Here is a 115,880-nt window from a genome sequence, read left to right as displayed (position 1 = left end):
TGTTCACTGGTGGGTGGGAAGGAAAGTCATGATCAAAGACACTGTCTACAGAAAAGAAGTAAGACAAAGAAAAAACCACTCCCATATCCCCCTTTCTCTTGCTCCCTTCTTCCCACTTAAAAAAAAGATTATATATTTTTCTTTATGAGTATTTTGCCTGCATGCTTGTATGTGCACCACATGTGTGTCTGGCTTCCTGCTGCCCGCAGAGTCTATAAAAGTGCATCAGATCTCCTGGAGCTGGCATTAATGGCCAACTGAGAGACACTATGTGGGTGCTGGTAACCTAATCTGTGCCCTCTACAAAAGCCAGAAGTGCTCTTAACCACTGAGCTATCTCTCCATCCCACTCCACCTCCACCCACCCAACCCCAACCTCTGCTTGCTTTTTGGAACAGTTATTTAGAGTATCCTGAAACATTTTAAGTAGCCCAGGGTGGTTTTTGAATTCGTGGTCCTCGCATCTCAGCCTTATCTTGAATTGTTTGGCTTCAAACTGAGGTTAGAAGAACATGTACAATGTAATGAGTTGCTTTCCCCTTGAGTGAAAACAGGGAGAAGAAAGTGAATGGACCTGATTAGTCCCTGGTTAGACTAATTTAATTCTCAGGGTAGACAACAGTGCACTCTGTGACAGTGCTTGCCCTGATAAATGAATCAGGAAGTCCAATGAAGTGGAAATCCCCCTTACATGGCTCATCGGATTTTCTTGCATCTGACTGACTGGCTTGGGTGGGGGAAATGCAAAGGCCTGATATTTTGGGGAAGAATTCTGGTGACTTTCATATCTCTCCACAGGAAGTGATCTGCTTCCCAAACCTTCACCCAGACGCTGAGTTCCTCTAATCCACTCTTTTTATCACCTTTAATAGCCACACACAATATTTGACCCTTTTCTTTCACATTCTGGACTTAGAACAAAACAAACGAACATACAAAAAATGTCTTTTTTGTGTCTTCTGGGCTCAGCTCATCTATTTTCTGCTGTACAACAATGTCAGTTCATGGAGTAAGAGATCAGATTCCTTCTTATGAACAGATCTTAACTTACTGCTTCCCTAAGAAAATCCAAATTAAAAGCTATTCCAGAAAAAATAAGCACTTTACTGTACACCTAATTATAGCTATAAATAAAAACTATTACAAAATGAAGACCTGCACTTTACAGTTTGTGGATATCAGCTCTGTGGCCACCTGTGGAAGGCATAGGTGTCCAGTGGGAGTGGGAATGTGTTAAGTGCAGAATGTGTGTATATATGAGTGTGTGTGTGTTCAGGAGCGTGAGTCTTTGTGAGTGTGTGTATGAATGTTTTGAGACTATCTGTCGTGGACATTTGTGCTTCAAGCTCCTGGGCACTTTCTAGTACATCTGGTGCTCTTAGAAATCACCACACATTATCAGCGTCAATCGTCAATTACTTTCCAAAGGCTATAGTTTGGGCAGTCTATCCATCTCTAGAGAGAACTCCATTATAGAGAAACTAGAGAGTGGCCATCCTAGGGCATGAACTTGCGCTCTGTGTTTACTCTAGGTTTTTTGTGACCTTAGACAAGTCACTTTTTGATCACAGGTTCTCATCCTGGAGAATATTCCTGCATAACTTAATCATTTGATTACGTATCAAACTAGGTAAACATGAAAATATTCTGGAAAATTTAGGCATTTTACAGATGTGTGACAGTGTTTTATGTTTTTTGAGGGGGGTGGGAATAGAATTACACTCATGAAAAGCAATTTCTAGATGTTCAAAATGCAACACATATAATAATGAGATCTCATGCACACTGACAAACATCAAAAGTAAATCCTGAAGATGTTTTGTCTTGCAATCTGTCAATCACTGAGACTAATAAAATTAGCACTTAATTCTTAATCTCAGCGATGACTCTCTGAACAATTTTGTGACCTAGTGATGACTACCTTTCCTATATATATTTTCATAAATATTACATTATTGATTTGGTGACATGTCAATTGTGTGCATTCTTTTTGTTATCCAAATATCTATGTTTGTTTTCTGTAAAAGTGGGTGGGGAAAAGCCTCAGAGGCCACAACCCTACACAAAAAAAACTACAGGCAAGTGAGTAAAGCTGGGTGTGGGACAGATGGCTCTGCCCAGGGAAGAGCACATTAATTGGTTGTGCAGTACCAGTCAACCCTGCAAACATACACACAAATAGCATAGCATGGACTCAACAGGCTATATTTAGTAATATACGTGTATATATAAATATGCATATGCATGCAATGACAACTGATGAAAAAAGAGACCACAAATTTGAAGGAGAGTGCGGAGGGGTATATGGGAAGGTTTGGAAGAAGGAAAGAGAAGGAAGAAATGTAATTAATTAATCTTAAATGTTGTAATTAACACACTCAAAAAAAACCCACAAAAATGTGGATGTTTTCATAATAAGATTTATTTAACAGAATATTTTAGTCCAGCAAGTTTTTAGGACTTAGATTTTAAAAACATTTTTGGCTAAGTGTGACCCTTTTGTGAAAATATCCCGTCTTGGGTTTGAAATGTTATTAGGTAGACTTCGTAAGGAGCTTCCCACTGTGCCCCTCCTCTGCTGTCCACATGTGTATAGGGTGTGAAGGAAATGAGGCAGATTGTTTTTAAGGTGAACAACAAACAGGATCCTGACTCATGCAAATAAGTTTGAAAATATTCATTTTTGAAAATGACCACACAGGAATCACTATTTTTATTGATAGCATAGTTTATTACATCAAATGAATGAAACCTTACCTTTCCATTTCCACTAAGTTGCAAGCAACACAGATTTCTTAAAATAAATCTTACACCTGACAGTAAAAGAAAACATGAGAAACTCTATTTAATCAATGAAAAGTGTTTGGATGTAACCAATATTCTATGAGACAGCTAAGCAGGGACACTTGGGGAGGTAGACAAAGAGAGGAACAGCAAGGGAAGCGAAGAGATTTAGGGTCAAATTACTTGTCATTTTGCAGTTTGGGATTGACTCAACAATTCAGTGGAGTGTGTTGAGGAACTTCAGCAAAGGTTGATTTTCTTTGTTCTCCAAAGACTGAAACTAAAACCACATTTTCAAGGTTCTCACATTCCCACTGCAGATAAAACCTGAACATATAGACAGCATCTCACATCTATTTACTTGTTGGCTGGACTCATAGAAACACAGAAAGCAGAATGAAAGAGGTCTTCCTTCAGTATCTACTAGAGATTGGCTCCAGGAACACCCAGATACCTAAATCTTTGGGCTGGAGGTCCTTTATAAGAACTGGAGTATATTTGCTTACAACTACTGAAATTCTTGTAAATGTTTTGTCATCTTAAGACTACTTCTAACACCTCTTCAACAAAAAAAAATGCTATGCAGATAGTTGTTACATGGTATCATTTAGGAAATATTGAGAAAATTGTCTACATATTCACTATAGATACGAGTATATTTTGGGATGTTATTGTTCAGGGATTGAACCTACGGGTTCACACATGGCATTCAGAGGCCAGTCTACATAGAAGCACAAAGTGAAACAAGGCAAGACTCCTGGTGTATCAGCTTCTAGACTTTTGTCCTGGCAAAGAAGCTTCTCAGCGATGTAGACACTGGATCATTCTCTAATTAAAGAAAAACAAAATACAGAAGCAATGGTTACTATCTGATAAAATATTATAGACTGACACAAATGGAAATGTATAGACTTAAAACAATCCTAGCAAGCACACATTGAGGGAATAAATACATCAGAAGTTTCATGGTTCAAGAAGGAATGGAATTCACCAACCTGTCATCAGTCCCACAGTATTTTTCAGAATTAAGACTAGAATTTAAATATCTAGAGTCCAAGCTCAGTGTTCCTCCACCGATGCTGAACTTCCCATTTTACATAGGAAGAGGGCGTCATTCTCTATTATTCCAGCCCTCCAAGGAACTAAGGTTTTGTTTGGTTGCATTGTTCTCCTTATACATTTCTCTACATGCTGCTTTGAGTCTCGGCTTGATTTCCAGAATTCTCTGCAGAGTGGATCCACATCACAGTTCACTGAAGTATTCAACGCTGCCTAGTAAGGAGAAGAGGAGTCTCCGTTCTCCTTTGACCTTGTTCCTTCCTGAGGAAGGACACTGAGTGCTGCTGGAGTTGGTCATTTGATTTTACTCTTCCTGCAATTTTAATTCCTGGAAATGTCTGAGAAAAGGCACAGAACAACTCTTTCCCTCTTGTGTCTCCTGAATCCCAGTGTTCTCACATCTGTTGTTGTTGCAGATTTTATATACAGAGGCTATTTAACATCCAAACAAAAACCTAAATCCCAAATGCCAAGCCATTTGTTTCGCTACCCCCAAATTACACTGATCTCCAGGTCACCCTAAAACAAAAACTTGGATTGTATTCCACTGAGACACTTTAAAAAAATAAAACTGTCAATTCTTACACTCAGTTCTTAATGATTACTGGTTTTCTGACTACCTTATTAACAATATCTATCATTTCTAACAGAGAATGAATTGTGCTTATCAGTCAAGTCTTGTTAGAAATACACTTTAATTCTTTTCATACTAACTATGTTAACTATAGGAAATGACACCAATTTTAGCAAAAGTCCCAGGAAATTTAATCTTATAAATGTCAGGGTAACCCATTTTCTCATACATGTATGACACAGGCTTGATTTTTGTGTGTAATGTATTCTTGCTTCGATACAAAATTAAGTCAATTAAAGGTGTAGGTGAACTTTGTTTTTAGTATGTTATTGAGCCCAGCAGGACACCTTTTTGAAATCTGAAAGAAAAGTGAGAAGGCATTTGGTGAACTTGGACAAGATGGTACTCACGTGATATGGTTGGATGCTTCTTCTTCACAGTCAGTTTGAGATTTCAGCCTACATGTCAGGGGCTCACAGCAAAGGTTGGTACATTCCTACAAAGAACAAACAAAACAATCCCTGAGTTTAGTACAAGAGAACAGTGAAAGATTTTCTTACTTTGTAAAGTATAATACTTTATTAATTATTTGAGAATTTCATAAGATATATTTTGATCATATTTAGCCCGGCTGTTCTCCCTATTTCCCTCCAGATTCACCCTGTTCCTTTCTATTCCCTCTCAAATTTGTGTCCTATTTTTGTTTGTTTTGTTTTGTTTTGTTTTGTTTTTGAGACAGGGTCTCTCTACGTAGCCCTGACTCGCCTAGAACTTCCTATGTAGACTAGGCTGGCCTTGAACTCACAGATCTGCCTGCCTTTGCCTCCTGAGTGCTGCCACCAGAACTGGTTTTCTTTTACTTTTAATAACCCATGTTCTCCGAAGTGAGGGTCCATCCACTGCAGTGCAATCGCTTGTTATGGGGATAACCACCTGCTTTCTGATTGGACACAGGAGGAAACTCATGCCTGGCACTGGGAACCTGGCCAAGAATCCATGGCCAAGGAGCTTACAGGACTGCTATTGTTATCCTGCTCACTGGACACAATCAAACTTCCCACTACACTCATATTTCTATGTCCATGGATTAGTGCAGCTCTCAGGCCTTATCAGAGAAGTTAACCCTTTTAAACCTATTTGCTCTGTTGTACCAATTCCAGTGACCATAACCAGGGAGAACCAATGATAGGAAGAAATGCTGCACTCAGTGAACACTGTCATTAAACATCAAGAGGGGAAAAATCACAAAGAATTTCCTCAAATGAGTTTTGTCTTGAAGGTATTGAACTTAAATCTGTTGAAATTTTCAAGGATGAAAATTGATGTACTGTCCAGTGAAAACAGAGGAAAAATTTCAAATTAAAATTAAATTTTGTTTACCATGCCTGGATAATAATGTTACTGAGATGTGTAATGATCACACACACACACACACACACACACACACACACACACACACACGCACACACACGCACAGATGCACGCATGCATGTGCATGCACAAACACACACATTTATATTAGTTAAACTCCATTTTATCAATAGAATACCTGTATTTCAACTATGAGTTTTCATAGTCCAAAATGTAAGGTTGCCTGATCATACAGATTAAAAGAAATACAACCCACCAAATTAAGGAACAGCTGCTGATATTTTGGTAAGCAGCAAAATTAGTAGATAATTTTGGCAGCCAAAATTAAAGCATTTAAACATGATTTCCTATTTATGTACACTGTGGGTAAATGATAGATCATCATCATAAAGAAATATAGGTAATAAATAGCAAAAAACCTACCCAATAAAATAAAGGATAGAGCAAAGAATATCATGTTCATTTATGGGAAGTTTACTAAATACCATGAGACAAAGAAAAGATATGAAGATATAATAACTAAAAAGTATAGACTGTATTTTCTTGTGTATGGGATATAATTACCTACATAGAATAAATTGGGGTCAACTCTTAAAGATATTTGATAAGTCACTAAGATAATAGTAAAATGACATTATGAATAATAATAATAATCAATGATTTATATCCTATGTCAAAAGGAAACCTTAGACAGCACAAAAGAAAATATGAAAATTCTTCCAAACAAGTGATCAAATTCTGAACAATTACACTAAGAATCTGATACACAATTTAAACTTCTGAATAAATGCTCTGATGCACAGAAACCTAAGATGCTTTCTGTACCGTCAAAGAGCTGTCAAAAATCATGGCTAGATCACAAGTTTCACATGGAGTTACCAGTTATTAGCCTGAAACTTGGAAATTTCCCGGTGACTACAAGGAATGCGTCAGGCTGTGGGTAACTGCTCCTTCTTTATATTTGGCTTTGTGCAATTGTGTTATAAACAGATGCTGGTGTGTTTTTTTTTCTTTTCTTTTTCGTTTTGTGTGTGTGCATGTGCATGTGTGCTTTTCACAGGGTGGTTAACTAAAATGAAAAGCAAAGCACAAAGTACTAACAAATCTGTGTCACACTCTGATATCAAGTTCATCTCCAGAACTAATTTCCAAAGGAACATTGAGAAAAGAAAAGGGGTTTGGAGAGATGGCTCAGCAGCTAAGAGTACTTGCCAAACCATCTTGAGGATGAAGTTTCAGATCTCAAAACCCATCTTTGCCAGTTCAAAACCACCCATCTCTCTGGTTCCAAGGGGTTTGACACCCTCTCTTGAGTCTCCATGTTATGTGTATGCACATAAACATACAAACTCTCACACACACAACACAAACATAAAGTCTTTTAAAGAAGAAAATGGAAAATGAAAGTGTATAACGTTTACCCCAGCAGTTCTGCTTTAAAATCTTAAGAAATACAACTTCAAACCTCGTTTATTTTCATACCTCCGGAGAGCCACAGTCACAAACTTCCCCCTCTTCCAGAAGTTGGTTCCCACATGTTGGTTTTATTATATTTTTAGGATTAGGTGCCGACAGCAGACACTTTGCATTTCTAGATGAAAGGAATCCTTGAAAGAGTGAGCGACTGGCAGTACTGAAATCCTTGGGGAATTTTGAACTGTAACAGAAAAAAACAGAATAGCTAGCATTATATACGGTATAAAAGCTTGTGGCTGATAAGTAAGTAGAAAAATCTAATGTATCTCACTGTGGGACCCAGTCCAGTGGAAACTCCAAATTTAGTCACTCTCCAGAACATCTCTATCCTGCCTATGGTGGGTGGTCATCTGTATCCTGCCTGTGGTGGGTGGTCAACTCTATGCTGTCTATATTGAGGAGTCAAATCCATGCTGCCTATGGTGGGTGGTCATCTTTATCATGCCTATAATGGGTGGTCATCTCTTATCTGACCTATGGAGGGTGGTCATTTATATCCTGCTTATGGTAGGTGGTCATCTCTATCCTGCCTATGGTGGTTGGTCATCTCTATCCTGCCTATGGTGGTTGGTCATCTCTATCCTGCCTATGGTGAGTACCCATCTCTATGCTGCCTATGGTAGGTGGTCATCTCTATACTGCCTATGGTGGGTAGCCATCTCTATCCTACCTATGATGGTTGGCCATTTCTATGCTGCCTATGGTAGGTGGTCATCTCTATACTGCCTATGGTAGGTGGCCATCTCTATCCCGCCTATGGTGAGTACCCATCTCTAAGCTGCCTATGGTAGGTGGTGAAGCATGTGTAGTATTCTAATTGAATGTTTTCTCCAAGTGATCCAGAAGCAGAGAGGAGAGAATTTAAATCCTCATTGTGATGGTCCTAGTTGCATTTCTCTGAGAAAATACCCTGAAAAAAAGGCAACTTAGGAGATAAAGGGAATTCAAAACAGCTAGTCACATCACATCCATCAGGGGCAAAGAAAAATGGATGGATGCATGCAGCTCTATTTCTCTACTCTTATGTAGTTCAACACCCTTTTTCCAGGGAGTAGTGCCACCCAAAGTTGGCTGGGTCTTACCACATCAATTAACTTACTTAAGACAATTCCCAACAGACCCATAAGTCAACCCAACATGCAATCCTTCACTGAGAATCTCTTCCCAGATCATTATAAATTGTGTCCAGTTAACAATGAGATACTAAAGTTAATACACTTAGGCTGCATGCCCAGCAGTAGATGACTAACTGTAACAAGAGTTCAAGATTATCCAAAGTAACAAGAGAGACGAGTGTTACCATTGTTATCATCTACTCAGCTCACACTGAGGGCTGACCAGTGAGAGATGACAATCATGATATAGTTAAAGGAAATAAATGGAAGTTCCTGTGATTTACAGGCAAACTTTTAATTTGTGAGCATCTCAAGAACAAAAGATGCTATATCCATTTTTTTCTGAAGTTTTGGTAAAATAACTGGAATTATCAGATAATAAATGAATATGTTAAAAATTAACTGCTCAGTTGATGATGGTGATAAAGATAATATCTTGGCTATCTTGGAATAAAATTATCATTATAACCAGGATATAGTGTTTTTAGGAAATATGGTACCAATTTAAATAAGAACAGCATTAAGTTAAAATGGTGTAGTTACCATACTAATAAACTCTATGGTGTGATATTTAGAAATATTAATGAATGATCCTTGAATTTGGTAAAATATATGCATGAAGAACTTGCAGGTTGAATTAAGAGGATACCCAGCCTTTGTGAAAAGGTGCCCCTACCACATTTGCACAGTGTATTTATTTAGGAATGGGGATTTTTCTCTTCACTTTGGGATGATACCATCTTACCTCAGGTACTGATTCATCACACAGCTGCCAGAGGGACACTTGGTGCTGTATACAACATCCCTCATACCGAGGGCATGGCCCAACTCATGAGACATCACTGCTACAAGAGCCACATTATTCTTTCCTTTGGCCTGGACAAATAGAAAAACCTGTTACTTCTTATTTTATTCAGCTATTTCTCAGTCATTGTCAATGGGTGGTGTCTAATATGAATACTTGAAAGAGAAAGAATAGTGTATCCTTAAGTTCATTTTTCTGCCATTGCTTTTTGCCTAGTGTATTTGAGATGACTGGATCCTAAGAATACTCAGTGCTCAAGTTCAATCAAGAATACTGAGTTATTAAACACTGAATTCTCAGTAAATGAGGGTTAGATTAATTGCTCTCTCTATGGAAAGAACTATTAGATGTTAAGGTGTGGACATGCATCTGTAAAAATGTGGTTGTAATCCTTATGCCATTGGTAGCAGTGGGCACACAATGCCTTACATGCACCCCTTTCCTTCTCTGACCTCTGACCAGCTATATCAAAGGATTCATTTAGAGTTACCTGTGGCCACAGAGGGACCCTGGCTCCCCTTTTTGTCTCAACACTGTGGTCCACATTCTTTAATACAAACTGAAGTATGAGGCCTTTGTCAAGGCAAACATTTCATAGCCCACGGACTCTTTAGTGCAATGGACAAAAATGGTTTCATCTCTAGTTTGATTTATCAATTCAGCTGACTGCTGTGGTATAGGACATAATGCTCATCTTCATAGAGATGGAATCATGAGATATCTTAGTAGAAGTGTACAAACCTCAACAACAGACACTGAAGATGTAGAACACAAGGAATTCGCAGCTGCCATTCCTGCACGTCTATTGAGGAAGCCAGATCCACTGTGTGAAAGGTAGAGAGGCCCCATCACAATCTGACTCTGGAAACCAACAACTTTGGTAATGATGTTATAGAGCCCTCTTGGTGTATCCTAGCCTTCTGTATGTTAATGAGGGCCCGGCACAGCTTTTACCATATCACAGACCCACAATTACAATTGCATTGAAGAATGTGTTTTATTGATCTTATAAGGACCTTCAAATAATTCATGTGTCTATTTCTAATAGTAGTAAGTAGTAATAAAGTCATTTACAACTTATTGAAGTGATATGACTGAGCAGAAATTCTTGTCAAGAAGTCCTGGAGATAACCACCCACTCTACCGTCATATCCCTGCCCTGGCAAGAAGGAATTCACCTGAGAAGCTGGGCATGGTTATGGATCTTCTTTTTTCCCAGGGTAGAGTAATGCCATTTAAGGAAGCTTTGGAATGTGGCACCAATCCTGGGTTCCACCTTTATCTTATCACTGTCAGACCAGATTTCCATATCCACCAAAGACACTTGAATATCTATGGTTTTGTAAATCTGTGAGAAAAAAAAAACATTTTTTTCATTAAAACACTCAGGATTAGTTTTAATACTCTTGGTGACCACAAGTAATAGATAAAGGGATGCAATAGACATCATCATTTTCCATCTTGAAAACAGAAATTCTAGAAGATGCCTTTGTTACTGTATATGATTTTCGCTTTGATGGGCTCTCACCCTTAGGTGACTCTTAGCCCCACACAGTGGAAGTCACAGGGAAGCCCCATGAACAGACGTGGAAACACACATCATGACAAATGCCTTACCACATTGAGCAGATCCATCACCTCAAACACAAGGCTTCTTATCCGAGTCACATTCCCATTATACATCTTATACTGAAAAATAGATAATATAAAAATAGAAAGTTAATATAGAAAATTGAAGTGAGAGACTGATGGGTACAGGATTTACAGGTTTTCTTATTCATCTTTAAGTTGAATACATCAAATCAATAGTTTAAAGTTAAATACATCAAATTAATAGTTTAAATATTTTGCATTCACTCAATAACATTTTAGGTTTGATTATGAGGCAATATAGGTTCTAGCTTCTTTGTATTTATGTTTCTGTAAGTTGTATATAGTTTTGTGTTCATATTTACATAATACCTATTAAATTGACATTTATATTTTATGGTAAAATATTAAAACTACCTAGTACTTTAGTAAAATATTTTTCTTTAATTTTTATTTGTGGTTGATTGCTTATAGGTATGTGACAGTTAGCTTTTGTCAACTTGACGCCATATAGAGTCACCTAAGAAGAACCTCAGTTGAAGAATAGCCTTCATCAGATTGGCCAGTGGGGATCTCTGTGGAGCATTTTCTTGATTGCTTATTGATGTGGGAAGGCCCAGTTCACTGTGTGCTGTACCAGCCCTAGGCAGGTGGACGCGGACTGTAGAAGAAAGGTAGCCGAGCAAGCCGGGGAAGCAAGTCAGTAGCAATGCTCTGCATGGTCCTCACCTCAGGTCTTGCCTAGAGTTTCTGCCTTGGCTTCCCTTGGCAATAGGCTGTAAGCCAAATAAACCCTTCCCTCCCCAAGATGCATCTGGTCATGGTGTTTACCACAGCAACAGAAATCAATCTAGAACATAGGTATATGCTATTAAGTCTATTGCCGTTATATAAATATTTGGTGATCAACTGATAATAAATCGGATGGAATGGGTGAAAACTGTTGTCAACAAAGCAGCTGAAGCAGCCAAGAACTCTAGTTGAACAAAAATGCATTGCTAACTAAAAAAAGTTCATAGCTTCTTTTACTTTTAAGTTGACTTATAAGTTGAGAGAACTAAGAGGTACAGCCATCTTATGTACTCACAAAGGCATTATCCAGCACCAAGAAGAGATCAACGTATTTCTGTCCTTGAAGAAAGTCCTGTTGCAAATAACAAGAGAATCCCATTAATAATGATCTCTATTGACATCTCTATTTACACTTTTCCCTCCAAAATATTTTTTTTAAAAAAGAAGTAAATAGAGGCTTTGCATATACCAGTCATTTCTGAATATATCTGTGTATCTTATATCCTTTCTTAGACAGTCAAAATACATAGGCTGTAAGAAAGCCATACTCACATTTGAGCTTGTTAAGGACCTGGAAATTCGAAGATGGCTTCGTTCCCTGCCAGCATGCTTCTCACCATGCTTGTAATTAACTGTGTCTGGCTCCCCCTGGCTGATTGGAAGGATGGCATGTTCTCCCTCATCTGTGCTCTGTAGAGGTTTTATCTGATATCTCTGATCATGATGTGTGAAGTACCCTCTGTGGGATATAAGGTTTTTTTTTTTTAGGATGACCTGCCATGCCCATTCATACATCCCACTCAGAATAGAGTGATAACTCTCCCTCAATTCCAGTTTTACATGTAAATCTTCAGTCATAGACCTTGGAAATGACAGGTATTCATTCAAATTACAATCAGCATTTGCCCAATATTTAAATGAAGCCTGTGTCATCAGGCACTAGGGTCAAAAATTAATAATGGGATCTCATGAAATAGAAAAGCCTGTGTACAGCAAAGGACACCATCATTCAGACAAAGTAGCAGGCTATAGAATAAAAAAAGATTTTTACCAACTACAAATCCAATAGAGGGCTAATATCCAAAGTATATAAAGAACTAAAAAAAAATCAAGAAAAAATAATTTAAAAATAGAATAAAGATATAAACAGAATTTTCAAAATAGGAAAATCAAATGAATGAGAAACACTTAAAGAAATATTCAATATCCTTAGCCATCAGGGAAATGAAAATCAAAATTACTTTGACATTTCATCTTACACCTGTCAGAATGGATAAGTTCAATAAAACAAATGACCATTCATGCTGGGAGAAATGAGGAGTAAGGGGAGCAACCATCCATTGCTGGTGGGAGTGCAAACATGTACAGCCACTATGGAAATCAGTGTGGCAGTCCCTCAGAAAGACAGAAGCCAATCTACTTTAAGATCCAGCCATACCACTCTTGGACATATATCCAAAGGGCACTTCATCCTACCACAAAGACACTTGCTCAAGCCTATTTATTGCTGTTCTATTCACAATAGCCAGAAATTGGAAACAACCCAGATTTCTCTCAACAGATGAGTAGATTTTTTTTTAATGTGGTACATTTACACAATGAAATAGTACTCAACTTTAAAAAAAATGACATCATGAAATTCGCAGGTAAATAGATGAGAGTAGACAAATAATCATCCTGAGTGAGGTAACCCAGACCCAGAATAACAAATATGGTGTTTATTTGTTTATATGTAGATATTAGCTATTGAGCCAATAATAATCAAGCTACAATCTGTAGAACCACAAGGTTAGGTATAAAATAAAGTGTTGGGGGGAAAGATCTCTCTAGGTAGAGTAGATAGTTATGGATGGATGAAAGAGACTGAAATGGGAGGTTCAACAGGGGAGGGGAGAGAAGAGAGGATGAATGAGGTAATATGGGGAGAGACAGCTAAAATTAAGGGCCATTTGAGGGAGAGTATGAAAAAAAAACCTAGTACAGGAAAATACAGACATACGTGAAGGGGATCTAGATGAAATCACCAAATAACTGGGGAGACAAAGCCCCAACTGGCCATCTCTTGTCACCAAACAAAGCTTCTCAGGGATTAGATAATATCTAATTGAATTGTTGGGCAAAGGGGTCTCATGGGAACCCCCAAATAAACCACGCTGTTGCCAAGGATACAGGTTGTTCTCCACAACTGACAGCTAGGCCCATTGCTAAAGACAGCACCACAAAACTAATTGAATATGGAGAAGTGGAATTGGTGCCTACATAGAACCTTTACCACTATGAGCTGTCATCTTTGGTACAAGAAGATGCTCTGCATGCTACCAAAAGAGAAATGTAAACACCAACACAACCCCAAACCCTTTGATCTACAATGGTGTTCTGCCTGCAAGATATGTTAGTGCAATGGTGGCACTAAGCTTGCGGATGTAACCAGCCAATATCTGATTAGACTTAAGGCCCATTCCATGAGATACTTGACACTGCTTAGGTGACCAAGAGCATGAGACTAGAGAGCTCAGGGACCTAGGGTAAAATCAAATACTATTATTCTAAAGAAAAATTGTCGATATGAAATGATTCCTAATGACATTCTGCTCTACTCATAAATCAGTGTCTTGCTCAGCCATCATCAGAGAAGCTTCCTCCTGAAGCAGATGGTAACAAATACAGAGACCCACAGCCAGACACTACACAGAGAGTGAGAGACCCTGCAACACTCAGCCCTAAATGGGAGATCTTGGTCAAATTCCTCCCCTCAAGGCTTAAAAGGAACCCTGAGGAAGAAGAGTCAGAAATAGTGTAAGAATCAGAGGGGATGGAGGACACCAATTTAAAAAGATCTTCTAAATCAACTCATAAAGGCTGAGAGAGCATGTGCAGGGTCTGCCTAGGTCTGCAGCAGATAGGGTCTAAAAGGAGAAGTGGACACATGTCCCCATCTCCAACTCAGAAGCTATCTCCTTTGATAACCACTTGTAAATGAAAATTCAGCTTTCTCCAAGGGAGTCTCACTGGAGAAACAAACTACTCTTAAGAGTAAGCTGCATACCCAGCTACTTGCCAACAGAAAAGGAACTCAATGTTACCATTGGAGGTTTTGTCTCATAATTCCATGTTAGGGTTTTAAAATACATACGTGTGTGTGTGTGTGTGTGTGTGTGTGTGTGTGTGTGTGTGTGTGTATGTGTGTGTATATGTGTGTGTGTATGTGTGTGTGTGCATGTATTTTTTATTTTATTTTATTTTACTTATTTTTTCTCTCTTTTTACCTTATATGTCTTTGCATATGTATTTATGGTTTCTCATTTAGTGGTTTTTATAGGATTACTGAGAGTGAGAATGAGTGGGTGTCTGTGTCTGCATCAGTTTCTTGTGTCTCTTCTTGGGCTCTTTTCCTTCTGTTTTTTGTTGTTATTTTATCTTATTCCTATGTATTAGTTTTTGTATTGCCATAGTATAGCGTAGTATAGTATAGTATAGTATTGTATAACATAGCATAGCGTAGTATAGCGTAGAATAGTATAGTACAATATAGTATAATTATGCCTTAGAATCCTGTTTATTTCCTAATAAGAGACAGAAAGGAGGTAGACCTGGATGGGTGGAGATGGTGGAGGAACTGGAAGGAGTAAAGTGAGGGAAAGCCATAATCAGGACATATTATGTGAGGAAGAAAAGGCTATTTTCAATAAATGTAAAAAAAAATGTGAAGTCTATGCCATTTACCAGAGTAGCCTCAAGAATTACTAAAATGAAGTAATTCCAAAGAATTTGGAGTTAACACCATGAGTCTATTAAATATTCTCCAACAGTTTGCTTATTCATTTGTCAAACATTTCTTGGCAGTTTCTATGAACTGAGTGGAAAACGGAGTAAATGACTATTTAGACATTCAGAACTCTAGAGAGAACAACAAAAGTTCTTTTAGAACTGCTGGGGAACAAATTGGGACTAAGAATAGCTTAAAGACTCCTTTTCTCTGAAGATAATTAGCTTAGAACTAGAAAGTGACTCCATATGTTGACATACTGTAAAGCCATTGTAAACGCCAGTAAAAAACTATGTCCTGTAGGCACTTTTATAATATAGAAAAAGTGATGTCATGTTAAATATGAACCATGCTAGAATAACAATTACATGTTTTATTTCACATTTTAATCACAAAAGAGACTTAAATAAAACTACACACACGGCATGTTAGTTAAGAAAACATGATAGACACAATAGATTCCAGGAGTGAGGTAGATGAACTTGGTAATGGACACAGATATGGTTGAGGTCCAGTATTCAGCTTTGACAGAGCTGGGACTGACTTCTAGAACAGTTAATGAAGTGACTGTACCATGGTAGTTTGCTCTTCAGTTTACCATAGAATCCAGTGGTTTATGGATTAGTGATGAACAAAAACAATCCAAATAGTAAGAAGACAACAGAAGATATGGGGAAGACTTAAGGCTGTGTGACAAAAAGTCTCTTAGTATTTAATATGCTCTATGACAGTTCTCACCTCAGTCCATCACATGTACTGATACTGGCAAGAGAGTCCCTTGCATTCAAGATGTGGCCTTCATAGTAGCAGGGTTTCTGGGGTAGAAAATATATTCCACTATTTAAATGTAGACATTTTGCACACACACACACACACACACACACACACACACACACACACATGCACACACACACAGGTACACACACATAAAAATAAATAAATACACAAATAGTAAATAAATAAATATTTTTAAATGACTTTAGTTAAGTATATGGGGGTGTCTAATTGAGTGTATAGGTACATTAGCATTGTGTGTATGAGTGTTACTGTGTGTCCACTCTTATCTTTGAAAAGTTGTCTCTCTGACCATGGATAATCACTTATCTTCCCAGTCATTTGATGCATTTAAAAGCTATCCTCAGGCCTATGTATTTTACAAGGCAAATGGCCGATCCCAGGATGGATTCAGAGCCTACCACATCCTGAGAGCGTCTGGTCACCTCCTCTCCAATGGCTGAGTAAGATGTTTCAGTGCAGTCTTGCCCCAGAAGATGCCTGTGGAGAGTAAAAAGCTGCATAATGCACTCATGATACCAGTAAATACTGATTTATCTAACATCATCTTCTGTACTATGGGAATAACTGTGTATACAGTGAGACCGAGTTGACTTTTGACCATTGATCTTTTGCCAACATTGGGACTTTCCTAGTAAAATAAATCAAAACATGAAGTTACACTTATTAACTCAAAGGGGGGAATTCATTCAATTACTTTTCACCTGCGGGTTCATCTTCAAACATGAATGGGTCGAGTCCTGATGGGATTCTTTGGAGCAAAGACAGGGACTTTGGAGGGTGCTGAGTCACAGGTATGGGTAGGAGACCAACAAAGGAGGCTTACTGACTGTTAGAAAACTCGTGATACCCCTTCTCTCTTCCCCCAGAATCTATCTCTAGGTTGTGTACCCTGATTCAGGCTTAGGGGTAATCTTGTGAATGTATGGGTGGGTGCGTGGTCTCTGTATGTGCATGTTTGTGTATAATTGCATATGTTGCAGCGTATGCATGGAGACCAGAGGACAAACTCCTATAAGAGTCCTCACCTCCCACCTTGTTTGAGACATCTTTATCTCTTGTCTCACTGTGTAAGAAAGGCCAGCTTCTAGAGGGTCTACTGTTTCTGCCTCTTATTGGGCATAGGAGCCCCTGTGGACATTTATGGGAGATTGTCTTGGGTGCCTTAACTGATGTGGGAAGACCAAGCCTGAAAGAGCACTGTATGACACCATTCCTGGATTTGGGGCCTTGGAGTGTGTAAGAATAGGCAGGGTTAGCTGAGCAGGAAACATGCTTCAAGATCCTGCCACTCTGATTCCCCACGATGATGAACTCCAGCCTGGAACTGTAAGCCAAAGTAACCCCTTTCACCTCTAATATGATTTTGTCAGGATATTTTATCAGAGCCACAGAAATGAAGCTACAGCCAAGAAGTGTCTCAGTATTCTGATAATGCAACCAGTGGCTGGACTTTCAGGAAGTGGTGGTCCTTACTTGGTTCTCTTTAGGTGAAAGATAATTTCTTCTCCATTTAGTGTGATCTGATATTGAACTTCAGGCGCATATCTTTCCTGAAAATATTTAACAAAGTAGTTATAAGCACATAGTTCTCAGCTAATCTAAAATTTTATAATGTTATAACATGTCAGTTATGTACACTATGTATTTAACTAGCAGAAATACAGAAGTTTAAAGCATTTCTCTTACATCCTATGTCCTATGTCTAAAATAGATGTAATTTGTATATTAATATGGATTCCTAAAATATAATCTCTTGACAGCCACACACATTAATCTATCTCTAATTTGTGACACAGAGATTTGTCATTTGCTTTAATGTATATATATCCTGTGTACCATAATAAATTACCAACAGGACAAGAAAGCATCATATCTTGAAATATATTTCCATTGAAATACATTTTAAAATGGTTTTAAAAATCCACTAAGAATTAAGTGATAAACATTACAGAATGAGGGAACATTGGCAACATGGTAGAATACCTTTCTACATTGCAGAAAAGTATAATCACTGGGGAGTGGGTGGGCAAGGAGAAGGCAGGAGTGTGAAAAGGCTGGAAGGAAAGAACACCTCCTTCTAGAACTATCTGTCTTGCTTGCGAGTACCCACAGATTTGAGGGCACATCCAAGAAGCTTTGTCAAGTTGGGCAGTTGCTTCTCTGATGTTAAATTATAACCAAGTCCTGAGAAGTCATGGCTGTCTCTCTTCCTCAGGGTTAGGATGAGACTGCTGCTCAGGCCACAGCACCTGTGGCAGCCCCTCCTCTCTCACAGATACTGACACCCCTATCCTCCCCAGAGCACTAGCTTTAGCTAACAGACTTCCAGGTGTCCAGATTCCCCACCTTAGGAAGTAAGTTTACAACCTGGGACACTTTGAAGGGCTACCATTGGCCAAGCATCCTGTTCCCAGCCTCCTTCCTTGTTCTCTGGGAATCAAAGAGCTTGACTGTAGACTCCTGTTGTAGAAACCCCAATTTCCTCAGAAACCTATAAGAGGGAACCCTTAAACTTTCCTCTTGAGCATGATTCCATTTCAGAGACCTGTCATGTCTATCTTTGGTGCTGGGGCATGAACTCCCTTAAGACACCTAGCCATACTGTTGTCTTCCTATTTGTTTGCCTGTGGTTTAAGGATGTTTCTGATAAACTTCCTACCCCAATAACCCTTCTGTGTCCCCCTTGAGCATCACATCTTAGAATCTTCAAAAGCTGAGCTCATAGAGGGACTGCAAGATGAAGCTGCTGGAAGTTGACTGTGATATCACACTGCTCCCCAAAGCCCTTCATTTTTGTCTGCAGGGGATTGTGACATATGACTTACCTCTTTGCCATATCTCTCTGTCTGATTGTTCTCAGTCCCTCTTCTGTGTGACATGGGTATTTTTTTAGGATGAACTATTTCATGGAGCTTTAATTCAGGGGCTGACTTTGTATCTATCACTAGAAAAAGCCAGAAAACATTGGTAAGAAAGACTGACCGTGTTTTGACTTGTTCGGTCCATTGCTTTGTCCTGTGAACATGAATTAACCATTCAAAACAGATAGATTGCTCCCCTGCTTCAATTTCAATGACAAAAGGATTGTTTCCTGTCTCCCTAACTTCTAGAACAACATAGAAAACTGTGTACCTCCTTGTAGATAAGCAGTTCATCTTGTATTAAGAACATTGATTGGTAAATCCGGACTCTGCCTATAGTAACTGAGGGCATTCCTTTGCAGTCCTCTTCAACTTGCAATTTCTCTGACCACCCTCTCCAAAAATGAAGATTTCCATGTGCAAGTAACACTTTACTCTTAGGAGAGACCCTATTCCCAGTGATTTCGTGTCTCTGTTGACAATAAGCCAAGATGATCTTTCTTTACAGTTTTACCCTTAAAACTGTAGATCTCACAGGATATGAAGCTCTTATTGACCTTTCTCAGAGAAAATTTGAAGAAATGGAGAGCACATGGGGAAATTTTTTTTTATAATAAAAGGTTCTTCTTAATGTACTTCAAGTTATGCCAGATAGACAGTTTCTCTTATTTACAAATGACAAGGAAAGAAATGGTTCAGAGTCCAAACTTGTGGCTTGCTATCCTAGCTAAAAGGCTTAATGAAAGTCACTCTGCCTTCCTATCCCTTGTTGTCTATATAGATTGGTATAAAAGCTGCACATATAAACTGTGTGAAACTCTATGGCCCTGTCACAGAAAAATGAAGGCACATCTTTTCTCTTTTTCAGGAATTCTGCAATTGTTCACATAGGCCAATCAGCCCATTGAATGCTTGTGTTTCCACAGCTTTGAGATAGAGTCTTAATTAGGGCAATCAGAGTTCTTTAGTGGTGAGACACTTAACTAAATTATTGTGCAAATAGCAGCCATAGTTGTGACCACAGAGTTCACTGACTAAATGGACTTAAAAAGATTTCATTCGTATGGATGTTTACATGATGCAATTATTGTCAATGTTATTCTACTAATGTTATTCTGCTTTACCATCTCTTTGGGAACCTCATGAGGGATTACAATGTAAGAAACATATGAGAAATACAAAGACTACAGCCAACCCTAGATAAGAATCTTTGCATAGGATCATTGAACAAGTAGTGACTGTTTGAGCTTAGATAAATTCCTAGCTGCAGCCTTCAACTGTTTCAGCAGAAGATTTACTGTGTACATGTTTGTGAATGGAGATGTGCAGGCTCCCGGCATCTGACTCTTAAACATGATTGTGATGCCACCACTAGCAAGATAACCAGTGATGGCACTGATGCACTTCGCTTATACATAATGTAGTAAGGAAGCTGATAATGGTTATCAAGTTGTTGGTTAATCTCTCAATAGTCAGCTTTGAAGGGAGAAAGAGTTACCTTTCCAGGATTTTTCTTTTGACTATGCCCTACTACTGAGAATCCTTCCCTATGACTGAGAAATATCCCAAAGTACCAATAAATAGGCTTTATTAATGACTATATCAATACAGTTTCACTAACGAATATAAATCTAAATAAAGTAATAAATCAACATTTGTTTCATCTATTTTGAAAAATGTCATATCATATATAAGCATGATTTTTATTTAATGAAGTATATGAGATTTGAAAAAAAGTGAGCTTTAGAATACGTTTCACATGTGATATAAAAAATAACCATCATCCATACACATGTATGTATAAACTGCTATGAATGTATATAAGTATATAGTTTACTTCAGGAGACAAAGATACAAGAAATATACTGTGTAAACTGTACTGACCTTTGCATTGTGAGTGAAAAGGTCATTTTTCTCATGTGTATATGCATCAAATAATCTGATTTTTTCCCCTATAAGATGTCTACACTTACCTTGAGTTTGAATGATGAGCCAAAGGACAGAAAGCAGGACCCAAGACATGCTGGCTTCTGTGGGTAGCTGAGAGGTCCCAGGCAGCCTACAGTTATGCTCTCTCCAGTGGCCAGTTCTGTCTCCCTCTAGTTCTCTTTAGGAGTTGAAAAGGAACATAGAGTCTCGAATTTTACTTGTGAGGTTAATGGATGTTTCCTAATTGTGTTGTGGACTAGCCAGTGAACTGCAGCATCAAAATCCTGAGAATGTCCCTCCCTTGAGAAGAATGTTTACATCTGTAGGGAGGCTCATTAAGGGCTCTCAGCTGGGCAGCTGCTTGCCTTGAGTTCTACCCTGATAGGATTGTGAAGGCTGAGACTCAGGGCCCAAGCGCTTAATTACACATACATTTGCAAATGTATAAAATGTTACTATTTTGCCCATATTTTAAAAAACTGGCACAGAAAGCATGCCATCTTTTAATTTTTTCTTTTATTTTACACATATGGGTACTTTGCCTGCATGTATTTCTGTGCATTGCACACACATGTGTGGTTCCTACTGAGGCCAAAAGAAGGTGTTGGGTCTCCTGGAACTGGAGTTACAGATGGTTGTGAGTTGCTAAGTGAGTGCTGGGGATTATTGATTTAGGTCCCCTGGAAGAGCAGCCAGTGCTCTTAACCACTGAGCCATCTCCCCAACCCCAAGTATATCATCTTAAAAACAGCACCAGGCAAAATCTTGCAAACTTTAATAATATAAATTTCTCTGTTTTTAAATGTTAAAAGGAGATTCTGGTAATATCAACTACAAAGTTTCTTTCAAAGTACCTATGAGGTTAGACAGACACATAGGCATATGCACACACATACAGAACTGCAAGGAGACTCACATGTGTAAACAGTCTGAATAGTGTTAGCTTTACCCCAACCGCATGCGTATGAATCTGTTTGAACTATACAATGAACTCTGCTTCAGTCAAAACAATGTCTTTCTGATTACCCAAATGTATATTCATTCGTTAAACAGAAGCATAGAGAAGGATAATAATTAATCAGTCGATGGCCCAACAGCAGGAAATGAGCTCTGTTGACATCTGCACAGTTCACTTTCATTTGTCTTTTATGCAGTGATATGGAGAGGAGACTAGTAGAAGAATGTCGATCCCACTGCATCAAGGCTTTAAGGCACTTGATATTTTTGCATAGCATTACACTGTAACAATCTTGATGATATTGAATAGTAAAACGATACATGAAGAACCTTTGAATATTGCCTCGTGCATGTATGTTACATGTAGCTATGGGCATTGCTTTGACTCTTAGGATTAATTTCTAAAAATGGCAATACATAGTTGAAAAATACAGATCAACTGGAAGTTATTGTTCCAAAATGACTCAGTGACTTTAGGCAGTTGGCCCCACACTAAACTTCCACTGAGAAGACTTCCCCTGCCTGCAAGCCATGACTTTTAACCGCTGACCACACCCTGTTGTCACACTTGAATCAGTCTGTCCTTGTGCATCCTCTTCCTCCTCTTGAACTGATGCTGTGCAATCCCATATTTCCTTTTACTGGCCCAGAAGATAAGCGGTTTTAACTTTTCACTGTTATTAAAATATTAATAATGTATAATAATTTGTCTTTTAGCATAAACTACTAAGAAGTTCCTGGAATGTCTTAACACTTACTAGTTTCCTATCTTACATGTTACTCTCAAGTGTTTTAGTATCAGGGCAGCTGAGAGAGCAAGCAAGGGGGTACATGGGAGATGCTGGATGGAGGGGAGGGAAGGAAGAAAATAATGTAATTATATCTTAATTTCAGAAGTTAAAAATAAAAATATAACAGTAACAATAATCTTTAAGAAAGAACAAGGGAAAACAAGGATGTAGGCCTGAGAAACATTTAGCTCATAAAACTGTCACACTTGCTGATTGATTGGCTGAAGCAGCTGAGGGACACAGAGGTCTGGAACAAGTTCCAGTACTCAGCTTGACAACAGCATGTGTTTTATAGCTGGCAACTTCCCATTTGGTGCTTTGATAAGAGGTGAAGTCTGTCATCCCATCAAAGACAGGAGATGCATCTCTTGCTCTGCCCTTGAGAAGCACAACATTATGAAGATCAGCGTTTAGCAACATTCATTGAACAGACACTCAATGCAAAGACTTTGAAAACAACTCTTTGGGACCCCTTTGATGTTTACCAGATAGCTGAATATCAGTCTATAAATTAAAAGTGTGGAAATAACATGAAGAAATTGTTTACTAAGTGCATCTGGAGGGGATGAGAAATGGCATATGTACAAATTTTTTTGTTGAATCTGATTTTCAAGAATCAACTAAACATAGACCTTACTTATGACCATAAAATTAAGGAATTTTAACCAACATCCTGATTACAGAGAATTCTGTTCCCATAAAGCTTGCAACATTTTCAGATATTTCATAATAAAGTATTTTGGGTGGTTTCAGTTGATGTCTAAATACTGTCTAACTAGAAATTGAAACAGAATTTGTACATTCACAAAATTACAATAATCCCTTTTATATTTAAAGATTTTCACACTTTTAAATTTTTTTTCATTTTAACAATAGCTATGAAGTGTAAATTCAAAGACTATCATTCTCATTGTATGTATTACTCAAAGAAATTAAGAGATATATTCCAGTTTTCATGGACTGTCTCAAGTATATGTCTCTTAAGTCATTAAGGTGAAAAGGGGGTAATTTATATCAAGACCAAAGTACCGCAAATATTTGATTGTAGACAATTTTCAAAATGGCTTCAGTTGTCGCTATGATGAAGTCTATACCAATTGCATTTGAGTGGGCAGGAGTTACTGGGATGGCTGACAGGTTTAAGGTGGGAAGTAATGTTCTATCTCTGAAGTAATTGCCCAGGAATTTATTTGCTCTTGACTGGTGTTAGGATATAGACCCATTGCCTCAGCTGGTACAACAGGACATTGGAGTTACCCAATGAATTTTTCCAAGCTTAACTTGTCCAAACCTCTGGGGATCCATAAGGAAGTGAGTTGTGTAAATGATGGTCATAGCAAGCCACTGTACATCCATAGGTAAAGACTACTGTAGTAAACATGAAAATGCATGTATATCTTAAGAATGCTGATTTACTTTAGACACACAGTCAGAAGTGGAACAGTTGGATAACACAGAAGACCTAATTTTAGGTTTGCAATGAGCCTCCATAGATTTTTAGATCAACAAAGAATGATTGTACTATTGTTTGTAAATGCTTACTAATCTACATCCCCATCAACCAGCAGAAAGCTCCTGTCTCCACATTCTCTAGCTTTTGTTATTTTAGGAATAACTTCCGAATGGGGCAAGATGACATCTCAGTATAATAGTCTTGGTTATCATTACCCTGTGGCTAACTATACTGAACATTGTTACCTATCTGTTGGCCACTTGCCTTACTTCTTTTAGAAGAATCTATTTGGAACATTTGTTCATTTTAATTAGGTTGCTTGTTCTTTTGGTTCATTTGGAGCTCTTTTTATAAAATTCAATCTTTTGTCAGATAAGTAGTAGTAGCCAAGTATCACCTCCTGTGCTGTAAGCTTTTTCTTTGTTCTGCTGATTGTTTCCTCCACGGTGTAGATTTTGAGTTTGATGTAATCCCCCTTGGCTGTGTTTCCTGTGCTGTTGGAATCATATTATTAAAAAGAAATCCTTGCTTATTCCAGTGTCTTCAGTGTTTTACCCACATTTCCTTCTAGTAGTTTCAGAGTTTGGGGTTTTATATTTAGGTCTTTTAACCATTGCATTATACTATAGTAGAGGATGAGAGGTAGGGGTCAAATACTAACATTCTGCCCATGAATAATTTCCCAGCACCATACTGCAGATATCATCTTTCCTGTGGTTTAGTTCTATTTTTGCTTTTTGATTCATTTCTCTATGAATGTGTGGGTTTATTTCTCGGGTCTCTATGCTGTTCCAATGATCTGAGTGTTCTTCTGAACCTAATACCATGTTGCTCTGGTTATATGGCTCTGTAGTATGTTTTGAAATCACATATTGCGATGTCTCCAGTTCTGGTTTCTTCATTTTTCTTTGATTTTTTGAGTTTCTTTGTGCTCCTATGTACATTTTAGATTCCCCATCACCATCAGCAGAGTTTGTGAAAAATGTCATTGCTACTCTGATTGGAGAGCACACTGAATGTGTAAATTGTTTAGGTAGTACAGCTATTTTAACAAAATTGTATCATCCAACCCCTGAATGTGTGTGTAGATGGGTATTTTTCCATTTTTTGTTGTTTCAATGTATTTCATTTTTATAACAGCTTATTTCTTTTATGTGTGTTTATGAATGTTTGCCTAAAAGTAACTAAACCATGTAAGTACAGTTCACATGGAGTTCAGAAGAGGGATGGCCATTGACCACTTTATTGATACTGGAATTTGAAACCCAAAAAGCAGCAAATGCTCTTAACTGCTGAGCCATCTCTTCAGTCCCATCACTTCTATTTACTAATACAAAGCCTTCTATTCTTTTCCTTTCCTAAATTCTCTGGCCAAGATCTTCCTACAATGTTGAATACATGAGATAAGAGTTGACATCCTTGTCTTATCCTTGATGTTAGAAGAAATAGTTTTCACCATTCAGCATGATGTTGGTGGTGGGTTTGCCATGCATTTTCTGTTGTATTTATCATATATAGGTTTTAGTATATTGAGGCACAATCCTTTTATATATAACTCATTCAGAGTTTTAATCATGAAGGGAATTTCATATTAAGCTTATTCTATGCCTATTTATATAATGCAGATTTTTACATTCATCTCAGCTTATATGGTATGCTATATTTATTTTGTATATGTGCTTGGTCATAATGAATAATCCTTTCAATGTTTCATGGGACTCAGTCTGTGAATGTTTTGTTGGGGATTTTGCATCTGTTTCTCTGGGGATGTTTATCTGTAGTTTGTTGTATCATTTTCTGGTTTGGCAGGAGTAGAGGAGTTGTTTAGAAGTTTTATGGAGTGCTGGCTCTCCCTTCTTCTTCTGATCCTTTGCCTAGATTGAGTAGACTTTCTCTGGGAATTGTCTTGTTTTGTTTTGTTTTTATTGATATTTCTAGGTTAATGGCATCTTCAAACCCAGTCTAGGCAAACAGAAAATTCAGGGAACTCAGCACCCTATGATGCTTGCACTCTGAGGTTCCAGAAGGCCTGCCTTCTGCATTTCATGTTTACAGTCTTGTGTTTGTTTTGTTAATTCTATCTGGGTGGGGTTTTAGTCATGCTTTTATGGGAGTAGGATGAAATAGGACATTTTCTCCATCTATCTGACACAGTTCTTTTTGAAGGACTTTTTTCTACCTTCTTTAAGATGTGTGTCTACTAAGACCTGTTAATTGTTGTTTTGATATCCAAAGATCCATCCTCAAATTTACCATTCCCTGTGCTAGTATTCTTTACTTGCTCTTCATAACTGGTGTGTTTTTGTAAGGGCTTGTCAATTAATTTTCTTTTTGAATAATCTATGTTTGACTTTGTTATTGCCTTTAATATTTTATTGTAGGCAACTTTATTTTTTACCTTTAAAATAATAGTTTATGTATTTATTTTAATTTGTCAATTTATGTTATTTTTTATTATTTCAAGTAACTGAGTCTAAACTTGTGGAACATAAATATTGGGGGTTGTATACTTCCTTGGATTATTCAGCACAGTGTTTTTTGTTATTAATCATTGAACATTATTTCAGAATATATTTCTTTGACTCTTGAGACATTGGTGTACTATTTGATTTCTGAAAAATTTAGACCTTTCCAAGATCTCATATTTAAATAAAATTCCACTGTATTTTTGCTGTGTTCCAGGAAAAAATTTTGTAATAGTTCTGTAGTGTTTGATTTCTGAAAATTTAGACCTTTCCAAGATCTCATATTTAAATAAAATTCCATTGCATTTTTGTTGTGTTCTGGGAAAATTTTTTATAATAGTTCTGTACTATTTGATTTCTGAAAATTTAGACCTTTCCAAGATCTCATATTTAAATAAAATTTTGTTGTGTTCTGGGAAAATGTTTCGTAATAGTTCTATTTCTCAAGATATCTGAGGCAGGTTGGCATTCATGTTATGTCCTGATGTAGGATCTATGCTCTTTTGAAAATTGTGTATTTTCTGTGGCCAACACAATACTGTTATGTAACAATAAACTTATATTAATTGCCTAGTCAACAGCCTTATTTGTGCTGTTCATATTTTCCCTTGTCTACTAATTTTTTACAGACAAAAATTAAGTTGACTACTATTACCAGAAATTTGGCTATTTTCTCTCAGTTTGGTTATATTGTATTTTGAGCTTAATTACTTAGCACATAATTTGGTGACTATGGTATCTTAAGGTGAATTGATTAATAAGAAATGCCTGTATTTTGCTGCATCATGCTAAAAACACTTGTACTAGCCGGGCGGTGGTGGCGCACGCCTTTAATCCCAGCACTCGGGAGGCAGAGCCAGGCGGATCTCTGTGAGTTCGAGGCCAGCCTGGGCTACCAAGTGAGCTCCAGGAAAGGCGCAAAGCTACGCAGAGAAACCCTGTCTCGAAAAACCAAAAAAAAAAAAAAAAAAAAAAAAAAAAAAAAACACTTGTACTAATATTTATCTAAACAACCGCTTTCCCATAAAGCACATTTGCATAGTAAGATTTTATCTTGGGTTCAAACTAGTCATTTTACAAATCTCTGTAAAATTTGTGCACTATCCATTTACTCTACCCATTTACAGCATATTTTACTATTGGTATAGTAAGGAAACATACTATTTTTCTGGTGTGTGTGTGTGTGTGTGTGTGTGTGTGTGTGTGTGTGGTGTGTGTGTGTGTGAAGAACTTGCTTCCTTTGGCATGTCTAAATATTAGTATTACATTTTGCTTCATTTATTGAATATTTGATATACCTCATTGTAAATACTGTGTGTATTTTTGTTGTTTTTAGATGAAACTCTATGTGAAATACAATAGGCCCAGCATGATCAGTTTATTGTTCAAGTCACTTGAAAAATTTTGTCAAATTCATAATCATGAGGATAATTACATTTATCAAAATAAGAATGAGAATACCAATTTATGATTTTTTTTTACAAACTTGTAGAAGTATGAAAAGTCCTGTATTCTTCTGTGAAAAGTAAGAGTGTCCTTTGAAATTGCATAGCAGCTTTCCCCTCTGTCCCTTATTCCCTCAAGTCTAATAGCATTTTCATCCAAAAAGTAAGTCAATTCGATAATTAAATGCCTACACTCTATTCTTCACCCTCAGTCTTGGCATGGGTTATATTTTATATGTATTTTTTTTTTTTTTTTTTTGGTTTTTCGAGACAGGGTTTCTCTTGTGTAGCTTTGCGCCTTTCCTGGAACTCACTTGGTAGCCCAGGCTGGCCTCGAACTCACGGAGATCCACCTGGCTCTGCCTCCCGAGTGCTGGGACTAAAGGCGTGCGCCACCACCGCCCGGTCCTTGTTTTTTTTAAGGCAGTTTAGACTAAATAAATTTCTTCGGCCTTAAATGCCCCCCAAATTCTTTTCAAGCAACCATCATATTCTCATGAGTTTGATTAGATATGAAACCCTAAGCTTTAAATTCATTTCCTTCAATCTTTAATGAACTTTCTGCCTTGTGAAATATTCACCTCTTCATTAATATTGCAACTCCCACTAGCCATATAGGTCCCTAAATACTCTTTTTAATATCTTTTCTTTATTTTACTTCAGTTTTATACCTACAGAATTTAAATTGACTTGGTAACAATAATATCCTGTGTATTGACACATTCTTTTAATAATATGCTTTTACTTAAGAGCTAACACTCATGTCTTTCAAAACTGGTGACTATATTTTTAATATGTTCCATAATTAATATTCTATATTAAAGAAACTTAAAAATGTCTCTCAGACTAATTAGTAATAGATAAGGAACCCTCACAAAAAATATCAAAAGCATTCAGCATCATGACAAGGATTCTTCTTTTGAGGAAACTTACATAGTGCCTTGACCCATCTCTGAATTTATTTATTTTTATGAACTACCTCTTGGAAGATTCCTCATCATGGATTCTTAGCAAGTAAACATATGACTAACATCGGTTAGTAACCACAGCCCCTTTGTTTGATAAGAGCTTCTCGTCCTGCACCATACATTTCCTGAATAGTGTTTGCAACAAGAATCCTGTGAGGCCGATTTAGAATAAAATGCCTCCATAAAAATGATTGTTCGTAGGTCCCTGTCCTCCAGGAGTATATCCTTCATTCTTTCTGCCCAGTTCACTGGCTATATTCTCCCACTTACCCATACTATACTCAGAAGAAACTTTGATTATCTTCTCAAACGTTATGATCACATTACAACATTTCCTATCTGTATCACAGTAGTTATGAAAAAGGTCTGTGACCATATTTTAATTAGTTTTATCAAATGTTTTATTTTAATCAGTTTATCATACATACATACATACACTATATGTATACACTATATGTATATAGTGTGTACATACTGTGTGTGTGTGTGTGTGTGTGTGTGTGTGTGTGTATGTGTATGTAGATGAATTCTTTTGGTTATTGTGGACACAGTAAAGAAAATACATTGAGCCTGAATCTAGATGCCATTCTAAATTCTTATAAGAATCTTTTTCTCCTGTACATTGTAGGTATTCAGTAAAATTTGTGGTAAATCAATTAAATTACTAATACTGTCACAGAGACACTGAAATTAAAATTAGGCTGCAAAATGTCTGTTCTGAGAGAAAAAAAAGAGTGATTGCTGAAAACATAGTCTTCCTATACTTTGGAGGAGTAAAAACATCAATATATTAAATATAGGAGCACAGTGTTTACAGGTTATATACATATATAATATAAATACGTAAAGACTAAGTGTGAATGTTTGCTATAGAAGTGTTCTGTTGCTGTATGTCCTTCTTGGACTGACTGCTTCTGAAGACCAAAGCTGGTTAGGTCCTGGCTTTTTCTCTGTGTGGTATACTTCATCTTCCCAGAGGTTCGTTTGCTTCCTCCATATCATATTTTTTTCTTACGTTTGTCTTACTGTTTCTCAAAGAGGAAATATTTTATTTCATGCTTTATTTTTCATTTCCTTTGACTTTCCATGGTGTTTTCTTCTTTCCTTTTGTATTTATTTTTAAGTGTAGACAATTCATCTTTCATGTTTCCTTATGTTCATTTTTTTTAAATCTCTTTTATTTCTGGGTTTTCTGTTACTTCAATTTTAACATTTGCATCCTCTATAATCTCTGTTTTCCCAAAGTTTCTTTGCATGTTTTGTTTCCTTCTGAAGTTGTTCTCTATTTGCTGACTTGTTCCTCAATTTTATCTACCTACCTATGCATTCCACATACTTTATTATATATTTTTGGCATTTAAATTTCAAGAACTAACATTTTTCCTTTTTTGAAGTTTTCTTGTTAGTTCACATTTTGAACACACTCCTTTGTGACTGTAATGCCCTGCTATCATCATCATCATCATCATCATTATCATCATCATCACCATTATTACCATCACTGGTGTAGAAGTTGTGTTATCAGTGTGTTACCTTTCCTTTCATGATTCATTTTTTGTTATTTGTTATTTTGTTATCCTAGCATGATATCTCACTTTTTTTACATGAGATTGTTTCCATTCTATTTAGCAGTGAGTGTAAGAAGGGCAGACCTTATCTCTCAGAAAAATCTTAGTCTATAAGGAAGGCATGAATAAGCTCTCCCCAGTGTGTATGGAAACCCTAGACACACTAGAACCCTACCACTACTTCCCATCACAGAGAGCCTTCAAGTCCTCTTCTCACCTCTTGGCCTTGGAGTTGTGACATTATGAACATAAACACTTGAGTGTTCTTGTATCATTGGGTTTAGAGGGGATAGGTACCAAGCCACCTGCTATGGATCTGTTAGACACATTTCCCTAGTCATCAAACTGCAGGTGTTTCTCTATTTCACTGTTACTCCTGAGCCCACCAGGCAGAGTCCCTGTTGCAGGGATTAAAACCCATAATAGTGTGTGCAGAGTCACCAAGCTTCCAGAGAAGCATCTGGGTGCTTTGACATCTTCTGTGTCCTCTCAGAGAGTTTCAGCTGCTCTTGTTCAAAGCCAGAGCCCCGGAAGGTCCCCATAGCTTACCCTACATTTTCAAGCTTGTCTCGGTTCTACAACAAGAATAAACTTGAGCTATGCCACACTAGCAATGTGCTAGTGGCCACTGAGTTTTTTTTTACAATGGTGCAGTTGCCCGTTTTCTCTTCATAGTCAAATTTACTTTGATCTGTGAAGTGGATCCTTAAAACAGCCCTTTTTGGTAGAAATCTACTTATCCCATTCCAGCAAGGAGTCTTCCTTTGTATTTCTCCATTTACACTTTAAGAAGAAAGTCTAGACCACACAGATCACATGGTTTCTCTGGTGAGACCCTGATGCATGCAACCTCACTGATTGCTGAAGCTGAGTTATTCTGTGGTCTTCTGAGTCAGTCCTTAGGGAAAGATGCACAGTCTGTAGATTAACTTAAGAACTCAAAATTTCTATTTGTATATTAACTCCAGTTTCAACAAAACAGGAAGTGTTGAAACTCCAGTTTCAACAAAACAGGTCAGTTCAAGAGGCCATGTCTGACAAATATGCACATGAGAAACACTTTACAGTCAAGTCCTTAGGAATTCCACATTGAAAGCACAGGTCCCTCTCAAGGTGGTCCAGAATACTAATAATATGAAATGCTGGTGTTGTAATATTACACAGAAAATTTTTATGTCTACATTTGGTCAGGAACCATCATTATATGATAAATACTTTCAAAGTTGATTGTTTGGGAACATGAAGGAATTTTTTTATTACTTCATTATTTAATATCACTCCCAACAAAATTAATGACAAATAAAGTCATTATAAGGATAGGAGTATAAGTATTCTTTCTTATACCCTCAATAAGTTTATGTTATCCAAAAAGCCCAATAAGTCTAAGAGTGAATAAACAAATAATTAGACATGGGCCTTTTAAGTATTTCTTTATGTTTGATTTTGTGGGGAGGGGAAAATGACATGATTTTTGATATTCCTATTATCTAGATTTCAGAATTTCTACTTCTGCTATCCATAATTTCAGGAGCCAAAATGTAGATGTTTAAGATGTTGAAAATAATGACTGTACAGTGATACAAAATGTAGCCACAATCAATAAAATCACTATAACTGAACTTCATAGACAAGAGAAAGCATCATTTTTTATTTGCTCAGTGCTATGAATATTAAAGCTACTATTTGGGTTCTCAATCCACAGAATTCAGTTCAATGGGAAACATTTATTCACTTGCCTGTAGTTCCAACACTAAGGTTGAAGCAGGGAGATCATGAGTTATTGCAGCCTGGACTACGCAGTGAAACACTGTCTCAACAAAGAAAGAAGAGAAAGGAAGGGAAGATGAATGGCAGGGGTCTTTATTCATAGCTAATGATGAAAGGGATGGATGACATGATGGATGCCCTATTGTAAACTCTCTGTTACAGTGCCTTTCCAAATGGGTGTGATTCTGTGATCTGAGTGTAGATCATGTAAAGAACCACTGACTGTATTTACAGAGTGTCCATAGGCCACCAGGTGAGAATCGAGGCAAAAGATATAGACAGGTCATCTAGCTTTATCCAACAGCAAAGACGTCCTGAAAAGTTTCAGGTCTCAGAGCAGGAAGAGCCAGGCTCCCTCTGTGTGTTCCAGCCCACTGGTCCTGCTTCCCTTCTGTGGTTTTCCTGTTTTTCATCACAGCCTTTTTTCTCTCACTTTAAGGGCACCGTGAGTCTTGCATTGGCTTCTCTTTCCTCTTTAATTAATACTTGTTTTCTGAGTAGTTCTGGGTAATGAGTGTTGCTCATAAACATGTAGCACTGTGTTTGATACTTCAAGCATCTCATTTGGTCTGGCTTTAAAATTCCTGAAGATTCTTCATTTTTAACTTTTTTTCCTTTGTGTTATAAAGTTGTTTTTTAATTTTATGTATGTATAATGTGTGTGTACATTTAAAGAGTGTCATATATAGATACAGAAATGCTACTTTAAACAAAACTCTTGGGTTTACTAGTAGTCTTAATGATCTGCATGCAGTACCCTGAACATGCTATACCTTTGTTGGGAGCATGACCATTATTAATTCTAGTATCTCTCTGGAAGGCCATTTTTCTTTATAAGTATGTGACCAAATATAATTCCAGATTCACATGGTAACTCCATTGACAAGTTTCTTCTGCCCTTTTCTCGTAAACATCCTCTCTGTGCTTCCTTGTAGACATTTATCCTTATTTCAGCAATCATTTTATCTCTATATTTATTTACACAAGGCTTAAGAACCATAATGGACAGCATGAAAAGAGGTTCAACAGTTTGGCCCTAATATCAACATGGTAAGTAGAAGCTTGTAAACATTTATGTTGGAGAACTAAGGAAAAGTACCAGATAAGCAAAAATTGCAAACATGTTAAGCTTTAAAGGAAGCCTTTTGTTAGTTGTCACAGTGAATATTAATCATGAAATGTCTATAACCATTGTTATTAGAGATAAAATAGTAGAATTTGCATATTTAACATTATGGTATTACATGTGTTTTTTTTTGTGCAAAATAGTTTTGCAATTGGCAACATGGTGATGCAGATAGTGAATTTGGAGGAGGTGGGAAGGGTGTGACTCGAGTTATTGCCTAGCATGCATGACCTTCAGAGTTTGACCTTTGGTACTGAAAGAAAAAGTATGGATGAAGGGTAGCTAAGTTTGTGTGCTGTTTCAACACAGTAGCTACATGATGTGGGAGAAAAATCACCTATTTTCATCTTTATCTCAACTTCCTCATTTGAAATATGTGACAATTTTTATAGAACATTGCTCTAAAGTTAAATGAACACACCACACAAAGAAAGCATGGTGCATGTGTATGCTTGTGTCGCTACATTATGTTACCCTGTCTAAAAGCACAAATCTACAACTGGCTGCAATGTTTCTCTCTAAAAAGTTCTGCAAATTTATTGTTTGTTGAGTCCCTATGATAGAAATCCAAAACCATTGCTCCACATAGCCTCAAAGCAAGAAGAGAATTCAATTTGATGTAGAAGTTCTAACTGAGATTTAAATTTAATTAAAAATGTGGAAAACTGACAAGGGATATGAAGAAAATTCTAAAAGCATACCAAGGTGGAAATAAAGGGATAATCAAAGAATGCTTATCAGTGTGAAATGTAACAGTCACTATTAAATATTCCAAGTCTACATCCTCCACAAATATGTGTGACATAAGAACCTATACAGAGTGGCTCTGTGATTGACATTTTATAATACTCATCTTTTTGATAAGCCATTAATGTATATATACCTTCTATCTTTCCAAATTATCAGAATACTTCCCTATATATTTTTCTTTTTCTTTTTTTGTTTTGTTTTGTTTTTCAAGACAGCGTTTCTCTGTGTAGTTTTAGCTACTGTCCTGGAACTCACTCTGTAGCTCAGACTGGCCTCAAACTCCCCAGAGATCTGCCTGCCTCTGCCTCCCGAGTGCTGGGATTAAAGGCATGTGCCACCATGCCCAGCACTTTTTATGTTCTATACTACCTATATATGATTCTTAGAAAATGCTCTGTGCTAATCAGAGGCAACTATGACAAATCACCAGAATGATCAACTAATAAAGAAAAGATGTCTATTTGTTGGAGGTTTCAGTCGATGGTCAGTTGGCCGTATTGCTTTGAGCCCATACTGAGCCTATAATTTACAGTGAAGAAAACATAGTCATTCACCTCATGTCTGAGGTGCAAAGGAGAGAACAAGTAGTGGGGCAGGGTCTCACAATTCCCTTCAACAAGATCCTCAATGACCTGACTACCTCCCCTCTGGCTCCACCTCTTAAAAGTTACACCCCTTCCCAAAAGCACCAACCCTTTACTTGATAGACCTTTGGGGACACTCAACATTCAAACTACAGAACCATCCTTGCCAGTTGAAAAATTATGAATTTTATCTCATTTAATAGATGAACAGATCTGAAGGTGTTCAGAAAGTTTAAATGATTTGCACCAGGATGAAAGCCGGCTGTTGACAACAGAAGGATGACTGTTGGTCCTGCCTGGGTGCTGTGTACCCTCTGCCATGGACGTTCTCCTTTTCTGTCTTCCTATTTCTCCTCTGCATTGCTCTAGCACATTTTCCTCTCAAGTTCCTTTTTCTGCCCATTTGACCCTTCAGTTTTTTGGTGGCTCTGCTCAGTCTTGCTAATAGCATGAAAGATTAAAGAAATCTTGCTTGAAGCTGGATGCTGAAGGTCCCATGCCAATTATAGGCACAAAAGACACACCTGTCTCAGCAAGTTACCATGGCAGCCAGAGTTTAGAAGGTCAATTTAGTGGTGTACATTGACTTACGAGGGGGAAGGAGGCCGGGGGGTCCCTCTGCTGAGTCATAATACTTAGCTTGAATGGAAGATTTCTCTAAGAGAAATATCACAACTTTTGCAGGTCAGTGGCTGTCACTTTTAAGAAAGTTATTGGGACATTATGGGAAACTAATAACCATAGTAATTTTTTTCTGTTTATTTATTTTTTACACTTAAGTGAATTTGTGAACTTCCTTAAATTGTCTTTCCCATGATGGTTACAGAACTAAGATGTCAACACATGAGTGAAGAAAGGTACTTGGTTGTTGTTCCCCAAACAACCTTGCATATAGAAGAGGATGTCATAAACTCAAATTTAAAATGAAGTTTGTATACTACTAGGAATAGAAAGTATGAAATCATCAACTTAGGTTTGTCTCCAAGAAATATAAGTCAAGATGAAAAGCAGAAAGCATTATTTTGGCTAAAAAAAAAATGGACAGGAATGAAAGTGGTGTTGATGTGTACGAGCTCATGGAGGCATATATATAAAATCTGTGATCTGAAGCAGGAAATACAGTAAGAGGGATTAGGTGGAATAAGCTTTAAAAAATGATGTGGCCCAAGGTAAGTGCTGTAACAATGGGTGAAGCTTGGAAACATTCTACTAAGGGAAATGATCCAGGCATGTAAATACACACACACACACACACACACACACACACACACACACACACACACACAATCTCACACAAGTATTTGGGGTGGTAAATTCACAGAACTAGAAACTAAAATAGGGATTACTGGGGATTGAAAGAACAAATAACGAGGAGTTGCTATTTAATGGATAAAGACACTCTGAGAGAGCAGACAAAATCTAGAAACTTGTAGCGGTCACAGTTGCATGGTATTGTGAATGTAGGCAAAGCCACTGAGTCATGTATTTTTATGCTATAGATACTTTATGAAATTAAAAAATAGTAGGAAATTAACTTGGGTAGCTGAAGCAAGAGTGTAGAGAAGGAGACTTGGTGGCTATGTAATCAAAATTTCCAGCTCACCTCATGTAGAGTGGTACCCATCTCATCTCTGCCTCAGGCGTGATGGTACTGTTTGCACCAAACCAAACTTGAGCCAGCATCCAGCCCCAATGCCTGGGCTTCCTGAAGCACTCAAACTCAACATCCTGTTCACCACCATACACAACTCTGCTGCTTTATCTCTGGAAGGGTGCATCTGGAGAGCAGATCCTCAGACCCATTAATCAACACAATGAGGCTGGGAATGAGTGAGCATAAGGAATACATTTTAAGTGCTATAATTGCAGAGATGCCCTGTCTCAACCAAGATGCTCAATTTGGGTCTCTTCCAATCATGGCAGGGTATCAGAGGTGGATATTAAGAAGGGAAATAGCCACTGCCATGATTTATTTTTTGCAGTTTGTGTTATGGCTCTTGTGAAACTCGGTAATTTTGATGAACTATGCTTAAGTAGAACTAACACTATTTGGGGTATGCTCTTGTGGCATAAGCCATTAGTGAATCATGTTGTCAGCTGATAGTCATCCCTGGCTACTGCCTGACAGGTAGCCACATTGAAAAGTATTCATTGAAAGGCAAATCAGATACCACGAAGTTCAAGGAAATAAGTAGAAATAATAAAATCGGCTAGCATGAGTGCCAAGATACCTATCCAGCATCGAACACCTCCCCCCCGCCCCCCAGTGGCTACCAGTGTTGTCCACAAGAGTGTTTGACCTTTCTTGGAAGTTGTTCCCACTTACAAAAGTCATTCTGCCCAAGGCTTCATCTCTGATGGGAGCAACTGGTATTTGTGGTTGATTGACATTAGAGAAGGACTCCATGATCAGAGCTGGAGTGTGGTCAGTTAAAGCCTTCGCTGAGGCATATTAAGGCCCCTTCTTCATGCCGCCTGCTCTTGCATGCTCACTTCCCATCACACCAATGGGAATATGAACACACTCCATAATCAGTTTGCTAGTCATCCTTTTCAGACAGAGCCTACTCCTCCAGTAAACCCGACTTCAACACAAGGAACCTCTGGAAGATAATGTATAATTGTTTATCACATAAATTTGCCCTTTACCTTAGCCAAAAGTCTGAGAGGGACTAATGCATTAATTTTAGCACTAAACATTTTTTTTAAATTGATTATTGCTGCTGAATAAGCAAATATGATGAACAATGACAAAACAAATTGAAATTAAGGAAGAAGACTGACAACATAAAATCAGTAATTGTGAAAACAAACTGAAGTTCTCCAAAGCCACCAAAGAGTCAGACGAAGAACGGTGAAAGAATGAGTGAGATAAATGAAGGGACTGGCTGTTGGCAATCTCAAGTAGATTGGTTGTGCTACTACATTTTCAAAAAGAGAGAAATAAAGAACAGAGAAAGAGAGAATGTAAAAGAGGTCCTCTGTGATTAGAGCCTTTTAGATGTGTTAGGAACGTTTGAACTATTTGGTTGATCAAGGAGAAAGTAACATCATTTACCAAACCACAGCATGTCCAAACACTGCTCTTTGTGAGTGTATGACTTATTCCTAGCTCCACACATGACAAGTGGCTACTTGAGAGTTCTAGGTTCACGATTTTTAATTAGTCAACATCGTAAAAGATAATGTGAGGCCTGGTGAGATGGTTCAGAAGGTAAATGAGCTTGCAGAGCAAGCCTGGTGGCCTGAATTTAATCCCTAGAACCTCCATAAAGATGAAGGGAAATACCTGACTTTATTAAATTGTCCTCTGAGCTCCACATGCATGCATGCATAGGTGTGTGAACACACACACAAACATACACACATCACATCACCCATGCACACTCTACATAATGTGTGAGTCAGCAAGATAACTCAGTGGGTAAAGGACCCACACAGTGGATGGTGGATGGAGACAACTAATTCCTGTAAGCTGTCCTCTGGCCAGTACACACATACATAGCAAATAAATGTAGTTGTTAAAGAGGATAAAGTAAATCTGTGGCTGGGAAGAGTTATGGATGCAAGGAAACATGCAATTAAATGAACAGAAACAATGGGGTCGAGGGTGTGAAGGTTCCTCATAAGCAGATTTAGACTTCATAGGAAATAGGAATGTATATCCAGGCCAGAATAAGGTGTTCTAAGTTTACAGTCTTATCCCCAATATTCAACCATACTTAAGTAGCTCCATACTTAAGAAACTTCCTCATGGAAAAAAAGGGCTCCAACAATGAGAATTGTTTGATAGGTGGACTCTAGAATTACTGGATGTTGAACTGTGCTCTTGGATGCAGACTGAAAACACTGTCAGGGACAAATCATGTTGGCAATGAATGTAACAGCACAAATATAATAAAGGAAAATCAGACCATGATAACAGGAGAGCAGGCACCTTGGTAATGGCAAAGCTAATTCACGCATTAGAGTGACTGCAACTTCACGAGAGAAAACCCAACTCGACATGGTTTGGACAACAAGGAAAATTTATTGATTGTACAAAATGTCCCAGCAAAAAGTGGACCCCGTTCAACAGTTGTTAATCTACCAGTTCAATAACATCTTAGGAAGTCCAGCTGAATTCTGTTTATCTTTCTGCTCTATCTTGTCCACACCATCCTTGTCTTCAGATCACAGCACAGCTGTAGCAGTACCAGATGTCAACAACCAGAAGAAAGGACGAATGGGGAAACATTCCTCAGAAATTCTCCAACATACCCCCTCCCTCATCTCACAGGGACAAAATGGGGGGGGAGGTTACCCCATTCACTTATAAATCACTGGCAAGGAAATTTTGATTGTTACAAGTGGGTTAGCATAGCATGTATGGAGTTACATCCATTGTTCTAAAAATGAACAGCTAGATAAAATCAGGATTCTGAAAGCAAGGCAGGGGAGTGTTTGGTACCCAGCCAACCATATTTGTTCTACCATCTGTCCATGAAGCTGAAGATGTTATGGTTAGTGTGATTCTGTTGTTGACAGGCCATCTGATTATTTTTTACAATCCAGGAATCTGGATGTTTATGCAAGATCTCACAATTTAAAAATTATTTCTTATAAACTCAAAACAATTTTTAAAAAAAGAGAGATGTGTGGTCAGGATCTTTGATTTAGACCAAATAAAACACATCTGCAATCCAAACCTTGCCTGTATGTCACCAGTTTATAATTTCTGGTTTATGTTCATTTCTTTAACTGAACCACTCTCTATTTAAAAAGGGAATCTCACTTTAACCACACCAGTAGTCAGCATAAAAATAATCTGTGATTATTTTTTTAACCAAAACATTTTACTGTATTGTAGAAAACTCCCAAAATAGCATAGTTAGTCAAGACTTTAGAAGAAAGGGTATCAAAGACATATAGAAGAGGAAGTGCTTACATATTTTTTTCTTAACTTGATGTTCTGATTTGACAAGTTAAAAGAATCAAGACACTGCTACTTACTTAATAATGAATGCACCCCCACCTCAGTTTCTTATGATTTTGTTATGTTATGTTATATTTTCATTAGAGGGAATATCAATCCCTCCCAAATGAGGAAGTTAAGGTTGTCAAAGATATTTAAGCAGTCAACATCATAGTAAAACAAAGGAGTAGGTGATCAACTAATTAGAGTTTTATAGTTTATGTATTTCCTTAGCCAACTACCTATGCATATGGAAAGGAGATTATTTAAACTATGACAAAAATTCTCAAAAGTGTATCTCTCTTGAAAATTTTAATCTCTTCCAAATAGAGCACAAACCAGGCAATGCTAACCTTTGAGTGTCGAGAGCAATAGTAATAAGGAAGTGAGCATATCTCTTTTCCATCCAAAACATCCAGGCTTCCAACCTGGTCATGTGATCACCAACCCTGCATTAGCTGTCACCTCAGACTTTTGCGTTTGAGTCCTTTAAAGAAAGACTTTCTCAAATCATCAAAGCATCCTAAAAATTTAGTGAAGTAAATAGATATAAGGTGAAGCTAATAAGAAAACTAAAAGAATTCCTTGAAACCCCGCTCTTTACATCATAAACTATTTAATACATCAACAATGGAGAATTAGGAACAGCATAAGGTCAGGAGGGCAGGTGAGACAGCTCTCACTCTGAGATTGAAATGCTCCTGTGGGCAGTTAGCAGAAGGAGGACAGGGGCAGGAGGCATTATGGCCATAGGAAAGTAGACCATGGCAAGCAGCCTACTAAGAAGATGAGATGCAGAAGGAGTTATGGATGTAGGCGAGCTTTCTGTGGGATGTTGCATCTACTCACACAGTTCTTGTGCATTAGTATGAGAAAGTAAGGAAGTGGGGTCACCTCAGCTTTGCAGCTGTGATATTTCAGTCTCCTCTTTCTTGGTTATTGAAAAACAATCAAGACACTTGATGTCAGTCCCTGCCCCAGAGTTAACACCTTAGAAGACATGGTTGGTGCTTTTCTCCTTGGCACTGGGGTGATACAAAACAATAGTGGTCTCATTGTAGTTCCCTTAAGTGGGGGAAGAAATGGGCTTATTTTGAAAATAGGAAAATAAAGTGATTTGTGTGTCACTAGGGTAAAACAGAAAAATAAGTCAGCCAGTAGAAATGGCATGTTTATTTCATCTTAGCCAAGCTTACTTCCTTCATGAAATTACTGCCTACCTCCTCACTACTCACTTAGGAGCCACCCAATTTTCTGGGGCCAGTTCATTCTCTAAATACAAGGGCCAAGGGTCTTCTGCTTCACCAGCTCCATTCACACGACATCACAATGTTTTCTCAATAACATTGCACACTTTGACACAAATAATATTTGATGAGCTAGGCACACCAGGCATGTGTGACTTGTTTGCTCACTAAAACTGCAAAACATCTTGACAAAAGGAACATTGGCTCTTCCTCTTTTACATACAACAGAGGGCTAGGCATGAGGAACTACTCTTGAGTAGATGGATTCTACCTTTTACTTAAAAAACACTTGACTTATTCCAACTTGCCTTCATGTACCTGCTTCCCATCCTCCACCTCTTATAAAAATAACTATCAACTTATAAATATCTAATCCTCTAGAATGAGCATCCAGAAACAATTCTTTGGACGACATTTACATTATATAATAGACATATTAATTATTTCTCAACAGTTATGAAATACAAGAACTGTTTTGTCATAATAAAGATTCAGTAGCTATGTAAAATCACTTATAGGAGGAGGCCTCGCCTTTCCAGGTTCTCCAGAACAAATGTGCTATGATGAGGTTAGGGTAGCCTCAGGAGCTCTGACAAAGAGACTGTGGATTAGAGCCAGCAGACAGAAAATCCACCAGTGACCGTCTGATACTTACAAGGAAACAGGAATTGGTGGTGGTGGGAAATCTGGCTTTGTGATTAGCTAGTAAGAAGATAAAAAGGGAAAATCAGCTTGGAGTAGGTTCTTCAAAATGTGTGCGCATACTGAAAGTGTTTAACTCTTCTTCAGGGACAGAGACTCTGGAAACTTAATCATGCAAATAATTCTAAACCCATGAGTTTGACACTTTCATTTAGTTGCCTGCATATAATCTAGACATAAGCACGGTGTCAACAGCCTTGTGATGACAATGGTTACTGTGGATTAATTTCTGCATCCACACAAGCCACACAAGTTAATGTCCTAATCCCCAGCATGATGGTTAGGTTTGGTGGCATTCACATCTTGTGTGTGTGTGTGTTGGGGGTAGTTCTCAGAATTGGATCAATGAAGATACAAAGAGATGATTGTATCTCTCCTTTGCCTATTCTTTCTCGCCTCCCCACTTTTCTCTCTCCATTCCACCCCAACCCCCAACTGATAGACCAGGAAGCCATCCTCACCGGACACCAGGATCTTCCAGATCCTCAATGTTAGAATTCCTAATCTCAAGAATGGGCAGAAATAAATGTTGTTTAATCTATATTGCCTGTGCTATTTTTTTTTCTGCATCAACCTGGACTAAAAATGGATTCTATGGAGCAGAAGATTTGTACTGACTGGTTTTTGCCAACTTAATGCAAACCTGGATATATCTGGGGAGAGAAAATCTCAATTAAGAATGTGCCTCTTTAGGATTGGCCTTTAGGCAGATCTATGGAATATCAGCTTGATGAATGATTGATGGGGTAGGGCCCAACTCATTGTGGGCGGTACCACCCTTGGACAGGCTGTCTTGACTTGTATAAGAAAGCAGGTTGGGCAAGCCATTGAAAGCAGCCTTCCTCTTTGGCTTCTGTTCCAGTTCCTGCCCTGGTTTCCCTCAATGATGGACATATAAGCTATAAGCTAAAACAAATCCTTTTCTCCAAGTTCTTTTTGGTCATGATGCTTTAACTCAGCAATAGAAACCCCAGCTAAGAAATGAATATTCTACATTATCAACTTCCACTTCTAGGTTCTTAATGTAAGGGATGAATTCAGAAGTAAAAACATAGAGGCATATATTCCTCCATTTAGCATTTTAAAAAAAAGTTTTGCAGAAGAATTTATATTTTACATTAAATGCACGCAAATCAACATTCTTCTGAATCAATAGTTGAACACTGTGGGTTATGTCTTTCGGGAACATTCCCTTGAGGTTGGCTGGATGAAAGAGAAGAGAAGTTGCTAACTCACAACATTTGGTGGAGGCTCATTCTCTTCCATGGGCGGATCAGACACGTGGAGCTTCTTCATCTGACTCATCTAAAATAAAGAAGTCCAACTTTACACCAAAAGTACCAGATGCCGAAGCACAGCCAGCAGAAGAGACCCCAGCAACCCAGTTGTAGCATTTATAGGAGAATCTCCCCAGCCCTTCCAGGGAAGTGTCACCACCATCAGTACTGATGCTATGCTATCGATCTGCTTCAGCTCAAAGCCCTAAACACATAAGACATGGCAAGGGCTGTAAGTGTCATGCATGTTACATGGTTGATCATACAAACATACACATCATTTTATGTATAGAGGAGTTTACCAGGAGTAGTAATTAATGAGTCAAAGTGGACAGAGTGAGAGGGAGTGTGCAGGGGGATAGGTAGGGGAGAGGGACAGGGAGGGACAGGGAAGGCAGGGAGGGAGAAGCTGTCAACCTTTCTTTCCTTTATTCTCTTTGTGTTTCACGAGCCCTTTCATCAAGGGCTTTTTTTGTGTTAACAAAACACTAGGGGAAGTTGACTGTGTACATGAGCATAGAGCTCACAGCCCTTGCTATCGGCTGATGTGGGGTAGGCACTGCTGTGCCCAAATGGCAGACACATGGTCAGAATAATATAAGAAGGGAGTAAATCATAAACTTGGGCCCTCACAAAAAAACAGTCCAAACCTGAACTCACCTCCTGGGGTTGAACTGCCTTCCCCTTTTGGGGTTTACACGTCTGCTTATGCAGCTTGGCATCTGTGGTGGACGGTGGCCTGTAAGTGAAAACAGGTCCTGTAAACTACACAGCACCACCAACATGCTGGAAAGACTCAACAGAGGGTGGACAACTTCCTCTGCTCACTGTTCCATGCTCCACTACCAGGCTTCTGTCTTCTCCCAGCACACTGCTCAGCTGTTAGTTGCAAGTTATCGACCATTATTACCCTGTGATTTGTAACTACTACTACACATTTTCTTTTTGTTCCTTGATCCCTAATCATGATGATGTTAAGCCAACTTTTATCTAAATTATGACATTTTATTATTTTTGACTCACTAAGTATTTCCCTAAGAGTCATTCTGTAGGAAATAAGTTCCACCAAAATAAGTTAGTCTTGGAAAAGATGGAAAATAATCTTGCTGTGTTAAGATGGCGTTTGTAAGAGGAAGGATCTGCGTGCCAATCAAGCCTCAACTTCTCACTCTGGAAGAATGCAGAGGCCTTTGGTAACCTTTCTGTCTCCCATTAAAAGTGAGTTCCATAGCTTTAAGAGACGTAGAAGTCATGTTTCATCCAGAGAGCAGGAAGACTACAGCTGCGGCATGAAGTCCTCTCAAAGATTAAGTGAGATGATAGAAAAGCCTCAGAGCAATCCTAGACAACTGTCAATCAATAAATGTGCTCTCTTCTATTCTTATAGTAAATGCAAAAATATTTAATAATAAGGCCCACTGTCACTGTTGTTATTAATTACAAAAATAGCCACTCCAAGGAGAAAAAGATGTGTATCTGGCTGGGAGAGATTGCCTAGTCAAAGGGACACCTAGCCTCTGATCGATGAAAAACATACCTGTGAGCTTTTCTTAATATTTGAAGTAAAATAAAATTAAACCTGAAGGATTAAGTCATAGAATCCAATGTCAAATGCAGTAGAGGTTAAAGGATCCCCCAAAGAACATGAAGGCTTACCTCTGAACTCTCTTCTGCTTCCTTCTGGCACTTTGGTGCCGGATCACTATAGCAACCACCACAAATATGACTGCCAGGGGGAAGAGCACACCAACCACGATGGAGAAATCTACAAGAGAGCACAGGAACTCTACTGAGGACCAAGGATCTTGTCACACTCCAGTCTGTCTCTCTCCTTCCTTCCTTCCTTCCTTCCTTCCTTCCTTCCTTCCTTCCTTCCTTCCTTCCTTCCTTCCTTCCTTCCCTCCTTCCTTCCTTCCTTCCTTTCTCCCTCCCTCCCTCCCTCCCTCCCTCCCTCTATCCCTCCCTCCTTTCCTCCATTACTCCATCCTTCCCCCTCTTTCCTCTTTCTTCCCCTCTCCCCTTTCTTCTTTCCTTTTCAGAAAGGATTTAGCCACATATCCCAGACTGGTGTTGTACTCACTATGTAGCCCAGGCTGGTCTCAAACTTGCTGTTATCCTCCAGCCTCAGACTCCCATGTAACAGAATTACAATGGAATGCCATTGCATCTGGTCTGAATATTTTATTTGCCACAAATTTTATCTAGCTTTTACCATATGAACCTGTCTTCCTGGGAAGTTATATATAATGGTCAACCTTCATTGTCATCATGTCTGTGGAAGGAGCAGAGGGAACACCCACACTGAACACAGGCTGGGTTCCCAGGCTGAATTGAAGAGGGGAATGAGCTGAAAACCCTATGGGTACTGCATCCATTCATCTCTCTCTGCTCCCTGACTGCAGGGACCATGTGACCTACCACCTCTCTGTTCTCCCGCTACTGTGTCTTTCCCACCATGATGGACTGTAACCTCAAAAGTGTAAGCCTTCCTCCCTTAAGACACTTCCATCAAGTATTTTGTCAAAAGAAAGAAAGAGAGAAAGAAAGAGAGAGAGAGAGAGGGAGGAAGGAAGGAAGGAAGGAAGGAAGGAAGGAAGGAAGGAAGGAAGGAAGGAAGGAAAGAAGAGAACACTAACAGACTAACAGAGTTGGTAAATTCAAGCAGTGTTGATCATGATTGTGGAGCTAATGTTAAAACAGCAAGTAAAATCTGATAGGAGACCTTCCACAGGAGGTGGGTTAAATATCTTACTGGAAATAAGAAGGGAAGGGAAGGGGGGAAGGGAAGAGAAGGGAAGGGTGGAAGGGAAGGGTGGAAGGGAAGGGTGGAAGGGAAGGGTGGAAGGGAAGGGAGGGTGGAAGGGAAGGGAAGGGTGGAAGGGAAGAAGGGTGGAAGGGAAGGGAAGGGTGGAAGGGAAGGGAAGGGTGGAAGGGAAGGGTGGAAGGGAAGGGTGGAAGGGAAGGGTGGAAGGGAAGGGTGGAAGGGAAGGGAGGGGGGAAGGGAAGGGAAGGGTGGAAGGGAAGAAGGGTGGAGGGGAAGGGAAGGGTGGAAGGGAAGGGTGGAAGGGAAGGGAGGGTGGGAGGGAAGGGAAGGGTGGAAGGGAAGAAGGGTGGAGGGGAAGGGAAGGGTGGAGGGGAAGAAGGGTGGAAGGGAAGGGAAGAAGGGTGGAGGGGAAGAAGGGTGGCTGCAGAAATAGGAGAATGGAGTCTGGGAGACTACAGGAGGATATGGAATAAGGAGGATGTCAGAGCAGGAAAAACATTTTAAATCCAGCTTTGGAATGAAATGAGAAAGAAATTGTAGCTGTGAGATGTTGGCAAATAAATAGCAGAAGTATGAATAAAAACATGATAGGGGCAGAGTTCATCTTTTGCCTTTGTTCTTCACCCCTGAGTCTAAGTAATAAATTTATCCTGGATCCTTTGCAATCTCAAGTGCTCCTTTCTCTTCTAATCATCTGCAACCAACAGAAACTGGAAAGCACAAACATATGAAGAGCAGAGGAGCCACTGCTCTTAGTACATAGTCCAGTAGCAAGATTGACAGTTCCAAAAATACAAAGAAAAGCTTACACGTGTGAAGACAAAACACGCAGGCAGAGGTAGACACCCCAGAAAGCAGAAATCAAGGTAAGAAAATGGTGTTTGTTCAAATGTATAATTCTCTTTAGCTTCCATAAAATCATTGTTCAAGGAAATCAAAGAAAAACCAAATGCTGTGGAATTTCTGCTTGATACAGCTTAGCTTCAGAATGGGGTGAGTGGGCACATTTGAACTAATGTCAGAATAATAAGTATCTTATGAACATTATATCAGAGCATTTGAAATACTGTCAGTGCTTACAAACACTCCAAATCTGAGAGGACAAAGTTGTGGCTTGGGGTAAAATAATAATACTAATAACAAACAGTAAATGTGCAGTTTCAGATAGAAATGATTGAACAGCAAGTCTAGCTTCTTCTATTGCTAGTAACAGAGGTCTTCAACAGCAGCTAGCATGAAGCTTTTACAAAACAACATCCTCAATCCATGAAAGTACTAAAAATAGAACATTTTCTTTATAGACATTGATGAGGTAGTAAGAATTTAGAAAAATATAAAGGAAGGAGAGTCAGTTTCTTTAATGGCGTGACCCCCAGCAGGTCAGCACACTCCGGGGCAGGCCCTACCTCTGCCCCCAAAAGTGGAGTAGATGAGGAAGAGGAGCAGAAGAAGATGACAATGACTGGAAGTTGGGTAGATAGCGAGGTAAGAGGGGGTGACTCTGGGGGGACAGGGGAAAGGGATCAATGCTGTCAGAATGCATTGTACGGGATCCTCAACATAGTGATACAAATGTAATTTAAGAAAAGGCAGAGATGAAAATGACCCCAGAAAGAAGGTTCAGATGTAACTTGGTAGGAGAATGCTTGCCTAGCATGCATGAGGTCCTGGGTGCAATCTCCAGGACTGACAACCAAAACTGAGAGGCAGGAGGAAGGGGAGGAGGAATGGTTTAGAAACACAGAAAAGCAACCAAGAGCAAATCCTAACAGGAACTGTGCTTTGGATGACAGTGGCGTCCCAGTATATGTTTATGGACTAGAGCTAATGTGCCACTCTATACTGGGGGTGCAGGGGTGTAAGAGAACCCCTGTGCATTGTGCTCGGTGTTGCTATGCATCTAAAATCGCTCTAAAAGGAAAATCTAGTTAAACAAATTAAGAGATGTGGGAAATTTTAGGACATCTAATAAAAAATGCACACCCTCCAAATTCATAAAAAGAAAAAAAAACAGTTAATAAAATGGCCAACTGGTTTATAATACAACACAAAACAAAATTTTTAAAAAAAAAGTGTAAAAAGACACTTCAGTGAGGCAAGGGACAGAGAAACTAAACACGGTATGTTGAGGGCTTGTGTCCCGGTACATCAGTAATTTGTTCCCCCAAATAAATTTTGAAAAATAAAGCTAAACCTAAGGTATGTGAGATAGCAAGGATTTTTAAAATGCACCATTTTCTTAAAATATTCAAGTTTCAAGAGGATTAAAAAAGGATGAATGTAAATGTGAAGATATTATAGCAACACCAGCAGATGATGAATTATGGTTCAGCTATCTTGGTCTCCAGGAACTGTAGACTTTAAAAGGCAAGAAGCCATAGACACACACAGCATCAGTGCACTGTGGTGACATGAGCATACTAAATATGTATACAGATAATACCATGATTTCTAATTACATAGTCACAGACAGTACCAAGTCATAATATCAAAATGAAGTCAAAGGTTCATTTATTTTTATTTTATTTATGTATGAATGTATATGATTACATGTATGTATGTGCACCTTATGATTGTAGTACCCAAAGAGGCCAGAAGAGGGTGACAGATCCCCTAGAACTGGAGTTACAGATGGTTGTGAACCGGGAGGGCTGGGAATTAAACCATCATTGTCCATAAAAGTAGCAAGTGCTCTTAACTACTGAGACATCTCACCAACCCCCAACTACACCTTTTAGAGTGGTTATTTTTAAGATTTCTACATGGTATTTGGTGGAACAAAAATAAAAATAAATAAATAAACTAATAGTTGGGATTATATATGAGCAACAGTATAGACCAACCTGGCACATGGAACACATGTAGGCACAGGAGGACACAAAATGCAAAGTTCATGTTTACATGTTTTCTGATCATACACAGAAAATCTGTACACATGATTATGTGCTAAGCCATAATGCATTTCAGCATATGCTCCACATAATATATTCTCTGATTACCATGTAATTATTCTAAGTATTAACTAAATAAGAAGTAGGAAAAACCCCAATTTTCTTGCATGTTAGGAAGCAAATGGTAGTAGGGCAGTGGTGGGGAGAGTGAGGGGGAGTGGGATATGTAATAGTCAGCTATAAATGTCCCTGCTGTATCACACACTAGGGACAGTATAGATAGAAATTCACTATACAGTTGAAAATTTTGGAACCGGGATTTATGAGTACCTTTGACCATAAAGAAATGATGGATGTTCTTTATTGTACTTTTTGGTGGTAATCTAATTGTACTGAAATGTGATTTTGATTGTATGTTAATAAATAAAGTTGCCCGGGGGGTCAGAGCTATTAGAGCCATAGCAAGAGTGTGGCGGTGGTGGCACACGCCTTTAATCCCATAGATCTCTGTGTGTTCAGGGATACAGCCAGCATTGGAGACATATGCCTTTAAGACCTAGGGGCCTGTACATTCAGACAGTGACGAGGCAGTCATGTGTTTGGGTTTACAACCAATGAGAAGGCAGAACAAAATACTATAAATAGATGAACAGACAGGAAATAGGTATCTTTCGGGAAGCTGGGACACTGCAGGCGGAAGGGTGAGATTTTAGCTCTGAGCTCTGACCTCTTGGCTTTCTCTTTTACATTGTTTCTGTGTTTCTTATTTAATAAGACGGTTGGATACATCAATAGTACTTTATCTGATAATGTATGTATGCAGCATGTTTACTTTTTTTACACACATGTTATGGCTCTTTTGATGTGAATAAGAAGTTAGTTTTGCCCATGCTTTTAGAGCCTGTGATTAAACCCTGGGTAGTGAAATTGAAACATGACAGCCATGTTTATTGAGAAACTAGAGTCTTCTCAGATACAAGCCTGACTCTGACTTCTGCTAGGGTGGGTCCAATGAAAAACAGTGGTTTCCTGTCATATACCTAACTACTTAAAAGCTATACATCAAGCTGGAACAATAATTGTGCATTTATATTGGCAAATCACACTTTTTCCTACTTGTGGGCACAAACTGATTCATTGTAAAAAAATTGTGTGGTATGACTTTTCAAACTTCACTAAGTAAATTTTAATTATTTCAGTAGAAGCCAGGAAAAATAACAGCGGATTATAAAATAAAATTTTCTCAGCCAAAATAAAGGGAATGATAAGTGTTTGAAGATGCAGCTGTGTTTAAATTAACATCAACATTACATTATGTAAACATGTACCAAAATATCACACAGAATCTCATAAGTACATACTTTTATGGTTTTCCCTGACAATTAAATAAGGACAAAATAAAGCAGTGTCTATTCCAATACAGTTATGAATGTAGAAGTGACTTAAAAACCTAATCTTATTTCTGTGGGTTCCATGATAGCTTCTTTATTTATTTCTATATAAATAGAGATATTTAGTGACATAAATAAATGCTCCTAAATACAGTTTAGAAAGTTGGGTGAAGACAAACTTTCTAAAAGATTACTCATAGGTTTAGCAAGTTTTGTGGTCTTAACTTGTTTATTGGGTATGAATTCTGCTACAAACATTACTTAAAATGGCAACAGTGGGGGCAGAGAGTGCTGTGTCTTCTCCAAGCTGGATGATAAGAACCACACACTACATGGTGGAGCTCTTCCCAAAGCCATAGCTCTTACAGCCTGCAGATGTCAGGCCTCTCTCTGTGCTTGTGGACTGGCTGGATGATCCACTGGGTGTCAGTATTTCTTCTGAACTTTATGGAATGGATTAATGAAGATAATGTAAAATTTGTATGTGTAACCTTTACCAACCAAATAAGAGTTCAGAACTCCCACAATTTAATAGATAAATAAAAATAAAGGTTTCAAGAAGGGAAAAGCCACAGTTGAAGGTTATGTTAGTGAAAATTGGAATCATCAAAGAGCTTTCTAATTAAATAGTTGATTTGCTTCTGAATGTACCCCTAGACTCCACCACAAGCATGATAAATTGCAGATAATAATATATTTGTATTATAATATCATATAACCTTAAAAGGTATTGGAGTTTAGAATCTCCAAGAAGATAGGAAGCAAAGGAATTGAGTAAACAGAAGGAGTAAGTTGAAGCATAAACATTAAAATTAAATGTTATTCTTTTGTTTGAAATGGCTAAAAAGTATTTGACCTTGGGACAAACAGTTCATCCGGGCCCATCCCTAACCACATCTCCATTCCCATCCTCTGTGTACACAGAGCGGTATTGTTTCATGAACCCTGGGACTAAGCTCCGGGAATCTCTCCCTAGCATCACTGGGACTTGGTACAGGAGTACCCAAAGCTGGTTGGATCTGACCCCAGATGTCCACCTCTAACTACGTAGAGAAAGGAGTTTAAGGAATGCATTCAATAAAAAAGGAAGGGAATTCCTGCTGTGGATATCACTCTATATAAATAAAACACTGATGGCCAGTGACCAGGCAGGAAGTATAGGCAGGACAAGGAGAGAGGAGAATTGGGGAAACAGGAAGAAGGAGGGAGACACTGCAGCCATGGCCAGGACAAGCAGCATGTAAAGACACCAGTAAGCCACAAGCGGCGTGGCAAGATATAGATTTATAGAAATGGGTTAATTTAAGATATAAGAACATTTAGCAAGAAGCCTGCCACAGCCATACAGTTTATAAGTAATAGAAGCGTCTGAGTGATTATTTTATACGTGGATTGTGGGACTGCGGGGCTTGGTGGAACCTGGAGAGAAGTCCTCCAGCATCAAATGGCGCCCAACGGCTCGAGTTTCCACCTTAAACCTGAGAATATTTAATAACCAATTCTAAACAGAGCCAAAACCAGGTTCCTGCTTCTTGTCTCATATGGGCAGCTAGACGCCGCAAAACGCAGGTTTGAACACTGTTGGGTTCCTGGTGTGTGTGTTTGACTGGCAGTATGTCGAAAATGAGGCGTCTGCCAGAGGCACATTACGCTGTGTGGTAGATTTAGTCTTTACTAGTATTAAAAAAAAAAAAAGGTTTTCTGGGGCTACATGCTGCTTTGATAAAAGCTTAGCCACACTATTTCTGAGACTTGATGACTCACAGAACTAGCGGAAAACGCCATGTTGGTAAGCTGAAATGGGCGGAGCCAGCAGCCCCAGAGCTGGTTTAGTCTTAGAATACTGCAGTTTAAAGAAATATTCACAATACGTAGGCTTAAAAGAGACAAAAAAAAGATAAATTAATATAAAAAAGCCACGTAAAGATGAATATTACACAGACAATCTGGATTGTGTTGTCTTTGGGATTTTTAACTGCAAAAAAAATTTGATCGAAAAAGATGTTGAATTAAACCAATATGTATATTTTAAAGGTACCTTGACTTCAAAATTTGGATTTAAGGATATGTTGCTTTGGAAAAAAGTTTTTGCTTTTGTTTCCACAGAAAGCCAGAGGCTGTGGATTTGTTCCAGATTAAGATATATCAGGTTTCACCAGCCAAGACCTCCTGAAAGATATCCGATGACACCATGGCCCAGATGATCCAACATCTAGAGCGGTTTCAAGGCAACTGGTTCACACAATACAGCCTCACGGACTACCCCATAGGCCTAAAATTTTCTTTGCGTCCCCATAAGATACAGCGTCCCCCTCCAGCAGGAAGTAGTAAGAGATGCTACGCCCAAATTCCCATATATACCAAGTTGGCTTTAGAGGTGGAATTGGCTCACTCCTTCTCTAAACCCAGACATATTGCTTTAAAAAAAATGGTTAAGAGATTCTTGTGTCCCAAATCAGAAGAGCCCTCTGGTGTGGGACAGAGAAAAACCAATATTTTTATTTAAAACAGTTGATTATAAATGTGATCTCTTTCTAAAAACCAAAAAGGGATATGATATAGATATATAGGAGGATATAGAGATGATAAGATAAAAGGGTAGATTAATAAACCTACTTTTAAAGAACAACTTGTTTAAAATGTTTTACATTGGTATAGATCTTAGTTTATGTTTAAAATGTTTTACATTGGTATAAATTTTAGTTTATTGATACAAACTTGTGAATTTTATTATACTGTATATATATATATATACACACATATATATATATATATATATATATTCTTGTTTGAGGTATTATGTTTAACTCATTTAAAATTGTAATGGATAATTAAAAATAGATTAATAATTAGTCATCTATGATAATCATATTTGTAGCTATGTTAGTTAAGTCTTCTAGGTGTACATAGATATATTTCAGATAGATAGGTAATCTTCAAACACTTCATAGACCTAGAGAATATGGCATTTAAATAACTTAGAATTCTCTTGATATGAGACACAATTGCTCCTGGCTGCACCCATTTGATCCAAGAGAATGTTGGGCTTCTAAGACATTTCCATTTGGAAGTTTGTCTTCTTGGCACAAAATGGCCTACTGGGCAAAGAACTGCCCTTGCCTTGATGGCTGACAGTACAAATGCAATGCTGTCCTTTCTGGACAAGTGGGACACAAGGAAAGTGACCACTGTACTCTGCCAAGACAGAGTAAGATGGTCTTTCAGAATTCCTGATTCTGAAAATGGTCTGTCATATACTCTAGGCCTGTAGCCAATTTAAATGCACCAACAATGCTGAGAAACATTAGGTGACTGTCCAGGCTGCCAGCTGTCTTGGTCTACTCTTGCAAGATTCCCGAAAGTTGCTTGTATCCATCTACCATTTCTCAGGTACCATTATATTCCTTCTCAGGTCTTTGATGTGGTTAAAGACTAGATAGCTGTAATTTCCTCAGTTATGATAAAATATAAGTTAGATATAAAACCTTAAACTCACAAATATAAGATAGATAGGACATCTTCTTTAATATTGTAACTGTAATTCTTGCTTGATAATTGTTTTTTTTTTTTTTTTTTTTGGTTTTTTCGAGACAGGGTTTCTCTGTGTAGCTTTGCGCCTTTCCTGGAACTCACTTTTTAGCCCAGGCTGGCCTCGAACTCACAGAGATCCGCCTGGCTCTGCCTCCCAAGTGCTGGGATTAAAGGTGTGCGCCACCACCGCCCGGCCGATAATTGTTTTGTTATATGTAATTTTACTATGTTAAAGTTAAAACCTTCCTTTTTAAAAAAAAGAGAAGAAAAGGGGAAGTGCTGTGGATATCACTCTATATAAATAAAACACTGATGGCCAGTGACCAGGCAGGAAGTATAGGTGGGACAAGGAGAGAGGAGAATTGGGGAAACAGGAAGAAGGAGGGAGACATTGCAGCCATGGCCAGGACAAGCAGCATGTAAAGACACCAGTAAGCCACAAGTGGCGTGGCAAGATATAGATTTATAGAAATGGGTTAATTTAAGATAAGAACAGTTAGCAAGAAGCCTGCCACAGCCATACAGTTTATAAGTAATAGAAGCGTCTGAGTGATTATTTTATACGTGGATTGTGGGACTGCAGGGCTTGGTGGAACCTGGAGAGAAGCCCTCCAGCAACAAATTCCTAAAGAGCTCTCTCTCAGCTTAGAGTACTCTTCATGATGGCAACCCAAAGCAAAGGTTCCCATGCCAGCTCATTCCCTCCTTGACGGCCTACAGGGTGGCCTGCCTCCCCTTCACAGTCTTGTCTTCTACCCAAAGAAGTGTCAGGAGGAGCAACAAAGACTCGAAATGCAAGGAAGACCCATGTGGGCCAGTTCGAGTCAGCTTATTCCCTGGTCTAACAAAGACAACACATGCCAAAGAACACGAGTCAAATGAAATGTGGGCAGCATGTGAGTGAATGAGAGAGCATGTGTAAGTAGTATGCGGGTGAACAGGACAACACCTATAGGCAACATTTGAATGAATAGGATAGCATACCTCAAAATAAAGGAAAATAACTCAGTGAACAGGACCCAGACTACCATCATACTCCAAGTCATGTTCTCAGAGAGTCTCATGAATTAATATTACCTAGCACTATGTCTACTGTGAAAATGGAAAAAACATAAAGCAAACAAAAAATATGGTATATTCACATAATGTTATAAATGAAAAGTTTGAAAATACTTTTTTATATGAAGATTGACAATATAAGGGTGTTGAAAATAGGATTTGAATGTTGCTAAAGAGACTTTGGGATAAATTTTATGTGTCAATAGCTACAGAACAGATATTTGAGAGAACAGAAAGAAGACAATGAACCCTATATACCAGGATAAAAGTCATTAATACTGTCAACCTGATGGATCTAGGGTCATCTATAAGACAAAGCTCTAGGTTTATCTGTGAGGAAGTTACTAGATTAAATTAAATGAGGTAGAAAGACCTACCCTAAATGTTGGTAGGGCCAGAGGCCAAGATCAGAGATCAATCCTAAATGGGTGTCTTTATCAAACCCTTACCTCAAGGCTCAGGGATCTATGCAGAAGAGGACACAAAAAGACGGCAGAAACCAGAGGTGATGGGTGACTCCATGGAAACAGACCATCTAGACACAAAAGGACTGATACACATGAACTCACAGAGACTATGACAGCATGCACAAGACCTACACAGGTTCAAACCAGACAAACTCCTAACAGGGAGAAGAGGGAGTGATCACAAAGTCCCACCCCTAACCAAGAAGCTCTTTGTAATTGATATCTGCTGGGAGAGGGAAAGTCAGTTGTCTCAAGTAGAGCCTCACTGGGTCTAGCAATCACACTCCGGGACAAGCCCAGAGCCCAGGAGTATTTGGCCAGCACAAGATGGACTCCATGTGTTTCTGCGCAGTTTTTGTTTTGTGTTGGTATTTTTCGTCTTATTTCTGTTTTGCTCTATTTTTTTTAGTTTTGATTTTTGAGAGAGAGAGAGAGACAGAGACAGACAGACAGACAGACAGAGACAGAGAGAGAAAGAGAGAGAGAACATGAAGAACATGAAGCTGGGTAGATAGGGAGGTGGAGAGGATCTGGGGAAAAGAATACATTCAAAGTACCTTCTAGGAAACGAATTTTAATAAAATAATATTTTTAAAAAAGAAGAGGCAGAGAGGTGAACACCAGCATTCATCTTTCTGCTTCCTGACTGTGGAAGCAATGTGAGCAGCTGCCTCATGCTTCCCCCTGATACCATGACTTCCCCAACATAAGAGATGACGTCCTCCAACTGTGGTCCCAAATAAGCCTCACATTTCTTGAGTCAGTTTTGTTGGGCATTTCTTGTCCCAGCAGCAGGAAAGTGACTAACACAAACACAGAGGAAGAGCTTGGCAGAAGGGGACAGGTTCTCAGGCCAGAGATGCAGGGTTACCTACGGAAGACTGTGGCGGAATCCTCACAGTCCGGAGGGGCCCAACCTTCCTTGCACTGGCACTGCAGCTCATGGTCACACACCTAGTGGAAGAAGGATGCTGTGTCACCATGAGACTTAGTGCACCATTCAAGGCCCCACTCTTTCACAATGAAGTTGGTTTTGACATGAGAGGGACCCCTGCTCTTCTGGCTTGCATCTGCTCAGGTGAAGTATTAACGGCATGCCAAGATTTCAGCAATGGGCTCTCAGAGGCCGTGCACCATGCTATGTGCTCCTGAGTGTCAGATAAACCTAATTAACTGTGATCACTGTGTGCTGAAGGTATTATTTCAGCATCATCACGATAGAACTGAAATTGCGTAAGGCTTATCAAGCTGGGGATATCTGCTTTCCAAACTTACTGCATGTCCCTTGCACTTCGAGGAGCAGTTGGCTGTCCTGTATGTCTTCTCCACATCCACACACTCTGCATTAATGCACACCTGAAATGACATGGAAACATGAACTTGATGGAGCATTTCCAGTGGCTTCATCTCTGTCAATGGATTTGAGTCTTCAAATTGTCATCAATGTTATGTCATCAAACTCACCTTTTTAAGGAACTTTTTATTAGTTCATTGTTCCTTGAGAATTTCCTACAACATGTTCTGATCATAATTACTTCCCCCAACTCTTCCCAAGTTCTGCCCCTACCCACCCAACTTCGTGTCTTTAAAACAAAAGAATCAGGACCAGTTTATGCTGTCCAAATATTCTTGAATGTGTGGCCTTCCACCAGAGTCTGGCCAACTTTCCAGGAAATACGTTTTTAGAGAAAATTATCTGTCTTCCATTAGCTACCAAATGCCAGTAATACCTTAGCTAGGGGTGGGGCTTTGTGCCTGCCTTCCTCCTATTTGTTGAGATTTTGTCTGGCTTGAGCTTACACTGGTCCTGTTCATGCTTTCACAACAGCTTTGAGTTCATATGTGCAGATGTCCTGTTGTGTTTATTATTATTATTATTATTATTATTATTATTATTAATCTATATGTCTGTGAGTGAATATCATATATATGCAGGTGGCTGCAGAGGCCAGAAAGGAGTGTGAGATTCCCTGGAACTGGGGTTGTATGCAGTTGTGAGCTATATGGGTTTAGGGAACCAAACTTGGGTCTTATGGAATGGCAGCAAGTGCTGCTAACCCCTGAGTTAACAGCAGCCCACCTCAACATTTTAGGAAAACACTAGCAGGTTTTGAGAAAGATCAAACTCTATCATTTTTAGTATATAATAAAATATGTAGAAAGCTCTGTTAAAGATGCCCTTGCTTCCTTCCTGGTAGGTATTTCTTTTCATCTAACAGCTCCTCACATTTGGAGCTATAACTGATCACAGAACTAAGCATTGCTATAATTAACATCTGGAAGGAATTTCTGAGATCACATTACACACAATGCTACTACAGTAACACCTGGGAGTGGAAATTAGCTGCCATTCTTCTTTTTCTTCTCTGTACCATTATCGGAGGAGTGGGCATTGACTGAGCACCCACCAGTTTTAAAGCATGGAAATTGATAAGGTTTGTCTTTAGGAGCCTGAGTTACCTCACTCCCAATAATTTGTCTTAGTTCTATCTATTTACCTGCAAATTGTGTGCTTTTATTTTTCTTTGCTGCTAATATTCCACTTTGTATACATACTGTATCATCCTTATCCATTCATCTGTTGAATCACATCTAGGTTGTTTCCATTTCCTCGCTATTGTGCATAGAGTGGCAATGAGCATGGGTATGTAAATGTCTTTATAGTAGGATATAAATTTCCTTTGTGTTTATGTCCAGGAGTGGTATAGTTGTTTCAATTTCCTGAACAAAGCCTACACAAGATCAAGCCAAGCAACATTTCTGCCTGGATGTAGTAGATAATCTCTAGGCCCTAGCCTGTATTAAGGAGCTATTGGGAATTGATAGCTATTGGAGAAGAGAATTGTTCTTCTTTGAGTGTGTGACAAGTGGTAGGTTTACACTCTAGTGTATGGCCCTACACCCTTGCACATAGCAGTACTAATAACATTCAGTGAGTTATTAAAGGAGAAGGATGAGGAAAATGATGAGGGTGGGGGGATAATAATGAAGTTATATGAGGAAGTGTTGGAGAGGATACTAACAGAGTTGGAAGGAGAAATGGGGGTGTATCTGATCATATTTCACTGTATACATGTCTGAAATTCTCAAAGAATAAAAAAGAAAGATGCCCTACCAAAATATTTATGAAGTTCAATAATATGATCCTAAGTATGTGGTGGACACTTATTAAACACTATTGGAGAGATGGGTGCTGGCATGTACAAATCAAAGGCAAAAATGTATCGTGAGCATGGAGCTTCATGGAACATAGCAGGTGGCCACAGGTGTTGAATGTGGCACTGTTATTTTTTTCTTACATTTAGCTTCCTTGTATGATTGCATTTGAATAAAAATGCTCTGCTAAAAGCAAATGGGAAACTTTCAACAGTAAAGATCCAAATGCATTGAAGTGGAATTCAAGGGTCACTACTAATTTGAATTATTTGACACACAATGAAGATGGCTATAGACACCTGACTTTTATTAATGGGATGGGTATCTATATGCCACCTGGGCAGACCAAGACTTTCCTTAGTCCTGTGGGTAAGCTTAAACAAACATAGGTTAACTGTGGTACTTCCCCGTCCTTTTTCAGGTGTGCTACAAGTGACTGGGTGATAAAAGTCTGGGCAATGAAAACTCACATCATGTCAGTGGCCATAATTATGCTTCAGAGTAAAATTTCCTCTTGTTAAGGAAAGATGCACAAAGGACGCCTGGTGTTTCCTGCTTCTGCAGTGCTGGATGGTGAGCATGTATGTGAATGCAAAGAGAAGCAATACTGAAGACGGCAGGAGGCAGGAGAGACCGTTTTGGTCCTTGGTGGTAGGTAGCATTGCATCACTGAGTTTACCGTGCAGACTGTTGTATCTCTGAACTCACTGTGTGAGTTAATAATTGTTCTAATCATTTCTGTCTCTCCTAGTTCTTCTCCTGTTCCTCTACAGCCTGTATCATCCTAGCAGCATGTGGACTGTGATTACAGAAATCACAATGAACAGCAGCTATTTAAAATCCATGTATGCATGTAGGACAATGTTGTGGACGCACAATTTCAACTTGCCTTATTATTTCCACACTTGGTTCCATTGGCCACCATGTCTATTCCTTGACTGGTGTCTTCGGGGTGGAATAACTTACATGTCAGGAAAGATATTGTAAGTCCTTTCCATGGCAGATTACCTGACCCGCCTTCGCAGAACAACTTCCCACACATGGCATCTCTACAAACAACAGCAGCAGCAACAAAATTACAAATCCCAGGATTCAAATTTCAGTCTTACACAAATGCAATGCAGCCTTTGTCTATCAATATTTAAAAAATAATATTTCCCGTGCAGCAGTAACTTCTAGTTGTATCTATATACAATGACCTTATTCTGCACTAATAGGACCCTCGGATAGTAACAAAATGTGTTGTTTTTCAAATACAGATCCCTTTACAACTAATTTTTGCCAGTTACCTAAGTTGTGGCTAATGGAGGTCAGGGCAGAATCTTAAGCCTAAATTCTAGAAGGTGGCCTTGAATAAGGGAACACGCCCCATTTCTGGGCATTTTTTTTTCTCAGTTTAGATGATGGAGTGTGTGCTAGACTTTGTCAACTTGACACAAACTGCAGCCACCTAGGAAGAGAGCATCTTAACTGAGGAATTGTTCCCATCAGACTGGTTTGTGAGTGGGATAGTTTGTTGATTGACTATTGATGTAGGTGGGCCCAGCTTTGCTGTGGACAGTGCCATCCCTGGGCAGGCAGTGTTGAGATGTGTAAGAAAGCAAGATAAGCAAGCCAGAGGGAGTGGAGAGAGTAATTAAAATTCCCCCAAGGCCTCTGCATCAGCTCCTGCTTCCAGGTTCTTGCCTCTAGGTTCCTGCCCTGACTTCCCTCAGTGATGGACTGTAACATCGAAGTGTGAGTCATTCAAATCCTCTCTTCCAAAAGGAGATTTTGGTCAGAGTGTTTTATCACAGAAATAGAAAGCAAACTAGGACCGAATGTCTTATCGGTGGAGTTGGGGAAGCAATCACTGACTGAGAGAAGTGCTTGGGGATGGAGCTTGAGGATACACAAAGGGCAGATCCCTGGCCTCACAATGGTGACTGGACAGCCATTTATTTTTATTATTTACTTCCCTTAGATAAACTCTAAAAGATAAACGCCTCATTTTCCACAACAAAGTGGTCTACACAAAGCCAGAGGTCTCTTACATCTCAAAGTACTAAGTGTGGCCCTCAGAGATCTCCCTCTGGGTCTGTAGGTTTAACTGCTCAACACTCAGGGAAGCCATTACTGACCACCAGAAAATTCCAGAAAAGTCAAAGCCAAGAAGGTCACAGTTAAGTGCTTTATGCGTTACTCAGAGGATCTTGTGAACAAGTAGTCTAGGGAGAGAACGGGACTTTTCTGTTATTGCTTGTGGTTAGAGAAAATATGGATGGTAAACTTAGGAAGCCACAGCATTCCCAAACTCCACTGGGTGTTCTTCAAGAACCAGAGGATGATTCATGCAAACCTGTAAGCCTGGTGCTGGGCACAGGAAATGTGGAGATAACTGCCCACCACAGGCAATGACTACTAAGTGACTAGGTGGTGTCTGGAAGAGGATCAAGTGTCTGAGCATCATGTTACACTCATTATCCGCTGCTAGCACAGCTATAAGGGTTAATATACTCACTGGCCGTAGAGGAGGGATGAACCAGCCCTACTCCCTTCCCACCCCATGTATTGCTTTGCTGAACCCTGTATATTGCCTTTTCCATAGCTGTTTCATTTTTCAATCTGCCCTGAGTTTCTATGAAGAAAAGGTCATTCTACACAGTCTGTCCTTTAGGCCCAGATCCCTCCAATGGGTCTCTACATCCCAACTAATTTGTTAATATTGTCTAGCAATATCAGTGTTCAGTAGTAAAACTCTGAAAAATGCTCCTGCTGTTCAACCTTTTGTTATAAATAATATCTATGGAATTTGGACCGGGCATAAACATTTGATCCACTATTATACCCCTTAGAAGGCAGGAGAGGCGCTTGTTTGTGAAGTGCATTTGCTGTTCCTTCACAGGATCAGAGTTCTGTTTCCGACCAGCACCCTTCTAACTCCAGCTCCAGGGGATATGATGCCCTCTTCTGGCCTCTGTGGGCACCTGCACACGTGTGGCATCCACACATAAACACATCCTAATATACATAACTAAAAATAAATTAAAAAACAACATATTTAAGTTGAATTTTAAAGGTCCTCTTAAAGTGGCAGAATAAAAATTTATACAAAAATCTCAAGTTCATTTGGTGTGATTTTTAACCTATCTTTGAGGATATTAATAGTGAAATTAAAATGAGTGCTTCAGGTGAATTGTTGGCCACTTTTCTTAGTATATTCTTTCTCATGCAAATGCCACGACAAATTGAAATACAATTATATATATATATTTATCCTGTAGTATATGTATATATATTATATTATTTATTATATATCCTGTAATATATATGTAGTATATATAATACATATATACATACACACACATATTAGAATGGCTGTTTCTCTGGATAGATAAAAAATTTCTACCCCAAAACTCATAATGAAAAGCACTAGATTAAAAAAGTACCTCAAGTATATCCACTTTCTTTAAAAATATTTTTCTAGATGTATTTATTTTATGTGTGTGTGTATATGTGTGTGTGTGTGTGAGAGAGAGAGAGAGAGACAGAGACAGAGACTGTTTGGCCTGCATGTGTATATGTGTACCACTTGCATGAGGAAGTCAAAAGAGGGTTTCAGTTCCCCTGGAAGTGTAGCTACAGATGTTTGGAAGCCTCCATGTGGGTGCTGGGAATTGAACCCAGGTCTTCTGCAATAGCAGAAAGTGCTCTTAACTTTTGAACTATCTCTCTAGCCGAGAAGTCACTTTCTCTTGAACCAGAATAAGCCAACAAATGTGGGAGGAAATGTGCCGTTGTCCCAGTGGAGACTGTGGGGAGAAGATTCAAACAATACTGCCACTTACTTTGCTTTGCAGGGCATGTGTGTGCCGTTCTCTATGTGACAGTATCCGTACTTTGACCCACCTTCATTATGCTGGTAACATGACTTATTTGCAACCTTGGTTCCTGGGATCATGCACAGATGAAAGTGACATATTTGGAGAGAAAATAGATAGGCAATGTAATATTATAGAGTACAAAATATAAAGTTAGCATTAAAAGTACAGATTGAATATCCCTTATCCAAAATCCTTGCAATTGGAAATGTTTTGGATTGCAATTTTTTTTATATTTTGAGGTATTTTCATATATACCTTGAGATAGCTACAGAATAGGACCCACCCCAAAAGTAAAATTCATTTACTGTTTTATATGTATTTTAAACACATAGCTACTGGTCACTTTACTCATTTTTAGAGTACCTGAACTTTAACCTATTATATGAAGATCATAAGTAGATGTTGACATTTAAAATAATTCTGTATTTTGGAGCATCTAGTGTTCAGATTTTTGAGATCAGGGATATATTGTGTTTGTGCTATTTTGGCATACTTCTACTGAGAATTTGCAGATACATAAGCCTCAATAATTTAATGTCAGAGTAGTAAGGTAGAATTTAAAGTGGTCTTTTAAATATTCTGTTATAATTGCTATGTAGGTATTTGAAAATATCTGTATGAGTTGCTGAAGGTTAAAAATTTCACCCAGATAGAAGACTTAGCCAGAGGGCTGCTGCCTTTGCATCATTATGTTCAAGACCAACAAGCATTGATAGTCAGGTATGAAATGCAGCCACAACAACTAGCAGCTATGTTTAACCAAATGCCTCCTGTGTGCCAAGTACAGTGCCAAGAATCACACCTTCCATTTCCCACGTAATTGGCCTCAGACAGCCATCAGATGGGCACAAAGCTCCAAGGTTCAGAACTCAGGCTTTAAGCACAACTTAGCAAGTGCTTGAACTTTGGCAAGTATCTTACTTAAGCACTGAGCTTGCTCATCTATAAAATGAGGGTGTGTGGTGTAGTTCATTAACTCAGGTTTGATGAGATGTTCTGTGTGAGCCACCAAGAACAGGGCCTGTTCAGTAGTATGTGGGTTCTTACTGCCATTCTTGGGTTATCCACAAGGAATAACTTGTTACACAGGAAGATAAGAAGCCAGCTTCACCCACCTCTCCCCAAGCCACAGACTCAGGCCCTGACTCAAGTTATCCCACTCTGTGATGAACAACTCATAAACTCTGGCAAGCTGGATATAAACCTTTGAGGGATAATCAACAAAAGTAAAATGAGCAAAAGCTTATGAGGGTTTGTTCTGTTTTCAAGGAAAAAAACATGATATTGATTTATAAACTTGAAATATTTTTAATGAATTTCATGTTTTACTATTCAAGATGATAAAACCTTTGTAACTATATTTCTTGGATTATTTGGGCCTTATCAACATATTAATTCCTTATTATAACAATATAGATATATTCTGGGAACAAATAATCCAACATATAAACAAAGGAAATGTCATAGTAAAAAATCCCTAACTTCTGAGTTACAGATTCTAATATTTTTGAAAGTATCATTCATGTACCCGCAATCAGGTACCTTTGTAGCTAACTTTTGCCAGCCAGTAACATCCTTATGTTTTTCCTAGACTTTAAACATTTTACAGTACAACAAAAACATGGGGCTGGAGAGATGGCTCAGTGGTTAAGAGCACTGGCTCCTCTTCCACGGGTCTTGAGTTCAATTCTCAACACCCACACGGTAGCTCACAATCATCTATAGTGGGATCTGATGCCTTCTTCTGGTGTAAGGTCATGCATGAGGAGAGAGCACTCATAAACATAAAATAAATAAATCTTTAAAAGAAGAAGAATCAGTGTTAGATTAATGCACTATCATTTGTTTGATCCATCTTTATTCTTGGATTTTAAATTCCTCTTCAATTACTCATTGCCATAAAGGACAATGTTGGAGGAAAACTTTTCATTGATAAATATTTCAGAGTTTAGCTGCTAGGGCAAAGCAGGGCAATGCAGTGCCTTTGGCTGTGTGTGTTGTTTTCCAAATCTTCATCTCTGTAAACATTTCCCTAATCCACATTTTGCCAGTAGTGTGTGGTAGTACATGAACATTCTGTGCCATCTTTCCTAAAACCTGCAGCCAGTCTTTGGTGGTTTATAAATGCAGAAGGTTAAAGGTTAGCTTATGTTCATTAATACCCTTTATAGAGCTGTGGAGTAAAGGCAGTTTTAGTCTTTATTGGTTGGGCATTTTCATTTCCTTACTATAACAATGTACTTGTGATAGCATGATCACATTTTCAGGACTTTGGGTTTTGATTCTGAGGAATATCTTGAGGCTAAAAGTGTGACTTTCATGAATTTATGTTACAAACTTTTCAGATTAATTTAAAGTAAATATGATCTTTTATGAATCACAAAACTGGAAATTTGAAGACAAATCTAGCATTTTATGGCAGCTACCTTTGAATGAACAATTTAATGGTCTTCTCCATCAAATAGCCAATAAATATGTTCCATATTAATTCAATAGATAATTTTGATACCAACTAAAATCAGGCACTGAAAAAAAAAACTATGGAGAAAATGTTCTGGGTCTCTGGATGAGGTGGTAACAAGACTTGGGATGGAGCCAGACAATAGAGTCAGACAGAAAAAGTTAATATTCATTTATTACTAAACAATAAAGAGGACATGCTGAGCTCCACTTATGCACATAGGGTTTTCTTTCCTTGGGTTTCTGTCTCCTGAGGACAATAGTCAAGGATATATGAGAGTAACCAGCAGAAGCAGTTTTGCTGTTACCTTTAGTTCAGAATACCAGCTCCCAGGAAGTGTAATCAGAATTGCTGAGGCCAGTCTCCAGCACATCTGGGCACCTCTCAATGGTTTAAAGGCATTGCTACTCAGATTGTATCTTAGTCTATCCTTGCTGAATATAGAGGGGCTTATGTAGGATTTTTTAGAAGATCTTACGGTGTCTTGATTTTTTGTAGACAACAGATTATTTTTTTGTTCTATTCTCAGTTTTGGTTGAAGTTTATTTTCAGGAATTGTGAGACGTTTCTAGCATGCAATGATACTATTGAAGTAGTGTTAGAAATGTGCAGCTTCATTCCTTTTTGAATAAATATTTCCTGTGTCATTTATGTAGGAATCTGGAAGAAGGCAGACTGTGAAAATTCAGTACATGGCACCATACACATAACATCCAGGAAGAACAAATAATTGCTTTCTTGTTAAATTTTTCTTCTTTCATTTTGTAGAATTTTGTAATCTTTGACCAGTGGCTCCCTATTTCCTCCCCACAGCCTCACAAGCAGTTTGCTATTCCTTCCAGGACTTCAACATCTTTATAGACTTCACATAGAAATGAGCACACTTGGATACTCTAATTAGAAATTTGAATTTATAATCAAGCTTTTTCATCCAGTTTAAATTTGGGCTTAATGTTTTCAGCTATCTTTATATCACATTTTATTTTAAAACCTGTGCTATTATTTCCTTAGTGTGGACACTAAACTTGGAGTCAACAAAAATGGTCATTGAATTGTTCTCATGTTTTCTCGCTGCTATTCTGCATTCCATGGGTTTTTATTAACGTGTTTCCTACATGAGCTCATGGCCTATCTACCAACACTACGGTCACTCCTGTGTGCATGGATGAATTATTTGAGATTACAAAAATGACTTTTGAAAAGCTTGTCTCAAACACGGTATGATCAGACAGATATTAAAACAAAGAAAAGTGTCAAAATAAGAGTAGAATTTCAATAGAACAGCCCTTTTATTTGCTACCTTTGAACTTTTGGTCTTGAAACAATGCCCTCATTCAGCTTGATTCCTCCATTTCCTGTGTCTGAAGTCCATAGTGTCCTCAGCAATAGGACCTTACATTCAAGTCCCAGGAGGCAATCAAGGGCAGTGGCAAAGCATGGAATATTTAAGGGAAATCTATGGGATACACCCTGTGCTACAACTCCAAGGGGGGTTTGCATTGCCTGTCAGTGGGGTACTTGTTAGATAGACTATGGCTCTTGGGGGCAAGTATTATCACTCACTGTGACATACACACACACACACACACACACACACACACACACTTACACACACTTTTAAGTTACATTATACAGCACATGTCTCTATAATCTAGTACCCTTTCCTCAGAAGTATTGGAAGGTGCATTGAAGCTGCCAAGGGAGACTAGTTCTACACAGCCGCTGTGCCTTTGACCACAACAATGACCAGCCCAACAAGATTTCTCCAATGGTGCAATAGAGGCACTTATATCTTGGAGATAATCAAAATCTATCTAATTAGACTTAATAGCTAGTTTATTAAAGGGAATTCATGCCTGCCACTACCAACAATCCATGGTAACGAGGTCATAGACACTAAAAGAGAAATTACTATTGCCATTTTTCTAAGTCAATACAGCTTCTACTTTTATTTTAAATATTGATCCTTATACCCATAAACAATTGTAGCTTTCATCCCCTCATCAGTAAAGCTTTTTAAAATTTATTTTATGTTTTGCAGCAGGCAGGGCCTATTACAGAAATCCAAATATAATCAAACACAGAGAATACATGACTATGGGGTCCCCATCCCTAGTTAGCACACCTACAACACAACCCTTACACCTCAGGCTCTGAGAACAGTATGGAAAAGAGGGAAGAAATATTGTAAGAGCCAGAGGACCAAAATGTTTGTTGCAGGATAATGTCTTCTAGATATGGCCCCATGAAATCTTGAAATCATGAAATACTGCCACTACCTAAACAAGACCTGCATAATGACCACATCATTCAACACACAAAGGGAATAGGAGAATCCAATAGATTCCAATTTAGATGAAAATTTACAGGGACAAATGGATGTGGAAGAAGGGAAAATATGTTTTCTTTACCTATGAGCACACTATATACAATCCCAAGTGGCCAGCTCTAAACACGTGTATATGTATGAACAACCCTAAATGGAGCCTGCAGTGTCTGTTGTGTGTGTGTTTAGCAATAACAATTGTAAAAGAAGAAAGAGATCATGAGTCTGAGAGAGAGTTGGTGGGGAGGGAGGAGTTAAAGGAAGGGATGGATTGATGTAAAATACAGTGTACTCATGTGTGAAACTGTCCAATTAAAAATTTTAAATATACTTATTTATGATTTTGAAAAGTGACACCGTTTCTAGGAAGAATGAGATTGGTCCTTTGACCAAGGCCACACACCATCACTGGGATGATGTTGACATGGAAGGGAATTGCCACTGTGATACTAATGTTCATTGCTAACCTGATGTGTGTTAGATTCACCATGGTAACACACTTCTGGGTGTATCTGTGGGTGTGTTTCCAGAAATGCTTGTCTAAGGAGGGAAAGCCCACCTTGAATGACATCACCCCATGAGCTATAATCCTAGACTGCATAAAAAGGAGAACTGAACTGAGCACAGGCATTCATCTTCTGATTCCCAATCAGGGATACAATATAATTAACTGCTTCAAACTCCTGCAGCCTGGGCTTCTCTAGCATGAAGGACTTCCCCTGGAACTAAGAGACAAAATCAACCCTCTTTTCCTTAAGTGTCTTTCTTTAGGTATTTTGTCACAGTAGCAAAAAAAGTAACTAATCCAGTCAGCACCTTACCTGGGCCCCACATCTCCATGCACTGTTGCTGCAGGGTGGGACAGTTGCCCATTAAGCAATAGCCATGCCCATTTTGGCAAGGGTGACCATTGACTCTGAATCTGTCAACTGGGCAGTGGCTGGATTTACCATCACACATCTCAGGCAGATCACAGTCATCTTTTGCTGTTCTGCACACAGCCCCAGCCTTTTTAAGCTGCAAGAAAATAAAACCAGAAAATATATGTCACCCTGCCCCTTGCCCTGACACCTCAGATTAACACAAGCAATCCATTTGGTCTTCTGGGCTATGGCATAATTTTACTGTAATTTCATTTGGACTACATACATGTCATATCACTAGTGTTGATGTTGGCCAATACTCTGAGTTTTTAAGCAATTCATAGTTTGAATTTGCAATACAAAAACTAAAGAAACATATATTAACATAAGAGGCATACCAGACAATGTCTCAGATAGAGAGCAGAGCGTTATATCTCTCCTTTTGTTGAATTTATAAGATTTAAGTCTGCAACTTTAGGATTTGCTAGTTAAGTGAACCTTCTTGGAAAAGGAGACAGCTTTGCAAGTGCCAGCTCTGCATACCTCAAGATTTTCCCAGGCATCGAGTTTCCTGGGCTATTTTCATTGCAGATTTGGGCAGTTCTTGTCAACTCTTGTTATGGAATGTTGCATTGTGAAGAAAGAAATAACCAAGTATCCCCTTGCTATATGAACTCTGTTGCAACAGTACTGTACATTTTGCCCTTACTTCCTCAGAGAAACCTTGATAAAAACCAACTACTCTGCCACTTCAGCAAATCAGAGGAGGCTCATCCCTTGCTGGCTGTGTGAGTAGGCACAGTTCATTTCATGGACCAAACAACTTCCACTGTTTTAATACCAGTTACAGGACAAGACCAAAACTGCAGCCAGAGTTCACTAACCCTCCAAATGTAATTCCTACTGCTCCAACCAGCCTGGATTTCTTAACCAAACCTCACCAAGTCCCTTCTTTGTGCCCTCTCTTATCATTTAGATGTTCTTTCTTTTGATGTCTAAATCTAAATCTGAAATCAACTCATTTCTGTTTCTTCGTCATCGGAAATACTCCTTTCACGTGAAGCGTCCTCTGAGCTCTCTAATATAGATTTCTGCTCTTTCAATCCTCTATACAGTGAGGGTGAGCCCTTGGATTTAGATTTGAATAATGTACTTTTGAATTTGGGTCCTGATTTAAGATACGAGAAGCCTCATTCATTTCAAAATACTTTTCTAACAGATCCATCAGTACAGGCAGGTTTGATCAGTTCATATGATGCAGTCTTGGGAGGCCCTGCAGTATGAGAAGAAGCCAAAGGGGACACTCCCAATAGTCTTGGAGCTGGTCATGTTTGCCCATGTTGGTTTGCCTACTAAATAATGACCATGTTTTTATTTCTCAAAAATTATACTGTATGGATTTAAGATGAACAATGTGGCATTTGTGTGTGTGTGTGTGTGTGTGTGTGTGTGTGTGTGTGTGTGTGTGTAATCCACGTGTTCCAAGCTGGCCTTGAACCCTTCATGCAGCCAATGATAATTTTGAGCTTCTGATACTGTTACTCCACCTCCTGAATGCTGAGATTAGAGATGTGAGTCACCATACCAGATTCATACTCTATTGGGGATTAAACCTGGGGCTTCATGCTTGTTGGGCAACCACTCTGCCAGCTGAATTACATGCCCAGCCCTAAAGTCAGCATTTTTAGAGTATGGATTTACAAGAGATTATGCAGCCCTTGTCTCTCTGGGTCTGTTCTCTTTCACTTGGTATAATGCCCTCCTGGATTATCCTGGTTGTCACAAATAGGAAACATACTATTTTTTCATAATTTCCTCTCCAAGCCTCCTTTCACTCAAAAGAAAAATGAGATAATATCTCCTTTGCATTATTGGGAGACAGGTTGAATTTGAAAAGTACTCAAAGAGTGATTGAGTCATTATTTTCTAGGAAGAAAAACATTGCTCTGCCTGTTTGACTTAACATAATCACTGAAGCATTTATATAGAAAAATAATCATAATTGTAAAAATTGGAACAAATGAAACTTACTCGGCACTTCTCACAGCATTCTCCCAGGGCACACTGGAAACCTGCTTTGATCTTACAGGTCTTTGCATCACAGCATTTGTTGGTACATTCCTAGAAAATGTCAGCCACAGATGAAAGTGGTATATTATTCTAGTACAATTCATAATATAGCTTATTTGCCACATACACACATTACTTGGTAGCACTTAAAATTTTCCTTAGAAAAATAAAGATAAACAAAGATATTAGAAAGAGTCTGAGCTGCTGGTGGCTTGCGTTTATCTGACTTTAACTTACATACATTTTAACGGACATATACTGTCTATCCTTTTGAACAAATAAATTTCCCACAAGTCCTTCATATGAATATTATTAAGTTCTATTTTTTTTGATAAAATATGAAGGAAAACAAAAGGAAAGGATAGTTTTTAGAACAATCCAACTTGATTAACCCTACTCATTAGTTATATTTCTATCTCATCTTCAATTCAATTCTGTCTTCCACATAGATACTGGATATTATTAAATTAATCTTTAACATACATACACTGGCTATTAATTTAATTCTAGCACATACCCCAGAATAACTACTAATGTAGCTCAATACATTTGTAAGTGACATCATATTGCAATGACAAATGCCTGGATACCCATGAAAGCAATATAATTTTTTTTTGATCTTGGTTTTTTGTTTCTGAGAGATCCAAATCCTTTCTTTACAGGCACTGGAGAACCTGGAGCCTCAGGAGATTCCTATTGTACCTGTTAAGAATCCTACTGAAAACAAAAACAAAACAAACAAACAAAAAAAAACAAAACAAAAAACGAGACTTCAAGAATTACAATACTTTTAGAGTTAAAACTACTTCCCTAAGTTTAAGTCAAAACATCATCACAGAAAGACTATCCCTGCAGATAGAAGAAATAAATATTTAATTTTATTCTGAAGACATTGCAAAGCCAGTCCCTAAAGAGAACAATACACCACTCCTGTTAAGTACTAATAAAATGGGGGTGGGGCAGAACCCTATTTAGAATTTTGGCCACCCTGTGAATAGGATGAGATCAGGCTGGGGATTGGATTGTGATGACAATGATTTCTGAGTCTTGACAGATATGGGATATGTGATCCATTCTAGAAGTGGGGATGAGAGTCAGTAAATAAGACCTAGGTCTAGATCCTGACTCTTGCTCTGGCCAGGTCTGTGAGCTTGGGAAAGCAAATGATTTACACTCTCTAAATACTGCTTATAGTGTTACACCTAAGGTGATGCTCACTGATCCACAGTTGCTTGAGCTACCTGAAGAATTTCAACCAGAATGCTAGGGTGAAGACATTGTTGCGGGGGAGGGGGCTACAAAGTCAGGATGGAAAGGGATCTAGTGAAGAAGAAAAAGATATATTAAGATCTGCACGCTCCTTAGCAGACTAGCCTGAAAAATACCTTCCTATCCGAAGTCCCAAGAAACGTTCAGTTTTATGGTGGGCTATACAATCATACACTTTATGTTCTTAGCAACTGATAAATGAACCAGTTTATTTTAGAAAGGGCTAGAAGTACCTTGGGGGTGCCACAGTCACAGTCCTCATTCATTTCTACCAACTGGTTCCCACAGACTGGGATGGATATGATATCTGAAGGCAAGGGGGTGTTATAGAGGCAATGGGATAATAATCTGTCTTCAAGAAACTTCCCATAGTTGGCACGGCTGCAGGAGCTGAAGTCTGTGGGCATATGGAACCTATGTGGGTAAAGAAGGAGAAAAAGCAGCACAGCCATGCTTTAAATGTGGGGAGTAATGGCTGACATCAACTACAATGGTACAAATTACCACAGACCTCAACTGCAACACACTGACGAGGTACTAAGTTATGAGAACATCTACATTTCTAAATTCACCCACATGTGTGGATTTGAATATCTCAGCTTAGTGGGTAAACATGACCATTTGCAAAGTGTAGCATGCTGACCACTTTTAATGATAACAAAAAAAAATGCTTCTTGGCCAACTCATGTCATCTCTCTCATCCCTGGATCATTTGGGGGAAACAATTGTATTTCATGCATGTATATAACATCTATGTGCATTTTATGCATAGATCTTATTCCTTTAGATAAGTATCAACTGACATTCTTTTCATCTTATAAATGAAGGTGAGGCTTAAACATGCAATAATATCTGGGAGAAATGGCACTAACTGTGGAACTGGAGAGAAGCCAGGCACTTTTGGGGGAAGGAACAAGAAAAAAAATTACTCAGTAATAGAGTTAGCAGAAAAGTAAGAACAGAAAAAAGGAGATATATATTCATATATTCAAAGATAGATAGATAGATAGATAGATAGATAGATAGATAGATAATGTGAAATCCTTCAAGATAAGATTGCCTGGAGATTTTTCCAGCAAGACAGGAATATAAATATATTTTCCAATTTTTTCCTGTGAGAAGTTTTTTTTGTGTTTTTGAAAATTTCTTTTTCTTCACATAATATATCTGATTATGTTTTCTCTTCTGTCTACTCCTCCTAGTTCCTCTTCACCTCCCTTCCCATCCAGATTCACTCCCTTTCTGTTTCTCATTTTAAAAAAAAGTCTTCCTTGAGATAATGCTAAAATATAACAAAATATAATACAGAATATGACAAAGCAAAAACTATCACATCAAAGTTGGGCAAAACAAACCAACAGAAGGAAAAGACCCCAAGAGACAGCACGAGATTCAAAGACCCACTTGTTCACACACTCAGGAGTTCCACAAAAACACCAAACTGGAAGCCACAGTACACGTGAAGAGGGCCTGGTGCAGACCCGTGCAGGCCCTGTGAACGCTGCCTAAGTCTGTGAATTCATAGACACTTTGCTCATGTTGATTTACAATGCTTTGTTTTCTTGGTTCCCTCCACCCCCTCTTGCTCTAACACTGTTTCCACCCCATCTTCTGCAGGGTTTCCTGAGCTCTGAGAGGAGGAATAGCATGAAGGAGACATCCCATTTAAGGCTGAATGTTACAGGGTTTCTCACCCTCTAATGTTTGCATATGTTCCCATCTGCTGCAGGAAGCTTCTCTGATGATGATTGATCATATTTGTTTTTATGGGTCTGGGTTATCTCACTCCGGATGATTTTTTTTTTCTAGTTTCATCCATTTGCCTGCAAATTTCATGATGTCATTTTTTTTAACACTGAGTAATACTCCATTATGTAAATGTACCACTTGTTCTTTGTTTATTCTTCTGTTCAGGGACATCATCAGATTTTTCTTCAAAAACTCTTCCCCTATAATCACCCATTCTGAGTTTATGGAATATTTGACAAAATTTTTACAAAAATTTGGTAAAAATAATTTTTTTGTTGCTTGAGCCATGTAGATAACACGAGAATAAAATGATGAGCTGCCCCAACCCCAAAGAGAGAATGTGTCTCTAGTATGACTGGTTTTTTAAAAATTAGGTTTAGGGTCTGGAGAGATGGCTCAGAAGTTAAGACCACCCACTGGCTCATCCTTCAGAGGACCCTGGTTTGATTATAAACACCTACATGGCAGCTCCCAACTGTCTGTAACTCCAGTCTTAGGGGATAGGATGCCCTCTTCTGTCTTCCAAGGGTATAGGTGGTGCACAGACACACATGCAAGTGAAACAACCATCCACATCTAAATAAATAATTTTAAAAATTCATAGAGGTGCAGATAAGCTCATATGGCACGGATTCACCAGTAAAGGATTCAAATATCAAATTAATTATAAATTAAATGGAATTAAATGAAGTAAATAATTTTTAGTATTTGCAGTAATATTTGGTGGTCAATATGATTTAGCTTTATGATTTATTTATTTATCTGCTGTTGCCTATCCAGATTTCACATAGAAGTGTCATCAAGGCTGTGGGCACTGTGTCTGAGTCCTGAGACACAGGACTGAGAGGCTCCTTGAGCTGTGTTTGTTACTCCAGGAACATAGCCAGTGACTTAGAGGATCACACTGGTCAATGGTGGCTCCTGCAAACTTGGGTTATCCCTTGCTTTCAGATTATTCTCCACACAAACCTTTGTCCCTGTGACATTTTCCTTTGCTTATTATTGGGTGATGTGTGTGTGTGTGTGTATATATATATATATATAAGATTTAAAAATGTAAGCTTCCTTTTATTAAAATTCTTCTAATTCTAAGACATAAAGTCTTTAACAAAGTGTTGACTATGAGCTTGAGCCTAGCACCAACCACAGGACATCAAAACCAGGGACACACAGTGTGTCCCCAACACCCTCACCTTAGTGACTGCTCCATTACACAGACTTCAGATGGGCACTTGCAGCTCAAGTAGTCATGGATCATGCCGAGGTTGTGGCCCATTTCATGGGCCATTGTCCCTGCAACTCGAAGATGGTAGTTACTGTAGTCCTAAGGGTAATAACATGGAAAACGGCATGTACCTCTCATGGTGACATACTCTTAGTGGTGTTGAGTTCAGCTGCAGATCTCTCTTTCTTTCTCCCTCTCTCTTACACACACACACACACACACACACACACACACACACACACACACACACACCAAAACACACAAATAAGGAAAGGGATTTATCATTCAAACATTAATCTCAAAATGTTGGTGTAACCATTTCAACATTAGACAAAGTGGACACCAGAATAATCAGCACTTCGGGGCTAAACATTTGTGAGGATTGTGAGACAATAAAAGGTCAGCTCTTCAGGAAGACAATGACTAAACTTATATATATATATATATATATATATATATATATATATATATATATATATATATATATAATCTAACAACAGAGCTTCAAAACCCATGAAGCAAAACTACAAAGTTGAAAGATAAAAATGAACCAACCAGTAACTATGTTTATGTGTTTCAATGCCCACTTTTCATTAAGACGTGAACAGATCCAAACAACACTAAAATTACCTGGATATTATTGACAATTCTAGAACACTAACAGAAGACCCTTTTATGTCAGTTTAGGTGCAGCCATCAACTAAAGACAAGTATCAAAAATCAAAATTCTACAGCGTACACTCCAATGCATAAAAATAATAATAAACAATTTTACATAACACATAAATAATATATGAGTTAGGTCTAAAAACAAAAATTATGAAGTATTTAAAGTGAAAGAAATAAAATATACTCAATGTATCAATGCAGCTAAAATACATAGTGAGGCATTGATTGCATTAAAGAAGAACAAATTAAATACAATATAAATAAAGGACAGATAATTACTAAGACAAGGCCAGAAGTCAATGAAGTTTAGAGGAAAAACCACTAAAAGAATCAATGATTGCTGTGAAATAATCCTTTTGTGCACTCTAAAGATTTGTCACTTGAATTGGATTACTAAAACACTGATTGGCCAGTAGCCAGGCAGGAAGTAGAGGTGGGGCAACCAAACTGAGGTTGATGAGAAGGAAAAGGGTGGAGTCAGAGAATCAGATGCAGATGCAGGGGGAGCAGGAGAGGAATGTGCCACACTAAAAAAGGTACCACCACATGGCAGAGGGCAAATAAGGAATATGGGCTAAATTGTTAAATTAAAATGTAAGAGTTCGCTAATAATAAGCCTGAGCTATTGACCTAGTATTTGTAAGTAAGATTAAGCCTCCAAATCAATTATTTGGGAAGCAGCTGCCAGATATTTGGGAACAGGTAGGCAGGAGAGAAACATCCAACTACAAATTATCTTTGCAAAGATCAAAGAAATTGATAAACACCTACTGAAACTGGCCACAACAAAAAGAAAAGGCACATATGATCAATATCATAAATAAGAAAGGGGTAAGGTTGTAAGTTAGCACCATATAGCAAAGATTGTAAGGGATATAATCAATCAGTTTTTTCCCACTAAATAAATGGAAATTTTTTTCCCCGAAAGATGAAACTACTAAGGTTGTTTAAATACAGATAATCAGACCGTCCAAAATTGACTGAATCATTGAAATTTGATTTCAAAATCCTTTCCAAATGAAAAGAAAACTACACTCCTACACAGTTTTCCTGGTGAATTGTGTTAAAGATTTTAGAAGATACAGTAGCAAGTCTACTCCAATTGTGCAGAAAATCAAAGTTGGGAATATATTCCAACTCCTTGAATGTGGCCAAATTTATTATAACAACAAAACCTTTAAAATCACATTATATGAAAATAAAACTGTAGGCTGATAGTACACTTGAGTCTAGAGGCAGGGATCCTAAAGATGCATCAGCATTGTTCATTAAGACAATATTTTATGAATTTGTGAAATGCATAGAACCAACATTTGATCTTCAAACAGACCTGAATGATGCCAACAGAATGGTAAGGAGAACACATTGAAGACATGAACGCTAGACCCACTGTTGATCCAGAAAAGTCTGTTGATCTACAAGGAAGAAAAGAAAGAATGTACAAATAAGGAGACTGTCCTTTTTTATAAACAATTTATTTAGAACTCTAAACAAGTACTGGAGAGATTTAAATTGCCAGCCATCACTTTAGTATTTGGGGGGGGGGGGTTGAAATCATAAAAGGGACTTTTTTCTAATACTGTCTTCCACAGAATTTGAAAGTCAAGCACTTGAATGTAAGAACATCCAATGTTTATGACATGTTCATGACTATTATAATTTTTATAATTTTCCTTTTAAATTTATTCCTTGTCAAGGAAAGAAACTGGTTTTTGTTGTTTGGTTTTGGTTTTTGTGGGAATTTTATTGTTGTTTTTTTTCTTTAGTCCTAACAAATGTTCCCTTGTATATAATATTTTGGTTATAAGCTAATTTCATGTTTTGTTTTAATTTATATCTTTCTCATACTTTATTTTAACCACTTATTCTTACATTCTATTTATAATTTTTTGTTATAGTAAGATTTGAAAAGTATTTGTGATACTGAGTTATTTTTGCTACTTAACACAAACAGGTTTAGACCAATTGCATTTATTTGCTAATGGTTTTTAGTGAACTTAATTTTGCTTTTGGAATGTCTTTATTTCTAATTAGCATTGGTCACAGTGCCTTCCTTTGCCTATGTTCTTTTCCTATCTGCACAAGGTGTGGACCCTTGTTTACTTAGTGGAATTTTAAGCACTTGTCAAACCTTTAATTCCCCGGTTGATTCAACTTGTGTCGTTCCACTAAACATCAAAGGAATAGTAATAATGATTCTGACATGAAAGATTAGAAAATTAATAGAATTTCTCCCTCACTGTTCATTCCCTGTATATTTTATCTTTTGACCTCATCTGATTTTACATACATATTATTTGGAAATTATACTTCTGCACTTTGGCATATTTAAAGACTTATCATATCAGTAACCAATTTAACTTTATATCATAGAAGATTTGATACTTGATTCTACATTTGTGTGGCATCAATTCTCACCATTGATAACATTAATAAAAGTAACACCTTCCTCCACTCTGTAATTATCTATTTCGGCTTCTCTTCTCCATGAATAGAGTAAATTTGGACTTTAATATTCTTAGCCGGTTATCCCTACATTATAGGTATCTTATTAATTTGTCTAGTAAATGATAAGACTTACAATTTATAAATGGAACAGTAAATCTTCCATCTAGGAAATTAGAGATTTTTTTTTCCTATTTGCTCTGATCTCTTCAAGAAATATCTTCTTAGCATTCCATTAAACTTTACTTACACATTTAAGTCTTGTCTATGATTTCCATTTCTCTGCCAATGCTCTGTAGTATATAAATATACAGCAATTCAACTGACTTGGAAGCCACTCTGGAATGAGTTCAAATCACTTAGGTTCTCCAGCAACTAAGGTCATAGCTCAGGAACTCATTATGTTCTTCCTTAGGGAACAGACTCTTGCCAAAAGAGTGTCTCAGTCCAGAAGTCACTCTTCCAAGCTAGGTAGTTGTGTCTGCCTGCTATTCTCCAGCCATGTGGTTCAGTGAGTCATCTCTGTAGTGCTCACAGTCCAATGATCACCCTTATCTTGGAAAGAGATGGGCCCTGGGGCGTTGTAGAATATTATTTTAAGGTGTGTTACTTTTGTTTATGCTCTGGAACATTTGTTTAATGACTCAAAGATGTGTTTGATTAAATAAAATTCACCTGCCCTCAGGAGACTGAGTCAGCAACTAGCTGACAGGAAGTGGTAGGGAGGAGCCAGGTGGAGAAGAGTCTTTAAGGAGGGGTGAGGAGAAGCACTGGGGGCTATTTGAAGGATAGGAGCCCCATCAGACATTCATGCTGAGAACTGTATTCAACCTTCCTCGAGTTCTAAACTTTTTTTGTTGTTCCTACTTAACCTACTAGCTGCTCCAGGGCTCACTGACCAGCAGAAACTGTCTGGCAGAAAGTTACAGGAGCCATATATTCTTTTTTTTTCTTTTCAGCTTTCTCAGGCCCTAGGGATATTCAAGCACCCACCACGTTGGTATGCCAAAATGTTGTTGGTTGTTTTTGCTCTTTTGGGAGGGCTGCCACCCAGCTCCCAAATAAATCACACACAGAGTCTTATTCTTTCTTATGAGTGCTGGGCCTGAGCTTGTTTTGTTTCTTGCCAGCTTTTATCTTTAAATGATCCCATCTACCCTTTGCCTCTGGGCTTTTCCCTTTTCTTCTGCATATCATACTTTCCTTCTTTCTCTGTGACTGGCTGGGTCACTGGCCCCTGATGTCCTCCTCCTTCTTTCCTCCCAGATTTCTCTTCCTATAGAGTCTCCCTGCCTGCCAGCTCTGTCTACCTTTTCTTCTACCTCGCTACTGGCCGTTCAGTTCTTTATTAGACCATCAGGTGTTTTAGACAGGCACAGTAACACAGCTTCACAGAGTTAAACAAGTACAACATAAACAAAAGTAACACACCTTAAAATAATATTCCCCAACACTGGGGTGTGGGGTTTTGATCAAGACTATATAATTACTGTGGTTAAAAGCATATATCCATTGCTGTTAAGAACATACATTCATTGTGGTTAAGAAGATACATCCATGTGGTTCAGATCATACATCCATTGTAGTGTTAATATGAACTTTAAGGCTAGGTTATGATGAGCCAGGTTTCTCCTAGACTTTATGGAATGGTGATGTGAGAGAAGCCAACACTTTTAAAAATTCCTGCCACATTGAGATGGCTATACTGGAGGAAGTCTATGCTGGCCATATGAAAGATTGTATATGGAAGAATACAGCCTGGCTAGTTTCAGTCATACTAGCCCAGATGGTGTGTGTGTGTGTGTGTGTGTGTGTGTGTGTGTGTGTGTGTGTGTGTGTGTGTACGTATATATGGGAATTAAGCTTATATTAAACTTATAAGTTTTAAATTGGTTTGTTATCAATACAAAACATAATTTATATATTATATATGTAAATAATAAATTACATAAATTATATAAATGTGTGTATATATATATGTGACTTAAGCTCATATTAAACTCATATTCTGAACTGATTTGTTGTTATGATCAGTACAAAGTATAAATTAATTCTACAGGATGTAAGCTGTCCATTTCCATGTCATGCACTGTTCATTAAGGAAGCTGACATCACTGAAACTATGCGCCTGTGCAGAGGCACATTCTTGATCTCATACATCAAAGTCCAATGCAACTTTCATCCATTATATCCATTTTAGCTCTTGTTTTTAAATGGCCCTTCAGCAGAATAGTCTAGGTGTGGGGTTTTAATATAACACTCAATTTTTACTTCTTTGATTCTAAAAGTTTTTCCTAACTCCTGGCTAAAGTAAATCAGTTCTTCTTAACACAGTCTAAATCCCTCTTTTCATGATATAAATTTGTCCTTCTTTTGTGTAGACACAATAAAACAGAATTCTGATAAATGACAGATTGCCTTATCTTTATAATCTAAAAAAGCCAATACTTGGACCCAAAGTAAAACATATCCAACAAGTTCCATCTGAGTATTTTCTTTAAAGCCTTTCAGTTCCCCTCTGTGTAGCTCCTTCCATCTTACACATGCTCCAAGATATCACTTTCATTGCCGAGGCTCTGACAATAGAGTCTATGGTACATACCATCTAGACTGCAAAGAGGAGACCATACATACGAGATTAACTGGGCAATATCATGATGCTTTCGCTTTAGCAGATCCTTCCCTCTCCACTTAGAGAAGTTGTTCAGGGTGGTGTTGACATCTGGAGTTATCTTTATTTTATCCTCATCAGTCCAGATTTCCATTCCAACTAAGGCCACATGGGCATCAAGCTTTTTGTAAAGCTGTCCAAAGAGAATACATTGAAAAGCAATGGGTTATAATACTGAGATTATCTTTTGATATTTCCACTGCACTTTATCTTTCAAAAGCAATCATGTGTGAATTTCCTTCATTACAGTGAGTATTGCTGTGCTCTTCCAGACAAAATGCTCATCTGAAAATTACATTGAAGTAACATCTTGAGAGGTGTTTTCAAGATTGAATGAGATAATACAGGTAAGAAAGGTACTTCAGTTCCAGACATGATGGGTCTATTTTGTTTCTTTTTTTCTTTAACTCCCTGGAATAATTTTCTATTGGAATTTGGTTATCAGTACATGCTTAAGTTAATTTTGGGAAACAAAATCCTACTAAACAAAGCTTGATTTGTTTGTTTGTTCGTTTGGGTTTGTTGTTGTTGTTGTTGTTTTATTTTTATTATTTATTTATTTATTTATTTATTTATTTATTTATTTATTTATTTATTTTTTGGTCCTTAGAACAGGGTGGTATTAATATGCTGGTGGCCACATCAGAGAAGCCAAAGTTAGCAATGGCATTTATGGAATACAGTCCAGTGGAGAGAAAAGCTATGCTGGGTACATCCCAGAGAGGCAAAGCCCTAGTAGAACTGTTTCCAGGACACCCCCTGTTCTTCCCGCCTGCTGCTGCCTGCCCTGTTCCTGCTGTTCCTGCCATGGTGTGATTACTACATGAAAGGATCCCACTCTATCTAGCATACTGTGGTTGTGTTGTGTTGTGGGAAAATTCCACTCCCACTGGGTAATTTACTTGCAGATTATAATGAAGATAATTCTTACAAGAGCAATGATGATTAGTTAGCTCTCTGGTTTAAGTGGACTTTTGGAGTCAGCCTAAAAGATACAGGTGGTTAGGACAGTAAAGTTGGTGAGGGCAATGGTTGAGGTATTCTGCCAGCTGCTCCAATAAGAGATACAAAAGGGGCAAAACTAGGCTAGAAGCCACCTTCCCCTTTGTTAGATGTGAGATCTGCAGAGGATGGACAATAAGAATAAGGAAGTTTCATGCATTATAGACCCATGGATTCTGCCTGTGGAAAAACAGGCTGATGATTAAAGAAGCAATTATGTCCCTACACCCAAGGTTGGCCTGAGTTCCTTGGTCATGTAACTTAACAGAATTAATCACAGGCCCCGATATGCATCTTGAAAAAAAATTATGAAGGGAAATTAAATTACCCTATTGGGTGTAAAGAAAAGTAAGTGACTAGCTGACCACTTGTTTAAAGTTTCTCAAAAGTAGAATTAAGGATAGAAATCTGCTACAGTGAAATAGCCAACAGCTGCCCACCAGTACAAAAGGAACTGGCTGAAACATACTTAGCTTGCTTAAAACTTTATTAATCAGTCATAAAAGAACCATTGCTTTGGGATGAAGATGTTATGGTGGGAAAATTAATACAAAGAAAAATGTTCAACTACTTATGGACTTCTAAGGAAAACATGTAACTTGTGATCATAATGTGATTTCTTCTTCTGTAAAGATTTTAATTTGTTTTTGGAAAATAAATAACTTGTGGTTATGAGGCAATCTTTCCTTGCAGAGAAATCTTTGTCTTAGGTGGTATAAAAGGGATAAGGGGAAAAAACGTAGAACAGAACAAGCTACAGAATGAAGACTATAATGAAGAATTAAGCCTTGGTCCTCACAGAAGTCTCCTGTATATGGAGGCAGTTGTACCATCCCTACACCTCTGCCCTTGTCTCTCTGGCCCGCTGAGAACTGCCCTTTCAGAAGCATTAATATCTACTGAAATAGCAAAATTCATCATCACTCCTCAGAGTCCCTTTCAGCCTTAGCCTCAGGAGACTTGGTTTGCCTTCCTGGACTCATGTTCATTCAGAGAAACACTCAAGAACATCTTTTAACAAAGTGTTTAAAGTTACAGTTAATGAAAATATCATACCATGTTGACATAATTGGCCATCTCAAGCACTCTCTTTCTTATTTCAGCAAGATTTTTATTGTACTTCTTAAACTGAAAGGCAATGAAAAGACAGAAATAGGGGTTGATAGAAATTAAAATAATTGAAAGATTAAAAAAGACAATTTAATTTATTTTACACTGATTATAATTATAAGTTATTAATATTTAAAAGATAAAAGCAAATCAACTCATTTTTTAATGGAAATTAAAACATTTTGGAAATAACATTATGTTTTCTTCCTTGAAATAGGATAGCATACAGCTCTTAGGAATTTAGCCATGCCTGGCAGTATACCTGTTCTCGCAACAGTGGAAGGCCAAACCAAGAGGACCATGGTCTTCACAGCCTTGGTTATATACCAAGACTCTGTCTCAAGCAAAACCATGACACAATAGAATGAAGGATTTATTTATTCTAAATGTGTTTTAATTTTCTTGATTTTCTAACTGTGCAGAATCAGAACAAAGCATAGCTTACCATTTTCTAAACATGTGCATCGTAGATGTATCCAATAAAATGAGAATAGAGATTTGAGTTCTGGGCTAACAAATTTCCCAATAGTTTTGATATTCAAGTATTTTCTTTTTGGCATTAAACACAGCACTTGTTTAGAAACTCACAATTAAAAAAAATAAATTAAAGAAAATAAATTAAATAGTATCTATCACCAAAGATTGCCTTTCTCCAAAGAACCCCTCCACTAGGCCTTTGTATTTATGACTGCTCCCTCCAGAGCATAAATCCTACATTATAAATTAACTGCTTTACCAATAACAACATGATGAAGGAGTTTAAATGGAATCTAAATTTGGATCTCTAAAGACAGTAAGAAAAGAGACTTATAGGGCCAACAATGAGATTTATGTATATTTGTCAGTTGCTTCTTTCTGAGAAGAAACATCTGTAAATTTTGTTATATATATAAATTTCTTAGAATAATTTCTCTGTACGGCTCATGTTCTTGATTTCTAAATGGATTCAAACATTTCTATTTCATATAATAAGTTATGCACACGAGAATTTTGTGAGATGCATTTATCTGATTAATTACCTCACCATTATCCAGGACCAAATAATATTCAATGTATTTCTTAGGTTCTTGAACAATCCTGTCATTCAACTTCTGAAATAGAAGGAAGACCACAATTAAGACAATGTTTTTCTGTTGATCTCTTATTTAGCATGTATCACCTTAGAAGAGGTTAGATTGTATCTGACAATCAAGACAGACAGTTTTACTATTTTAACTCTACAACATTCAGGCCTGCATAAGACAAAGCTCAGAAATGCTTGTGTTTTATGTGTCCATCATCAGAAACAGAAAATGACTGAAGGCAGAACTCTTATATATTGTCTAGTGAGATGTATACCTATCTCCCATTGTCCATGGGAACAGGGTACTTACTAGCACCTTCTACACAGCTACAGCACTCTGGGGACTGGATATGTAAGTCTACTTGTCCAGCAGCTTGGTAACTCACAACACACACACACACACACACACACACACACACACACACACACACACACATTCAAACATGCATGCATGCACACACGCACGTACACATATCAAGTAACTACTGTGGAGTGGATGTGATGAGTGATTGAAGGTGGGTGATTAGATAATGATTTCAAAATAGAGAGTTAGAAGTTACCCTTTTAAAGACTTGGACTATAAGGCATACTCATCAAAACCGGAACCCGAGAAATGAAAACAATTGGAATGTAATCCAGAAAAGAAAATGTAAAACCCAAACCTCTATGTTTAATTGACAAAGATATTTTAAAAAACATAAATATATTTTTGTCAGAATAAATGGAATGGAAAATCGATAGGGGAGACATACAAAGAAAGGGATACTAGACAGAATCAAGCAGACATCTATAACTCATGGCAGTGGTTTGAATTTTATGCTAAACGTGATGAATGGAAAGCCATACAAAGGCTTTAACATGATGCAATTTATAATGAAACATCACTCAACCTAGGCCAGGGAGAGTAGAGTCTGCTAAGGTCGGAGGAGACATAGAAAGGACAGATATAAGTTGTTGTTATGGTGATCTTGGGACACTACCTGAGAACCCAGTGAAGAGCTAAAATAAGTGGAGGGAAGCTGAGAGATGGATACCATGTAAAGAAAGGAAAGAGAAATCAACAATAATCCCCAGATATGGTCCACAATGAATAATGAACAGTGGGTGGAACAGTGTTTAACTGGGGTGGAAAAAAAGTGAAAAAGAAGTATATTGTGCTTGGTACATAAAAAAGAGTAGTTCTATTTTATGTATTAACATTGTATCAGATATTTACATGGCTACAAAACTGAATATATATTTTTAATAATAGTTAATGCCTAGATCCTTTTAAAGAGAAAAACCAAGATTCCATATAAGAATATTCTATGGGTCTGGAGAGATAGCTTAGCAGATAAGAGCACTGGCTGCTCTTCCAGAGGTCCTGAGTTCAATTCCCAGAAACTACATGTGGCTCACAACCATCTTTCATGGTGTCTGACACTTATACATAAAATACATAAATACATAAATCTTTTTTAAGAGTCTTCTTCTCCAGATAAAAGGAATATTCAGTGCTCCTAGAGATAGATCATGTGTTTATATTCCTTGCTACTGGATTCCTAGTACAGTGAATATCTTTGAGGACACATTTGTCATATTTCTACCTTGAAAGAAAAGTCTTCACACGTTTGTTCATTGCTGTGAGCTTCAGAAGGTACTGTGAGTGTTGTCTGCTCCTATGTGGTGTATCATATTTCAGATTTCTTTTTAGCCTTTGCATATGGTTGATCATAATAGTTTATGCCAATTCCTACTAAGTAAATTATTACTATACAACAATGTTTTACCATTAGTAAAACTATAAATTATTAGTTTCATTAGTGGCTATGAAATGTGAACCAAGAACACTACTGAGATTAGAACCAAGGACTAGAAAGGTGTCTGAGCAGATAAAACCTTCCCTGTGAAAATGTGAGGGCTGGACTTCAGATCCCCAAACCCACTGTGAAAGTTCTGAAGGTGTGGCAGCCTGTCTTTAATCCAAGTACAGAAAGGGCAGAGATGGGGAATTCCTAGAACAAGCTGGCTAGGCAGACTATCAAAAATGGCAGGCTCTGAGCTCATCAAGAAACTGTAACTCAATGTGTAAGTTGGGAATCATTGGAGGAAAACACTTGACATCAACTTGGGGTCTCCACAGACACATATAGGGTCATGTATACATATATGCATGCACATACAACATACACACATATGAAAAGAAGAACAAAGACTAGAGCCCAGGTTAGGAAACAAAACAAAAGTACCAATTAACAATCAAACTCTACATACAATCAGCCTGGAGGCAGGCAGGACCACTCTCTGATGTAGCCCTTGTTGCCATAACACATCATCCACGCCACAGCTGCTGTTAGCCTGGTCTTCGTTGGGGTCATCCTTGAAGACTGCATGTGCGTGCTCATCCAGGCTCACAGAGCTCAAAGGTTCGATAAAATACCTTTCATCTCCTTGACTGAAGTAGCCCCTGAGAAAATGAGCATTCAGGCTTCTTAACAAAATGATACTCTATTGGAGTTGCCCAGACACAGAGTCCTCCAAGTCATCACCACTTCCTAGCCAATGCCAAAGAAGTTTAGTTTTTTTGGTAACAAAGTAACCCAACTTATTTGTTTCTAACTCTAGAGATGTTTCCTGACTCAGTCCCCAGTTGTCATCCTGTTCTGACACTGTGGTGGTGCTGTGGATATCGCTCTGTATAAATAAAACACTGATTGGCCAGTAGCCAGACAGGAAGTATAGGCGGGATTAACAGAGAGGAGAATTGAGAGAACAGGAAGGGAGAGGGAGAGACTGCCTGGAGCTGCCAGGACAAGAAAAATGTAAGGTACCAGTAAGCCACGAGCCACATGGCAAAGTATAGATTAATAGAAATGGGCTAAATATAAGAGTAAGAGCTAGACAATGATAGGCCTGAGCTAATGGCCAAGCAGTTTAAATAATGTAAGTCTGTGTGTTTATTTTACAAATGGGCTCCTGGACTGTCAGGACTTGGTGGGAGCTGGAGAGAAATTCTCCAGCTAGACAGGGGCTTTGAAAGGGAAGGAATGGAATGCTTCCAAGTCTTGTAAGTGATTATAATTCTAGGCCTGTCTCTGATTAACTAAGAATCCAGAGAAACATTATTTAATTAAGCAGCCTCATTTTTAAGTCTAAAAAAGAGAAAAAGAGACTAGCTATGAGGAGGATGGTAGTGGTGGAAAGAGAAAGCAGGTGAAGCATGTGGTCAGGGCAGATTTCCAACTCCGTCACAAACTGTGGTACTGGAGTCTGAGCTGAGTCATTGACCACCCCACTCGATTCTTCCCCTTAGTGGCTGACTGCTAACTAGATTAATTTTTAAGGCTTATAAGCTATTGTGCGAATAATGAGTAATTGCTGTTGTATTTTTATTTCTTAATTCATTTTTAGTTCCAATGGTTTAAAATTGTTCTGCATCATATTTAATGAGACTATTAAGTACTGTACTAAATGCAAGGGATAAAAGAGGTCCACAGTCTCTTCCTTCATGAACCTTATATTCAAAAATGAGGAAAATGTGGAGAAATAATAAAAATGTATATGTAATTTAGCAAAGATATATATGATACTATATCTAATTAGTATGAAGTAGAAATGCATGAGTATGCAGTGTCTAGAACTGGGAGAGAGCAAGAGTGGGTGTTGTTTTAAATGGTTTAGTTGAAGTACATGGTAGTTAATATAGAATGTTTCAGTAGAGACAGATACAGTGGACAAACAAGAAACAAGTAGACATAATCTTAGGAGCTTGATAAGGAAATGGGAACTGGAGGGATGAGGAATGGAATCTTCAAAGACTTCATGATGCCTGACTAGCTAAGTTATTATTTGATTATTTCATCCATGAGGTCAACAACACAGGAAAAATAATGATTTGTGAGACAATTGATTTGCTTGGTTTAGAACACATTGAGACTTGATTCTTTATGGTATCCAACTCAAAGTGCAGAAAAGGAAATTGGTCAGTTCTTGGTACTGATGAGATATCATAGGGTAGACAGACACATGGGGAGTCACTAACAGGCTGAAAGATACAGATGTTCTTAAGAATAAAAATTAGAGAGAAATAAAAATGAGGAGAGAAAGAAGTGACCCTACACTCTCAAAAAGTCTGACTATAAAATCAAATCTCAAAATCTTCACTTTTACATTAGCAGAAGAATAAAAACAAAATGGAAGGCAGTTCAGTTGTATAATTTTCATGCTTTAAAAAGAAATAGTGTTTTGATGCAAAATTTTAAAATTTTGTAGCCTTTATGAATCACACTTAACTATATTATATAACTAGTTATACTTGACGGTCTTCAGACTTATCAAAATGAGCTCTATATCAGTGGGAGGTGGAAATACTCCTGAAGTCTTACCGTAGACCTTGACATGTGCTGATGCTGGCTTCCGATACTTTCTCATTTATGATGTGTCCTTGATAGTAACAGCTATCCTAAGGGAAATGAAAAGTATTCTGTAAAGGAAAGTCTTCAGAAGTCTTAGACTTCATGATCAATTAGAACTTTAAATCCTGGAATGGGAACAACTTTCTGCTGCACAGTCATTAAGTTAGAGACTTTTTAAAAAATTAAATATAAGCATTTTATGTGTTAAATCCTTTGTGATAGTTAATGACTCCCCAAATGTTTATATTATGCAGTCTGTATATTATATATAGTACTGTAAATAAAGTGTAATATATAACATTATACACTATATAGTATATTCTATACATTATTATAATGCATTGGTGATGCTGAAACAGTACAAAGCAGTAGAAGACTATTTAGAAAAAAATGGATTGTTATCTTAATTTAAAATCTGAGTCTCCAAAAATCTGACTTTTACTTTCCTTCTTCAAAAACGTATTGCTCTTTGTACTTTTTCCAATTTGGAGTGACCCCCCACCCCAATTTCCCCTTTTTAAACCTATGGGTTATTCAGGGTGTTTGTCCAAAGAGTCAAACTAGATTAAAACGAACCTGCACAACATGCCATGGTTCTATGGAACAAAGTGTCAGAGTTATTTCTCCATGTGGCCATTCCACGCCAGACCCCTCTATCTTGGAAGGGATGTGGCATTGGGCTACATGATTCTAGAAGGTTTGAAGGCTCACAACATCGACAGAAGACCTGAGGAGGATGCTGCCACACAGTTATGGGTTCCATGTGTCAAGCTCCATATGGGAGCTCAGGAGACAGATCAAGAGTGAAATTACTTATGGCGATATGGAGTCCTACAGTTGATGTTGAAGAAGTAGTCTTGAGTATAACTGAGCATGTAATTTGGAGGTGTGATAGCAAATGGCTAAAAACAGCAAGCATGCTTATCTATTATTCATTATCGCATTACAGAGTCCCTTGCAGAAAACAACTGTAATGAAAATATACACTCTTACTGCCTGCCTCCCAAGAGAATTGGAAAAGGTTACTGGGGTCATCCTTTATCATTCTTAGGGAAATATAATAATCTGAGAAGATCAATTAAGTAATTACTGCTGTTGGAGAAAAAAACAAAAACAGCACCAAGCCTGTAAAGGCAGTTACAGTCCTATTTGCCTGGCAAGGACACTGTATGTAGGCCTGCAGGGCACACTTAATTACCAAGGGACCTGGGAGGGTGTTTTACCATGGTTTGTGGACTTGTGGTGACCTCGTTTCCACTGGAGTTATAGTATGTTTCCGAGTAGCCTGGCGCCAGAAGTTCTCTGGAGAAAGAAAAAAAAAAAAGGAAGAGCGTGGTTACACATGTCAACTGTGAAAGTCCAGCAAATGAATAAGACTTCCCCAGCTGTGCAGACAAGTTTCAACTCCTCAGCTTCTCCTATGTGCCAGACAAGTCTACACAGGAAAGCATCGCTCACATTGGCCAGGCCAAGAGGTCGGGGGTGGGGGTGGGGGGCAGGGGCAGAGGGGGGTGGGGTAGGGACATTCCAGAAGTCTGTCGAACAAGCCCCTCTTCACATGGGACTTGATTGCTATTGCCAGGGGAAACTTGAGAAAAAGCAGAACCGAGGTCAGAACCAACCGAGGTCAAATGTGACAGAAATAAAGTGCTCGTAATCAGTTTGACACAAAGGCGTTACTCCTACCCCGGTCCTTTCCGAGAGACAGTCGCCAGCGGCATGAGGCCTTCTCCCAAGCACACAAACCAGCAAGACCTAAAGCAAATTGTATTGGAACCACTCCAGCACTTGGTAAAATAATCAAATCTGTCTTCTGGTGCCCCATTGATTGTGTTTTATTTTAGTTACAAAATAAAACATGTAAAACTCTTATTTTACCTAATGCATTTCTACTGCTTTAAGAGAAAAGAGCATGCACTGACTCCTTGGGCTCGTTAGGAGTGAAGACCAGCGGGTCACATGTTGGAAGCTTGAAAGCGGGTAACGGTCTCTGCCGGCACACGTTCCCCACTTGGCCTGTTGTTGGGGAGGATGATAGCAGCTGGACACATACTCACTTGTTCTTCTTCAGATAAAGCACAGCCACCTTCCCATCCACTGTCATTTTGTACTTTAGCTCAGTTTCAAAGGCGTCCTGCAGAAATACACCAAGATTTACTTATAACCAAAAAGCAGCAATTTCTATGAACTTAATCCTCAGCAAGTAATGCTTGCTTTTCTCTAGCAGCGGACTGTGAGACCGGCTGTCTTTCTAGACCAGCAGTTCTCAACCTGTAGGTCGTGACCCCTTTGAAGGGGGGTCACATATCAGATATCCTGCATATCAGATTTTTACATCATGATTCATAACAGTAGCAAAATTACAACTAGGAAGTAGTAATGAAAATAATTTTATGGTTGAGGGTCGCCACAACACGAGGAACTATATTAAAGGGTCACAGCATTAGAAAGGTTGAAAACCACTGGCCTTTACCCTGTGCAACAGATCAATTCACCAACTAAATAGACAAATTAGTTCTGTGGTGTGTGTGTGTGTGTGTGTGTGTGTGTGTGTGTGTGTGTGTGTTTGTGTGTGTGTGTGTGTGTGTGTGTGTGTGTGTGTGTACGTGAGCATGTGTGTATGTGTACTGGGAAATGACCCCAGGGTCTTGAAAATGCTAGCTAACTAGCTGACCAAAATTAACCATAGAGGTTTTGGAGGACTAGGGACAAGATAGGAGACAGGAAATAGTAGTGTGGGGCAGAGAGAGGATCTCAGCCCTTTTGGATGGGGGACTAGAAGAAATAGGAGGTCACTGGTGGATTTGCCACCGCTTCTCCGATCATCCAGGATCTTACCCCGATATCTGACTCCTGATTCTTTATTGATAAATAATAACTAGATAAACGCTTCAAATATTTACATCCCAGAGCATAGGTTAGGAGATGGAATGAGGGAGACTGGGAGAGTAGGGATATGCCAAAGATATAGAAAGTAGCTTTAACTAGGGCCAGCTTAGTGGGTGGCTTAGTGAATGGAGGTACTTGTCTGACAAGCTGAGCTCTATCACAAGAATCCATATGGTTGAAAGCATGAAACAGCTCCTGCCTTTCGACTCTGAGTTCCACATAAGCATCATGCCATGAAGACCCCACACACATTTGCACTTACATACATATACGCATCCACTAGATAGATAGATGGATAGATAGATAGATAGATAGATAGATAGATAGAATGAAAAATTTAAGCTACCCAAGTGGAGAGCATCAAACTAAAAGGGAAGGCTGCATTTACTCTCATAGACACACACACACACACACACACACACACACACACACACACACACACACATCCAATAGGTGCAAACTGCCCATATTTGTAAAATGAGCATTTTTAGATTCAAGAACCAAATTGTGTAAGACAATCCATGAAGTGTGATTTCAGGAAATGATTCTGTTCATCTGCACATAAATATACCACAATAGTTTCACAGAAAACATAAGGTGATCAAGAGGGAGAGGAAGGGAGACAGAAATACAGGTGTGTGTGTGTGTGTGTGTGTGTGTGTGTGTGTGTGTGTGTGTGTGTGTGTAAACATTTAAAGTAGCAGAGAATCCATAAGAGTCAGAAATAGACATTGGTGAGGAGAGAAAAAGACACCACCAACAGACTATCAAATAGCCGATGTTGCGAAGAAGAAATGAAATAAACCCATTCACAGAAAGCAGGAAACTCATGAAAATGAGTCATAAGGCATGTGACACAATGGGCACCACAGGCAGAGAGAGGCAGCATAGCCTTGAACATGGAGCACTTATTTTCAGCCTACTTCTCTTTGCATAGTTAAATCTGCTCTCTTACATACATTATACGCATCACCATTATTATATGCACTTGAAGGCAAAGGAATATTTAAAGCTAGAGCTTTCGACAGGAGAATTAGCAAAGCTAAATGTGAACACACATTCACCCTTTCCATTAGGTCACCAGGTATCAGGTAAATGTAAGTTGAGTGTGGCTGTGTAGAGGTAACCTAGACAAGCAATGCATCTGCAGTAAAACCAAGCACACCACATCAAACACATCCCTCTGCAAAATCACTCTAAAAATTATTATTGTGAGGCTGGAGAAATAGCCTGTTCCTTTAGAGCACTTGCTGCTCTTTCAAAGGACTCTAGTTGGGCTCCTAACACCCAAGAAGTGTGGCTCACAAGCATCTGTAACTCCATCTCCAAGGGATCTGATGGCCTCTTTTGGCCTTTACAGGTAACTACCTGCACATGTACATACATACACACAGACACATGGCACATACACATAACTAATTTTAGAACTAATTGACCATCTACCATAGCCAGTAACTAATCTATGGTTTCAATACCAAATTGCAATTTTCAAATAAAAGTTTGATTTGTAAGGAAATCACTTCTTAGCTGTGATAAAGTCACTTTACCTGTATTTAAATTTTCCTCAAAACACTCAGAAAAAAATGTAGCTGATGTTTTTGATACTGAAAGAAATTATTTAAAGAAAAATTTCTTGAAGAAGACTCTGGTACAGGTGGATTCCATCAGAGTTAGTGGGATAGTTTCCTGGTAAAGCTATTTTGAGAAACAGACTTGTTGTGACAATTACTTTAACAGTGTAAAGATGTGTTACATTTGTTTATGCTGTGGAATATTACTTTAACTGTGGAAAGGTGTGTTACATTTGTTTCTGCTGCATTTGTTTAATTATGAGAAAAGTGTTGCTGTTTCACTTTGCCTGCCTAAGGCACCTGATTGGTCTGATAAAAAGCTGAATAGCCAATAGCTAGCCAGAGAAAGGATAAGTGAGGCTGGAGGGCAAAGAGAATAAGTAGAAGAAATCTAGACATGAGAGAAAGGGAGAAGAAGAAGGAGAAGGAGGAGGAGGAAGAGGGGGAGGAGGAGAAGGAGAAGAAGGAGAAGAAGGAGAAGAAGAAGGAGAAGGAGAAGGAGAAGGAGAAGGAGAAGGAGAAGGAGAAGGAGAAGGAGAATGCTGTGGGATGTTCTGTATGTCCTGTGGGAGCCCTTCTTGGGTTCCTCGTGGCTTTACCCAGCAGGTCCGCATAGAGGATGATTAGGACCATGGGCCTGAGTGCAGGTGTCTGAGATGGTCTGCACTTGGCTGTGCTGGGGGATGGTCTGTATGTCAAATTGCTCTCCCCTTGTGACTAATTAAAACTATGAGCTAGTGTTGCCCAATGACGTGTTATTTCATTACAATGTAAGAATTATACAAATTTTAATGTTATCTACGTAGGAAAGATTCAAATTTCAGATAACATGCTAATTTATATCCTTTTGCAATGTTTTATTTTCTGATTCTAATTTATGATAATAATTATATGTGTGTGGATATATGGTAGATAGGTAAATAATAGATCAGGTAAGTTATATAATTATTTGGAAGCATACAGCATAAATTATTATTAAATATCAAAATCTACACTCTGTGACCAGGGGTCATGCATGTCGCTTCTCAGAACCTTGATGTATAAAATGAAGCTAGTAGAACTTTGGGCTGTAGTAAAGAATAAAAGCTTGGAAAACAAACTAATAAAAACACTAATATTGTTAGTCTCCAAAGGAATATCTATACTATATTCAGGAGTCACTGAAAAACCAGAGGAGTTCCCTGGGAGATGGCTCAGTTGGTAAAGTACTTGATGTGTAAGCATGAGGGCTTAATTTCTATGCCCCAAACCCACCTATTTAAAAAGCCTGGCATGATGGTCCATGCTTCTAATCCCAGCCAAGAAGACATGGAGACAGGTAGACCCCAGGACTCCCTGGCCAGCCTAGTTATGAATGAGAATGTTCCAGTCCATTGAAAGACTCAGTTTCGACAATCAAAGTGGATACCATGACAAACAACGTAAGAATGACTATGACCTCCCCCACATGTTCTCTCACATATACACATGTGCACAGGCATACACATAGACTGCATGTACAAGAAAGAAGACAATCACAGATGTACCAACCTTTTGCTCTGGCTCTTTGGCCTCCCTTTTACGCAATGGATGAAGTCTTATGGGATAAACCACTTCATATTTCTTGGCCTTGGGGAGTTCTTTTACTGTGCTTGCTGGGGTAGAAAAAAGAAAGAGAAGATAAAACTGTGGGACAGAATCAGCTGCTCAGCAGTGACCATCACGATGGGTGATGCCACACAGAGTCCTTCAATGATTTATGTCCTGACACAAGGGGAGCTGAACAACATGGAAAACCATCCCCCAGTCTTTAATCCCTGTCTTTTATTATTTCTCAGGCACTTCCGTGTGCCTCTCTGATGACAGTATTTCTTGTTAATTTTCCCTTTTCTTTTTGCTCTGCTGGATCCTGGCAGTGACTCCTTAGCAGGGGAATGAGACAAGGTAAAAGTTAAGCAGAATCCAGTTCTTCTGAAAGCCGATCACTCTCATGATAATGAAGTAGAAATACTCCAAGACCTTACTGCTATGAAATGGAATCAGATGCACACCATTTCTGGCCAAAATACATGTTCTTTGGAATTTTCAACAGCAATATTTAAATAGTCCCAGTAAAAAGCTCTGATGCTAGGCCCATAGAAAGGGCTGGCATGAGCAATCCTGACAGCCTTCATTTTGGGCATAGAAAAATATGGAAATCAGAGAAGTAGAGAATCTGAAGAGAGTCATCAATCAGGGCAGGGCTTCTTGGAGGTCGGATTCACACTGCCACTGTGAGGTAAGTGGAAAGTCACCTCAAACAACCAATTCACATCTCATAGGCTCATGCTCAAGCTTTTTCTGGAAATTTGGCTAAAGGGAACAGACGCAGGATGCTGGAAGCAGGATCTAGAAAAAGCTTTCTTTTCTCTGTGCCATGATTTGGAGCTTCTCTGAGGGTAATTCTAGTTCTCACACCAAGCACTTAAATACATTTTCATCAGCTGTGACAAATAAGTCATAAACCTTTCCTGCCATGGTCCACCCAATAGCAGACATACCCAAGGGGGCGTGACAAGCACTTGATAGCTTAGCCCAATGACTTTCCAGAGAATATAATATTAATTCCTTTTTATTTTATTTTTCTGAGAATTAAAGCAAAAAAAAATAAAATAAAATCTAGTGATGTCAGTTTTGGAATGGTTTTAATTCATGTGATCACATAAGAACAATTTAACCTGGGAAGTTAGAAAAACTCATTAAGCTCTAAGGATGCACTCAGAGTCAAAATGGCAATTAAGATAATGAAGGAAAGAACCTTCCTCTCCATGGCTTAGGGTTTACTCTCGGAAAACGTTTCAAAAGCAAAGCTAAGGCTGAAGAGATGGCTCAGCAGTTAAGGTCACTGGCTGCTCTTGCAGAAGACCCAGGTTCTATTCTCAGCACCCACATGAGAAAAGCAGCGTATAAATGTGGGTAACTCCGGTTAAGGGAATCTGATGCTTCTTCTGGCTTCTTTGGCCACCAGGCATGCAAGTGAACTACAGACATACATACAGGCAAAATATCTGTATACACAAAAATTTAAAAATATATAAATAAAGAAACCCACTTAAATCCAGGTGCAGATACCACAATATCTTAATTTTAGACTTGGAAATTTTTAACCGCTTGAAAAGTGGGAGCAGATTAAGATGTGTCCAAGTAGTCTATAATATTATACAAACAAACACAAAACACTACAGTGTCTTCAAAAGGGCCATCGTCATTAAAATACATTCTCATCAGCTGTGACAAATAAGTCATTGTCACACTTCTGTAGTAATAGTACAGTTTTTCTTTTTCTTTTTATTTCTTTCTTTTTTTCTTTTTGTTTGTTTGTTCTTCATTTCGCCAGAGTCCCGCTAGGCTAGCCTCAAATCCGAGATCTTTTTATTTCCAAATCCCAAAGTGGCCTTGTCTGCATGCATCCCTAAGTCCAGGCCACAAAATTCTCAAGTTACTCATTTCTTGCAGTCATAGGGTAATCACTGTACTCCTTATTTCTATGGAATTTAATAATTTAATATAAACTTTTATTAAATGCAATTCATTTTAATGTTGGTAAAGAAAAGTAGAAGTATTGGTTACAAAATACTGTTTTAATGTTCTAAAATGTGGGACAGTCATTCTTGCCTGTTAAAATGTTGTGATTACCAAAGCACAAAGACTCAACTATGTTCATAGCAGCACTATTCATAATAGCCAGAACCTGGAAACAACCTAGATGCCCCTCAACTGAAGAATGGATAAAGAAAATGTGGTACTTATACACAATGGAGTACTACTCAGATGTAAAAAAACAATGATATCATGAAATTTGCAGACAAATGGATGAAACTAGAAAATATCATCCCAGACTCAGAAGGACAAACATGGTATGTACTCACTCATAAGTGGATACTAAATGTAAGGCAAAGGATAATCAGACTACAACGCACAGCTCCAGAGAAGCTAGGAAACAAGGAGGACCCTAAGAGGGACGTACAGATCACCTTGGAAAGGGGAAACAGAGGAGATCCCCATAAATATACTGAGGATGTTTAGAAAACTTAAAACAACCAATAGAGGGTAATGGATGGGGGATGAGAACATGAGGGAATGAGATGGTCAAACTGGGGGAGGGATGGAATGGGAGAGCAATGAAAGATATATCTTGATAGAGGGAGACATAATGGAGTAAGGGAGAAACATCCCTTACTAGAGAAATTCCCAGGAATTCACAAGGATGACCCCAGATAAGACTACTAACAATAGTGGTGAGGGTGCCTGAACTGGCCTACCCTGGTAATCAGATTGGTGAATACCCTAACTGTCATCATAGAGCCTTCATCCAGTAAGGATGGTGGAAGCAGATGCAGAGATCCACAACCAAGCTCCAGGAGTCCAGTTGAAGAGAGGGAAGAAGGATTATATGAGCAAGGGGCATCAAGATCGTGATGGGGAAATCTACAGAGATAACTGAACTGAGCTCAAAGGAAGTCATGAACTTTAGACTGATGGCTGTGGAACCTGCATGGGACTGGACTTGACTCCCTGCATACAGAAGAAAGTTGTGTAGCTGGGTGTGTTTGAGGGGCCCCTGGCAGTGGGATCAGGATCTATCCCTGGTGCATGAGCTGGCTTTCTGGATCCCATTACCTATGGTCAGACACCTTGCTCACCCCCGATGAAGTGGAGAGGGCCTTGGTCCTGCCTCAACTGAATGTACCAGGCTTAACTGTTCCCTGTATGGGAGAACTTATCCTGTTGGAGGAGGGGAGGAGGGGTAGGTCAGGGTCAGGGGGAGGTGGGGGTGGGGGTAGTGGGAGGAAGGATGAGAGGAGGATCTGTGGTTGGTATGTAAAATGAATAAAAATAAATAAATTAATTAATTAAATAAAAGTTAAAAAGAAAAAACTTAAAACAACCAATTGAGGGAGGTATTTTAAAACATTAAAGGCTGTACATTTAGAAAATGGAAAAAAAATTGTGATTACTACAGAGCAGTGAGATGCCAAGAGGTAAGAAACAGCTCTTGCCAGAAATGAGCTCATGGCATGGGTGCAATTCCCCGATGCCTCCTTTAATTCACTGACACAGAACAAGCACACCATATGGTGCCTGTATGCTACCTGGTGCATTATGGTGCCTAATCATCACAATTAGCCACACAGACACTGAGTTATGAAGCCAGCTCTCACTGACATCGTAGCTTCAACAATTCTTTTCTTTAAATGCCATACCAGGGGAGGGGTGGGGCTGTGGAGATGGCTCGATGGTTATGAGTGCTTCCTGCTCTTCCAGAGGACCCAAAATTCACTTCCTGGCACACATCTTAGGTGGCTCATAACTGCCTGAAACTCCAGCTCTGGGGCATCTGACGCCTTCTTCTGGTCTGCACAGATACCTGCACTCTGCACATATGTGCACACTCAGACGCACTCACACACTCACAATTAAGAAGTAGAAAGAATTTTTTAAATGCCATTTTGGAGGGATGGAGAAATAGCACAGTATTTAAAATACTCTTCAGAAGGATCCAGGTTCTATTCCCAACACCCACCTGGTGATATGCAACTGTCTCTAAGATCCAACACCTTCTTCTGGCTTCTGCAAGCAGATATGCATGCAGATTAAAGACCCATATACGTAAACTTTTTTTTTTTTTTAGTTTTTTTTTTTTTTAATGACAAAAAGCCATATCAGTGGGGTTCAACCACAATGTGTGTGATTTTAACAGGAAATGAGGTGAAGTTTCCTTTGAGTCATAAAGTGACGACAGCACCCACCTGATCCTTCCTATAAAGAACGAACACAATGACAGCCCCACTTCTCTTTAAGGAGAACGTGAACAGCAGACTAGGTCACCCCATCCAGCAGCAAGCAGTTTTCTGTGCTGTACGTGCTGAATCCGCACTTCCGGTTAGTCTGACGCCCAATATTTCATGAAACCAAAAGTCACCAGATAGTTCTTAACTCTGGAGTCAAAACATACAAACACTACTTACAAAATTTATTTCCAACTCACTCTTTGGTGGGGAAGCACTTCCAAATAGAAACCAAAACAAACACAAATACTCCTCTTTAAAGTCTTTAGCAACTTCTCCTAGCTATATGAAATCAGTAAGTTTCCAGTTCATTCCAAACTCTCACAACAGTCAGTTCTCTGAAGAAAACAGATAGGATTTCTCTTAAAAGGCTCCGATTCCCCTGAAAGTTAGAAGGCCCTAGAAATAGGATATGTGAGGTGTATGGATTTCCACAGCATAAAAAGGGATGGAGTAGACACGGTACTGTTTGTCTCATGCATCCTTTCCTTTGATGGAGACGGGGCAACCTCCTCCCAGGTGAATAAAATCGAGTTAATTATTTAGAAGCCAGTGACACAAACAGCGTTAACTGCCATCCAGGGATTACACAAATCCAAGGTGTAACACAATATGTTTCTATTAATTTGTTTTAATGCTTGCTTGCTTTCTCTCTCCCACAGAACTCATGTGTTGGATTAGTTTTGACTAGCAAAACTGGATCTAGAGATCTAGAGAGAGAAGACAGTTATTTTGGTTTGAGTTAGAGAGGTATGGGAGTGTGTGGTTTGTGGTTCAGATTTTTCTTTAACTGTTCATTAGTTTAAAAAATAAAACAAAGCTCATTAATGAGACTGGTGTAGCTGACCTCAGTCTAGAATACTGTTCTATCTGGATCCATTTTGCAACATTTATGCATAATACTGGCATCTGCATTTTGCTCCAAATCTGTTAGAAATTGTTTCAGGGTTGTCTTTCCAAAGGAGGCATCAAATCTTTAGTGCAAGTTTATACAATGACATTGACTCTCTGTCCCCTCAGACTCTTCTACTTTTAAACATTATTCAGTAAAAATAAGTATTGAAGGAAACTGGAACCCATATTCTAATGAAGTCTATTATTTGGCTTTATAGGTTAAGTTGTGTATAATGGCTTACTTTTCCCAGTCATTTTATAAAGGGTAAAAATAACTTCTAGTTGAAATGAACATATTTTTAAAGCCACTGCATCCCTAGGCATACTCCTGAAACAGAGTGGAGACTGGTCTTTTGTCAATGCACTGATCTATTTCCTCTTCCCCCCAAACACCTTCTGTGTCTTTTTAAATATTTGTTTTCACTTTTCCTATGATGAAATCCCATGTCACTTTTCTCAGGGGATGGTGAAGCTCATTACGAGCATCATGCCCTATTTTATATATTCTTCTTTTATGTCTAGTGGAACCAGGCAAAGGTTATGGCCAGAGGGCGCATGCCTAGGGTACCAATGATGCAGAGGGAGAAATCAAGAGTTAAGAAAACAAATCTTTTGTTCCATGCATTCTGGCTGGAAAACCAATCCTTATGGGGAGTCTACCAAGGGTACAGTGGTGGGGGTTGCCTTTGAAAGGGCAACACGGATGGTAAAAAAAAAAAGGCAGGGTGTGGCATCCTATTCGAGATGAATGCCCCCTCACTGGAGAGCAAGCAGAACCTCTGTTAGCACATCCTTGAGATGATGTCACACTTCTAGGCTTTAGATCTCCGGCTTCCACATCCTGGTGTAGAGTTGGGGGAGCAGAAACAGTTTGGTTTCTGCTGATTTCTAACTGAATTCACTGAAATGACAGTAGCATGCATATGTCCCACCATTAACCATGAGACTCTGTCACTGGATCTATGTGATCTTTCTCCCCCTGAACAGAGCTGGTTCCCAAGCATTTCCTCTGTTTCTCCTGAGAGTGATGTCCCCAACAGTACTGAAGACAGTGTTTTCAGGAAATGTGAGGAAAGAATTCCTACAAACTTTTTAATACCTGCAAATCAAAACCAGGAATTTGAAGCCAAGAGCTCATGTATTTAAGGATATACTAGTATCCTAAATTTTAAGGGTGTTAAGTGTAATTTTTACAAGTCTGAAAAACAAAGGACAAGCCCTTTTTAGTAGGAAGGTGCAGAGAGGATTAGGGAGGCATTTTGTGCTCAATGCTCTCACTTTTGTTCATAATTCATCCATTCCTGGGTCCCAGCAAACATTCTATGGTCCAAGAAAAATTGCCAGCTAGGGTGAGGATTCAGACTCTAGACACAGACATAGACATACTGGAGAAATGTGTCATCAGATCTCAGTCGTGCGAAACTAAGCTGAGAATTTATAAAATGGAGCAACCTACTTGCTCTAACATGTTAGGAAGTAGTATTCACTCCATCTAAATTCTTAGATGTTTGCTATAACCCACAAAAGGGGAGTGTATCATCAACATACACAGAACTGAAACTCCTCCTCACCAATAACGTCGCAATGCTTTATAATTATGAACATGAGCATGGCATCCTGCCAATTAACTGTATCTATTATCACTAAGCATAAAAATGTGCAATCCACAGTAACACAAATTGCTAAACTGGCCCCAAGTATAAGAGCAGATACTTTCTCCAGTCCTTGGTCAAATTTGCTGTTTTATTGAACTAAAAATTGACACAATTAGTTTTGATAGATTTCGATTTTTGACTTAAGGATCACATTCATGGTTTAAATGCATGAGAGCTTCCTTTTCTCTTTTAAAGGTACCAGAGCTGACATATAAATGTTTCAAGCAAACCTCTGATTGCTCTCCTTCTTGTCTATCACAGCTCCCAAACTACAGATTAAAACTACAGCCCAAATGCCTAGTAAAACTGGTTAAAGGGGAAGAAACAGCTAGTCAATGTATTATATACCATAAGACTAGGAGCAGATGGGTAGCATGGAGTCCTGTGACGTGCTGAATAGAACCCAGAGAAGGACTAGCGCCTACCTGGAACTGGAGAAAGGAGGAAAGAGACTATCAGAAGGCTCCATTGCAACATGCTGCGGTCCCAGAGCGGTGCCTGCCTCCACTCACACCTGTAAGGTTGCTTCTGCCCCAGCCGCCTCTTAAGGGAGACAGAATGAAACTCCCTGCTTCATTGTGTACGCTTCAGCAAGTGTTTACTGAAGGTGTTGCACAACTTGGCATCTGTGGTCCTGCCGCAAGGGCAGGGCAGGCGGAAGTCCTGACCGCCTCTTGACTGGCTCTAAAATTTCCTGTATTAGCAGCTATTGTCTCCCTCTCTTTATTCTCTACGCCCCCCACTCAAGAGTAAAATAGCAAGTTTCCAATGTGTTGTTATAGCTCAGTAGTTCACAAGAAGGTAACTGCATGCCTTGGCATATCTTGATATGTGGATCAGGTTGTATATCATGTACATAATTATATTTGGAATATGCACATGCTATATACATACACACATGTATATTATGTATACATATGTTATATATATTATATTTAAATATATGGATTTATCATTTTCAGCTAAATCGATAAAAAAATATGGAGACTATTATTCTTCTACCATATATATTTTTTATATATAATTTCTAATTCCTTCTGAGATCTGTGTGAAATTCTTATTTCCAATTACTCTATACTGTATTCTCACACAATGATATTCACAAGAAGCTTTGACTATTTTGAAATAAGATGTTTTTAAAGACAGAATTTCACAAATCCTAGGCTGGGCTCCAACCTACTGTGCAGCACAGGATGAGCTTGAACTCTCTGCTCTCCTGCCTCTAACCCCTGAGTGCTGGGATTGCAGGGCATACCTCCACACTCAGTTTTGACGTAGTGCTACAGATCAAATACAGGGTTCCATGCATACCTGGCAAGCGTTTTGCCAATTGAGTAACACCCCTTCTCCTGAAATAAGAATTTTGACAACACAAGTACAAGGCTCTCCAGATCACCATGGTGTTTGTACCCTAACTAAGGACCTGGGTGAGATGGGGGGGACACCTTAAGGATGGAGGAGAAGCAGTCTCAGGGCCTGTCACCTCTGTTGTGAGGCTAAATTGGATATATTCAGAAACCATACTATAAAACTAAAAAATACATGCATTTGGTTGCTTATTAAATTTTAGGTGCCCTCGCAGTCTATTATTTTTGTTATGTTAGTCCTGCTGACATATTTGTTTTCAAGTACCATTTTACCTCCATATTATATGTGAAAAAATGGAATTTAAAAACATAAAAGGGTCCACAAGATTAAAATTCCCTTGTCTCCATTGTGTAGGTTAAGAGGATCAGGCTGTTTGCTCACATTACTCATGCAGGAATAGAAGGGGTGGAATTTGAACTCGATGCTGTCTCTTGGCCACACACCTTCATGTTTCTTAGTTATCTGACTCACACACACAGTCTTATTTCTAATGATAAGATCCCTATGGAATAGAAATAGCCCTGAGAACAAATTGTGAATACACATCCTGTAGCTAGGACACATAAGTTATGCATCATCTTAATACAGAACACAATTTGGGCTAGAGAGATGTTAGTAAAAAGGACTTATTTTTGGTGGCTGTAAAAGCACCACATGACCACAAGAGGGTGGTAGGTCTGCTTGCACAGCACTTCAAAATGGAGGTTGAGCATCTACTAGTAAGGAGACGTTCTCTTCAACCCATGCTCTACAGCTTTCCCTTTTCCAGGCAACAGGGAGGCTATATTCACTTTTTAAATTAGTTCTTTGAGAATTTCATACAATGCGTTTTGACCATATTCACCCCTCCCTCAACTACTTCCAGACCACTCCATCCCAGTCCATCTAACGTTTGTGTCCTCATTTATTTATTTAATCATTTATTTTTTGTTTGTTTGTTTGTTTTTCGAGACAGGGTTTCTCTATGTAGCTTTGCGCCTTTTCTGGAACTCACTCTGTAGCCCAGGCTGGCCTCGAACTCACAGAGATCCACCTGCCTCTGCCTCCCAAGTGCTGGGATTAAAGGCGTGTGCCACCATCACCTGGCTATTTATTTATTTTTTGACTCATCAAGTCCAGTATGTATGTGACCATATCATCTTGGGTGTGTGGCCTTCCACTAGAGTGTGGTTGACTTATCATGAGCTACACTCTCAAAGAAAATTGGCTCCCTTTCCCAGCAGCTATCACTTGCCAATGACTCATCAGCTAGGGGTGAGACTTCCTGGTCACCTCCATTCTCCATACTGGGATTTGGCCTGGCTTGAGCTTGCACAGGTCTTGTGCCTTCTGCCACAGTCGCTATGAGTTCACATGCACCCTGCTGCGTCTGCAGGACATGGTTTCGTTGTAGTCATCCACTACCTCTGGCTCTTGTATGTTCCTCTGCCTCTTCCAAATTGATCCCTGAGCCTGGAAGTAGGGGGTGTGATATAGACATCTCATTTTGAGCTGAGAATTCTTTAGTCTCTTGTCCTCTCTGTATTGATCAGTTGTGGTCTCTCTTGATCACAATCTACAGCAAGTTGAAACTTATGTAATGAGACTTGAGAAATGCATTGATATATGGGTATAATAATAAATCATTAGGACTTAGTTTAATGCTATGTTCATTTTATTTTATTATTTTTCTCCATTAATTTCACTACACATTAATTAGTATATAGTGTGTGTCACACACTGAGGACACAATTAAAAGACCCAATCCTGTTTTGAGATGCTTCCAGTCTGGTTAGAGAGACAAACAAGATCACTTCCATGGAATTACAGAAAGTAAATGTGACTATGTACCCTGTATCATTATAAAGTCTCTTGTTTAGTTCTAGGATAGAGCTATAGATAGAGGTCAGAGGTCTTCATCAGCTGTGCAAGAGGAACTTCCTGGAGTCTAGAACAATATGGTCAGTGAAGACTTAACTGTAAGAAACTCTGAAATGTGCATATTACAATGTATTATTTTAGGATTGGTCATTTTTTTTTAGCAGTTGGAGCAATGGGGACCTGGAACAGGGATCTTGCTAAGAATAAAATGGCTCACATTGGACTTTGGCCCTGTAGAGAATAAAGACCAGATGGATTAGTTTGTGCATCTGCTTGGTTGTGTTGGAAGAACACCCTGGAGAAACACGGTGATGCATAGCCATTTAAACTGTCAATTATTCTTCAGTACTCTTTAGACTTCCTATGATCATACATGCTTTTGATCAGACTTCTTTCCAGCTATAATTTTCACAGTTTTGGATTAATCTTCAGAGCTAGCTATATTTACAAAGCCCATCAATAGCAAAGAATTTCACCAACATCCAAATGAGTTTTATTCTCCACTTTGCCGTTACTTGCTAGAAGATGTGCCAAGTAAGCATAATGAATGATGAGTGGATAAGTTTTGATGGCCAGCTTAGTTTTCCCTTTCTCTTTTTGCTAATGGAAATAGTTGTTATTACTTATATATTTTATCATCTTTGTTGGTTAAATTCTGGGAGAATATAAAATAAATGGTAAGAGGAAGAGGACATTTAGAGCAGAGAAATATTCATATGGTAAACACAAAATACTACAGTAGAGCAAGGAAAAGCATACGTTAGCATCCAAGTTTTGAACATAAAAACAATCAGTTCGCATCAGTACAGAATGGCTGGAGCTAGACTACAGCAAAAAAGAGGGAACTAGCTGCAAGTCAAAAATGAAAGAATCATGAATATGGGCAAAAGAGATGGAAGGAAGCAGAGGAATTTGAAAAGTACTTAGAGAACAAAAGTAGTAAGAGTTAGCAGCTAGGCGTAGTAGAGCAGAAATTAAAGAGACATAGATTTCTTACTAAATACTTATTTAGTGTCTACTGTGAACTAACTGCTGCAATTAGCCTTAGCTATAACATTCTGAACAAGGAGGCAAAATCTCTGAAAGCACAAAAGCTTTCTTGTTTTTTCTTGTACTATCTTGTTGGAGCAAGAGAGTAGGCAAAAGAAATAATCCCTTCGAAAAAACAAAACAAAACAAGATAAGGCGATGCACTCAGGGACCACTCAGAATGTTCCTTTCAAGGAGAGGATATTGAGTACACACCTTCCCGGGCTCTTTTTGCCTCCAGTAGCAGCAGGGAAAATGGAGGCCAGGGTTTTCCACGCCACTGTTAGTCATCTTTGTTCTTGTAGACACTGCTGCTTCTACTTTCACATCTTACATTGAATGGGCTTTCTTAAGATGTTATTTTATACATAAAGAAGTGTTTCTTCAGTTGGAATTCAACATCCCTGACTGAATGAAACCATAGTCTCATTTTCTTTCCTCCTCCTTCTCCTCTAGCCTCTTCCCACCAACCCACGCCCCATACCCTCCTCCAACAAGATAAGGCCTCCCATGGGGAGTCAGCAGAGCCCGGTCTATTCAATAGAGGCAGGCCAACCCCCTCCCTCTGCATCAAAACTGTTCCAGGTGTCCCACCATCGGTAGTGGGCTCCAAACAGCCAGCTCATACACCAGGGATGGATCCCAATCTCACTGCCAGGGCATCCCTGAAGCAGTTCAAACTACACAAATGTCTTGCTTATGCAGAGAGCCCAGTCGAGTCCCATGGAGGCTCCACAGCTGCCAGTCCAAAGTTCATGAGTCCCCACAAGTTTGGTTTGATTGTCTTAAAGGAGTCAAGCCATACACAGAAGTAACATTGCCTAGCATTTCTCTGTCATAGGACAAACTAGCTTTACTCAGAACCATGATGGAGTGTTCCACAGTCACAGTGTAAGATGTTGTCAGAGCAGAGTTCCAGACGGAGCTAAACTTACCATTTTATAAAAATACAGTGATGGATAAAAGTGAGGGGGAAGAATAAGGACAGAAATTGTCAAAATGGACCTTTGGGAGAGTTAAGAAGTGCCAGAGCCCTGCATGGTGCTGCAAATGCACATTCTTCACACCTCCCCAGAAGCCAGAGGGGTGCAGAAGCTGATTCAACAGCAGGAAGAGAAGGAGCACATGCTCTCCGAAAATGAATACAGGGTTCAGTTCTTCACTGTATCATTTTCCATATTTCCCTGAATTACTTTGTCTTCAATCTCAATAGGTAATAGTGAGTTCCAATCTTGCACAATACGTTCAATGAGAAGTTGATTCAAAAGACTTAATTGGGAACAATGGCAGGTACATTGGACAAGTATTTATAAAATGACTCCCTGTAAGTCCCTGTAAACACCAGCTTCTCTGAGCTAAAGGTCATCTGAACAAAGATCCCTGCAAGATGACCCATTTTCAAGAATCACTTTAAAAACAGTGGAATGAAACTGGACCTGGATGTAAAGGTCATCAGGGCTTCAAACCGCTGATGCAATAGTATAGCTTCTTGTCTGCTGTAATTTGTGGAGGTAATGCTGGGAAAGCCACCTCCTTCAATATGTGCCTAATGCCATTTGGAGTACATTTTTGTAATTTCACTAACTCTTTTATTTATATGTATGTATGTATCCCAGGTGTGTGCAGTGACTTCTGAGGCAAGGCGGGGGCATTAGATGTCCTGGGGGTAGAGTTAAAGGAGGTTGTGTGTGTCCAGAGGTAGGTGTTCTGAACTAAACGCAGGTCCTCTTGAAAGAAGAATAAACACTCTTAACTGTGGGACTATCTCTCCAGTCTCATACCACATGCTTATGAAAGCTTTCGGATATTGGAAACCTCGGTGACATATGGAGAAATGAGTCCCAGTGGCACAGTAGGAGTTTGAGGTACTTATCAGAGGGTCTATCCAGCTCGTGTTCCCCTCATTGAAGAGGTACAGTCCCCTGGGAGGTCATTGTGAGACAATCCTTCACAGTCCTTCAGGGATGCTGGCTGGGATGTTCATGCTAGAGAAATCACCCTGCGAACATCACAAGGGAGAGAGAAATTGAGGCTGTGGAGTCATTCTGTGCATACCTGACCTAAGAACCTGCATTTTGTTGTGTTTTGAAAAGCAGGCTTGAAGCACAATATCTGCCATAGGATACAAGGCCCCTTTCACCCCCCTCCCCCCTTTCTGGTGCCCATCTCAAGAAACAAATTGCTGGAGAAAGACCCAGAGAAGTGGAGAAAGGGTATTCAAGGTCTGCATTGTTTGCTGTTCCTGTTGTGGTGTAAAAATCCCTGACAGAAACAACCAAAGGGAGGGACATTTGTTGTGGCTCATAGTTTAGAGCGTCCGGTTCAATCCTAGTGGGAAAGGCATCGTGACTGGAGTAGCTACGGCAAGGAGAAACGGTGGTGTGCTTTGTTCGCATCTTATTGGCTCACGTAGTAGGGGGAACTCAGGCTGGCCGTAGGACTAGGCTAGACCCCTCTAATATCCACTTTGGGGCCCTATGTCCTAAAGTTCCCCCAAATTTCCAAAGCAAAGGCACAAGCTGATGACCTTGCAATCACACACATGAGCCCGTAGAGGGCACTTTCCTGCCAAACCAAACCAAAATTAAATGCACTGTATTTGTGACGATTCCCCGAACCTGGAAGTGGGAAGATAACGGCGAAGGAAAAACTGGCCCAGTTTGGGTTGACTTCTCAAGACTTACAGATTAGCTCTGGGTCAATAAGCATATTGCTGTGCTGTGTTCTCTGTATGTTTACTTTTAAGAGCTTAAAGTACTTATCAAAGTCAACTATTTAAGTGCTTAGATCAGTGGTTCTCAACCTGTGGGTTGCAACCCCTTTGGGGTCAAAGGACCCTTTCACAGGGGTCACATATCAGATATCCTGTTTATCGCATGTTAACTTCACAATTCCTAACAGTAGCAAAATTACAGTTGTGAAGTGGCAACAAAAATAATGTTATGGTTGGGGGGGTCCCCATAACATGAGGAAGTGTATTAAAGGGTCTCAGCATTAGGAAGGTTGAGAACCACTGGCTTAGATGAATGAAAGATCTTGACCTCTGACCAACTGCTTCATATCCTGAACCAGAAGAGCTGACCCCCATTTTTCCCCTGAGGCAGACGACAGGTGATTGCACAGTACAGGATAACACCTCATGTGTTTGGTGTGTCCTGTTGGTGAGGACAAGATTAAGGAGACAGCTGAACACAGGACATTCTAGGGACTCGCAGGTGAGATCCACACAGTCCATGTCCCATAGTCTCACCTTCTAGGGGGTAGGACACCATATGCCATGCAGGGCCACCAGCCTACTTAGAAATGCTGATCAATCAGAGCTGTGGGAAGAAGACTTTTAGCATCAGAAAGGGAGGTGAAGTCTAGTTCCTGTGACTGACTTACCTGAGTGGTTCTGTAGCTGGCATGGAACTGAATCCCAGCATTCATGAATGAGCAGGAACTGAGAAGGGGAGTTCTTTGACCAGAGAGCCACATCTCTGGGGAACAGAGTGGGGATCGAGTACAACTTGTGGTTAGGCCATCTTGCTCCCTTCCGGATTCAAAAGCACCAACATGCTCATAATATTGGGCCTAATTGTGTCTTTCTACCACCTGAGAATGAAGGAAGAGAGCACAAATGTATCACAGCTCTGCGGATGGGCAACATCCGCCCTCACTCTAGGTAGAAGTGTTCTGCCAAGATGTAAGTGATGTGTCAGCTTGATCACATACAGAGCATCTCTGCTGATCAGCTACCAGCTACCGAGATTTAACCAACATAGTATAATCAGAGAAGTCCTGTCTTCCTCCAAGGGACCCAATGGAACGTGGCATGGCTACTTAGCTTTGTAATCCAGGGCTTGAGGGCTTGTTGGCCAATCATAAAATTAGAGCCTAAGCAAGAAAGTATCAGTGTGTGCAAATATAGGTACCTGAAAGCCGATAACAAAGTCTCATGACTTTCTTTTGTAAAAATGTATTTACTAAGCTGAAAGTCAAATAGTTTCAGCTTCCCACAGGTAGAACCTATATTTGAACAAGAAACGGTAAGGCCCTAAATTGCTTTTGCTAGTGAAAGTCTCACAGTCCCTTCCCTGCATGTCTTCTGAGAATCAACAGCTCTTGACTTGGGGTCTTTTGGTTCTAATTTTTTCCAATTATCCTTCTTTTAATCATAAACCCAGCATGTAAATGTTCCACAAGTATTGCATAAATGCATTCTCTTCTTACCTGTTTGTGTGTCATGTGTGTCTAGGTGGGAACGGGGCTGGCAGTAAGTTGTAGAGAGAATTCAAATAGAAGAGTGGATCATCCCTTCTGATCTGTGTCTCGTTTTCTCCAAAGTTCTCCACATGCTCTCCACTCAGTATGTGATATTTATGCAAGCATCTTGTATGGATGACAGATAATGACATATTCATAAATTCTATTCATTTTGAATTGAGCAACAATAAAGCCATTTCTGAAAGTGGTTCAATAACAGAGAAAATAAATGCAACCAAATATTAAGAATTGAGAGAAGAGTTTGAAAAAATAAAGTTTAGAATTTAACTCATGAAACTGTGGTGTTTTGTCTCATATAATCAACTTGATATTCAGATATTTGGTCAAATATTCTTCTGTATATATTTTTGTTTATTTATATATATTTGGGCATATGCATACATACATCTATATGTATATAACAATAATCAAAGAAAAAGAAGCTATCAACTTGAAGGGGGACATGGGATAGGTTCAAATGAGGGCAGCTGGGATGGGCAAGAGGCAAGAAAGGAAAAGGGGAAGTTATATAATTCTGTTTCAGTTAAAACCTTATTAAAATAATTTCCAACCATAAAAAGTTTTAGTTAACAATAAACAAAAATGCAAAATGTAATGAGAGTACATGACATTTTTTTCTTTTTTAATTAAAGAATTTTTTATTCATTTTATATAGCAACTACAGATCCCCCTCTCATCCCTCCTCCTGCCCCTCCAGCCTCCCTACCCTCAACCCACCCCCAATCCCCTCCTCCAACAAGGTAAGGCCTCCCATAAAGAGTCAGCCAAGCCTGGCACATTCAGTTAAGGTAGGTCCGAGCTCCTCCCCCTGCATAAAGGCTGTGCACAGTGTCCTACCATAGGTAATAGGCTCCAAAAAGCCAGCTCATGCACCAGTGATGGATCCTGACTCTACTGCCAGGGGCCCCTTAAGCAAATCAAGCTATATAAATGTCTTACTTACGCAGAGGGCCCAGTTCAGTCCCATGGAGGCTCCAGAGCTGTTGGTCTAAAGTTCATGAGTTCCCACTACTTTGGTTTGGTTGTCTCTGTAGGTTTCCCCATCATGATATTGATGCCCCTTGTCATAGAATCCCTCTTCTCTCTTTAACTGGACTTCTGGTGCTCCGTTTGGTACTTGGCTGTGGATCGATGCATCTGCTTCCATCAGTTACTGGATGAAGGCTCTATGATGACAGTTAGGGTATTCACCAATCTGATTACTGGGGTAAGCCAGTTCAGGCACCCTCTCCACTATTGCTAGTAGTCTAAGCTGGGGTCATCCTTGTAGATTCCTGGGAACTTCCCTAGCACCTAGTTTCTCTCAATCCCCATGATGTCTCCTTCTATCATGGTATTTCTTTCATTGCTCTCCCACTCCGTCCTTGCTCCAGCTCAACCATCCTGTTCCCTTATGTTCTCATCCCCCATCCCTTATCCTCCATTGCCCTCTCTCATCTCCAGTTTACTCATGGAGATTTCATCTATGTCCCCTTCCCAGGGCGATCTATGGATCCCTCTTAGGGCCCTCCTTTTTAGCTAGCTTCTCTGGAGCTGTGGGTTGTTGTCATTCTGAGTCTGGGTTACCTCACTCAGGATGACATTTTCTAGTTCCACCCATTTGCTTGCAAATTTCATCATGTCATTGTTTTTTACTGCTGAGTAGTACTCCATTGTGTATATGTACCACATTTTCTTTATCCATTCTTTGATTAAAGGGCATCTAGGATGTTTCTAGGTTCTCATTGTTACAAATAATGCTGCTATGAACATAGTTGATCATGTGTCCTTGTGGTATGATTGATCATTCCTTGGGTATATGCCCAAGAGAGGTATAGCTGGGTCTTGAGGAAGATTGATTCCCAACTTTCTGAGAAACCGCCATACTGATTTCCAATGTAGCTGTGCAAGTTTGCGTTCCCACCGACAGTGGAGGAATGTTCCCCTTGTTCCACATCCTCTCCAACATAAGCTGCCTTCAGTGTGTTTGATCTTAGCCATTATGACAGGTGTAAGATGATATCTCGGGATCATTTTGATTTGCATTCCCCTGATGACTAAGGATGTTGAGCAATTACTTAAATGTCTTTCAACCATTTGAGATTCTTCTGTTGAGAATTCTGTTTAGCTCTATAGCCCATTTTTAAATTGGATTGTTAGGTATATTGATGTCTAGCGTAACATGAATTTTAAATGGTCTCATTAAATAAAAAAAACGCAGAAGCCAGGTATTGGGGTAAATTCTGAAAGATCAGAGAAGCAAAACAAGCTACAGCCGACCTCACCTTGACAACTCCTCATCCAATTCTGTTTCTACAAATCCTCAGCCTGAAAGCTTCTGAGTCCTCACCCAAGTGGATCTCAGCTGAACTGCTGCTAAAAGCCTAAAAGCTTAAAAACCTCTAGTTCCTGGTCCTCACACCTTATATACCTGCCATCACTTCCTAGGATTAAAGGTGTGTGTCACCATGCTTGGCTATTTTCAATGTGGCCTTGAACTCACAGAAATCTGTATGGATCTTGGCCACTCGAGTGATAGGATTAAAGATGTGTGTGTCACCACTTACTGGCCTTTATGTCTATCTAGTGGCTGTTCTGTTCTCTGACCCCAGATAAGGGTGCACAATATATTGGGGGACACAATATCACCACAGTCTAGTTTCTTGAGTTCTTTATATAATTTGGAGATCAGCCCTCTGTCAGATGTGGGGTTGGCAAAGATCTTTTCCCATTCTGTAGACTGTCATTTTGTCTTATGTACAGTGTCCTTTGCCTTACAGAAGCTTCTCAGTTTCAGGAGGTCCCATTTATTAATTGTTGCTCTCAGTGTCTGTGCTACTGGTGTTATATTTAGAAAGTGGTCTCCTGTGCCAATGCATTCAAGACTACTTCCTACTTTCTCTTCTATCAAGTTCAGTATAACTGGATTTATGTTGAGGTCTTTGATCCACTCGGACTTGAGTTTTGTGCATGGTGACAAATATGGATCTATTTGCAATCTTCTACATGTTGACATCCAGTTATGCCAGCACCATTTGTTGAAGACGCTTTCTTTTTTCCATTGTACAGTTTTGGCTTCTTTGTCAAAAATCAGGTGTTCATAGGTGTAGGGATTAATGTCTGGGTCTTCAATTTGATTCCATTGGTCCACATGTTGGTTTTTATGCCAGTGCCAAGCTGGTTTTATTACTATAACTCTATAGTAGAGCTTGAGGTCAGGGATTGTGATGCCTCCAGAGGTTGCTTTATTGTACAGGATTGTTTTAGCTATCCTGGGTTTTTTTTTTCCATATGAAGTTGAGTATTGTTCTTCCCAGGTCTGTGAAGAATTGTGTTGAGATTTTGATGGGGATTGCATTGAATCTGTAGATTGCTTTTGGTAAGAGTGCCATTTTTACTATGTTAATCCTACCTATCCATGAGCATGGGAGATCTTTACATTTTCTGATATCTTCTTTGATTTCTTTCTTCAGATTCTTAAAGTTCTTATCATACAGGTCTTTCACCTGCTTAGTTAGAGTTACCCTAAGGTATTTTTATTACTTATTGCTATTGTAAAGGGTGATGTTTCTCTGATTTCTTTCTCAGCCCATTTATTATTTGTATATAGGAGAGCTACTGATTTTGTTTTTAGTCAATCTTGTATCTTGCCACATTACTGAAGGAGTTTATCAGCTGTAGGAGTTCCCTGGTAGAACTTTTAGGCTCACTTATGTATACTACCATATTGTCTGCAAATAGCAAAAGTTTAACATCTTTTTTTCCAATTTGTATCCAATTGAACTCTTTTTGTTGTCTTATTGCTCTAGCTAGGACTTTGAGTACTATATTGAATAGATATGGGAAGAGTAGACAACCTTGAGTACTATATTGAATAGATATGCAAAGAGTAGACATCTTGTTCCTGATTTTAGTGGAATAACTTTGAGTTTTTCTCCATTTATTTTGATGTTGGCTGTCAGCTTGCTGTAAATTGCCTTTATTATGTTTAGTTATGTTCCTTGTACTCCTCTTACTGGGTTTGAGATGAACTGGGTAAAATTCTGTCATGAATGACCTTTCTCTAGCCCTCTGAGGAAATTAAAACTTCTTGTTTTATAGAATAGTTTTTAAATAGCTAATACATATGACATAAAACACTACGTTTTAAAAGTATCTCTCCCTCTACCTTTGCCTAGAAGCTCAGTTAACCCCTGAGAATAATTATTCCTTACCTTCTTAAAGAACATTTCAGACACAATCCATGAAAAATAAAAAAATTAAAATACATTTAACTGAATTCTTTTCATACAATCATGCTCTTAGATTTGATTATAACAGTATTTAATCCATAATGAATTTACTGTGTTGTTTGTTTTTTACTATGCTATTCTTTACATTATAATTTAAGTTCTGACGAGATATTTCACCAACTTTTCAGACAGATTTTCAGTTGTGCAAATGGCTAGAAGAAGTTTACCTGCCCAATTCAGAGACTTGAGCATTAACATTTCTCTACAAATATCTGACCACACATATCCCCATCATTCTATCATCAAGACGATATTAAGGTCAAATTCACTTTCCTGATAGATGAGGTATCTACAATCAATTTTATATTATGCATAGTTTAATGTATTATAAAGTCATGGATAAAGCATTTGCTAGGACAGACTTCCCGAACAATTTGGAAGCAATTGGCCTCCCGTAGGACAAACGTGAAAATGGGTGTTGACTTCTGAGAGGAGCTGATAGCTGGAGAGTGATGATGTCTCCTAGTGTCACCCCACACTCCTGACAGGGGCCCCTGCCCACTGGGAGGAACTCATGTCACTGTTGCTGCTGCTGTGTCACGGCTGGATTCTCTCTTCTCCATCACAGTACCTACCTTCCATCGGGAATGTTTCTCTGAAACTGGACTTTATCTTTCTGTGTTCTACTCCCACCCCCTGGAGCTGAGATCCTGGCCCTGTCTTCTTAGCCCCTATCAATACTGTATTTGCTGACTCCTTCAATTTTTTCCTACTCTCGATGCCTCTCATGACCCCTTTCCAGCACCTGAGATTATTTCTATAAAATCACAATGCTCCCTAGACTGTGGATCTTGTTTGCTCAGATCCACTGAATAACCTGCTCCATTTTGCTGTGTCTCCTACTAAATTGATCCGTGAGGCCTCCAGCAATGAACTTTGTTTCTGGCTTACAGGGGAACATCCAAGGAAAGCACTGGTAGGAAATAGGAAGATGGTGTGAGAGTGTAGCCAGGGGATTTTCCATTGCACCTTCCATGCAGGTCCTCTGTGAGCTGGCTGCAGCCCTTTGCTGGAGACTCCACCTCTGTGGGAGATTTTTCATCACCCTTCTCTGTGTGTTCCTGCAGTGAACTCGTCTCCTTCCTCATTGAGCTTATTGCAGAAAAGCTTCCCTGTTTTTACCAAACACATGCATAGACTTTAGTCACCTTCATCTCTGTCTGTCTACACTTCCCTTGGTAAACTCTTCAAATTTCCAAGTACTACCATATGTTGCTTTTTTCCCCTAGAACTTGAACAGACATATCTGTTTCCTCTGGATTCTCTGTTTGTCTGTTTTCATGTGTGTAAAAGAAACATCAAACTTCTTTCTTGTCTCCGAATTGTATATAAGGTTAATGCATAAATACTGGAAGAGGCTAAGTCCCCTTTACAGGGCTTAAAATTGTTCTCAACAAGAAGCGGCAAAGAGACAAGGCACATGGAGGGCATTTTCTCATTACCAAAGCAGGAAGCTGCCAGTTTGCCTCTGACCTCCTGCTTAACTCTGCAGGGAAGAGTAGATAGGGAATTATAGATGCTAATGGGCATCTATATCTCAGGTGGAAATGCAGAATTTTAATGATTTTTTTCTTCTTGAGATGAGTTCTGAGAAGGATGAGACACACTATGACAACGCTAAGAATTTGAAATTGAATGGGGTTACCACAATGACACACATAAAATAGCATCAAGAGACCAGGACATCAGAAGATGACAGTTTGAACTTCAGTTCTGCAACACGGCTCAGTTGCCCTTGATGTCTGGGTAAGTAACGGTGAAATCTCCTTTGGTTCAGAAAACACTTAGAAAATGAGAACAATGCTGTGGACATGATCTCATATAAATGCAAACCTAAAAAAAATAACAGGCTGCTTCATAGACTTCCATGTGGGGAGGGCTGCGTTCATGATGTCCATCTGTGGACACATCTCAAAATCAGCATTCTGGGGACTGGTAAGGTAGATTCGTGGTGAATCTTTTCCTGAAGCTTTTCCTGAAAACCTGATCTCAATTCCCAGCACTCACATCAGGTGGCACATAACTGCCTGTAACCCCAGCTCCAGGGGATCTCACACCTTTGACCTCAGTGGGCGCTTGCATTTATGTGCACATACCCCCCCCCCACACACACACATACATATAATTAAAATAAGAAAAATAAATCTTTTTTTTTTTTTAAATCAGCGTTCTGGAACACACTCTCTGGGTATCAAAGGCAAACACGGGAGGCTGCTGTAACCAGCTTGTAGTTAATGTCCTCACCCCTGCAAACCAGCCAGGCAGGACAGAGTGAGGGCTGACTTCCAAAGAGACTCCCACTCATCTTCCTGTCAGGAGATTTGCTAGGCCTGGGGGACTGGTCTTGGATCATTTAGCCCATTTCCTAGGACATCCTCTTTCTTAACTGCAATTACTCAGTCATTTTCAAAAACCAGGTAGCTCTGTACAGACAGAGAGGAAAGTCAAGATCTTAAGTAGCGTCAAATTTTGACTTGATATGGATTCTGCTTCAGGGCAGTGACCATATGACTTTAGACACTTTAACTAACCTGTTTGTCTTAAAATGCTTTCCGGACATGAATGCATCCAGATGAAATGATTTTAAATCAGGGCTTTTGTTTTGTTTTGTTTTTAGATGTATTTATTTTATTGTGTATGATTGTTTTGTCTGTATGTATGTCTGTGTGCCACATGTATGCCTGGTGCCCACTAAGGTCAGATGAAGGTATCAGATTGTCTAGAACTGGAGTTACAGGAACTGTGAGCTACCATGTGGGTGCTCAGAATTGAACCCAGGTCCTCTGCATGAACAACAAGTGATCTTAAATGCTGAGCTGTCTCCAGCCTTAAGATGACCTTAAATTTCCCTTTTTGA

At 38.9% G+C, this 115,880-nt stretch overlaps 1 protein-coding gene across 6 annotated transcripts; it reads right to left on the bottom strand.

Moving 5' to 3' along the window:
• Positions 1 to 2,707: 2,707 nt before the first annotated feature.
• LOC114702671 (disintegrin and metalloproteinase domain-containing protein 28) lies at positions 2,708 to 100,852 on the bottom strand. Of its 6 annotated transcripts, XM_037208426.1 has the most exons (36): positions 100,655 to 100,852; positions 93,404 to 93,507; positions 89,471 to 89,547; positions 88,637 to 88,715; positions 87,384 to 87,460; positions 85,273 to 85,465; positions 82,976 to 83,047; positions 81,903 to 81,974; positions 79,808 to 79,977; positions 76,059 to 76,143; positions 74,028 to 74,158; positions 71,319 to 71,499; positions 69,778 to 69,867; positions 67,705 to 67,900; positions 62,061 to 62,163; positions 59,123 to 59,282; positions 56,353 to 56,433; positions 55,953 to 56,031; positions 44,631 to 44,739; positions 43,635 to 43,713; positions 42,934 to 43,002; positions 41,651 to 41,697; positions 20,965 to 21,098; positions 18,956 to 19,074; positions 17,604 to 17,680; positions 16,529 to 16,607; positions 16,071 to 16,147; positions 12,119 to 12,305; positions 11,862 to 11,918; positions 10,802 to 10,873; positions 10,363 to 10,532; positions 9,926 to 10,007; positions 9,125 to 9,255; positions 7,271 to 7,445; positions 4,828 to 4,913; positions 2,708 to 3,612 (listed from the first exon to the last, which is right to left on the bottom strand). In XM_037208426.1, exons 1-36 carry the CDS (start codon positions 100,704 to 100,706, stop codon positions 3,606 to 3,608), a joined length of 3,759 nt encoding a protein of 1,252 aa, XP_037064321.1. In that variant the 5' UTR covers positions 100,707 to 100,852; the 3' UTR covers positions 2,708 to 3,605. The 6 variants fall into 6 exon arrangements, with proteins under 6 accessions (XP_037064321.1, XP_037064325.1, XP_028739001.2 ...); XM_028883168.2 differs by lacking the exons at positions 2,708 to 3,612; positions 4,828 to 4,913; positions 7,271 to 7,445; ... (9 more) ...; positions 18,956 to 19,074; positions 20,965 to 21,098 and adding an exon at positions 38,817 to 38,978; XM_037208430.1 differs by lacking the exons at positions 62,061 to 62,163; positions 67,705 to 67,900; positions 69,778 to 69,867; ... (10 more) ...; positions 93,404 to 93,507; positions 100,655 to 100,852 and having other exon boundaries at positions 55,949 to 56,031; positions 59,123 to 59,243.
• Positions 100,853 to 115,880: the final 15,028 nt, after the last annotated feature.

Source organism: Peromyscus leucopus, chromosome 9 (assembly GCF_004664715.2).
Source record: "Peromyscus leucopus breed LL Stock chromosome 9, UCI_PerLeu_2.1, whole genome shotgun sequence".
Taxonomy (NCBI): domain Eukaryota; kingdom Metazoa; phylum Chordata; class Mammalia; order Rodentia; family Cricetidae; genus Peromyscus; species Peromyscus leucopus.
The sequence above is the reverse complement of the archived record's forward strand: the minus strand, read 5'-3'. Positions and strand labels throughout refer to the sequence as shown.

Coding starts and splice junctions, on each gene's coding strand:
- LOC114702671 (XM_037208426.1), bottom strand. CDS start 100,706: ATGTTGCAATGGAGCCTTCTGATAGTCTCTTTCCTCCTTTCTCCAGTT. Junction 67,901..69,777: donor AATGCTGTGAGAAGTGCCGA/GTAAGTTTCATT, acceptor ATTTTCTTGCAG/CTTAAAAAGGCTGGGGCTGT. Junction 43,714..44,630: donor AAGCAGAAGAGAGTTCAGAG/GTAAGCCTTCAT, acceptor TTTCACTTACAG/GCCACCGTCCACCACAGATG.